Source organism: Hyaena hyaena, unplaced genomic scaffold (genome assembly GCF_003009895.1).
Source record: "Hyaena hyaena isolate Hyena2069 unplaced genomic scaffold, ASM300989v1 scaffold_79, whole genome shotgun sequence".
In the NCBI taxonomy this organism is placed as follows: Eukaryota; Metazoa; Chordata; class Mammalia; order Carnivora; family Hyaenidae; genus Hyaena; species Hyaena hyaena.
Window position 1 is genome coordinate 2,994,254 of NW_024080711.1, and position 144,179 is coordinate 3,138,432.

The 144,179-nt window shown below is 39.8% G+C and overlaps 3 protein-coding genes and 1 long non-coding RNA gene across 5 annotated transcripts in view; 2 read left to right on the plus strand and 2 right to left on the minus strand.

Moving 5' to 3' along the window:
• Positions 1-13,435: 13,435 nt before the first annotated feature.
• CTHRC1 (collagen triple helix repeat containing 1) lies at positions 13,436-23,446 on the plus strand. Its single transcript, XM_039233780.1, has 4 exons — positions 13,436-13,736; positions 18,060-18,281; positions 19,682-19,898; positions 22,915-23,446. The coding sequence occupies exons 1-4, from the start codon at positions 13,473-13,475 to the stop codon at positions 23,055-23,057; spliced, it is 846 nt and encodes a 281-aa protein (XP_039089711.1). The 5' UTR covers positions 13,436-13,472; the 3' UTR covers positions 23,058-23,446.
• A 2,162-nt stretch (positions 23,447-25,608) lies between these two features.
• SLC25A32 (solute carrier family 25 member 32) lies at positions 25,609-44,951 on the minus strand. 2 transcript variants are annotated; one of them, XM_039233822.1, is made up of 7 exons: positions 44,491-44,951; positions 39,729-39,879; positions 37,698-37,783; positions 36,060-36,220; positions 35,085-35,198; positions 34,624-34,769; positions 25,609-25,692 (listed from the first exon to the last, which is right to left on the minus strand). In XM_039233822.1, exons 1-7 carry the CDS (start codon positions 44,642-44,644, stop codon positions 25,662-25,664), a joined length of 843 nt encoding a protein of 280 aa, XP_039089753.1. In that variant the 5' UTR covers positions 44,645-44,951; the 3' UTR covers positions 25,609-25,661. The 2 variants fall into 2 exon arrangements, with proteins under 2 accessions (XP_039089753.1, XP_039089752.1); XM_039233821.1 differs by lacking the exon at positions 25,609-25,692 and adding an exon at positions 32,092-33,674 and having other exon boundaries at positions 44,491-44,948.
• Positions 44,952-45,034: 83 nt separating this feature from the next.
• Positions 45,035-76,984, plus strand: DCAF13 (DDB1 and CUL4 associated factor 13). Its single transcript, XM_039233820.1, has 11 exons — positions 45,035-45,245; positions 48,158-48,357; positions 48,936-49,043; positions 54,218-54,307; positions 56,130-56,285; positions 61,623-61,700; positions 64,269-64,351; positions 68,534-68,698; positions 74,397-74,532; positions 75,707-75,870; positions 76,800-76,984. Exons 1-11 carry the CDS (start codon positions 45,176-45,178, stop codon positions 76,885-76,887), a joined length of 1,338 nt encoding a protein of 445 aa, XP_039089751.1. The 5' UTR covers positions 45,035-45,175; the 3' UTR covers positions 76,888-76,984.
• A 61,345-nt stretch (positions 76,985-138,329) lies between these two features.
• Positions 138,330-144,179, minus strand: part of LOC120232846 — an 8,187-nt gene continuing 2,337 nt past the window's right edge. Inside the window, exon 2 of the long non-coding RNA XR_005528661.1 lies at positions 138,330-138,493. This is a non-coding gene — a long non-coding RNA (uncharacterized LOC120232846). The remainder of the gene's footprint in view (positions 138,494-144,179) is intronic.

A 144,179-nucleotide genomic window follows, 5' to 3' on the forward strand; every position in this document is an offset into this window, starting at 1 on the left:
AATTCTAAGTTAAATATTTCAAGATGGCTTTGGTCAGCCAAGCCTGACTGCTGGTATGCAGACATGAGCAAATCACTAAAAAAAGTGATTAAAACCCTTCCTTTGGATATGCAGCTTGGAAACCAGCATATCTGTTGAACGTATTAACAGTGACTCATAACCACATGAGTTAAATATACTGAGGAATTAAATGTTTAGCTCATAGCCCTGGATGAACTGAGGTCTAGGATTACCATAGCTCCAATAGAAAATTGGAATTGATTTAGATATACTGGACTTGACTCCTAACTTCAAGGCCAAGAGTTTGCACCCTGTTGGGCTCAGCCAGGAGGGGAACCTCCCTGTCTCCCTCTGCCTTCTGTTTTCCAGAACTCTGTCAAGCAGGAGGGAGAAAATATCTTTGCAGCTGCCCGTGGTATAACTTGAATTCTTGCTTCTGATGCAAAGTCCAAAAAGAAGAACAGGAGCCCTGGTGACAAGCTCTAAGAGGAGGGACATCTGCACTTCCTTGCCTTGTTAGGGAATCCCCAAGAGCCCCCAGGATAATCCTACTTGACTCTGGGCCCCTTCCACCAGTGGATGCAGCAGGAGGTGCTCACTGGCACCCAGTCATCTTCTCTCAGCACATTCCTGGCTTGGGGGGTCATCCCTCTGCAGTAGGAACAGCTCAGAGCTCCCGGCTCCAAAGCTCCAGCAGCCAAACCCTGCTGTCTAGAAAGCAGCTGATATACTTGCTCACTCTCAGCTGCATAATGGAGTATAATCTTCCCAGATGAATGGGTAAACACACTTTGGAATTTTGCTTAGTGATAAAAAGATACTTGCAGTAACGAATCCATCTAAAAACATGCTCAGCAAACAAAGCCAGACACAGGTAAGTACACAACGAGTAAATAGTCTAGAAGTGGGTGAGTGATGAGACTAGAACTGCTGAGGGGTCAGAAGGCTGTATAGGCATGTCCAGCATCTCGCCATAGCATGTGTGGGTGTTTGTTAGCTGCTCAGCTTTGTTCAGAGTTCTAAGGAAGAAGGAACAGTCATCTTGACCATCTTGTTATACAAATCTGTGTCCTCACCCAGAAGCTGTTGGTTACCAACTCGGCATTCATTCTCCCCATACTTTTCATTACAGAACTCCTATTTGCTCAGTTAGCAATTCTCTTCTACATGGCGTTTCTTCTTAATTTGTTATTATGGTCCTCTCCTCCTGGTTAAGAAATATTTTAGGATTGGGTATGTGGCCCCCTTCTGGCCAATGGGATGTGAAAGGGCAGCAGGGGGCTCCTGGGAAAGATTCTCTTCCTCTTCACAAGGAGATACCACAAGAGCTGGTCCTCCTCTTTTCTAGATATTACTGCCTCCAGCAGGGGCATCTGACCAACTATCTCTGCTGGTAGGAATGGTGACATGGGGATAAAAGCCAAAATCCTAAGAGTGGCAGAACATGAATATTGAGAACATTTGAATTCTTGATGATGTGGTTGGGTCCCTGAATTAACCAACCCTGGAGCAGCCCTCCCTCTGAACTTCATGTTAAGTGAGAAAATAAATCTCCTTATTTAAGCTACATTAAGTTGAATTTTCTGTTATTTGCTGCAGAAAGCATCTTAACTGATATAACGATCAACTCCTTGGGGGTAATACACAGCCCCAGTAGAGTGTCTGTTGCATAAAAGACAATAAATGTTTTTTATAATATTATAAGAATGTGTATCTTAGACCCTTTGAAGACCTCAGCTAGAGTTGCATCATTCCATCCAAACAAGCCTAAATATGAGCTTCTTTCTACTGTAAAATGAGTAGCAAAGTAAGAAGATATTGTAGGGATACATGTGGAGTTGTATGCATCTGGGAATTGCTGATGGTCAAGAGTCAACCAGGAAGGCAATGATAACCATCTGACTGGGGAAATGTGATTTATGTCTATAGGGACTTCAACCTTTCATACAAAATCCTTGAAAATTCTGCTATAGACATGGGAGAAGATGGCAGCACAGGATAATAAGTGATAGGCTGAAAAATTTCCCCATTCAGAGGTCTGATAAAGACAATGGAACAGATATTGAGCCTCTAGAACAAAAGGTTTAAAGTTTTTGGGTATGCCCTGAGTTCCTATACTCTTTTGTACTTAGAGAAATGTCACTCCCAGCAGATTTGCTTTGCACATTTGCCACAGCCAAAGTGATTTTTACAATGCGGAAAGTGGCAATTCAGGGAAGCTGTTGTTCAAACAATGACTCAGAACCATGACGTTATGAGGTTTTGATCAACACTGCACTTATTCTGCCCAATCATACTCATCATTTTTTTAACAGACTCCATTAAAAAAAAAAAAAGGGGGGGCGCCTGGGTGGCTTAGTCGGTTAAGCGTCCGACTTTCGCTTAGGTCATGGTCTCGCGGTTCGTGGGTTCGAGCCCCGCGTCGGGCTCTGTGCTGGCTGCCGGCTCAGAGCCTGGAGCCTGTTTCAGTCTGTGACTCCCTCCCTCTCTGACCCTCCCCTGCTCACGCTGTCTCTCTCTCTCTCCTAGAAATAAATAAAACATTAAAAAAATTTAAAAAAAAAAAAAAGGTTTTTTTAAACGTTCATTTATCATTGAGAGACAGAGCATGATCATGGGAGAGGCAGAGAGAGGGGCTGACACAAAATCCAAAGCAGGCTCCAGGCCCTGAGCTGTCAGCACAGAGCCCGACAGGAGGCTCAAACTCACAAACCGTGAGGTCATGACCTGAGCCAAAGTCAGACGCTCAACCGACTGAGCCACTAGGGGCCCCAACAGACTCCATTTTTAGAGCAGCTTTAAGTTCACAGCAAAACTGAATGGAAGGTGCAGAGCTTTTCCATATACTTCCTATCCCACACATGCACAGCCTCCTCCATTATCACCATCACTCAGCACAGTGGGACATTTGTTACAATTGATGAACTACATTGACACATCATTAGCACCAGAAGTCTATACTGTATATATTAGTTTATTCCTGGTGTTGTACATTCTATGGGTTGACAAATGTATAACGACATGTATCCACCATTAAAGTTTCATACAGAATAGTTTCACTGACCTAAAATTTCTCTGTGTGTTGCCTATTCATTCCTCCCCTATAACGCCTGGCAACCAGTGGTCCTTTTACTGTCTCCTTACTTTTGCCTTTCCCAGAATGTCATATAGTTGGAATCATACTACAATATGCAGACTTTTTGATTGACTTCTTTCATTTAGTAACATCCACTTAATTTTTATGTGTCTTTTCATGGCTTAATTGCTCATTTCTTTTTAGCACTGAATAATATCCCATTCTCTCGATGCACCACAGTTTATTTATCCATTCTCCTACTGAAGGACATCTTGGTTACTTCCAAGTTTTGCCATTTGTATATAAAGCTGCTCTAGACAGGTTTTTGTGTGGACATTTTCAACTTATTTCAACTCATGTCGAAGAGTGTCATAGCTGGATCACATGGTTAAAGTGTGTTTAATTTTGTAAGAAATGGCCAGCTATCTTCCAGAGTGGCTAGACCATTGCATTCCCATCAGCAATGAATGAGAGGTACTGTTGCTCCACACCTTCATCAGCATTTGGTGTTGTCAGTGTTCTGGATAGTGATCATTCCCATAGGTATGCCATGGTATTTCACTGTGGTTTTAATTTGTATTTCCCTAATGACTTATGGTGGGGGATCACCTTTTCATATGTTTATGTGCTGTCTGTGTATCTTCAGATCTTTGGCCCATTTTGTAATCAGGTTGTTTTGTTTTCCAATTGTCAAACCAAATTTTTAACTTCATTTTAGTGGTCTATTTGAAAGAGATTGATCCTTTTTCCCACCCTGATTCTATCCATCTATTCTCTGAAACTTATATGAAGGCAAGCCTAGAATTTCAGTTCAATGTGATATGCCTTATTTAACATCATTATGTTATGTGCCTGACATATTGTTTTAAGTGTTGTGGAAGTTACAAAGAAATGTCAGATACAGTGCCTGGCATCTCGGCAATCTTTGGGGAAACTAAAAATATGGCAATGAAAACAAATTAATTGCCAAATGTGTGTATCCTTTCTAGGTGCTTCCAATGAAAACCTTTAATCCAATTAAAACTCTAAATGTTTAGGGGTGCCTAGGTGGCTCAGTTGGTTAAGTGTCCGACCTCATCTCAGGTCATGATCTCGTGGTTCCTGAGTTCGAGCCCCATGTCAGGCTCTGTGTTGACAGCTGAGAGCCTGGAGCCTGCTTCACATTCTGTGTCTCTCTCTCTCTCTGACCCTCCCCTGCTTGTGTTCTATTTCTCTCTCAAAAATAAATAAGCATTAAAAAACATTTTTAAGTCAAATTTTCTAAATACATATATTTTAAAGTTATTTTATGAAAGGCGACAATCAATTGGGCAGATATTTTACTGAGACCCATTAATCTGTAAAGTTATAAACTGCATGCACATCTTATTTTTACTGGCACACTAAGTACAGCAGGCGGGATAGAAGAGGGAATGGAATAATCATCTTACACTTCTTTTAAATAAATAAATTAGTGGAGAATTCTGTAAATGAAGAAATTTACCACAAAGATTCATACTTTTTTCTTTAGTGTGGAAATAAATACCACACCAGTAGAAATAAAAGCCAGCGTGGAAATAACCAACCAGTGAGCTAAAGTGTAGTAACAATCACCATAACAGAGGTATGGTAGCAATCATTGATAGCAGTTTGGAAACAAATGCCTAATATTCGCTTTCTGCCAAAAGCCCAATCCTTCAGGAACCCTAAAACTATGATGAGTCTAGGAGAGAATACAAGCATCATGAGAGAGCCTGAATTTCATCTGAAGAATCATCAAGAGATAACGAAATGCCTTGTGGCATAAGGACTAACCTGCAAACCTGGCTTCTCCATGGTAGTTCCCAGACTTACACAAGGCTCCTCAGTTAAGTGGGCCCTCCCCCCTCACGCGAATGATCACCCCAGGAGGAAAAAAAAGCACATTCCATGGAGATTAGATCCCTGGGGAGACAGGAAGCAAACATTACAGGCAAGACACTGAGTGAGCCAGAAATTTCTGTAAGCTCCTTGGTCTTCACATAAAACACTCATGGAAATGGATTCTCAGAAACATTCTGCTGAAACCACACTGAGATGGGGCTGCTTCCCTGAAAAACAGAGCTGGCTTCTCTGATTAGCCTTTGTGTCCTAGAAAAACTACTGTTGCAAGAAGAGAGTAGTATCCTAGGTTATATCTGCAAATAGAACTTTTTGACACATCCTTTGAACTTAGAGGCTTACTTTCCCCAGTGCTTTATTCTTTTTTTTTTTTTTTAATGTTTTATTTTATTTCTGGGAGAGAGAGAGACAGCGTGAGCAGGGGAGGGTCAGAAAGAGAGGGAGATACAGAATCTGAAACAGGCTCCAGGCTCTGAGCTGGCTGTCAGCACAGAGCTGGACACGGGGCTTGAACCCACAAACTGTGAGATCATGACCTGAGCTGAAGTCGGACGCTTAACCAACTGAGCCACCCAGGTGCCTCACCCGGTGCTTTATTCTAAGCCCGTTTCCTAGAGGTCTCCCATTTCCAAAAGGTACCCAGTGCTGAAATCAAGGACAGTAGATTGTCTAAACAAACCAAGGGCCTTCCTGTGGGTGACAGGATTGGGGAAATGGCTAAGATTATCACCCTGAGGAAGACTGTATTCTGGCACACTCTCAGCGGTCTACCGAATAGTCAGTCACTACGCCCGCCACTGGCCCTTCTTCTTTGCTAATAGAACCCAAATGTTGTTCACTGTCCTCCAAGCAGCCACGTCCTTCAGGGAAAGCATAGCTTTTTTCTAGCCTCATGAGCCTAATGTCTCTTTGCCAAGTGATTTGTTTTAGGCAACAGGCATGCACAACAATCCTGGCCAATGAGACAGGAGGAAAATGTGCCAGAAGGACTCTGGAAAAAATTTCTCTTGAAAAGGGGACACAGCACAGGGTCATTTCATGTTTCTGCCTCTGGAAGAATGCTAATGTTTATTTATTTGTTTGTTTATTCATTCATTTAAGAGCTATTTCCTGCCCAGCGTGTGTCCTGAAATCCAAAGTCTACCTATTCTTGAAGTTTAAAGGGATGGCTTTAAAATTATAGGTGAGTTTCAAAGGCATATTCCCATGAAGTCCTATACTTTAAAAATAGAGTATAAATGTACGGAAAATAGCAGCCCAGGAGAACTAAAGGCTGGCTAAGCAGTTCTGAAGGCCTAGACTGGCGCAGAGGTCGGGCAGAAGGCAATGGAGGCTGTGGGCAAAGCCTAAAGGCAAGAACATGGGAAAGAGAAGAACAGCATTTCTAGGGCTCCAAGAAAACCAACAAACTCCATAGCCCAGGAGGTCCCCAAAGATTCGTAAGAGGATGTGGTGCCAAAGTCCTGGGTTGAAGAGCAGAACCTTACTGTCCAAGAATCTGGAAGCCCAACGCATGCTTGAACAGGAGGACACTTCTGATCTTAGACTAAAGATGTGTGCTCTCCGCCGTGATTTTAACTTCTCCACTGGCAAGGCATGTGTAGGCTGGCCCGGGCGCGTCGTCAAAGAGACTGAATCTAAGCCAGCTGGCTGGGTTCTGATCAGGGCACAGAGCAAGGTTCCACTCCTATTACAAGGCCTCTCTTGGATTTCCTCCTGTTTCTCTGGCCTCTTCGTTGGAGCTTTCTTCTTCTGCCCATCCCATAAATCATCTGTTCTCAAAGTGTGGCCCAGAGACCCTTGGGGGAGCTTGAGACACTTTCAGGGAAAATGTGACATTGAAACGATTTTCCTGATAATAAGATGTTATTTGTCTTTTTCACTCTGTCACGTGTGCACCGCAGAATTTTCCAGAGGCCACATGATGTGTGATAGGGCAACAGATTGAGGCCAGAAGCAAATATGAGAATGTAGCTGCCAGAAGATTCTCAAAGATGCAAAATAATGCCACTCTCCTTGTTAACTTTTCATTTTAGAAAATATAGCTATTCTTCAATAAAATGCTATCATTATAATGAGGCTAATTATTGCTATTTTGAAATGAATGAATAGGGGCACCTAGGTTGCTCAGCCGGTTAAGCGTCCGACTTCCACTCAGGTGGTGATCTCATGGCTTGTGAGTTCGAGCCCTGCATCGGGCTCTATGCCGACAGCTCAGAGCCTGGAGCCTGCTTCGGATTCTGTGTCTCCCTCTATCTCTGCCCCTCCCCCACTCGTGCTCTGTCTCTATCAAAAATAAAGAAACATTTAAAAATATTTTTAAAAATAGTGAATTATCCCATTAACTCTTGTTTTTTCTTTGGACAGTTACTCATTTCTTGATTTATATCCAAACCTCTTGATCTTCTCCTTTCCGCCACCAGTCAATTCCCAAGTTATCAGCATTTAGCACTCTCTGTTGGACAATTTTGGGGACAGCTGAAACTACGCTCTGCTTGCTTTGTCATTTGCTAAGAACTCTGATAGGTGAGGGAGGGGATTAATATTATGGGCTCATTTCCATTTCCATTCCAATGACCCGACTTCATATCAACAAAGCAATCTCGTCTATAACTGTCAGAAGGAAGTGGGGGAAAAAATAAGCAGAAACCATGGTTTAGCTGATGGGGATAGAGATCTGTGGAGGGAAACAGGAGACCCGCGTGCATTTTGTAAACCTAAATGTTTTAAGATGTAATTCCAAATATCCTGCTTACTTTGGCTTTCTTTTATCATAAAACAGGCAGCTCTTTGTGCCGTGAAAGAGACACACAGGCTGCAAAGAGTCATCTGAACTGCCCAGTGATGTCTTTAATCTTGACCATTTTCAAACACAGATCTCCATCGTGAGCCATTTTCTAAGGAATTCTTACAATGCAGAGTCTGTTCAGAGGATGCTGATTTCAAAACCTCTGTACACAGGGCATAATGAAGAGGGGAAGAAAGTGCACAGTTTCGGGTAACTTAAGTAAAGGAAGAAAATTCGACAGGAAATGAAAGACTACCCAAGCTGAAAGCACGCCGCAAGCTATGATTCAGAATAAATGAACTGTGACTCTTCCAGGTTGAATACAGACCACCAGCGCTTGCCCTTAAGCCCTGCAGAGCACGCCAGCTTCCGGTTGTATTAATTTGCACAAATAAGAACGGATGCATGAAGAATGTGCTTTCCATAATCACAGGCAAGACACTTAACGCTTCTCTTTCATCAATAGCTTAGGTTCTATAATTTTCCATCAACTTTTCTTCTCTTAGAACTATAGAAATTCCAATCACTCATGAACTGGTAAGCATGCTGTATACTCAATGTTTATCGGAGCCGGATGTGGAAAGATTAGCCGTTTAAGACCAATCCAAACAGTCTGGTAATCTAGGCATTTCGGATTGCAGAAGAAGCCACTGCAATGTTGGATTTTAGAGCTGCCTGTGTGTACGCGTGTGAGTATGAGCCAGTGGAGGGAGGAATTCAGTACTGCCTTGAGGACTGATGGCTGCTGTGTGCCCTCAAATCATTCTTGGAGCTTCGCCAGCTCCACTCTCTGTTACAGGAGGCTGACGTCTGCAGCCTGTTGCCCAGGCTCCTGGTTCAGGGGGTCTCTGGCTGGGTTTGAGCAATCAGAGATTGGAGGAGGGAAGAAGGGAAAAACCAGGGTACTGCTCATCTTCCTTCTCTCGCGGTGACGTCATCTCTTGTGGTTCCAGCTTCCAGTGGATAAACCCAACATGATTCCAGACACCTGGGTGGCTCTGGCGGTTGAGCGTCCAACTGCACTTGGGTCATGATCTCACGGTTCTCTGGTTTGAGCCCCATATGGGGATCTACTCTGACAGGGCAGAGCCTGCTTCAGATCCTCTGTCTTTCTCTCTCTCTGCCTCTCCCCTGCTCACATTCTCTCTCTCTCTCTGTCTTTCTCTCTCTGTCTCTGTCTCTCTCTCTCTCTCAAATAAATAAAACATTAAAAACCCCCGACATGATTCCAGCTTTGACTGGTCACTGTGTGTCTCTCCAGCCCCAGGGTGCTAGCAGTTTATGGCTATGGCCAATTTGGGGTTTGCTTCCCTGTCCCCTGTTGGGCTTCTAGCCTTTGTAGTCAAGTTCCTTCATTAAATTCCACGTGTTTTAAATACTCAGAGTTGTTTCTGTTTCCTAGCTGGATCCTGAATGACACGACTGATATATAGGTTAAGTGTCATCTGTTGAATCACGGCTTCCTTTAATTTTATATGGGATCTCCAACTTTTATAACAAAAATGATAATAGCTAATATATAGAGAGAGCGAGCACTCTGTAAGTACCAGGTGAAAGTAATTCATAAGTCACTAAACAGAGGATAGCTACAGCTTTAGCCTCCAGCTTCTCTTGGTAGAAGCTATGAAATCTCCTCTGGTTGAAATATGTAACATGGCTGATGTTATTCTGACTTGATCTTGACTGGCACATAGACTCTTCTACTTTAATTCCAGGAAGTGTCCCCTTGATTCTTTTTTTTTTTTTAATGGTACTTTCAGCCCATTTATGTCTGTATTTATTTCAACCATACTAAGTTTATGAGTTCTTATTTACATCACTGCCTTTCTTGTCTCTTTGGCTCTTATTTAGAAAATAGTAAGAACAAATACAAAGTGTCAAATTGCACAAATACCATTTACGGAGATAGAGATGCTGCTGAAAGGGAATTTTTGACCAGCAGCCTGTGATTACATGACTCTTTGAAGTGTTCATCATCAAGCGGTGCATGGAAGATGCACATGGCAAACAAAGGTTGATTGAGAGATATGTGAACGCTCAACAGTTCAAAGGTTGAGGACTTCCGTATTTGCTTTCCTACCAGAGAACTACAGAATTCTGTTGGCTGACTTCTACCACTAATGTGATTAGAATATTTTTATTGACCATTTGGATTTTCTTGCCACCTGCCAGACTTCTTATGTTATAAAACATAACTTTTTATGCCATAAGGAAACAAGTGATGAAAATCAAAAGCTTCTGGCCACAGCCCATTGATACATATGGTAGACAGCTTTCTAAGACAGCACCTGAAAATTCCTGCCTGTGGTATATGATCCCCTCCCCTTGAGTATGAGCAAAGCTGAAGATGATGGATGTCATGGCCATGATCACGTTATATTGCATGGCAGAAGGGGTTTTGCAGGTGTGATTAAGTGCCCTAATCAGGTGACTTTGACTTATTCTGGATGGGCCTGACTTAATCATATCAGACCTTAAAGGGCACTGAATTCCTCCTGCAACAGACTCAAAGTGTTACAGAGAGGACCTCTCTGGAAGGTGCCACATGGTAAAGACATGAGAGGGCCTTTGGTATCTGAGAACTGTCCCCAGATAACAAACAGCAAAAAAAAGCAGGGGGTCTTAGGTCTAACACAACGAAGGAAATGAATTCTGCCAACAATCTAAGGAAGATTGGAAGTGCATCTTTTCCTGGTCAAGCTTCCTGATGCGGACTCACCTGGCTGACCCTTAACTTCAGCTTTGTATGACCCTAATCAGAGCCAGACTCCTGACCCACAAAACCGGGAGGTAATAAATTTGTGTTGTGTTACTTCACTGAGCTTGTGGTAATTTCTCACCCAGTAATAGAAAAAATAATATCATCTATTGGGTGTGTGTGCAGATTCCATTTGCAATAGCAGCAAAATACATAATAGCCACAATAAGAAATATATTAAGAAAATTATAAAATTTTGTTGATGCATAAAAGAGGATTTGGAAAAGTGGGGAAATATATTATGTCCCTAATGGGAAAATTAAATGTTCAAAAGATGCCAATCCTAAAGTAGTTTTTATGACCGACAAGAGATACATTAATAGTCTAAATATTTTTGAAAAAAAGTAAATTATTTTAACAGAAAATATGCAGAACGCTTGGAAATCTGTGAGAAAGGTCATCTGAAAATAACACGCAAGACACTAATCCATACTCTCTCCTTGGAACTGATGGTAGAACAGACCTAAGTTTTAGACCAAGAAAACTCAGCTGGACTGAGATAGTAAATTCCAGAAGTGGGAGGACAGATGATTTCACAAACCCACAGAGGTATAAAAGTAAGCACAGAGACAGTGAAGTTAGCCAAACCCATAGTGGGAATAGATTTGTGATAATTTTAGGAACTGAGACACAGGGTGTGTGAAAGCTCTCTGTGTGGTGCAAGGCACTTATACATTATTAGAGATTATCTTTGAAATATAGATAATGATATCTGGTTTACTTATCTTACAGTGTAATTTGATTAGTTTTATGAATATGTGGTTTAAAAATGCATGGATGTGGGCTCAGGTCATGATCTCACAGTTGGTGACTTTGAGCCCTGTGTTGAGCTGGAGCCTGCTTCGGATTCTGTCTCCCTCTCTCTACCCCTCCCCCGCTCATGCTCTGTCTCTCTGAAGAATAAATAAATAAACATTTTTTAAAAAATTCATGGATGTTATGGTGATAGATGGTAGTGACACTTACAGTCAGCGCAGCGTAATGTAGAGTTGTCGAGTCACTATGTTGTACACCTGAAAAAAAAAGCATGGATGTTAATAGAGGATTAGCTGCTTGCTGAAATCCCACCTGGACCCAAAATTTACACCCAGAGGGGCCATTTGAAGTCTCTGGGTGATGGCAGCAGCAGGAGTTGCCACTGGGTAGAAGCCAGACTCTAGTGGAGCCCTCCCCTCCTCTCCAGCCTATAGGCTGCTTCAGCCACAGTGGTTTGGCCACATAAAGGCACCAGCTGGGACCTTGCTCAGCTTCACAGAGGGCTGTTTCATGGGTGAGCGATCTGTGTAGCTATGCTTATCCCACGCTTGGTGCATAGTTCTGTTAACACTGTCTTGAAATGCTTAATTTTTTTTTTCATCAAAGGACGGAGCATTTTCCTTTTGCACCGAGCCCTGCAAATTATGTAGCAAGTCCTAGCTTTAGAACCCATTTGGATTTTTGCTACTTTCTGACAAACAGGAATGAAATTTACTTGTAGTTAGGCACTCACCCAGAAGTGAGCGTTCCCCCAGATGCCCTGACTTGTGCTCTTTCCAGACTGTTCCTTCTCTCTAATATCCATCAGCTGAGTACACTATAAATGCCAGGAAACCGCCTGGACCTCTAAAGAGAATGTTGCTGAGATGAATTTCACCTCAGCGGCATTGCCATTCTATGAACAACCTCCACCTTGTTATAGGTGTGGCAAAACTTCTGTCCTGCCAGATTCCGGCCGGTGGTGTATAAATGACCCTATCTGGTGGGTGGCCTGGGTCCCCTGAGGATGCTTTCTTCCTGAATCGGCAGAGGAAGACAGATGAGGTTAGAAAAAGTATCAGTCAGAAGCCAAAAGTGATCACTCAGTAGTGAATTTCTACCACTGAATGTAGCTTACCCCCCTGAACCTCAGTTTCCTCATCTGCGAATGGGGCAAATAGAGGAGGTATCAAACCCCCTAGGATTGCCCAGGGGACAGGGAGTATGTGTAAAAGACTTCGTGTGTTTCCTGGGGCTTAGCGAGTGTCAGCACTTAGGAACATCAGTTCTTTTTAAAATTTTTATGTTTAAAAATATTTATTGAAGTATAATTAACATACAATGTTATATTAGTTTCAGGTGTTCAGCATATTGATTCAAAAATTCTATACATTACTCAGTGCTCACAATAAGTGTAATCGCCGTCTGTCACCAAACAACATTATGCCATTATTGACTATATTCCCTACGCTGTTCTTTCCACCTCTGTGACTTACCTTATAACTGGAAGTTTGTATCTCTTAATCCCCTTTATCTGTTTCACAGATCCCCCCACCCACCTCCCCTTTGGCAACCACAAGTTCTCTGCATTTAAGAGTCTGGTTTTTTGTTTCTGAAACATCTTGTTTTTTAAAACTGTTTATTTATTTTGAGAGGCAAGGGAGGGGCAGAGAGAGAGAGGGAGAGAGAGAATCCCAAGCAGGCTCCCGGCTGTCAGCGCTGAGCCCCATGCCCCCTGGACCCCAACTATGAGATCATGACCTGAGATCAAGAGTTGGCCGCTTAACCCACTGAGCCCCACCAGGCGATCCTGAAGCATCGAATCTCAATCATTTGGATCATGCGCCTGGGAGAACCTGATGATACCTATGGTTCTGCGCACCATCCACCCCGCCCCATGCCACCTCCTAAAAAGAGCCTGCCCGCTTGACAACCCCTGAAGGTGGTTCCTGGACGCAGGCTAGCGCACGTGCCTCTCAGCGTTCATCTGGGCGGTGCTCTCTCCGCTCCCGCCCTCGAGGCCTCCACCTGAGGCCGCCAGACCGCCGCCGCCCGCCCCCCGCAGCCCGGCGGCTCCCCGGCGAGGGTCCGGGCGGGCCGAGCGGAGGCGCCGGAGGGGGCGGGCTCGGCTCTCGGCCCGCCCCGTGTCGGGCTCGGGGTGGGGGCTCTGGCCTATTGCAGGATGGAAAGTCTGGTGTGCGGAGGGCGGGAGGGGGAGAGAGTCGGAGGGAGGCGCGCGGGTGAAAGGGGCATTGATGCAGCCCGCGGCGGCCTGGGAGCTCGGCGGGGCCAGACTCGGACCAGGTCCCGGCTCCGCGCCTCCTCCTGCTCCAGCAGCTCCGCGCCTCCCCGGGCCGCCGCGCGCCATGCGCCCCCGCGTCCCTGCCGCCGCCTCCCCGCAGCGGCTCCTCGGCCTCCTGCTGCTGTTGCTGCTGCAGCTGCGGGCGCCGTCGAGCGCCTCCGAGACCCCCAAGGGGAAGCAAAAGGCGCTGCTCCGGCAGAGGGAGGTGGTGGACCTGGTGAGTGCGGCGGCGGGGCCAGAGCCGCGGGCCGCACGGGCCGGACGTGCGGCCAGCTGTGGGGGGAGGGGTGGTCTGGACAGCTTCGTAGGTGGGTCGTGCGTGTGCCCGGCTGTCCCGCTTTGTCTGAGTCCACGTGTAAGGTAGGACCTGCGCCAGGCGTGCGGTGAGGCCGTGGAACTCGCGCGGGAGACCCAAATGACAGGGCCATCGTGGAGCGGAGATGCGATGTGGGTCGGGTGGGACGCCCCAAAACACGGGGAGACGCCCAGTAATTTCTGGCCTCTGAGGGCCCTCCACACCCCGGGAAGATGGAGAGGGTGAGGGCGGCGAGGAGAGCAGAACGAGGAGCTTAGGTTAGAAGGTGGGCCTGGGAGCTGCCTGGGAGCCCCTAGACTCGCTGATCCCCTGGGTGGGCCTGGCCCAGAGCCCTGCGACGTGTCCTGTGTAGGGGCTGGTGGCCACGTCTGCCTGCAGGAGAGAATAACAGCCCTCACAAAGCATCCGTCCAACTCTTTGTAACTTGAATACTATGAGTCATGTTGGGTCATCCTCCTAGGAAGTATGGGCTGCAATTTACTTTGTTGGACGACCACAGCTCAGGACAGGAATGGTTCAGAGGGATTAAGCCGGAAGGGGGAAATGAAGGGACCCCCGCACTAACCCTCCAAGGACCCATTGCATTGTTCCGTTTAGACAGAGAGGCAGGCAGTCCTTCCAGATACCCTGGGTCCCCAGCCACCAAGCTGGAGCATCACAGTGGACCTCAGGGAGAAGTTTCCAGGACAGCAAATTAGCCCAAGTGCTTTCTGAGGGGCTAATCTACCGGGAGGTCTGTTTGCTTAAAGCTCTTTCCCTCCAAAAGTCAACCAGCCTCATGGAGGGAGTCCTCTGCCGGCGTCTAAAGCAGTCTTTTCACAACCTACCCTATTCCTTGGCACATAATAAACTTGAGTCCTTAAGCCAATCTTATTTGCAGACAAATATGGCTTACAGGCATTGCAGGGCATAAAGTGGTGGCATTGTTTTGATAAAAAAACTGTTTTGGATTTGTTAAGTTGCTATTATAAACTGAGCCAATAAACCAAACTCCCTGGCAGCGAGTTCTATGCCAGATTCAAAAGCTCTGAAAAAAAAAATTCCTACCATTGCACACTGCACTTTTCGGTGATGTGCTATGTAATTTTGCTCCACAACGCAGACAATGTGTTCAGGGCTACGGTTCTATTTTAAGTGTCTAAATTGTTTAAAACTGTACCAAATGGTTGTGGTATATGTGCAGTTGGCATTTATAAATTTGTAATTCTGATCCACAAAATGCCCCTGTTTCTCCATAAAGCTGGCAATTTTTTTCTTTTCCTTCACGGATTTTCAGTCCCTGCGGTTTCCCACAGCTCTCGCCCAACTTGGAAAAGCTTATTGTGCAGCCAAGCTCAGGTGCATCCTGTAGGCTGGATTTGGTTTTGCTGGAGAAAAAAAATGTTCATGTGGTCATTAAGAAAGTTTCAACAGATTCTATAAAGCAACTTCTTTGTACAGATTCTGTCAAAGCGCTCCTTTCAGGCTTCCAGCAAGCTCTGCCCCCTGGTGGTCAGGGAGAGAAACAGGGGCTCATTCTACAGACATTTCTAGAACACCTGCCTAGTACTAAGCATGTGCTGGGTTAGCATTTTATTTTTTATTTTTTTAACTTTTTAAAATTTATTTTTGATAGAGACAGAGTGCGAGCATGGGGGGGGGCGGGCAGAGAGAGAGGGAGACACAGAATCCGAAGCAGGCTCCAGGCTCTGAGCTGTCAGCACTGAGCTGGAAGTGGGGCTTGAGCCCACCAACTGAGGGATCATGACCTGAGCCAAAATCAAGAGTTGAGGGGCGCCTGAGTGGCTCAGTCGGTTGAGCATTTGACTTCGGCTCAGGTCATGATCTCACGGTTCGTGGGTTCGAGCCCTGCGACGGGCTCTGTGCTGAATGCTTGCTGAGAGCCTGGAGCCTGTTTTGGATTCTGTGTCTCCTCTCTCTGCCCCTTCCCTACTCACACTCTGTCTTACTCTGTCTCTCAAAAATAAATAAATGTAAAAATTTTTTTTTAAAAAATCGAGAGTTGGATGCTTAAACAACTGAGCCCCCGGGCGCCCCATGGGTAAGCATTTTAAAGTGAAAAAAGACAGATGGAACAGACCTATGGAACCAAATTCAATAAAATTATGTGGTCACTGAAATGCAGTTTATTTATATATATATATATATTTTTTTTTTTTTTTGAGAGAGAGCGAGAGAGAGCACGAGTGGAGGATGGGCAGAGAGAATCTTAAGGAGGTTCGCTCAGCATGGTGCCCAACTTGGGGCTCCATCTCACTGCCATGAGATCATGACCTGAGCCAAAATCAAGAGTTGGATGCTTAACCAACTGAGCCATCCAGGCATCCCTGTTTTCGAATATTTTATATTTTAGCATGTCTTCAAATGCTTTTGCAATTTTGTTAAATACTTTTCTTACTATTTCTTTGGCAATAAATAAATAATGCTTTTTTTCTTACATCAGGAAAATGGCAGTGGCCAAAGTCATGACACAAATCATTTATCAAAACAAAGATGAGGGGCACCTGGGTGGCTCAGTCAATTGAGCATCTGACTTTTGATTTTGGCTCAGGTCATGATCTCAGGGTTGTGGAATTGAACCCTCCCTTCCCTACCCCCATCAGTGTGGAGCCTGCTTAAGATTCTGTCTCTCCTCTCTCCCCACTGCCCTTTTCTCCTGCTCTCATGTGCTCTCTGTCTCTAAAATAAACTGTAAAAAACAAAGATAAAATTGGTGATGTGAAAAGAAATTGATTGGGGAAACATTATATACATGAGGATCCTTCCTAGGCAATGTCATTATTGGGTTTTATAATATGACCATGTCTAATCCCAGATGGTGAAATTGAAAAATAAGCTTTGAAGTTATTTGAATATTTAAGGAATCTTGGTTTCTTTGTTTTCACTGGACAGTATCCTTATATAGAATGATAGTATAATTTACACAAATAGGGGAATGTTAAAGTAAAAATTTAAGTGGATTGCAGTTGGGGATTGGAGAGTCCTAATAAAAGAACCTATTCAGGAATCAACACGGGAATTAGACAGAGATAAAATATCACCTTTACCACTTATCCAACTACATTGGTACGTGTGGCTTATGTGTGCTGGCTGGCAGGTTTGCTAATGCTGCCTTTCCCAGACCACTACCCTGCCCGAGGAGTAGATACACTTGCCCAGCGTCACTGCCTCACATGGTCTTGGGGGAATAATAAGAATCATCGTGGCTGACATGCGCAGTCCGTACTGCGTGCCCGGACTGCTCGGAGCACATTTTATGTTATCTCACTTAAATCTCATATGAACCCTACAAGGGAAGAATCTTTATTATTTTCTTCATTTTACAGGTAAGGAAACGGGCACTGAAATGTAGAATAAGTTGCCTTATCTCACATAGCGCATGTGGTTGAGCTAGGATTAAAATCCAGAGCACCTAGCTCAAGAATCTATGCTCTTAATTTCTCCCTGATACCCGGAAATAATCCTACCATTTAAGAGGTTGGATAGATTACTGCCACCCTAATGAAAACCAGCGGTCACTTATAACCATGTCATTCACTCCGGAGAAGGAGTGAGCTTGGAGGCCCGAAGTGTTACCCTATCGACACTTCCTTCCCATAAAAACAGAAGCAGGAGATGTGCAATCCATTTCAAAGATTTTACTGGTTTAAGATCATTATTAACTGAGATTTTAAAATAATTTTATCACTAGGAATCGATCTTAGGGAGATCTTTCAAAAGACGATAAAAGTTATATGCATGAAGATTTTCATTCAATAATATTAATGACAGAAAAAATAGAAACAACCTAAGTACCCCAGAATAATGCAGTGGTTGCATTAAAAATCGTAAGGTATCATTCGGAACTCCAAGTCTCCTTACAGCATATAGGGTCAGAAGAAAACAGCAGTATATATCCAATTATGTTCACCCTGAAATACAGCTATTTAAAAATTATGTGTACTTTTCATAAGCAGTAAGAAAAAGCAGGCAAAAGAAAACACACTTGATTTGTGTGTGTGCAAGTGCTTGTGCAGTTTGTGCAATGAAACGAACAGGAAAGAAATCTTAATATTTCAGAAATAACCTTAAAATCAGTTCTTTATAGTAACTCAGGTAGAACATGAGCAAGTGGTATGAAGGGATTCTGTGCTCCAAGTGCTCAAAATAAATGCGACCCTGGTCAGAATGTGTCTTGGGATCTTGAGTGGTGAGGGTTTGTCCCCTCTCCTTTTTCTGCTCTAGTATAATGGGATGTGCTTACAAGGACCTGCAGGGGTGCCTGGACGAGACGGGAGCCCTGGGGCCAATGGCATTCCTGGTACCCCTGGCATCCCGGGTCGGGATGGATTCAAAGGAGAGAAGGGTGAATGCCTGAGGGAAAGCTTTGAGGAGTCCTGGACACCTAACTACAAGCAGTGCTCGTGGAGTTCGCTGAATTACGGCATCGATCTTGGAAAAATTGCGGTAAGTGAAGCCTGGATTATTTTAACGTTGAAGCAAAACCTAAGTGTTTTCATAGTTGCGTGTGAAGTTTAGAGGAGATTTTATTTTATTTTTAGTAAAAGACTTTTTACAAAATCAAGGAGTAGGGATCCTGTAGCTTTTCAGTTAGAATTAATGGGGAAGAAAACATTTCAGAGTTAATTTTATAAAGGTATTTCTAAGACACATAAATCACCGTGTTGTTTTAACCCTAATAATATCTAACATAACCTACTCCCTTTTTTAAATGCAAACAAAAAGGGAGAGTGTGGATACTAAGCAACTTTTAAGTCTTGTTCTAAGTTGAATTTATATTTAAATTAGTATAAAAAATTCTGCTGTGGCTCCAGACCACGAAAGAGTGGGAAGAAATTTCCAAGAAACTATCCTGTGATAGGAATTATCTAGAAGTGGGAAGTGTATTGGTATTTGTCCTTATTCTGGGTAGCAGGTGGGAGGTGGAACGGACCAGAGGTGTACTACAGTGAGCATTTAAAATTTTTCTGTGAGGGCTCCTGTGTGGCTCAGGTGGTTAAGCGTCAGGTCAGTTGGTTAAGCTCAGGTCATGATCTCACAGTTCGGAAGTTCGAGTCCTGCATTGGGCTCTGTGCTTACAGCTCAGAGTCTGAATCCTGCTTTGGATTCTCTGTCTCCCTCTCTCTCTCTGCCCCTCTCCCTCTCATACCCTATCACTCTCTCTCTAAAATAAACATTAAAAAATTAAAAGAATAAGTATATAGAGACAGTGCGAGTCTAGAATATAAGGTTCCATGAGGGTAGAGATTCTGTTTCATTCACTGCCGTAACTGTAGCATCATATTTTTTGGAATGAAAAAACAAAAGTAAATACATAGATTGGTTTGGTTTAAGATACGGAAGACTAGCTGTTTTGAGTAAAACTAAAAGATACCTTCAATGATGTGAATAATTTTAAGAATGCCATAATTTGATTTTCTGAGAGTACCTAATATCAGACTCTTATCTACTTTGCAGAGAACCTCTCTCCTGTAAAAGTTAAGCTTTTAAAAATGTAATCTGAGGGGTGCCTGGGTGGCTCAGTCAGTTAAGCATCTGACTCTTGGTTTCAGCTCAGGTCATGATCTCACGGTCTTGTGGGTTCAAGCCCTGTATGGGGCTCTGCGCTGGCAGTGCGGAGCTTGCTTAGGATTCTCTCTCTCCCCCTCACTGCCCTACCCCGACTCGCACTGTCTGTGTCTCTCTCAAAAATAAAATAAATAAACTTTAAAAATAAATAAGTAAATGAAAATAAAGTGTAGTTTGAAGAAAAGGGAAGTTAGATAAAACCCACAATGCAATTTGAAAGCATAATTTCAATGCAGATTGAAAATGCTAATGAGACCCTGTTTCTGTGTTTGTGCCAGGAGTGCACGTTTACAAAGATGCGCTCCAACAGTGCTTTACGAGTCTTGTTCAGCGGCTCACTTCGGCTAAAATGCAGAAGTGCGTGCTGTCAGCGTTGGTATTTCACGTTCAACGGAGCTGAATGTTCAGGACCTCTTCCCATTGAAGCCATAATTTATTTGGACCAAGGAAGCCCTGAACTCAATTCAACAATTAATATTCACCGCACTTCTTCTGGTACGTAGAATAGTGACTGCGGAAAGTGTCTGAACATCTTTAGAGGCCAAAACTGGCTTTGAATCCACTAGCGTGTTAGCTCACTAGCCTGCGAGGAGGAGACCTATAGCAAGTTTTCAACACATGATTCGTCATCCTGATTGCGTTTCAGAATTCCTTGAAATGGATCTTTAAAAAAACATGCAGATGCCTGGGTCCCGTCTCTGACCGACTGAGTCAGAATCTCTGTGGATATGTACTGTATTTTTTAAAAGATCCCCAAGGTTGAAAATGAGTGACTTAGATGAAATGGCAAAACAGTCTCTAATGCCACAGAGCAGTGGTTTTCAACCCTAGCTACCTATTAGGCTCAACTGGGGAACTTAAAAAATCCCCGTACTACCCCTCCAGGGAGTCTGACTTAATGGGTCTGGATGCCGCCCAGGGAATGGATTTCAGAATCTCCTCCAGTTATCCTAATGCTCAGTCAAGGCTGAGATCCATAAGCGTAGGTTGATAAGGGGATTATGTCTCTGCCTTGTCCTTTAAAAGGATACATAGGGTCTGCTGAACCTGCAACAGAGAACATTTCTATATTGCATTCTCGGTTTCTGTAAGAAAATGACATTCATTTTAGCCAGTGGTCACTTTTGCTGTAAGAAAAAAAAGATAGTTTGTTTTGTTCTATTTTAAGGTTCATTAAAGAAAGTTTGGAAGATACCAAAAAATAGAATTGGGGAGCTCCCTATTAACGTCATCGCCCAGACACACCACTGTCAGAATTCGGTATCTCACGTCTCCGTGGGATAGCACAGCCTGACAGCCCACGGCATGAGAACCACAAGACGTGTATATCACCAGCTTCATTTCCCTGATTTCTTGCAGGGATTTCTCACTAACCTTGTACTTTAAAATGACAGAGGGAAGAGAAGAGATCCCTGTAAGCCAGAGGAAATGATATTGCAGCAAGCTTTGAGGATTCAAGTCAGATGCTGAACCCGGAAACTAATGCAGCACATTTCTTGTTCCTAAGAAGCCAAGGCATCCCTTCCACATTCTTCCTCAAATCCCCACAGTATCCTTGAGATATAAAGAAGATATTTTAACCCCCTCTTTTTGCACGTAGAGAAGGTCCAGGGAAATAAAGTGTGTTACCCAGGACAGCGGTAGAATCAGTGTTCAGGAGAGCAGAACCCAGCTCCTTGCCTGCATCCTTGTTTCCCTTGCCGGCTCTTTGATCTGGTTAAAAAGCTTCATCACTAAGTCCTTAGATACATGTGCTGGAAAGGATGATATGTTTTGCATCTGGAGAAGCAGTCTCTAAAATAAGAAAGATCTAGATTTAAAATTTGATTAGGAAATTATATATGTTAAACAGTAATTAGGATGAGCAACTTGCTTTCTATTGCATTACCTTTAAGGTGTTTGAGCTAATATCTTGCTATAATCTAAGCCCTCAGGCCCAGAACTACGATCTATATGTGCATATGCTATATAAATTATTTAACACAGCATTTCCCAACCGTGTTGTAGAAACTCATTTGGTGTGATCAGTTGGGTGGAATGTCAGAAGTACTTTATTACTAATAACAGTTTCTGTATTAAGATCGTGGAAGGTTACCATCTCTCCCTCGCACACTGTTACTCTTTCTTGGGAGAAAGGGGACACACTTATACTTAGCACGTTGAGGATGACTGAAGGCCTCGGAAAGGTCCACGGGAGTTTAAAAAACATTTGAATGCTACCTTGTTGCCTGGGTCTAGGAGAAAAATAGGTCTAGAACTCCCTAATCCAATAATTCATAAATCACAATACTATATTATCACTGCAAAAAATGTTCATTCATTCAAAAAACATGATGTCATATGTTGAAGACCATGAAGCAACCATTTGACTTCTCATGCGAGGCAGATGCTAGACCCATACTTGTCTTACATCATGTAGTATGAGCTGAGCAAGCTTCTAGGCCACGGATCTGCAGAACTTAGGAGCACATAAGTATTTCTGGGCATTTTCACCCAGCATGGCCCTAGATTAAATGGGATTGTGGCCACAGTGCTTCGTTCTCCCCGCTTTGAAAGGGGCCTGAACCACAGTCAAATCCCTGGATTCTGAGGGACTTACCTTAGATTCGCTAATGTGTCAGCTAAAGGAAGAAGATGGCTTCAGATCTACATCACTGAGGCTCGGCTGGGATGTACTAACCTACCAAACGGGACATCTAACCAGTCACATGATAGCCTCCCTCCACAACTTATATGTCAGGACCCATTAAAGAATCTGGCAACCTTTGGTTCCTTTTCCCCCTTATACAGACACATATCTTATTGTCTGTTAAAATGACCATTGGGGGATTTTTTTTTTTAATACAGAAGAACCGTGGTAAGATGGAATGCGAGTTGTATATTAGCATGTGAAAGTCCAGAGACCCTGAGAAAACTTGTACATTTATAAAGCATTTGAACACAGAGAAAAAAAGAAGGCTGGTTTTTTTTTTTCCACTGTGAGGAAATTCTGTGAAAAATGGGCTTCCAGATTGAAGGACTGGTATAATGATTATGCTAGAATTTCTTTTAGCATTATACAAGTCCTTTCTTCTCCCTGAATGCCATCAAGTGTATAGGTAAGTGTTGGAAAAGGAGTTCTTTAAAAAAGACCTGCACAGCAAATAAAAGTCTTGGCTTTCAAAAGTATAGGCTTCCTTTGTTTAGTTACCCAAATTGGTTTTTTTTGTTTTCAGTCACCTAAACAGTAACTTTCAGGAACTAAACAGACTGTGCTTTTATGGTCGAAACCTGTAAGAAAACTACCCATTAAGCTTATATCATCGAATGGAGAGGTATACATCTTTTAAAAATATTTACCTGGTAAGAAAAAGAGAACTTATCTTTATGAAGTCCTTATTAAGTGTTAGAATTCTTAATTCATCATACATTGAGTAGATCTGTTCTCCAGCTTGCTAAGCAATAAAATTTAGATGAAGACTTTTGCTTTTTGTTCTCAAGAAAGATGTCCCTTTCATCTCTTGTTCTGCAGTGGAAGGACTCTGTGAAGGACTTGGTGCCGGATTGGTGGATGTTGCTATCTGGGTTGGGACTTGCTCGGATTACCCGAAAGGAGATGCCTCGACTGGCTGGAATTCAGTGTCTCGCATTATTATTGAAGAACTACCAAAATAGTTTCTTTGATTTTCATTCCCTACCTCTTTTTTGTTTTTATTAAACCTTTGAACGGTTCATTTTAGTGGCATTTTATAGACGTTTTATGTATGCATCTAAATAAAAAACAAAGCTAAATGTGTTTACAGTATGATTTCACACTGTTTGAAAATCCAGTATTATTCATTTCCCTTTCATCAAAAATGGTTTCAGGATTTTGTAGTTGATTAGAATACGTTCTTCATATTACCCGTTCCCTGAACCTGTAATTTGGAATGTCATTGTGGTCTTGAACTTTTTCCTCTTTTCTTACGATAGCACTTTTTAAAACATAAGGCTACCCATTTTTGTATAAGTTGTAAATGTTCAGAACTGTTTTATATCTGTGAAATAAAACTTATTTCAAACTACTTTAATATCTTTAACCTAATTGCTACTAAAATTAGATTTCTCAGTACTTTATATCTGAAAAGTTGGGTTCCATTAACAATTATATATATATTAAATTTTAGGACATGTATTGTACTGTTCCATATTTTTTTTTAACATTCATTTATTTTTGAGAGAGAGAGAGCATGAGCAGGGGAAAGTCAGAGAGAGAGCGAGGGAGACACAGAATCCAAAGCAGGCTCCAGGCTCCGAGCTGTTAGCACAGAGCCCGATGCAGGGCTCAAACTCATGAACCATGAGATCATGACCTGAGCTGAAGTCGACTGCGCAACCAATTGAGCCACACAGGTGCCCCTTTGTTTTGAAGAGTATAAAGGAAAGGGGGTATTTATGTGTCAGGAAATATGTTAACAAGTACTTTAGGAATTTTATCTCTAACAAAGAATAAAAAGATGTGAATTCTGTCCTCCCAACTTCTTACTTCCAATTGGTAGGTAAGGAGGGTAAAATATATACAATTAACAATAAATCAAATGTCAATATATTGACTGACATAAAAGTTATTGAAGCAGGTGGTATAATTCAAAGAGTTGTATTACTTGTGGTCATCAGAAAGAATTCATGATACAAGAAGTACAAGTATCAGATGATAAAATTAAGTGAATCCTGGTTGAAGTGGAAGGATTAGTATGAACTAAAGTACTTTATATTAAATAAGGTAATAATTTAAATGTCTTAAATAAAACAGTAACAACAGGGTCACCTGGGCGGCTCAGTTGGTTAAGCCTTCGACTTTCGATTTGGGCTCAGGTCATGATCTCATGATTGTGAGCTTGAGCCCCATGTTGGACTCCACACTGAGCATGGAGCCTGTTTAAGATTCTCTGCCCCTCCCTCACCTGTGTGAGCTCCCTCCCTCTCTCTCTCTTAAACAAACAAAAAATAACAACAAAGCCCCTTAGTTTTTGGCCCATAGACGATGACCTAGAAATGATGACAAGTCTAGTAACACATATTCCATTTCCTACTAAAAGGAGCTAAGGCTACTTGAAGAGATGGGTGATTTCATCTCTGGGGCAGGGAATGGCATTTAATATCTATAAAAAAATTATTCAACTCACCATGAAAAGCATAAAAGAGGAAGACTGACCAGGAAACTTAGAAAAATAACTAAAATCAGGGTGCCTGGGTGGCTGAGTCGGTTAAGCGTCCGACTTCGGCTCAGGTCCTGATCTCACGGTTCGTGGATTCAAGCCCTGCGTCGGGCTCTGTGCTGACAGCTCAGAGCCTGGAGCCTGTTTCAGATTCTGTGTCTCCCTCTCTCTCTGACCCTCCCCTGCTCATGCAGTCTCTCAGAAATAAATAAAACATTAAAAAAAAAAAAAGTGTGTGTGTGTGATTTATGGTATTTTATAGGGTGTATTGGTATAGGTAGCAAATGAAGTGACAGAACTAGAATATCGAATTTTCAGCCCCTCATGAATTAAGGGATCTAGCAATGATCATCAGTGACTGATAACATTCCAAAAAGTGAGGCACCAGACCATGTACCTCTTATAGAAAGTACATAGCACCACTCAAGAAGCAATTTTGCCAAGAAACAATCAAACTTGGATTTGATTTAGTCCCCAGATATAATCATTAAATTTTAGGAAATACAAGGGATAGAAGAACATGTTAACTGACACGACAGAATCATAACCAGCAAATGTAGACTATGGGAAACTTGAAAGCAACTTGATTTATTCAACAAATACACTGCAAGAAAAAATGTATTTGGCATCACCACACAGCTCATACATTAGACCATCAGGCTAGTTTAAATGAAAGGTGAATGGCTGACTGAGGACCCATCATGGTGCCAGATGGCAGACAACATCCTAAAAGGATGGGGTTCTGTCTTACAGGTTGCGGTTCATGCTTGGATCAGAAATGCTATTCTCTCTCCTGTGGCCAGAGTGCAAGCAGTCGACGTGAGAACGGCTTCTCTCACTATTAAACCTAATAACTCATTTGCAGACTGTTTGCTCCCCTTGCTGACAATGTTGAGCTCTGCTGGTTTGGAGATCGTCTTCTCCCAGTGGGAATTCCAGCAGTGGACACAACAATAGTTCTGCTGAATTGGAAGATGAGACGGTACTAGTTTTCTATTGACTGCACGACTAATTTAGTAGATTGAAACAACACAAAGTTACTTATCTCCTGGTTTCTGCGGGTCAAGGGTCGAGGCACAGGTTAGTTGAGTCCTCTGCGCGGTGTCACCGGGCTGAAATGAAAGTGTTGGCTCAGTCATCTCATCTGAAGTTCAGGAAACTCTTCTCAGCTATGTGAATGTCAGCAGAATCTGATTCCCTGCAGCTGTGTGAAAAACCTTGTCTCCTTGCTGTCAGCTGAGAGCTCCTTACGTCGCCTATAGGTCCCTCCCAGGTGCTGCCTATGTGGCCCTTCCTCTTACAATATGGCTGTTTTTCTTCCAGACCAGCAAGAGAACGCTCCTGCTTTTAAGGGTTGCCTGATTCGGTAGGTTGGACCCACCCAGGAAAATCTCCTTTTGGATTATAGCCAACTGATTAGAGACCCTAATTACACTTGCAAAATTCCTTTTTGCCATATAACACAGTCATGGATTTGATATCCAAATATATTTACAGGTCTCAAACATATATAAGCAGAAATAGGTTGTTTACATCAGAGGGCAGGAATCATGCAGTCGTCAGAAGCCTACCTACACACAGACTGCCACCTGACCATTTTGCACTCTATACCACTGAAGCAACAGGTGAAAAACAGGCGGTTAATCTATTGACTTTACTGATGGGTCCCAATTACCAAGGGAAATTGTTTGCCGCTATAGTGGAAGCAAGGATTATGTTTGGGATTCAGGAGATATTCTCTGGTTCTCCTCCATGCCAGAGATGAATGGAAAACTACAAGAACCAGGAAAATCAGAGTGATTGAGGACCCAGGCCTTTTGGGAAGGAGGATTTGGATCTACTTCACCAGGTAAAGAAGCCAGGGCTGCAAATTCTGCCAGTGGGCAAGGAAAATGTGGAATGGGTAGTGAAAGGTGGAAGCTTAGATATCAACTATGACCTTGTGAACAATGACAGGAACCAGAACTGTGGTAGCTTTGGATATTTTCTCTTTGTTATATGCATGTTTATTTATATGTGCTAACCCTTTCCTCACTTTCTCTCATTTTTATTTTATATAAAAGTTGGTGGAGGTCAACTTTACAATGTAGTTTTTAGTTAACAAAATATTCAGAGGGACCATGACTGAATTTGAGGAGTAGTTAATACAGCCAACAATGGATTCAATGACCGTTGTGCTTTGTGTTTTCTCATATGGGGGAAGAGCTAGCATTTCTTATCAGGATAGCTAAGCTAAAATACAGTTAGTTGCTTTGTTGTTGGGAAGGAATTGGAATGGAAGCCAAATACTCAAAATGGTCAATTAGGCTACTTATCAATTTATTGCTTCTGAACTCTAAATTCATTCTTCAGGACCTACTGTGATGATAAACTGGACTCTGTTTTTCCTTAAGAACGAGCCTAATAATGGGGCACCTGGGTCCTCAGTCAGTTGAACATCTGACCCTTGACTTCGGCTTAGGTCATGATCCCAGGGTTGGGGGATCAAGCTCTATGTCGGGCTCTGCGCTGAGCAGGGAGCCAGGTTGGGGTTCTCTTTCCCTCTCTCTCTCTGCCCTTCTCCCCTGCTTGCACTCTCTCTCAAAAAAGAAAAAGAAAAAAGAAGAATGACCCTATTAAGTAGGGAATACTGGAGGAATATCACAGAAGAAAGAAGCTGGTCTTCTGGTTTCAGGGTGCTGAAATTTGCCTTTTCTTGCTCTTATCAGTGGGGTGTGTGTCTGTCTGGCAGTGCCTCATTCCAGTCGCATACACAGAATGCAGTCCTTTAACTACCTTGCAGCCCCAGCCCAAGAGGCCTGATTATCTTGCTGAACTTGACAGTGTCACCACATTGTCCCCGCGTCTGGGGTGGCAGTGGCCCTGACTCCCCAGGGAACCCATCCACAAGTCTCGGCTTGCTTGCCCCTGAAGCCTTTCCAATGTGAACAAAGTCTGCCCTGGTTTTGCACCTGCAGAAATGTCCCAACTCCCTTAGCAACCTGCTCACTAGCCTTGACTTGCTTATGCCCTATGGGATTGTTTCCTGTTTCTCAGGTCATTCTAAACCAGCTCTGGCCCAGGAAACCCAGCAAACTTTCTCATCCATCATCCAGTGCTTTGCAAGCCTGCCTTCTTCAAGAAGTCTGAATGCCAGAGGGGGACCCTCTTCCGACTTGTCCTTCCTTGGCCACTCTCTCCACCTTTGGGTACTGTTTAGAGTTCCCATAATGTATTTACTCTATCATAGCTTAGCGATTCCTTAATCTTCTCCTGGTTAAATTGGCTGTATGTTCTGTCTCCTGGTTGGACTTAGACTTGACAGGTGTGATTTGTTGATTGTAGTTGGGGACACAGAAGTGAGCACGAGTGGTGCTCTCTCTCCTCTTGGGGAACACGGTGCTCACTGAGAGCATGAGTTCAGCCCCGTTTCTCCTTGCTGTGTTTTACAAGGACAGGCTGTAAAAGAGTCATGGTTCAGGACTGTCTGTGGCCGGATGGGTATGTCTGTGTGACTCTGAGGACTTGTTCAAGGAAGTCCTCTTTCACACAGATATAGAAGCCACATTCTCTAATTTCAGCCTTACTACTAATAAAGATAATATTTCATGTTCCACTTACCTTGTATATTTACGAATTAGTTTAAAACCTGGGTGGGAAAGAGGTTAATGTGAGTCACTCTAAAGCATCTTGTTGCTTTTTTGAAATGTTGAGTGTGAATTTATTTTATTTTCTAGCCTTGAGTAGAATGAGCCTAACATCACAATGAACGTATACTGAAATTTAATATAAACACAAAACCTTGTAATATTTGATGTCAGGAGATATATTGCAGACAACTTTCAAATCATCCATCTTTTGTAGTTGGACCTTCTACCATAAGCAGATTTTAGTTATTTTTCCTTTTTTTTTTTTCCTGAGAGAGACAGGTGCCCATTTTTAAATTTTTAAAAAATGTTTTATTTCTGAGAGGAGACAGCATGAGCAGCGGAGGGTCAGAGAGAGAGGGAGACACAGAATCTGAAACAGGCTCCAGGCTCTGTCAACACAGAACCCGACGCGGGGCTCGAACCCACAAACCGTGAGATCATGACCTGAGCCGAAGTCGGACGCTTAACCGACTCAGCCACCCAGGCACCCTGATTTTAGTTATTTTTCTAAGTTTCCTGGTCAGTCTTCCTCTTTTATGCTTTTCATGGTGAGTTGAATAATTTTTTTATAGATATTAAATGGCTTAATGTTTTCCAGTAAAGGTAAAAACATTTTCAAGAATCTATACAATGTATGGAAAGATCACAAAGTGCTCCTTTTTCCTAAAGGTAACATCAATTTCCATAGAAACAAGAATTCAACATTATGATAGTTAATAGGCAAATGACATATAGACTTCAGGGTCTGTATCACATATTCTGTGTCATCTGGGAAGCTTCAGTTACAGTGAGTAATAGACCTGAATGAGAGTGGCTTAAAAAACAAAGGAAATTTATTGGTTCACTCAATTGAAAACTATAGAGGTACATACATGTAGCTAGGGGTCAGAACTGATCCAGAATCTCCTATGACTCAGGATCTAGTTTCTTTTCTTTCAATTTCTTATTGTCATTTCTTTGGTTTTGACTTCATTTTGGGCAAACTCCCTCTCCCCATTTCATGATCTTAAAATGGGGCTTTGAGCAAGAACTCTGTGAAATACACAAATCCTAATTTGTGAAACAGTAGAGACAGAATGTTTGTCAGTCTACACAGAAAAAAAAAGCTTTTAAGAGAGACTCTGATCCGACCAGTTTAGGTAATTGTGTCAATTCCAAACATTCATTATAATCAGAGATGGCACATTCAGATTGGCTCTGCTAATCAGGGCCATCTTCTGGGACAGGTAAGGCCGAGTCCGTCTAAATTTCCAAAGTGAGACTGCAGGGAGTGGGAAGGTTCTGACAAGAAATTCCAGCTAGGAGACTCAGAAGGAAGAGGAAAACAGATGCCAAGCAGCTAATTACTTAACAGGTATTCATGACACATATGTCTACGGTCTGTTTCTTATTTACTCATTTGAAAAGAAACTTAGGATTTCACCCAAAGTAACCCAAAACCTCACATATTTTCTGCATATTAAAGAACACATTTTTACAGGGGTGCCTGGGTGGCTCAGTTGGTTAAGCGTCCGACTTTGGCTCAGGTCATGATTTCTCAGTCCATGGGTTCAAGCCCCACGTCGTGCTCTGTGGTGACAGCTCAGAGCCTGGAGCCTGCTTCAGATTCTGTCTCCCTCTCTCTCTGCCCCTCTCCAGCTTGTGCTCTGTTTCTCTGTGTCTCAAAAATAAATAAACGTTAAAAAAAAACCCCACATTTTACAAAAGACAAAAGTTAAATAAATCATTTCATGGTATTTTGTCAGTGATTTTATAATCACCAAAGAAGACTTGCTATTGAAGCGTTAATCATACTCTACCTGGAGGATTTTACATTCACTCACGTGTCCACGTTCAAAAGACAAACCTTGCTCTGATGACTCATGAACTCATAGTTTTTAGTCGATACCCTTTTTCTAGGATGGTGTTTAAAAAACACGACTTTCTAAAATTGCCATACTACAAAAGCACATATGGAAACATAATACCCTTTTCACAACGCATGGCCCTGAACACTGTCTTGGGTCACATTGTACCATATGTTAGTTCTCTGATGCTGAGCTCCGACAAGTTTTGTTTGGGCCGGTATCTTAATCTTCAGGCATTCTTACAATCATCTTCTGGCTTTCCCTTGGCCAACTTCCTCCCACCTGCACCCCTTCCTAGGCTCCCAGAACTTTTTTCAAGTTCAAGTTCTCTTTCTACCTTTATCTGCTGAAATCCAAGAGCACGCCTAGAGTGAAATGGATATGTGCAGTTTGCCACACCCTGCTGAGCTGCTTGCAACCTGTCTTCAGCCTCTATGTTTGAGTTCTCAGTGACACTCATCTTCATCCTACTAGAATTATTTACACTGTTGATAACCCCTTCCCTTAGAGTTTGCTCCTCTTATCTGATTGGACTGCTTATGTCACCCCTAAGATGTAGCCATGTCTGTTTTGTGAATGACTCATTTCTCTTTTATCCATCACATAAAACCCATTTAGTGAGATGCTCGAAGTTCGCATGTTCTGGTCCTAATCTTTCAGCTTTCTCTTCCATTTCTTCCTTTTATTACCACATTGACAACACGGCTCAAGACAGGTCACATATGCTTCTTTTCCCCCATGGTTCCCTTTGAAATCTCTACCTTCAAGGCCATGCTTCAAGTGTTCCCTTCCACGAACCCTGCTCTAGTTCCCCCCACAAACTATAAACTACCTCCGGCTCCATCAACCAGATCCACACTACCATCAGTTCTTGACAAGGTATTTGTGAAAGCGTCCTAATTAGTAATCCTGTTTCTTGTCTGTCTCCTAATTGTTTCTTCATACAATCACTAGAATGATCTCTCCCACAATCTAACCCCCTGACCATGGGCTAGAAGATCTGGCCCATGCTAACTTTTATTGGCCCAGGGACACTGCTAAGCACTTTACATGGATTAATCCATTTAATCTGATCAATAATCCTATGAGCTACATACTTTTCATAGCTTCATTTGTAGATGCTGTTGACCCATCAAATCACTTTTACAGGGCTGGTGTAACCCATATCCCGGCTGCTAACAGCTCTCCCCTCCACCTTATTTGGAGGATTGTTCTCAACTCAGGAGAGGGATCTAGCCTCCCCTCCTCTGCCTGAGGACATAGCCCAGCCTCTCACCTCAGGGAAGGACAACCTCTACGGTCCAACCCATACTATGGTGTCTGGTAGGGTCAGGGTGATGGTGAACTGAACTTCTTCTAGAGCTTCTTAAGAGCACTCTCAATAAATCACTTGCTCAAGCATCCTCATATCCACCTCATCCACAAAGGAACAAATCATCATTTTACATATGAGAAAACAAGAGACAGAGAGAGGTGAACTATTGGCCTGAGGCCAAAGAGCAAAGAGGAAAGCTGAAATTTGAGGCCAATCCTGCATTTCTTTCCCACCACACAGTAACCCCACTCCTCCTCCCTAGCCAAATTAATTCCTGCCTCAGGGCCTTTGTGCTTCCATTTTCTCTGCCTAGAAGACTGTTTCCTCACTTCTCTCAAACAGTTTCAAATACTACCTCTTCAAAAGAGATCTTTCCTGACGCTAACCATCCTAGATGGCACCACTATTCCCAACTCTGTTTGAGTTCTATTTATAGTATTTAATATCCGATATTGTCTTACGCATATATTTACATTTTCTGTCACTCACACTAAAATGAAAATTCTATGAGGGCAGGAATGTTGTCTGGGTTATTCCCTGCTATATCTTCAATGCTTGGTAATGTACCTGGCACAGAGTAAGAGAGTTCAGTAACGATTTGTTGTTGAAGGAATTCTGTTTTCTCAGAATGCTTACAGAGCTTTGTAGAAATCTTCTTGCCCGTTATTCTAGGGCTGGAGTTAACATTTATTTATTCTGCAAACTTATATGCTCTTAGAAGACAGGAATTGAGTTTTATTAATTGGGGGTATACAAGAGGCACTCAAATAATGGCACTACCTCTAACACTACAGACAGCAAGTGCAGCCAGTCTTCCGTATAGGGACTAACATCAGATGAATTATAGTAAATTATAGTAAACCCAGAAGTATGAAAAAATACATCACATTTAATTTATAAAGTATTTCTGTGTATATTACAAGAGATTATAGTAAATACAATTACTTATTGTTCCACATTTTTAAAACAATGCTATTTTCAAAATATAAAAATAGACCCATTTTCAAAGAACCATTTAAATATGGCTTCAAAAACCGCAATGTTTTATTTACAACTAGATGGAAGCGCAACAGCATTCATAGAAGTTTATGATAAATAAAAATATTATTCTGGCATCCTTTTGGGACAGGCTTTTATAGATATTTACAATAACTCATAAAAGTTGAATCAATAATGGCCATTAATGTAATTTGTATTTAAACCTGAATATGAGCAACTAATGTAGATTAATCATTTATTTGGAATCTGGACCCATACATCCAATAGCTGAAGTAGGAAAGTTAAAGTTCCTCATTTCCACACAGTTTCTGAAAAAACACATCCCAATCATTCCAGTATCTGTATGAGGCGATTTTCTAGTGATTTATAGCCAGTTAGTGACTTAGAGCCAAATATGCTAAATAAGGGCTGACACGGTTGGATCCGAGTTCAGATTTTGTTACGTTTAAGAGACACCAAGTACCTATGTCAAAAAAATATAATAACTGGATCCACAATTACATTTTAAATTATGAAAGAGCCGTCTGGAGAAAAACTTAATGAAAACCAATATATTTCTCAAATTAAGAGAAGTAGATAACTTCTCAAATTCCCTAGTTAGTGGATTCCAATTGAATTTAAACTAAAGCACGTTTATAGTGATGGGTTTTTTTTTCCCCCTCATCAAAATTTCCCAATTCAAAATGGTCTGGATTTAAGCAACGATGTTTCCAGCAAATCCTTAAAGTTTAATTGACTCTTGAAACAATGACAATTCTTTCCAGAAGTCATTTTCTTGCTATTGCACAGAGACGGATTTTAAAGCCAATCCAGGAAAATGAGTTCGGAAAAAGCACATTCATCTAATCCATTTAGCAAATGCTGTAATCAGCTTCTACTTGAACAGTGAAAGAGAGGAATCTGTGAAATTCTCCACTTGACGTCAGTTTTACTGTTGTGTTGATGGGAGCCATTTCTGGCAGAGGTAGCCACATCCCGAGCGTACGGGAAAGGCAAAAAAGCAGAACAACATTGCAAAGTCTTAGCAGGTCTTTGACTTCTAATGATTATAGACCAGTTTCCATTATGAACCACGTTGCTGTGCAGTGTTCTTCTGAGGTCTGTACCTCAAATACAAAGGAGCAACTGCTGCGTTAAGCAGATGCACTGGGATGATCTTCCTTTAGCTTATTTTTTTTTTCTCTCTAAGGTCAAGTAGAAAATGTGAGACATTTTCATATACCACAAAAGTAATACAGCAGGCCGGAGTCACTCTAATCAAATTGGGGGCAATTCCTTTGTAAAATCCACCGATGCCTTCTTTCCTTTAAAAGGAAAAACAGATAAATGCTTAATTTCCTACATAGCTGGCCTGAAGACAGAACGTTTAACAGACATATGGCACGGAACCAGCAGTCAAACCCCCCCAGGACTGAAGTCCATGTTTTCAACATCCAGAAGTAATGCAGTTTATGAGCCATGTGTATGGGCTTACATTCCTTCTGTGGACTGACTCGGCAAGGCAGGGTAGGGACACTTCAAAGCTGAAAAGGGCTTTAAATGTATAATCATCTTCCAAATGTCTTTAAATGTATAAACATGCAGAAGTATTAACTGATATAATAGAGGCATTAACAATCTTACAGCTTATATAAATGGCAGACAACACTAAATATAGCATCCATAAAAATGAAACTTTATTTCCTTAATGCCTAGAATAGGAATATGGCCTTGGAACTTGTCACTTGGGTTCTCAATAAATATTTAGTGAATTAAGTTGAAGCATTCTAAATATTCCAATCTGGCCTTTTAGAATGAGAGAGAAACATGGGGATATCTTCCTGTAACTGTTTATTCACATGCTGAAGAAAGAATCTCCTCCATACACGGAGACAAGTATTTGCAAGTCCTCATGCAAGGAGGGCTTGATTGCACTAAACTAGGTTTTTTACGACATCCTACAGTCAATGCCATGCAAGTTTTTTATGAGCACTAAACTTTATTTTATTAATTTGTCGAAGCACAGATCTCATTTGGTTTTTATAGCAACCCTGTCAGCCTAGATATTCTAATTTTACAAATGAAGAAATCAAGCCTCAGGGAGATTAAGTCTGTAGCTCTACACGTAGTAAATGGGAAATGGAAAAGCAGGGGCCAGCAGCCATGTGTCCACCAGAGCACGCTGGCCTTTGCTATAAAACTAATGGCAACAGGACATTCTGAGATACACAAGGCCCCTCCTAAGAGCCACTCTGATAGACCACGTGCGCTCACCTCCAGGTCTTTGTGATTACATCCAATACGCCCTCATAAAACATGTGTTGGTCCTGAAGACGAGCTCTCACAACTTGATACGGGTATGTTGCCGCAACAGCAAATATTTTGGATAGTGCTGCAACAGATATGTATTCTGCTGTGCTCTGAAATGATGACACAAAACACTTGTTTTTCTTTAAGACAAGATTTCTTTAAAATTATAGAAATAAAAATCCTATAGGAAAACATGTAAATGGATCTTTTAATGGAAAAACATGGTTTCCCCCCTTAACACAAGCTCTGTGCAAATAAGGGGTTTTATCATTAATATTTGTGTGTCATTTGCTTATAAAATACTTAACTGTAAATTAAACTAGCAGCAGTCATCATCACAGCAACATTACCAAAGTGAACATGACAAAATCTCATCTATTAAATACCCATAAAAGTAAATGATATCTTTTAAAGACCCATCTTACCAACTGGGCTTCTGGTAATCTATTGATATGCTGGTTGTATTTCAACTTCAGCAATTCATATGCCATAAACTGGAGGGCACCATGTGATGTTCCAAACAGCCCAGGAATAAATCCCTAAAAAGGAACAATGAGGAGGTGTGAGGAAAGCTGAGGGCAAATTACAAGTTAGCACGCACCCCCAACCCCGGGGTTGGGACATGTGTAATATTCCTTGGACACTGCCAGCTACCCCAAAACAAGAAAGGACAAAAACCAAATGGTTAAACTGATAAGAGTCTCCACCAGATTACCAGAAAAAGGCAATCCCATCTGCAGCCTAAAGTCCAGGAACTCACTACTGTCTCAATGTTAATGCCTTGCCAGGGGGAAAAACCACCCTAGCTTGACAACAGTCTTCAGTGTGTGAAAGTCTCTTTGGAAACTCCCTCTTGACTTTATCTTCCAAACTTCATAAAATGGTCACGCCCCCACAACCCCAATACAGCCCTCTTGCCCATGGTCCCGTCCACATGCTTGAATAAAATCACCTTTTTGCACCAAAGACGCCTTCAAGAATTCCTTCTTGGCCATCAGCTCCAGACCCCAAGACCCCACCAACACCCCAAAAGTTCATCAGGGAACAATTAAAAAAACACACCAACTAAGCACTAAGCAAGTTCCCAAGGGACCACAGTTTCCGGGGACGGTAGTAAGGAATGGGTGACTGTGATGTGTGACTTGGTGAATGGTTACTGTGCAAAATTTTAGACAGACCTCACACACACTAGTGTCACGATATACCTTATGGTAATGAGGATAAACAGGTTAAAGTACAATTTCCATATTATAAACTAGACTTTCAGTTTTCATCAAATTGCTTCTTGCCGGAGTCTGACTTCTTTTCAGGACCGACTACAGGTTATACAGAAACTCAGACAATATGGCCAAGGGAAGTTACAATGGTCAGTTATTCAAAATATATTGACAAGTCATTACCTTGTACAATCCACGCACACCTTCATATTTATATATTTTCAGAAGTGTATCAAACATTCCTTTATATTGTCGTTGTGAGGCGTTAACAACACCATTGTACTGTAACATAAGGCGAGTTTTTGTTACCCATAATGGGTTTGTAATGCAGAGGGTCATGGCTCCTAAAATCAAATTTAAATAAGATTACTCAGCATACAGGTACTTTCTCACTGGTGACAATCCAGGCTAATGACAGTCCATTAATAAAAACAATGGGGTTGTCCAGGGGCTGTACCTCTCAGGCACAGTCTTAGGGCTGAAGGGTAGCCATAGTTTTGGTGGTCAAAAATAGTTCCTCACTCAGTGGGACACCAGAGAGATCCTGGCTCCTAAACAGTAGAGCCTGGTGTAGAGAAAAGATGGAAGTCCTGGGAGGTAGACTCTGAGAGCAGATATAAATATTTAGGAGGAGGACACGGTATAACCCAGAGGGGTTGACAATAAGGGGACAAGGACCAGGAATCCAACACCCCAATAAATCTCTGCATGCACGCGCATATCCATCCCGACTTTCCCACAGCCCTCCTCAAATCCATTCAGAGCAGCTAACACATCTCGAAAATTAAAGAACTATATAATAAATTTTACATTCTTTACAGAAAGTGACAATTTTGTATACAAAAAAACTCATCTAGTAAAGTTCATTTGCTGAGTTTCCTCAATAGTCTACTATTCATCAAACATTTATTAAGGCCCCTGATTCAGGTCTGTGCTAGCAGCTGAGTATTCAAAAATGAGTAGGTTTTTTTAAAGACAAGAACTATCAGTAAACATGGTTTCAAAGTATGAGTTACAATATAAAGACATGAGTCCTACTTTGCTTCTCTCTTTGAAATATTATACGCTCATGAGGCAATCAAAAAAGGCTACTAAACTAATTTAAAAACCAAAATTAGGGGCGCTTGGGTGGCTCAGCTGGTTGAGCGTCCAACTTCGGCTCAGGTCATGATCTTGCGGTTTGTGAGTTCAAGCCCCGCATCGGGCTCTGTGCTGACAGCTCAGAGCCTGGAGCCTGCTTCCGATTCTGTGTCCCCCCTTCCTCTGCCCCTCCCCCATGTATGCTCTGTCTCTCTCTCTCAATCATAAATGTTTAAAAAAACCTGAAATTATACTTTAATTGAAGAAAATATGCCAAATCATCTTAAATTATCAGGAATTCATAACTTTTCTAAATTTTACTTTCTTTGTGATAACTAAAATTCTTGAAGTTTGTACAGAGTAACCCAATAAGAACAGTTGCTTTTTGAGAAATTCCATGTGATAACAGATTAGTTACATAATACTTAAACTCTACTGTTCAAAGAGGAAAAAAGGCAAATAAAACAAAAACAAAAAGTGAAAATCAAGTTAGAAGTTGATGGCTTAGGGGCACCTGGCTAGCTTGGTTGGCTAAGCGTCTGACTTCTGTTCAGGTCATGATCTTGCGGTTCATGGGTTTGAGTCCCGCATCAGGTTCTGTGCTGACAGCTCAGAGCCTGGAACCTGCTTCAGATTCTATGTCTCCCTCTCTCTCTGCCCCTCCCCTGCTCACGCTCTGGCTCTCTCTCAAAAACAAACACACATGAAAGCTGATGTTGTATGTTTCACACACTGCCTTACCAGCTTCAGCAGCCGAGACGAGATATTCCGTTGCCTCTAAACGTTCCGTTCTTCCTTCTGTCTTGTATGATTTGATGGCATTGTAACTAAAAGAATTAAACATGAGCAGTTTGATAAATATGTGAATAGGTATCATAAAGCAGTAACGTCTATTTGAAAATATGTGTAACTTAACAGCAGTACCCCAAAAGGAAAAGTCTATACCCAAGGCCAGCACAGTTTCAAGGGTGGATTTGCTAGACATGGCTTACTGTTAAGCATTTACCACCCTTCCCCGCAAATGTATATGCACAGCACTATGCATGCAAAATATTTTCATCACGTACTCATCAGTTAGTAACAACAACAGGAAAACTGGGAGGGAGGGTAGCAGTGGTGCGGCGATGAGGCACCCAAGACAAAAGGTCATGTTCAGGGGCTACAGAGCACTCTACCAAGGGCCGTAAGCAGCACACAAGTAATCATAATAAAGGCAACACAGATGGCGTCTTAAGAGATTGAGAAACTACGGCTGAGAACACAGTATGCTGTGTCGGAGGTGGCGGTGGCCAGGAGACAGGTGCCGTTTCAACAGGGAAATAGATAAGCGTGAGCAAAGGTTATGATAAGGGTGGAGGGAGAAGATGGAAAATTGAATCACACTTCAGTGGCAAACTGACATCTAGGCTTTACTTGGCAGAAAACCGAGAGCCACTCAATGTTTCTGAGCAGAGAAGTCAAATCAGCCTATTCTCTCTAGCTCCAATTCCCACTTTCCTTTTGGAAGAAAACTTCAGCTACAAATATTCTTCCCAACTTTACCAATACCATTCTAACACGAAACAAGGATACTTTTTTAAATGTTTATTTTTTTGGGGGGGGCGGGTAAGGGGCAGAGAGAGAAGGAGACACAGAATCTGAAGCAGGCTCCAGGCTCTAAGCTGTCAGAACGAGAGCCTGATGCGGGGCTTGAACTCATGAACTGTGAGATCATGACCTGAGCTGAAGTCAGCTGCTTAACCGACTGAGCCACCCAGGAGCCCCACAAGTATACTTTTATAAGAAATTCTCATTACATACACCTTATGTTAATATAGCTTGTCCTGAGAAACTCTCTTCAGAGAGCCTCCCCAACTCCAAATTCATAAAAGAATACATTTTATACCTACAATTACACATCTAGGTGTGTCTCAGAACCGGAAAAAAATACATTTTTTTAACCATAGTGAGGTTAAATTTTGTTTTGCCTTCACTTAAAAATATTTTAAGATTGTGGTTTGTATACTGCCATAAAATTGTTGGAGATAAAGTAGAATATAAAACACAAAAGAGAAAAAGGCAAATAGACAAGGTATTGATGTTCTCCTAAAAATGCCATGTATTAAAACAAAGAAAAGCCTCTCCATTCCTGGACTCAGTTTCAAATTATTAGAGGCATGCTCAAGGCAGTGTGTGCTCCTCCACCTTGTGGGCTTAATGCCCACACTTGGGCACACTCACTAAGCCAACTGTACCTGCCCCAGGAGCCTTCAGTGGCGTCTTCAATGGACAGGAGGATGGTGAGGATCCCTGACAGGTGAGGGAGGAAGGAAATGATGGAGCTAGGAAGATGATGGTGCAGGTCAAGTAAGAGGCAAGAAGGGATGTGCCTCAAACTCTTAGCCAGGCCTTGGCTTTTTACTTTCTGTTCCCAAGAGGGGGCTCCCATGGTATGCGTTCTTATGAGGACCTCAAGGCCTGTCCTCTTCAGCTTTCCAACTTCATTAGGCATCAGGAGTATTTGATAAGGCACCTTCCTGAACTCAACTCACAGAGGTGGCTTCTGTATGTAAGAGCGTTTCTCCATCTCACCCTTTCTGATTAAGAACTTTCTTCCAGACCAAATGCCTCTGATAATAGCCGACAGAGAATGAAATAAACATTTTGCTCTTTCTGACCCTTCACACTCAGAGAAACTGATTAAATGACTCATCTTGCTTCATCAATTGAAATGTAAAATCACTAAAAACAAACTTTGTTTTTAATACTGTAAAATCTCCCAGATCTACTCACAAAAAAAAGTAGAGTCCCCAGGATAAACCTGCACCCCACACATTTGGGGTTACTCCTTGGTAAAGTCCTCGTAGTCCATCAAGTTTCCAAATGGTAGTCAGGCAATGCACAATTCCTTTATATTTTGGTCTCAGTTCCAATCCATCACTCACTGAAGTAAAGGCACAAAATTAGGTGAGAGGAAAATTCTAGCTCCAAATCACTGATAAACATAGACATCATACAGTCAGTCATATTAAGGATGTAAATTCAGAAAAAAACTCGTTTTTAACATTTATTTATTTATTTTGAGAGAGGAGGAGGGGGAGGGAGAGAATCCCAAGCAGGCTCTGTGTTCTCAGCGCAGAGCCCCATGAGGGGCTCGAACTCACCAACTGTGAGATCATGACCTAAGCCAAAATCAAGAGTTGGATGCATAACCGATTGAGCTACCTAGGCGCCTGCCTGGACTGCACTTCTCTACTGACAGTCACAGCTCCTCTCAAGGTGGCCCCCTCCCAATGACTTTCTCCCTTTGACCTTTGGTCCTTCCAGTGGCCAACAGCCCAAGCTCTTTCTAGGTCCAAAATACTGCAGTATTCCCAGTGGTTCTGCTATAATCTCGTATCTTTGTTAAGTCTTTTCAAGCCCTCCCCACACCACAGAACTATCTTATTTTTAATGTGCCTTCTGTTTCCTACACAGATATGGGATGAAAGAGAATGTCAAATTTATAATCTAGATTCTGGAGGCACCTGGGTGGCTCAGTTGGTTAAGTGTCTGACTTAGGCTCAGGTCATGATCTCACGGTTCGTGGGTTTGAGCCCCGCATCAGATTCTGTGCTGGCAGCTCAGAGTCTGGAGCCTGCTTCAGATTCTGTGTCTCGCTCTCTCTCTGCCCCTCCTCCGCTCATGCTCTGGTCTCCGTCTCAAAAATAAATAAACTATAAAAAAATAATAAACTAGATTCTGGTATTTTACTATAGTTTTGTATACTGCTTTTTTCTTCACTCAAGAGTATATTGTGAGAATTCCTCTGTTATTAAATAGGCTTCCAAAAGACTTTTTAAAATGATCTGATGGTTTTCCTTCTCACAGATATCCTATCATTTGGTTAACCATTCCCCTAGCTGACATGAAAGTTGTTCTCATTTTTTGACTACTAAGAAGTCTGTAGTGAATATTCTGTATAATTCAAATTCCTGTATCCTTAGAATTAACTGTTAGAATGGGCATTAATATGGGTGAAAGGTTATAAATACATACTCAAACTCCCCTTTAGAAAGCTTATACAAATCACAGTCCTCTAACCATATAAAAGCATGACCAGTTCACTGTCCCATTCACTGCTACTTCACTGCACCTAATGGAGTCTGGCTGAGAATCACTGTTTACCATTACCAGGGAAAGGGAGAAAAGTCAATTTCTTTCATCATTAACCTGATGATGTTACACCATGAAATGAGATTAAAGTGCATTAGACTTTGTCAGGAGACTTGGGTAGGATATCTAACTTCCTTAATTAGTCACATGATCTTAAATCTTTCAGAGCTATAGCATCCTCATTTAGAAAAAATGGGGATAAATATCCCCTACCTTACAGGTTGTTGGAAAGTTTATATGAGATAAGTTTAAGAGCAAGTAACAGAGGGACTTGGCTCTCAGGAAATATTTGGCTGTGTATTTCATAATGCTTCTGATGCTTTCCTTGAATTTCACATCTCTTTTTCTCCTGATAAATTTTCTCTAAGTACCTTTGCATTTTCCTTTAAATAATAAAGTCACAACATAATTTCTCTCTTGAGGTAAAAAAACAAAACCACAAAAAAATCTTTGCTTTTCAGAGGTATGAACCAATGATTTCTTTATTGTTTTGACACTTAATTGTAGCACTTTTCAGTCTCAGTAACAGGTAACAGTATTCTATACCCTATACTTCCCTGATACCATAATCTTATCTACCCTATATAGTTAGGAACGAATCTTTAAATATGAAAAACATTCATTTGTCCACATTATTTTATTTAAAAAAACACCAACTATTTATTGACTCTTTATACTGCCAAGCAAAAGGGGACTATAAACTCAAGTGAGACACAAATCCTGACCCTGAGGAAGACATCATCTTCAAGGCAAAAGAGAGCAGCAACGACACGGCAAAGTTATGAGCACTAAGGTAAATGAAGTGCTACAGGATTGCAGAAGGAACATAAATGAATGCTCTGTACAGAAGGAACTGGGGACATGCAGTCGAGTGACAGGGACAATGAGAGAAGATGTCAGTGTAGAGGCCTGAAGACTGATTGGAAACTTGTCTTTGGGGAAAAGAGAAAGGGTTATCTGTAGACAAGCGCAAGAGCTGGGGTGCCTACATGGAGGTATCCCAGTGCCTGGCACCGTGTGGGGTCACAGCAGGGATTTGGTATAGCCACAGTATACAGCTGACGGAGGAGGGATGGTAGGAAATTCGGCTGGAAAGTAGGGCAAGAACCTGTCAGGTCTGAGCCGTGTCCCTCCCAATCCACTGCAGTCTGATTTGGGTCTCCACCCACTCCTGCCCCTGCCCCGAAGAGCACTCTGGGAGTCCTCTTTCTCCCCAGCCATTTAGCAGCACCCAAAACTGTCTACCTCCTAAACACGCTTTTGTGGGCTACTTTTACACCATGCTCTCCTGATTTCCTCTCTTTCCTCGGGCCACCAAATTTCCTTTGCAGCCCCCTTCCACTCCAACACTTAACGTTGTGACCCTGAGTCAGTTACTGATTACAATGTGGCTGGGTCATTTCATCTACAAAATGGGAAAACTAGAAGCTAACTCTAAAAATTACAAAGGGTTAAGTGAGTTAATACATATAAAGCCCTTAAAATCATGCCTAGCAAACAGCAAACATTAAGTATTAGTTTCTTTAAGCTACTGGGTCTTGCAATACTGTAAATACATAGGCAAACCAACCATTTTGATTCATTTTCTTAAATTTTCCTTTTCTATCACCATTTCACAGCCACACTTTATGATTACAAAGTCCTTTGACTCCTAGATCTTTAATTTTGTCTTCCCATCTAATCTCAGTCATCTTACCAGCCAGTCTTAGCTATACTGGCCTCCTAAGACTTTCCCCATTGCATCAAGATAACCAGTCTTCTCAGATACCATGAATTCCCTTTTTCCAGGCATAATCTTCTTTACAGCAAGGTCTTAAAGTCACCAAGCAAACACTGTTCCTCAATGATCAGTTCAACTGTCACCTCTTCTAGACAAAACACTAGAGACACCGAGTCATACAAGCCTACAGCCAAGTCCAAAAGTCTTTTCATGTTCAAGCCACCGTATACTCAGAATTCTTAGAGGCAGAATGGTGAGTGGTTAAGAGTCAAAGGGTTCTAGAATTAGACTGCCTGGGTTCAAATCCCACAGCTACCATTATAAACTTGCGACCTCAGCAAGTTAGTCAACTTCTATTATTCTCACTGTATAATGGGGATAATAATTCACAGGGTTGTTCAGAGTAGTAAATCAGATAAGATGATGCGTGCAAAACTTTATGTTCATTGCATTGCTCTTAGTAAATGCTCAATGTTCCTAGTCATAATTTTTATTTGTGCACGTTTCACAAACTCCATGGAAATTATATGCCTTTCTGGGTTTTCTTCTAGGAAGTATACTCCATAATTTTCAATGCCTCTCCTTCACAGAATGACTCTTGTCTTATTTCCAGCTATCAAATTGTCAGTCTTTCTGTGGGGAGCCTCAAGATTTAATGGGACCTATACAGATACAGTTGACCATCAGCAATCTATACCTTCCTTGATACTCTATTCATATTTTGGATTTATTCCATTTCGCCCTTAATTTTATGTTGTCTAGAATTATCTTTTATGTGACTAGGACTCAAGCCTATAATTTACACTCTAAGTCCCCTGAGAACAAGAACTTTTAGTGCTTCTGTATCCCATACAGCAGTCTACAAATATTGAGCATATGTATTAGATGCATAGTATCAATCTGACTCTTGATAATGAACCACGTCTGCAGACCTAATTCTCAAGGCAGAACTTGTAGTAGTAAAAAAACCAAATGCCAGAAAAGTTTCCCAGTACCGTTATCACGACCTTATCTGAAACGATCTCCTCCAGAAGTTCCTGTTGAGTTTAACTCCTAAAATACTTTGCAAATTTCAACAAACTTAAATCCGCTTAATTCAATGCACTTAATAAACGTAAATTTAAAAAATAGCACTTGGATTCGAGCTATCTATTCCTTCACAGGATCTTGTACCCCACGATAAACACCACAAACACACTTTCAAGAGAATCCTACCTCAAACCTATTCCCAGGCGCCTGCTGAGGATTACGCCCTACTCTAAGCACTTTTCCTCAGTGGCGCTGCCAAACACGTGGCTACTCTAAGATCTCAAAGTACCTCCAAGCGTGAATGATTTGCACGTGTGAAGGGTAAGCCCCAAAACGTGACAATCCTTTTCTCATTTTACAAATCAGGCGTTGAGTCCCGCATCCTACGCCAGTATGAACTTTTCTCGAACTTTTCTATCCCTGCTCTCCATCCCTTAGACTCGGGGAGCGGGGACGACGGCGGCCGGATCCCCTTCCCACGCTGCCCTTCGTCATATCTAGTTCCAGGGAGCCAGAATAAACAGCATCTTCTTTAACGCTCGCCTGGGAGTATGTAAGAGGCAGGAGAGAGCAAGGCTTCCTTTTCGGGTTTTATCACCCTGTTCGGGGTACCGCAAGGATAAGGAGCCCACGGTCTAAGTGGCCACTTACCGGCGAAGCGGATCTTCACGAGGTCGAGCGGGTGCAGCGCGAGGTTGGACAGAACCCCGCCGCTCACGCCCGCTACCAGATTCTCGTACCGGACGTGGCGGAATATCGTGCTCCACACCGACGACCCTGACCCCGACTGGCCCTGGCCCGTCATAGTCCCAGGGCTCGCTGATACCACGCCCAGGGCCGCGGAGGTGGGCCGGGATGCAGGGACCGCCACCTTGGCGACGGTCGCCCCGGAGGAGCAAAAGCCTCAGAGGGGCCAGCCCACTTCCGGGACCGGCGGAGGGACGTGGTAATTAACCGGAGAGACCCCCCCCCCACGCCAAACGCAGAGCTGGCGTGAGAGGGGCAGGGCAGCACGTCACGCCAGCGGAGAGCGCGAAGGAGGCGGGGCGACGGCCTCCGCCACGTCCCCGCCCCGCCCCGCCCCCAGCCGCAGCCGTTTCTGGCCGAGGTACGCGGACGCGAGAGCACCGCTGAGGGAGGAACCGCCTCGGACCAAGCTTTGTCACCAAAACTACGGAGCGCCGCAGGGTCCTGCAGAGGGCGTGGCTTCCACTCCGTGGACGTCACATGACAGGAAGTAGTCTAGAAGAAGCGGAAGTAGCATGTGCCGGAGGAGGCGGGGGTAACCCAAACTTGGAGAAAAGGCTCGGGGAGTCGGGGGCACCTAGCTGCCAAAATGAAGGTGAAGATGCTGAGCCGGAACCCGGACAACTATGTCCGCGAAACCAAGCTGGATTTACAAAGAGGTGAGACAAGTTAGGGAGTCCACCGAGCCTTCAGTCTGGACTCGGCTTCCTCCGAGTAAAGCTGGGGGAAGACTGACACTCCAGTCTCGTTCTTTCCCTGTTCCCTTTTGCCAAAGCAAACTTAGTGCAGATAAGGCCATTGTGGGCCTGGGTCGCAGATAACTTCTCTCCAAGGCCCTTTTTGAAGAACGTTTTCTAATGGTAAGTGTGAAAGTGGTTGTATCTGGAATACTTCCGCCTTCCCCCTTCCAGCGGCTGCTCCGATTTTTCTTATCTTTTTTTTTTTTAATGTTTTATTTATTTCTAGGAGAGAGAGAGAGAGAGAGAGACAGCGTTAGCAGGGGAGGGTCAGAGAGAGAGGGAGTCACAGACTGAAACAGCTCCAGGCTCTGAGCTGGCAGTCAGCACAGAGCCCGACGCGGGGCTCGAACCCACGAACCGTGAGATCATGACCTAAGCGAAAGTCGGACGCTTAACCGACTAAGCCACCGAGGCACCCCCCGATTTTTCTGACTCCAGTTGTTGAGAAGTGGAACTTGAAAGCCCAACTCGTAGATTCAAGGATTTGATAGTTAGGCTTCTTTACATCTCTTTCGTCAAAATTAATGCTCTTCAAAATGTGGAAATACGGGTCGCCTGGGTGGCTCAGTCGGTTAAGTGTCTGACTTCAGCTCGGGTCATGATCTCACGGTTCGTTAGTTCGAGCCCCGCGTGGGCCTCTGGGCTGAACGCTTGCTCAGAGCCTGGGGCCTGTTTCGAATTCTCTCTACCCTTCCCCGCTCATCCTCTCTGTCTCTGTCTCTCTCTCAAAAATAAATAAATGTAATTTAAAAATGCGGAAAGAGACAAAGGTGCACCTTAAAGCTATATCCACTTTTAATTCTTGTGGAGAAGTTTGATGAGTGAATGGCTGAAATGAAATTAACAAGGCTTCTTTATTGGTCTTATTTACTGGTCTGTTCCTCGTTAACATTCTGAATTATAGCGGATAGTATCTAAATGACCAGGGACCAACCATGTGTGAAGAGAATTAGCAGGTGCAAAGGCCTTCCGACAGGAATAAAAATAACGCATAAGAGAAGGGCCACGTTGTCAGAGTTTGAGTAAGGGGTATAAGCCATGGAAGATGAGGCTCGGAAGATACTTCGTTATTTTGATTGAGTAGTAGAGATTATCCAACATATGTATAAATGTTGATCCAACACATATATGAATAATGCTGAGAAGTAAATATGTATGTGGTCTCTTCTCACAAGATGTTTATGGGTTAAATATCAAGAGAGTAATGTTTCTAAAATGCAAATTAGGTTATGTCACCTGGACTTGACATCATCCCTATTCCTGGAACGTCTGGTTCCGTCTTCCTTTCTGGTTTCACTAGCCACTACTTTTCTCGCAAGTAGCTTACCTTTGCCCTTGCAGATCTGAGGGCATTTCAGACATTTTCTCTTTCAGGCCTCCTGTGGCTCACACCCTTACTCAGTCTAGCTCCTTTCTCTGCACAGCAGTCTTTACATATTTATCTCCCATGGTAACCCCTCCATCCCATTTAAAGCACCCTTCTTCTGTGCTTTCATCATATATTTTTGTGCTGACATCAGAATGTGTATCACATTGTCTCATGATGATTATTTTGGTTATCAGTCTTTTCCATCAGACTGAGTTTGCATTGAAGGGAAGAATCCTGTTTGTTTCTGTACCCACTGTGTCTAGACAGCACCTGGCACATAGTGGTTGCTTTATAAGTTTATAAATGAAGGAATGAGTAAATGATTGGCTGGTCATAGACTCTCCATGTTAGGAGATTTTTGGTTATCTGATGTTATTAAGGGTCTTTCTATAATATCTTTCTATTTCGTTATAGCTTCTGATGGAAGTTTTAATTAGTAAAATGGGAAAAAAAAGTATTGGAGCTTTGCGAAGCACAAATCAAGGAAAACATTTGTTACGTTTTTAAAATTCTTTCTTTGTTGTTTAGGTATTACTTCCTTGTAAATTTTGACGGTTAGATATAGTACCATTAACAGGGAGTTAGGAAAAAAAAAAAAAAGACCGCAAAGTGAAGTTGTGGGGTAAGAAGATGCATTTACTTTTAAACATTAAAGGTTATTTAGACGTATGGGCTTAGAAACATTACCTAAGCACAATTATTAAGTGAGACAGCTTGTTTGGCAGCAGCGTAATAGTGAAGAACACCGATCCTGGAATCCGCCTGCTTTGGTTTAAATCCTGATTTCATCATTTCATAGACAAATTACTTCCCTATGCCTCAATTTCCCCATCTGTAAAATGAGAAATAGCAATAGTACTTAACCCATAGGGTCTGTGGATATTAAGTGAGTTAATATACAGCATTTGGAACAGTGCCTTGCATATGGTAAACTGTTTTTTAAGTAAATAAACAAATGTGGGAAGTGCACAATAAATAGTAACTGTGAGCATAATCACAACAGTGTGTGCCTATCAGTACAGTGATTAGCACTGGAGATTAATAGTATTTTCTCCCTCAAAAGGAGCTTAAGAGTTCAGTTGGGCAAACATTTATCATGCATTTGTTTTGTACCAGGCACTGTGCAGCGCATAAGGCTTAAAGTGAAGAATGTAGTGGAATCCCTGTCTATGAAAGCTTTACAAGCAGTTAAAGAATGTAGTAAGACACATAAAAGGAAAAGCTGAGAGTGTATGTAGTTTCTAATTATTGCACAAGACGTATGCATTCCATGATTCTGTAGTTTTCTGCGGAAAGGTTCCTGAGTGAAATGTCATCTATTTTTGTAGTTTTCACAGTGCTACGTATAGAACAGTGTTCCTAATAAAGGCTTATTGAATAGCAGATTGAGTGATTAGCTGAGGAACCAGAGGAAATAATTCGAAGTGAATTATTTTATTAAGAGGAGTCATTTTTATTTCAGTTCCAAGAAACTATGATCCTACCTTACATCCTTTCGAGGTCCCGCGAGAATATGTAAGAGCTTTAAATGCTACCAAATTGGAACGGGTATTTGCAAAACCATTCCTTGCTTCTCTGGATGGTCACCGAGATGGAGTCAATTGCTTGGCAAAGCACCCAAAGAGCCTGGCTACTGTCCTTTCTGGGGCATGTGATGGAGAGGTGAGTGTCATTCCGAGCATTGGTATTTTAAATTAAAAGTAGTCATGTGACAAATGTTCTTCAGCTTTGTGTTATGGTGGATTTTAATTGGTTTGATTTCATTTTTTATGTCCTGTTTTCTATTAATTCTCAAGAATGAATTGTGTTTGAATCACTACAGTGGTTACTCCTCTAAACCTCAGAAATTAGAAATGTAGCAGCTGAATGCTCAGTTTGGCCATACATAATAAAGCATGTTTACAGTCATAGACGGATTTGTGAAGTTTTTTTTTTTTTTCCTCACAGAGGATGTTATTAATGATTCAACGTTTATTTCCACTCTGGCAAGAAAAGAAAGCTTTGCACCACTTTAAATTAGAATCAACAGAGTCCTTAACAGATTGAATTTTCTGGTTGTTGATATACTTATCCATATGCACTGCAGTATTTTAAACTAGAGGATTTTGTTTTTAGCAGTCTGGTAGAGTGAGTCATAGTTTTTGCAGTGTTGAATTTCTTTTTCTCAGAATGTAGTATGCCTGTGCCTGAACATTTTATGTTTATAGTTCACTGAAATTTCCTGGTATGCTTTATCATAGGTTAGAATTTGGAACTTGACTAAACGAAAATGTATCCGTACGATACAAGCACATGAGGGTTTTGTACGAGGAATATGTACTCGCTTCTGTGGGACTTCTTTCTTTACTGTAAGTATAATATAATTAAGCCATTAACTCTTTTCAGCGTGTGTAAGACTGATCTAATGTTTTCTGAGTTCATTTATTCCATGGGCCTTTGGAGTTTCACAACCCAAAATAAGGTTTAAAATTTAGAAAAGTCTTCTTTTCTTTATATGTACTCCAGCCTACTCCTTTTTGATTTTTCAATAAATGATTACTTAACATGTTATTTAGCTAATATTCTATAGAACATTGAGAAGTGGGATTAATGTTAGGTGAGACTAGGAAGGTAGTTAGCTTTACTCTGAAAGATTTGCAGTGTTGGGAAAAAGGAATTTGTATTTTGTTGGATAGTAATTTATTGAAGGATGTGTGTGTGTGTGGTAAGATACACATAACGTACAAATAACATTCTAATCATTTGTAAGTGTGCATTTCAGTGGCATTAAGTACATTCACATTATTAAGCAACCATCACCACTTTTTCATCTTCCCGAACTGGAACTCTGTGCTTACTTAACAATAACTGCTTATTCCACTCTGCCTCCAGCCTTTGGTAACCACTGTCATACTTCCTCTCTCTCTGTATTTGACTATTCTAGTTACCTCACATAAGTGGAATTATATAATAGTTGCTCTTTTGTGTCTGGCTTATTTCACTTAGCATCATGTTTTCATACATGTTGTAGCAGGTATCAAAATTTCTTTCCTTTTTAAGATAGAATAATATTCTGTTGCACATATATGCCGCATTTTGTTTTTCCATTCATCCATCGGTGGACATTTGGGTTGTTTCCACCTTTTCGCTCTTATGAATTATGATGCTGTAAACATCGGTGTACAAATATCTGCTCAAGTTCATTGAAAGTTTTATAACAGGAATGACAGAATCTAAGCTGTGCTTAGAGAGCATTAATTTGACAGCAGTAAGTCATCAGTTTAGAATAATTTGAGTAAGCACTAATGAATATGTGTTGGGGAGGGAAAACCATGGAAAGTAGTTGTTAGGTTTAGAAACATTTTGAAGGTTTGATATACTTGACAACTGAGGGGTGCTTAGGAAGATTGCTCTTCCTTTCAGAAATGGGGATGTCAAGAGTGTCAGAAACTTTAGAGGAGAGTGGGAATGAGAAGGGTGTGGTATGATGAACTGGACTGCACTGGGGTATTTGAGTGAAGAGGTCTATCAGACCCTTATAGATATAGGTCTGGAGTTCAGGAGGGAAGTCAGAACTAAACTTGGTCTCATCAACACAGGAATAATGATTGAGGCCATGGAGTGGCATTATTAGAGGAAAGTGGCAGGGAAAATACAGACATATAGAACTGTTGGGGAAAGCCTGCCTTTAGGAAGTGGGAAAACTCTGGGAGTAGTCAGAGAACTAGAAGAGCCTGTGAATGAGTTTAATGTCCTAGGAGGAATGGGTCGTTCGTTGGTTGTGTGAACTACTGCAAAGGATGTTGAGGATGAAGACAAAGAAATGCTTCAAGATGTGTACCTATAAGTTAAAGGTCCTGTAATTCTAATCTTTTCAGTTCTAACACTGTCGGCAATTTAGTGTTTTATGCTTTCAGATGTTTTGATATGTATACGTATAACACTTGGTGTATACCTACACACTAACCAACCCTGAGTAGATGCTGGGTGCCAGGGCCAGATTGGAAAGGAGTAGTGAAGGGAAGAGATGACTTCTGGGAAACCTTTAACTATTTGAAAGAGTGTTGTGTGAAAGAAATAGACTTTTTATTGTTCTGTCTAGAAGCATTAGGAATGGGTATTAATGTTAAAAGTTTTGATTTTGGTGTAACCCTAAACTACACCAAAAACCAAAAATAAGCTACTTCGCAGGATATTCAGGTGCTTTTCACTGAAGGGGATTACTCAAGCTTCATGACCCTGTATAATAAATGTTGTAGAAGGAACTGAGTGGGAAGCTGGAGCAGACTGACTATAGCTACACTTCCAGTTGGTTGTTCTACTGGATATATTGATAAGTTTAATATCCCAGCCAGAGGATTTACTGGCTGGTTTTTTTTTTTTTCCTTTTTTTAAATGCCTAAAATGAATAAAGGCTGAAAGATGCTTCATATTCATTACTCACTCCCTTTCTTCAGATATCTTAAAGTAACGTTTGCTTAGAGATGAGCCCCATGAAAACTACTTGTTAGCAGAATTTCAGCACTTAGTGTTTCAAAAAAATGTTTCATATGCCTTGTTGCAAAAGGTAAATCTTTCTTACCCAAATCTGATAATATCTATTATATCCCAATTTGTAGCACCAATAGGCCTTTCTTTATCTTACTCAGCCTTGAGATAAGATAGTCTGGCCAGGCACATATTGTTTGGCTCCTCATTTCTACAGAATGTTGTTAAACCTCTTTCAGGATTGATGATCTGCTAAGACTTGTACTGAATAGACTGTATAGAGTAGCTTAGTCAATTACAAGGAAGTTCAGCCTTGAGCTTGCGGAAACTAGTTATCAGAAGCTTGGTTGAAAGAAACAGTTTTCAAGGAGGGAATTCTCAATAACACTTTATCCTGTCTTCCATAAATACTAAAATTCCAAATTGGGTCAAGCCAGATTAGCCAAGACCTTGGCACCTAAATTTCATCTTACTAGCTCCCAGTAGAATTGGCTTTCCAGAACTGAGGCTTTGGTATGATGCCAGTAGCTCAGATTCAGGTTGTTAAATAAGACACAGCCTTATTAACTACTTTTTTCTTTTATAAGGATGTTTGGATTTTGTTAGCATCCTCAACAAAAGAAATTCCTGTTTGACGTTAGTACCCAAACTTCTAATCACTTTTTTTTTTTTTATTCTGATACCATGGGCACTATGAATTGTTTTGCAGGAAGGGTTTCCTTTTTTTTTTTTTTTAATGTTTTTATTTATTTCTGAGAGAGAGAGAGACAGTGTGAGCAGGGAAGGGTCAGAGAGAGAGGGAGATGAATCTGAAGGAGGCTCTGAGCTAGCTGTCAGCACAGAGCCCGATAAGGGGCTCGAACCCATGAATCGTGAGATCGTGACCTGAGCCGAAGTCAGACGCTTAACCGACTTTAATGATGAACTGGACTGCCTCGAAGGGTTTCCCTTTTGAATTGCTGTAAAGAAAGAGCAAAATTTACACTCTTCTCATAGATGAATATATATTTCTGTTGATGTTTTTATTTAAAAAGGAGATGTAGATCGTGTATAATATAAATGTAAAATACCAGAAATTTAATGTGCCCTGTATTTCTGCATTTAGGTAAAAATAGTGGCTTGGATAGGGCGCCTGGGTAGCTCAGTCGGTTAAGCGTCCGACTTCGGCTCAGGTCATGATCTCGCCGTCTGTGGGTTCGAGCCCCACTTCAGGCTCTGTGTTGACAGCTCAGAGCCCAGAGCCTGCTTTGGATTCTATGTCTCCCTCTCTCTCTGCTCCTTCCTTGCGCACGCTCTGTCTCTGTCTCTAAAAAATAAATAAACATTTAAAACAATTAAAAAAAAAATAGTGGCTTGGTGTAGGTATACAATTATTTGCACCCCATATTGAATTATTTTATGTTTTGAATCCCAAACTACGTTATATTGTGCATTCTGTTTTGCAGCTTAGTTTTTACTTACTTAAGATATTTTTACTTAATATCTTGAATATATCTACCACATACCCAAGTCTAAGTTACCATTGTTACCTTGCTGTGATTGGGCTGAGACACCAACAGCCCTACTCACCATGGCTTTTTCACCATCTGTGTAACTGTCAGTTCAGTAAAAAGTCAAATGATGTTTTTACAACATTATAAAATAGTTTTGACCTCGTGGACTCTTGAAAAATTCTCAGGCTTCTTCAGAGGTCTGCATTTCATGGTTTGAAAACCACTGAGTTGATGGTTTTTGGAGTTTTATGTCATACAAAGAAGTGCTTTACCTATGCCAAGATTAAAAAATGACTTCTTTTTATATTTATATTTAACTTTTTACATTTACTATTATGTGGAATTTTATTTTTATTTCTTTAAGACTTTTAAAAACTTCTTTTAAAATTTCTTTTTGAGATAGAGCTAGCAAGTAGTGAGCAAGCAGGGGAGGGGCAGAGTGAGAGGGAGAGAGAGAATTCCAAGTGCTATCAGCAAGAACCTGATGAAGGGTCAAACTCATGAACTGTGAGATCATGACCTGAATCGAAACCATGAATCGGAAACAATCAACTGAGCCACCAAGGCACTCCTGGAATTTTATGTTTACCGCAGGCATCAGAGTGGTTCAAACTTTTTAATGGGTAGCATGGTGTCATACATAATACCATTTTATTATAATCCATTTTTCTCCCTAATTTGAAATGCCATCGTTTTTACAGTGTGCATTTTTTCTTTGCCATATTTATGACCTTTGTTCATACTCTCTTTTTGCTCTACTCACAGTTTTATTTTTAACTTTATGTACTCTATATGATCTTCACTATAACAGTGGGATATAAATGTATCAGTGAATACAATACTGGAAGTCTATGGGACATGTATTTTTTAAACTAGAGATGTTCATAATTTGATGTATATGTTGGTGAGGAGGCTTAAATTAAGTCTTCCATTAGAAACAACCTCAGGCTGCACAGTAGTCCCAGTTCCGGGAAAAGCCTCAGCTGAAGCCACCCTCGGACAGCCCTCAGATCTGCCAATCAAAAGAAATGTGTAACATTCCTGTGGTCTTGGAGACAGTCAGGGCTGGGAACTGCAGGTAGTTACTTTGTACAAACTTGCCAATCAATCAAGGCTTGCAGAAACCCCACGTAGAATCTCTGAGCAAACCTCATAATTGGTCATTTAAAAAGACTCTCAAAGGTCATGATTGGGTCCCGCCAAATGTAACGGACGCCTCGCAGATACTGAATGGTCAAAACTGTTACTATGCTGTTACTATGGGTATTGTACAATTATGATTGGTGCTTATGTAATGATGCAAAACGTACAACGTGTGCACGGTAACACCCCCGCCCTTCCCCCATAAAAACCCTGCTCCCCACTGTTCGGGGCTTCACTTTGCTGCCAATGTGCCTTTAGACAGGTGAGCCCCTGCTCGAGCTTGTAATAAGGACCCTTTTGTACTTACATCGGTGCCGGCTCCTTGGAGGTCTCTGGGAACTCGCGATTCGGGCATAACATTAGCATGTTTGCAGTTTATAACAGTTGTCCATTATCATCTTAATAATAAATATTTCTAGGTTGGTGATGACAAAACTGTGAAGCAGTGGAAAATGGATGGACCAGGCTATGGAGAAGAAGAGGAACCATTGCATACAATATTAGGAAAGGTACAAAAATAAATTGACTTCTTTAGTTAAAAATTCTCTTTTACTAAAATTGTTTCAGAATTTTAATTTAAAAAAAAAAAAGACGTGCAGGAGAGTTTAAGCTGCAATAATTGACCTACTTTAGGCAGTATTTAATGCAGTTAAGGTCCTTTGCAGCTGAAGAATTTGAATGGCTCTTTGGTGTTCATTGTATTGGGTTCAGTTCCTGTGTTTAGCTAGAGGATGCAGTGAAATATTACCTGTGGCAAGTCCATAGGAGAAAATCTGTACGAAAAATAATGCTTCAACTTCTCTCTGATTTATATTATCATGGATCTTACACAAAGCTCAGAATACTTGAAAGAACCCCTGGGGCAATGAAGAGGTTTTATAATATTGCATCTCATATAAATCTCATTGGCATTCTGTACAATGTTATTCTGCAAATCAGTATGGTTTAGTTATAGCTTAAGTATAATTCAGAACATATGACCTACCTCTGTTTAGTAATGTTTACATTTTGATATTAAGCAAACTTCTAAAGTTAGATTTAATATTTAAATATATGCATTTTAAAAATCAGTTTGTCATTTCAGTATTATATTGGTATATATTTAAATTCTGCTTTTCAAATTTCAAGAAATTGTGTTATTAAAGACACAGTATATGATGGAAATAACTGGCAAATCAGTAATTCTTAAAACACAATTGATTTCACTCTTGTAGAATATCTTTTCTCCAGGAGTTCCAAATATTTTTGAAATATTTCGTCTTAACCTCTATATTTGTGGTAGTGGGGATTAATTTTTACTCTGGAAAAGTTTGTTGGACTTGCCTTCTTGAATAGAAAATAGAAGCCTGCAGATGCTGCTAAGAGTTCTTAAAAGCCTTAAGTATTGGCTAAATTTTCCCTTTAATTTGCTTTGCAAACATTTTTTTTACCACATAGTGCAAAGCCAAATTTTAATCTGGCCCTGAATAGATCGTTTAAGTGGATATCAAATTTATGAGATTTTATTGATTTTACCAATATTAGCATAACCCTTGCCAGTCCCCCTAAATTTTAATCCAATTGTAGGTTTCTGTTTTTCTGCCTGGGAACCAGTACTTCAGGTGGTAAATGTGGAACTAAGTGTTTTAGACCTTAACAATGGTCTAAAACATTTCATTAATTGGTTCTAAGATTCATCAAATACCCAATGATGATTCAAGGATTACTTCAGTGATAAGTATTTAAACTTAGTTAAATACATTCCCTGTTAATCTTTTTCCCAGAGTGTGTGATAAGAATCCTTACTTTTTATGGTACTGCTCTCTCCTTTAAGGAAAGGCTTCAAAGCAGTTTCTTTGTAAATGGAGATTTTTTGTTTCCTTTTTTAAAAAAATTATTTTGGGGCACCTGGATGGCTCAGTCGGTTAAGCGTCCGACTTCGGCTCAGGTCATGATCTCACGGTTCGTGGGTTTGAGCCCTGCATCAGGCTTTCTCTCTCTGAAATAAAAATAAAACAAAAAAAATTTTTTTTTACTGTTTATTGTCTTTGAAAGAGAGAGAGACAGAGTGAGAGCAGGGGAGGGGCAGAGAGAGGGAGAGACAGAATCTGAAGCAGGCTCCAGGCTCTGAGCTGTCAGCACAAAGCGAGATGCAAGGCTCCAACTCACTAACTGTGAGATCCTGACCTGAGCCCAAGTTGGACGTTTTCCCACTGAGCCACCCAGGCGCCCCAAATGGGGTTTGTTTTTATTTTTTTTTAAGAAATGAGAGTATGGATAATTATGTTTAAAATATTATGTAGATTTGAAATGTTAATGATAGATCCATTTATAACATCTTTGCTTTTAAAGACAGTGTATACAGGGATTGATCATCACTGGAAAGAACCTGTTTTTGCCACATGTGGACAGCAAGTGGACATTTGGGATGAACAAAGAACAAGTCCTATATGTTCAATGACCTGGGGATTCGACAGTATAAGTAGTGTTAAATTTAACCCAATTGAGGTAATGCTTCCTTTTGAGATATGTTCTACTTACTCTTTCCTTATTTAATAATTTCAGCTCTGTTTAGGAAAGTTTTGAGTGTTTGTTATAAGAATTTTTTTTTTTTTTTTAAATCTTAATGGGCTTCTGGCATTTGGTTAGTTCTCCAGATTGTATCCGAGTTCTGATACCTTTGGTCAGGGCTCGATGTGTTTATCCACTTTACACACCGTTACACCAGTGTTGCACATCATTAGAGGAGGGTGTATGCATGTTCTCATAAAGGTAGAATTGAAGCAAGTTCTTGTGAAACTTCAGTTTTACTCATGCCATCAAAACTCATGTTCTGCAGATTACATCATTGTACTTTTTAGGAAAATGTTCATTTCTTAATTCTCTCCAAGGTCAGAAGAGGCATTGAGCATTGTTTTCTCTAGTTATTTGTAAGTGACGAAGGTACTAATGATTTATAATAATGATTACTACTATCCTAATTACTACTAGTCTCATATCGTGATTCCCAGGTCCTCCAGATCTAAGGGAAGAGTTGGAGATTGACCACTACTTATTGGTTATTCAGGTCTGATTTTAGGAAAGGAGGCTGCCCTAAAGGCTAATCTAGCCCTTGAACTTCAGGCCTTTCCATAAGCTATTTCTGAATACATAACAGTAGGTGAACTCACTGTCCAAAAGACTCAGTAAAGATGCCTTTTCCCACAGAAAGAAAAGGAAATTGCTTCATGTAGAGCTAATCTTAGAAGTTAGCAGATTATCACGTTAGACGGTATGTTAGATAGTATAAGAGAATAAATATCCTGATATGTAAATTTTATACTCTCAGACACCCAAGCTGGTAAAAGGGAAAAAAAGGTTAAGTCAAAGTAGCAGGGTATAAAATTGTTTGTATGAAATATTGAAACGTGAGGTGCTGTAGTTTGATGAGAGTTTGGCCTTGTGGTGCTGCTGAGAAGTCAGACAGTCAGAGGATACCCTTTGTGCCCTGAGCACATTCCTTCCTGCACACTTCTGGGAGAGGCTACAGGTCTAGAGCAAGCTGTGGTTCGTGAGCCACTGCCTGTTTTTATAAATCAGGCTTTATTAGAACACAGCCATGCCCTTTTGTTTACATATTGCTTATAGCCACCTTTCTACTCTGACAGCAGAATGACCCGTGAAATCTAAAATATTTGCTCTCTGGTCCTTTACAGAAAAAGTTTGCTGATCCCTAATCCAGAGTACTTATCAGCGCTATATCTTTTTCACTCCATCACCTTTGGTTGTAGAAGTGAGATAGAGCCTGAAGTGCAAGCCAGCTTTGCAGAGCCAGGTGAAGGTGACACTAGGCAGAAGCAGGCAGCTACAAACACAAGCCATTTGTGGGAGCATTTTGTGTCCTACGTGGTGTACAGCTAAACTGGAACTGTATTTGGTGCTAGTGTAACTTGACATTGACCTTATACAAGTCACACTCCACTTGGCATTGACCTTATACAAGTCACACTCCTCTGTATTCCTTTATTTTTAAAACGAGATTAAATATACCTTCCAGTGTACATTATAGGTTTGTCATGAGGATAAAACGTGATAAAAATGTGATTATTTTTTAAAGATGCTACCCAAATTTAAGATGATGTTATTACTATTAAAAATATAGGGGCGCCTGGGTGGCTTAGTCGGTTAAGCGTCCGACTTTCGCTTAGGTCATGATCTCGCGGTTCGCGGGTTCGGGCCCCGCGTCGGGCTCTGAGTTGACTGCCAGCTCAGAGCCTGGAGCCTGTTTCAGTCTGTGACTCCCTCTCTCTCTGACCCTCCCCTGCGCATGCTGTCTCTCTCTCTCTCTCTCTCTCTCTCTCCTAGAAATAAAATAAAACATTTAAAAATATATATATAAACAGACCAGAGTTATTGATTTCTACCTCTCTGAGGGATAAACAGTATCTTGCTGTTTTATTTTGGTGAACACTTGTGTCAGAAGGGCTGATGGTTGATTCCAAAATCATAATTAGTTATTAATGATGACCCAGTGATCATGGTTTTCAAACTTGCCTGTATAACAGCTATATTTGTTCAGTTGTGTGGTTTTTTTTTTTACTTTTAATTACCTTATGAACTGTCTTAGTCATAAAAACAAAAGGTATGCATGTCTCTCATCCTATACTAAACTTAATGGGAAGGGCATGTTGTTATAAACAAATGGAGTATATTTATTTCTCTAATCATTAATAATTACTTTCCTGTTAAAATATTGAAGCCTAGAATTTTGATAAAGCCAAGTATTTTATGCTGAGTATTGCCACATTTTATAGTGTAAAAGTCGGTTTTTCAGTCTAGGTAGAATTTTTTGCTTTGCTCAAATTAAGGTCTTATAGGCTTTTAGAAATGGGAACCTAGTCAGACCCTGAGGTGACATAATGAGAAACCAAAAAGGGAAGAAAAGTGTCACTAACTAGGGGAAAGTCTCTGAGTAAGGGATTTAAAAAGGAAGGTTTTGGAAAGGACTGAATTCATCCTTGTAGCATCAGCTTTATGATGTTGTATTTGACCAGTTAGGTGGTCATGCACCTGTCTAGTAAATAAGTTCTTGTTCCTCCTACACTTATAGTAGGAAGTGATAGGCAGAAGCCAAGAGTTATATGAGGAACCATGAGTAAGGAGGGCTGGTGGGACTCAGACCCTGCTGGTTGGTAGGGGCTTGATTTTACATAATGCCAAGGGTTAGTTAGTTATATCAGCACCTTAAATACTTCTATAACTGACTTATAAATAAATGTTTGAAACATCTTGAAACAGTTGGAAAAGGAATAGGCCTAGTTTATACAGAGTTAAACATGAGGAAATGTTTACTAAAACATTTAGCAGTAGTTTATATAATTAGGAAATATTGCCATTTAAAAAGTTTATTTATTTAAAAAGTTCATTTAAAATGAACTTTTAAATGCTACTAAATGCTTCCCAGTTGCAGTAAAATTTATGTATTTCTACACTGCAATGTATATTGATACAGCTCTTCGGGAAAGAATTAGTCCTAAACATCAAAAGCCATGAAATTGTTCAAATTTAAAAAAAAATTTTTTTCAGGTATATTTATTTATTTATATTTTATTTTATTTTAATTTTGAGAGAGAGAAGAGAGAATGAGCAGGGGAGGGACAGGGGTGGGGGGGGGTGGGGCGGTGTAGACAGAGACTCCAAAGCGGGCTTTGCAGTGACAGCAGAGAGCCCAGTGTGGGGCTCAAACTCCAAACTATGAGATCATGACCTGAGTTGAAGTAGGACACCTAACCAACTGAGCCACCCAGGCACCCCATATTTATTTATTTATTATTTATTTTTTTTTTACAAATAGTTTATTGTCAAGTTGGTTTCCATGTAACACCCAGTGCTCATCCCCACAAGTGCCCCTCTCCGTGCCCATCCCCCCCCTCACCCCCCACATCCATCTGTCCTCAGTTTTTGTCAACATTCAAGAGTCTCTCATGGTTTGCCTCTCCCCCTTTCCCCCACTAATTCCCCCCTTTTTCTCCCCCATGGTCCTCCATTAAGTTCTTCCTACTCCTCCTATACGTGCAAACATATGATATTTGTCCTTCTCTGCCTGACTTATTTCGCTCAGCATAACACCCTCAAGGTCCATCATGTTGCTACACATGGCCAGATTTCATTCTTTCTCATTGCCATGTAGTATTCCATGGTGTAGATAAACCACATCTTCTTGATCCATTCGTCCACTGATGGACACTTAGGCTCTTTCCATGTTTTAGCTATTGTGGAGAGTGCTGCTATGAACATTGGGGTACATGTGCTTCTATGCCTCAGCATTTCTATATCCCTTGGGTAAATTCCTAGCAGTGCTATTGCTGGGTCATAGGGGAGTTCTATTGTTAATTTTTTGAGGAACCTCCACACTGTTTTCCAGAGGGGCTGTACCAGTTTACATTCCCACCAACAGTGGAGGAGAGTGTCCGTTTCTCCACATCCTCACCAGCATCTCGTGTTCTCTGATTTGCTCATCTTAGCCACTCTGACTGGTGTGAGGTGGTATCTCAGTGTTGTTTTGATTTGTATTTCCCTGATGAGTAGGGATGCTGAGCATCGTTTCATGTGTTTTTTGGCCATCTGGATGTCCTCTTTGGAGAAGTGTCTGTTCATATCTTCTGCCCATTTCTTTACTGGGTTGTTTGTTTTTCAGGTGTGGAGTTTGGTGAGTGCCTTATAGATTCTGGATATCAGCCCTTTATCTGATAAGTCATTTGCAACTATCTTTTCCCATTCCGTTGATTGCCTATTAGTTTTGTGGGTTGTTTCCTTTGCCATGCAGTATTTATTTATTTTTTGAGAGAGAGACAGAGAACATGCAAGTGAGTGGAAGAGGGGCAGTGAGAGAGGGAGAGAGAGAGAAACCCAAGCATTCTCTGTGTGGAGCCTGACAACAAGGCTCAAACTCATGAATCTTGAAATCCTGATCTGAGTCAAGATCAAGAGTCAGATATTTAACTAACTGAGCCACCCAGGTACCCCTGTTCATACTGTGGGTTTTTTAATTTTTTTTTAAAGATTTACTTGAGAGAGAATGTGAGCAAGGGAGGAGCAGAGAAAGATGACAGAATCCGAAGCAGGCTCCAGGCTCTGAGATGTCAGCACAGAGCCCGATATAGGGCTTGAACTCACAGACCATGAGATCATGACCTGAGCCAAAGTCGGACACTCAACCGACCACTCAGGCACCCCAATTACTTTTTGATTCAGTAATCTGCTACTGAAAATTTAACCTTATAAAAAGAAGAATGAATTTAAGAAAATGTTCATCGAAGTGTTCTTGATAACACTGAAAAATAGGGAATAGGTCTGAGTTGAAGAATAGATAAATAAAATCTGTTCAGTTGTAAAAAGAACAAAATTATCTGTATACTCCATCACTAGCTTGTAAAATAAATGGTGGGCATTTAGCAGTGGAAATACTTGACTTAGGGGTGCCTGGGTGGCTTAAGTCAGTTAAGCGACCAACTTCAACTCAGATCATGATCTCATATGATTCGTGAATTTGAGTCCCGTGTTGGGCTCTGTGCTGACAGCTAGCTCAGAGTCTGGAGCCTGCTTTGGATTCTGTGTCTCCGTCTCTCTCTTCCCCTTTCCCCACTCACACTCTATCTCTTTCTCAAAAAAATAAAATAAAAGGAAAATACTTAATTGACTTAGGTTGCTGAGATTAGTGATTCACTGTACTCTCTTAAAATGGACTTTAATGTTATAAATTTGTGTCTTAAACATTAAGGGTAATTGAGTCATTTGTTCATTGAATGGACATGGTTTGCTGCCAAGCTTGGCTTTAACTGGAGATTGTTGTACTTAATTTTTCAGACATTTCTCTTGGGAAGTTGTGCTTCTGACAGGAATATAGTACTATATGACATGCGGCAAGCTACTCCCCTGAAAAAGGTGAGTTTCAGTTTGTTTTCTGCTTTATACATTGTTAATGCATTCTTCTATGGAGTGAGTAACAAAGAATATGGAGCAAATGTTTATTTCTTAATTAAAAAAATTTTTTTCATATGTTCTTCGAAGCCAGAGTGATCATAATGGCATTCTCTCAGCCACCTGTTCCTTTTTAGAGACCCTTACATTTTCACCAAGTACTGTATCCTCGTCATCTTCATATCTTCCTTAATGCCAGGAAATTTTAGGTATCTAATTCATACTTATGGAGTTCAAAGTTCTTTTAAAAATTTTTTTTAGGGGCGCCTGGGTGGCTTAGTCGGTTAAGCGTCCGACTTTCGCTTAGGTCATGATCTAGCGGTTCGTGGGTTCGAGCCCCGCGTCGGGCTCTGTGCTGACTGCCGGCTCAGAGCCTGGAGCCTATTTCAGTCTGTGACTCCCTCTCTCTCTGACCCTCCCCTGCTCACGCTGTCTCTCTCTCTCTCCTAGAAATAAATAAAAAATATAAAAAAATAAAAAAATTTTTTAAACGTTTGTTCACTTTTGAGAGAGAGAGAAAGAGACAATGTGAGTGGGAGAGGGGCAGAGAGAGAGAGACACACAGAATCTGAAGTAGGCTCTAGGCTCTGAGCTGTCAGCATAGAGCCTGATGCAGGACTCAAACTCACAAACCATGAGATCATGACTTGAGCTAAAGTCAAACCCTTAACCAACTGAGCTACTCAGGTGCTCCACTGAGTTCAAGGTTTTTAAGTGTTGCATCCCATTACTTCACACACCATGATTGTCATATGATAGGTACAGTATTCTCTTCCAGAACATTTTGCAACTGATTCACATAACCAGCTTTATTTGTTTAATTACATGCTACTTTGTTTAGAGAAGTAGTATCTTGTCCAAGGTGACAGATTTCCGAGCAGTCATTCTAGGACTTAGATATCAAAGCTAATACAACCTTAAGCTGACTCTCAAGAGAGAGAAATGTATTGTCAGTAAAGAGAAGAGTGCCATTGTAAGTAAAAGGGCATAAAGTTGATTCCAGGTGCTCCAACTCTGAGAGCGCAGAAGGGCCTAGACACCATTCATGTGCCACGAGGCCATTGTGATAATCCATGTGTGAAAGAAATGCTTTTCATATTTGTGTTGTTTCTAAACCATTTTCACAACTTGTAATACATTCCAAAATATTAGAAGTCGAGTACATTCATTAAGGTTTAAACTATGTAAAAATGATCATCTTTCCAAAGTACCATTTTAATCATTTCACTCATTCATGATGGTCTAGTGGGCAGATCTCACGTGAACTTTGGTGTTAGACCTTGAGCGGGTAACTTAGTCTTTGTTTCTCCTATAAAATGATATTAGTAATTACTTCCCAGCCCATTGGTGAGAATAAAACTTGGTATTTTAAACAATTAGCAGAATGTGAAAAAGAAATCTAGTGTAATAAGCAGTAGTTTTTGCCCCCTCTGCTCTTCCATTCTCTGTTTTTAATGGTGTTCCATTACTTTAGGTTGAAGATAAGAACTATAGCCTGGCTTTCAAGGCCTTCCAAATCTGGTCCCAGTTTGCATTCTATTTATTTATTTGTTTCAGTCAGTAAGAGAACTTTTTTTTTTTTAATTTTTTACATTTATTTATTTTTGAGAGACAGAGTAGGACAGAGTGTGAGCAGTGGAGGGGCAGAGAGAGGGGGAGGCACAGAATCTGAAGCAGGCTCCAGGCTCTGAGCTAGCTGTCAGCACAGAGCCCGACACTGGGCTCGAACCCACGAACCGTGAGATCCTGACCTGAGCCGAAGTCAGACGCTCAACCGACTGAGCCACTCAGGTGCCCCAAGAGAACATTTAAATAGGGGTTGTCACAGGCAGGTCACCTTTATGGATGAGAGATGCTATTTTCTATTATTTCTTTGTTTTATATACTAGACTATCATTGTTTCTCCTATTATTTTTTTCTCCTAAATGTATTAGTTCTCAACCAGGGGTGTATTTTTAGAAATGTGGGAGAGGCGTTTTAGAGACTGGCATCTGGTGGGCAGGTGCGTGAGAGGCCGCACATCTACAGTAGACAGGTACACGTGACAAACGATCACCGTACTCAGAATACTAGCAGTGTTCTTGTTGAGAAACACTAATATACTAGTCCTTCACAGGTCAGCTCAGATCATGCTTGTCTTTTGAAACCTTTCTTCTCTTTAACCCTAAAGTCATCATTAATTTTGCCTCCAATTTGATACTTGACTGTTTATTGTTTCCTTGTTAATATTTTAACTTTTTTGTATATCTCATTTTCTTGACTAAACTATAAATTATTTGAAGTTGAAGGACAATTTATTAAGTATTTTTATATTTTTTAGTACCTACTACTCTGCCTGTGTACTCAGGAAACAATTATTGATTGATTTCTTTTCCTATTGCACGGAGCTGAGTACTGTGCACATAATAGATGTTTGCTAAATACTTGTTTAAGTCAGTGAAAGAGAAGGAAAGGAAAGGAAGTGCGAGATTTATCCATTTGAGAGGGAATTGATTTCATGGTAACGGGTTAGTGTATTCTTGTTTTTCTCAGGTCATCTTAGATATGAGAACAAACACAATTTGTTGGAACCCTATGGAAGCTTTCATTTTTACTGAGGCAAATGAGGATTACAAGTAAGTTTTCTTCTTTTTAAAACTTGCTTATTTCTATCAGAAATGGCTCAATTGTATAAATCTTACTAATGAAATGTTTTCCTAGGTGGTAGTCCTTCATATATAAGTTAGAAAACTGTCATTTGTTTTGCTAAAAAGTATATATATTTCCCAAATTGGAGAAGAACTTCTTAAGAGAAAAATTTGTTTTCAAAATAATACAGACCAGGGACAGAAAACTATGATCTGTGGACCAAATCCTGTCTGCTGCCTGTTTTTGTAATTAGTTTTATGGGACTATAACTATACTCATTTATGTATTGAACATGGCTCCTTTCGTGCAATAATGCCATAGGTTGAGTGGTTGTAACAGAGGCCATATGGCTCACAAAGTTGAAAATAGGTATAATCTGGACCTTTATAGAAAAAGTTGGCTGCTCTCTGCTTTATACCATACGAATAATGACTGAACCATACATGTTTGAATAGAAACTAAAAATATTTGCCTACCGGGGTGCCTGAGTGGCTCAGTTGGTTAAGCATTTGACTCTTGATTTTGGCTCAGGTCATGGTTCTTGGGATCCAACCCCATGTCAGGCTCTGAGCTGACAGCATAGAGCCTGCTTTGGATTCTCTCTTTCTCTCTGTCTCTCTCTCTCTCCCCCTCCCCTGCTCCTACCTCTTTCTCTCAAAATAAACATTAAAAAAATATTTGCCTACAAAATTTGTAGCTCTTCACATAGGTGGTGCTTATGTAGTCATGTTATCAGCATCATTATTACTTCAGCAAGACAAAAGGAAACACATAGTTTCAGATTTTACCCTAACATTTACAAATCTATTCTATGACTCCAGGTAAAGGTGACTTAGCCTTAGATTTTTGACCTAGATGGAATTTTAAGATCCCTTATGTATTGCCTTAAAACTTATCGAGGCATTTCACATTGGCTGTCTTATTTTCTTTTTTTAGTGTCCCTGTATGGTAGGTAGGACATGTATGTTATCCCCATTTTTAGAGACGAGGATGTTAAAGCTGGGAGTTTAATCCTAGGGAGGAAAGAGTGTCTTATCTTTTTTTTTTTTTAATCCAATGCATGTGTTGTAGTGTAATGCACGTGGTAGATTCTTCATAAATTTTTTTTGAGAAGTTGGAAGTTTCTCACTGGATTGAACTTAAGAACTTCTGTATTAAGTTCTTTGTTCTTTCCACTATTATTATTTATGAAAACATAAATTAGCTCAGAAATAGGATTTATTACACGATGTTTTAGTGGTACCAACTAAAAACATCTGTTAATACGTTCTGTACTCAAACTGAGTTGGATTCTCATTAGCAAGGATTATCAAACCAAATTAATTGAAGTTCTTTTAGCCTTTATCAACGTTTTGAAATTAAATGGCTTTATTCCAGGTAAAAGAAGTAATGTAATGTTTTGCTGATCAACCTTATTAAGGTTTCTGAAGTTTGTTCTGATTAGCTATTTTGGCAAGATACCTTTTTACAGACCCCTGATTTCTCTGTTCTGGCCTTGGAAAGAATTTCATTTGGTATCTGAAACAAAGAGCACATCTCTTATAAAAGGGTGACTCTTAGACCACTATAATTGCTCTTATTTGAAAGTGATCTTGCCATAGTATTCTATATTTTTTATATTTTCTTTCCTTTGTTGCCTGCTACATGGTCTAATCATTCTGAATTCGAAACGCAAGTTTAAGTCTACCCATCCAGTAACTACTGTAAAAATTTGTATGAGTCATGTAAACCAACTCTGTGCCATAGTCTCATCATCTGCAAGATAACAGCATTGAAATAAATGATCCCCAAAGAATCCTCTAGCTCGAAACTTTGTTTATGTAAACATTGTCTATCCAAATGGATTGATTTGCTTAGATTTTGAATAAGTTCTTAACCTCTTTTTGGGTAGAGATTAAAACAGAATTTACTAAAAAACTAGAATGTGGATGTTAAACCTGGTTTAGCAAACCTGGTTGAGAACCACTGCTCTAGACAAGGAAAATAAATAAAGCCATTGTCAACTCAGAATTTTAACTTCAAAGATCAGTATAACCTTGGCTGACAATCCGGTGGTATGTTGGGATATTTAAAGTTTATTTATTTATTTTGAGAGAGAGAGGGAGAGGGAGGGGCAGGGAGAAGAAGAGAGAGAGAATCCCAAGTAGGCTCCGAGGCTGAAAGCTTAGAGCCCAACTCGGAGCTACTCTGAGATTATGACCTGAGCTGAAATCAGGAGTCGGACATTTAACTGACTGAGCCTCCTAGGCACCATGTTGGGAGATTTAAAAAAGAGCAATGACTTATTTCTTGAGAATTTTGTGTTACCTGGGATATTTTATCAATAGCATAAGTGACTTTTTGCAATAATGATGTTAAAAAATATTCTTTTTGAAGTGTTACATCAATTTTTTAAACATTTTGATACAATATTAGGCTTATTGAAAAGTTGCAAAAATGGTATCTGTTAGCCAACTTCCCCTAATGTTAACATCTTATGTAACCATAGTGCAATTAGGAAAACCAAGAAATTAATATTGGTACAATACTATTAACTACAGACTTTATTCCATCATAGTCTTTCCGTTAATATTCTTTGTCAATTCTAGGATCCAAAATAGGTTCCCATGTTTTATTTAATTGTCAAGTCTCCTTTGCTCAGTCTGTGACTGCTCTCAATCTCTGCTGATCTTTCATGACCTTAGTACTTTTGACAATGATTTACTTGTCACTAATCTTGTAGACTGTCCTTAATTTGGGTTTACCTGATGTTTTCTCATTTTTTAGATTGAGGTTTTACATTTTTTGCAAGAATTCCACAAAATCGATGTGTCCTTGGTTCATCACTTCAGGGGTACATGATGTCATTCTTATTACTGGTGGTATTAATCTTGATTACTTAGTTGAGGTGATATCTGCCAACTTTCTGCATTGTAAAGTTACTATTTTTTTCCTTTTGTAATTAACAGTTATCTTTGGGGAGATACTTGGAAATGATGTAGATATCCTGTTTCTTCTCATACTTTTGCTCAGTAATCTTAGCATCTTGAAGTGTTTTGATGTTAAGTTGATTACAGTAATGCAGTGTTGTTCATTGTGCATGTTGGCTCATTTGAAGCATTATTCTTTTGGCTATTAAGAATGTTTAACTCTTGGGGCGCCTGGGTTGCTTAGTCAGTTGAGCGTCCGACTTTGGCTCAGGTCACAATCTCACGGTTCGTGGGTTCGAGCCCCACGTCGGGCTCGGTGCTGACAGCTGAGAGACTGAAGCCTGTTTCAGATTCTGTGTCTTCCTGTCTTTCTGACCCTCCCCTGCTCATGCTGTCTCTTTCTCTCCCTCTCTCTCTCAAAAATAAATAAAAGCATTTAAAAAAAAAGAATGTTTAACTCTTGAAAATCATGAAGTCTTTTTTTTTTAACCAGCTGTGCATAAAGTATAGTTTTCTAATTTTAGTTCACCCTTTGAAAAGCCATGATCACTCTTAAATATCACTGATAGGAGTGGAACTTGCTGGAAATGATTTTGTCAACTTCAAAATCTTAAAGTGCTCATGCTTTTGGACTTAGTAATTTACTTGTAGGAATTTGTCCAGATTTAATTTAGTCTATTCCATTCAATGAAAGATTAAATTTCAAAAATTCAAATACTGGAATTTCATTTAACTATTATTTAAAATTGAAAGTTAGAAGTTTTTAACAAATTGAATAAATGTATTTAAATTAATTTTCAAATAATTGTTATTTTAAGTCATTTAAATATGCAACCATAAATGCTTATAATATGCTACACAAAATACGAGAATACAGACCTTTAAACAGTATTACCAATTTTGTTAAAAGTATGTGTTTAAATATTAGCATGGTGAAAAGATTAGAAGTGATTACTTTGCACTAACTAATGTTCTCTAGGTGGTGGAATTAAAAGTAAGTTTTGTACTCTGTACTTTTCTGAAAGTTTCACATTTTCTACAATGAGATTTATATTTATGAAGATGAAAGTATGTAAGTATAATCTTACAGAATAAGAAAAACTGGTAATATTTTTCCTTATCCCTTAGCTGCCATGTAAAGAGGCTGTATATTTAGATGTATGTTATTTAGCTAATAGTCTTAATTTCGTTAGTGTCTCTTAGTAGCACATAAGCTTCTTTATAGAAACTTGTATGAAATAATTAAACATTCTTTTACAGCTTATATACTTTCGATATGCGTGCACTGGACACTCCTGTAATGGTCCATATGGATCATGTATCTGCGGTGCTCGATGTGGATTATTCTCCCACTGGGAAGGAGTTTGTGTCTGCTAGTTTTGATAAATCTGTTCGAATTTTTCCTTTGGACAAGAGTAGAAGCAGGTATGTGGCTACCAATAAACCATTTGTTCTTGTTTGATTTTTTCTTGTCTTGATCATCATTTATCTGTTTTGAAAGGTTGTTTGGTTATGTGTAGATGGTAGAATTCAACCCAGGTTTTGTGACTTGTTATACCAGTTTCCACTGTGTCATCCATCTATGGGGAAAACATCAGCCTGCTGGGACGTTTCTTTCATAGAATAGGTATTACCTTTATATAATTCCCTGATGTGAGATCTTAACATTTGCCTTAAGACAGAAGTCTTTATTTCAGAATTGCTTTTATTTATTTTCTATTTTTTGTTTATTTTTTTTAATGTTTTATTTATTTTTGAGAGAGAGAGAGAGATAGCATGAGCAGGGGAGGGTCAGAGAGAGAAGGACACACAGAATCTGAAGACAGGCTCCAGGCTCTGAGCTAGCTGTCAGCACAGAGCCCGACACGGGGCTTGAACCCATGAACCATGAGATCGTGACCTGAGCTGAAGTCACATGCTTAACCACCCAGGAGCCCCTAAGAATTGTTTTTAAGTATTTTATAGTGTACTTTTTTTAGAGTACTTTCAGATTACAGCAAAATTTGAAGAAGGTACAGGAATTTGTTATGTATTCTCTGCCCTCACACATGCATAGCTGGCCGCCCCCATTATCAGCATCATTTACTGGCATGATACATTTGTTACCCAGGGTGAACCTGAATTGACACATCTTAATCACCTTAGTCCATAGTTTACCTTTAGGGTTCACTCTCTGTGGGTTTGAATAAATGTGTAATGACATACTTTCATCATGATAATATCATGTAGTATTTTCACTGCTCTAAATTATAGTAAACTTGTAAAAAAAATTTTTTGTTAAGAACGTAAATTTTTCCTTCTATAGTTTAAGAGTAATTGGTAACAATAATACTTTACATTTGTTGTTTCTTTTTTTTCCTTTTTTTTAACGTTTATTTATTCTGAGAGAGAGAGAGCACATGCACAGGGGTGGGCAGTAGGGGCAGAGAGAGGGAGGGAGAAGGAGAATCCCAAGTAGGCTCTGCACTGTCAGCAGAGCCTGAGGCAGGGCTCCATCTCATGAATTGTGAGATCATGACCTGAGCCAACATCAAGAGTCAGACATTTAACTGACTGAGCCACCCAGGCTCCCCTACATTTGTTATAAAAAGCAGAAAACAAGCAGTATAAATTGTCAGGACCATTCTTCCTCCATTCCATTTAGCAGGTGCATGCCCTGGAACGACCAGGAAGTGGGAGATGGAAATACTCAGCTGTTCTGTGCTTGGTTTGTTTCTTGTTCTGTAAGCACATTGGGTGTAATTCTAGTGTTAAGATAGATGTTAATTTTGTACAGCTTGGCCTTTTACTACATGTTAACTGAGCATCGTATATGTTTATACATCTATACTATGTTATATATGTCTGTATTGGGTTAATTTACAGAAAACAATGGAATTTTAAGGTGTTTTTGACTATGCTTGATTTTTTTCTTTCATAGGGTGACTTTTAAAACGTATAGCCCCATGTAGGGTGCCTGGGTGGCTCAGTCAAGGTTAAGCGTCCAACTTCGGCTCAGGTCATGATCTCACAGTCCGTGATTTCAAGCCCTCCATCAGACTCTTTGCTGATAGCTCAAGGCTTGGAGCCTGCTTCAGATTCTGTGTCTCCATCTCTCTCTGTCCATCCCATGCTCATGCTCTGTCTCTCTCTGTCTCTCAAAAAATGAATAAACGTTAAAAAAGATTTTTTTAAAATAATAGTGCTGTGGTTTACAAAGCACTTTCATGCACATTCTTATTCCTTAGTGTTGCTTTATGTGTGTTGTAGAAGCATATGCAAAGCAAAACCAATTAAGTTGGAGGAGATTTTCCAGTAAAATATGGTGATAATTAGGGAGCCTCTCTGGCTCAGTTTGTAGAGCATGCAACTCTTGATCTCAGGGTTATGAGTTTGAGCCTCATTGTTGGGCATAGAGATTACTTTAAAAAAATTAAAAAAAAATTTTTTTTCTTAGTTTATTATCAAGTTGGTTTACATATAACACCCAGTGCTCATCCCAACACGTAAAAATTTTTTGTTTTAAATGATAGTTAAGATGCACATGGGTAGCTCAGTTGGTGTCAGGCTCTTGATTTTGGCTCAGGTTCTGTTCCCATGATTCATGGGATCAAGTCCCACATCAGGCTGTGCGCTGACAGCACAGAGCCTGCATGGGAGTCTCTCCCTCTACCTCCACTTCCCTCCCTCCCTCCCTCTCTCTCTCTCTGCCCCTCCCCTGCTCACACACATGTGCATGCTGTCTCTCAAATAAACTTTTAACAAAATGATAAAGTATTATAGTGGTGTGGTGTACCTGTGAAGATATGGCTATCTGCATTTTGATACGGTAATAATATTGACATACTAAAATTTAATAAGAAAATAATATAAGTGAATGTTCTCTCTAAAGTACCATATAAATATGTATACACAACACATGCATACATAAACATCTATACGTATACTTGATTAAGTGTCCTACTCTTGCTTGGTGGAATTAAAGCTCGGTAGGGAGAAGATGGACTTGATGAAATACAACAGAGTGATTGGAGGTAGGAAAGGAAAGGAGTAAGTGGAATCTAGGAGAGGAAAAGATAGAGAACGTGTGTAATGAGGGTTGGAGCTGATGATCCGTGCCAGAGGACAGCAACGTCAGCTTCATAAAGGTTAATGGTAGCAGAGAGTTGTTCAGGAAACCTTCCTTCACACACACGCACACACACACATACACACACAAATCTAGAAATTAATTCACTTCGGTGTTGTGACTACAACAGTCTGGAGAAATCGTACCGTTTTAGTGCAGTGATGAAAATTTTGATCACTACTTCCACTGATATCTAGCTTAGCTTCTACAGCGCTTGAAGCTTTTTGAGTTTTTTGAAAGAGTGATGTTCATTTTCAGAGGCATGTTGTGTCTTCTCCCTATTCACCATTATTCTGTTCCAGCAGGGTCAGCACTAGGGTGCATCTAAATGAGTTGCCTCAGTGCAGAATTCAGGGAAGCATTGGCTGCCAGGGGTGTGTGGGTGCCAGCCTACTACCTCCAAAGGTAGTAGGACATTACTTTTCTAACATAATGAATAAGCAGACACAAAGAATGGGAAAGACCAAGAAAGACTAAGAGAGGGGTGCCTGAGTGGCTCAGTTGGTTGAGCATCTGACTTCAGCTCAAGTCATGATCTCAAGGTTTGTGAGTTCAAGCTCTGTGTTGGGGTCTGTGCTGACAGCTTGAAGCCTGGGTCCTGCTTCGGATTCTGTCTCCCTTTCTCTCTGCCCCTTGATGCTCATGCTCTATCTCTCTCTGTCTCTTAATAATAAATAAACGTTAAAAAAAAAAAAGACTAAGAGAATTGAGGATGTTTAGGCACCTATGATCTCAAGGCCCCTACGTCTGAGTTCAAGCTGAATTATTCCAAAGCCATTGAGGGCAGCTAAATGCAGGTCTATCTTAAAAGTTCAAGTAATTCCAAAATTGTATGAAGTAAGAAATTATGCTTCCTTTCTAGGAAACTGTCTCCTAATGTCATTTGGAGACTTTTGCAATCACAATGGTGTAGTATATGCTACTTGTTGGATTTAGATGTAAGTGGTATTTCCTCTGATCATTGCCTTCATCTGCTTAAAAGCTGGTTCGAGTTGATTCTGCAGTCTGCTCTAGTTCATTACAAACATCAAATAACACTGCCAGTGCTTTGAATAATCTTTATTTTTAAAATGTTTTTCTTTGAAAGACCTTAAAATGGTTAAAGTGTATTTTTAAAGTAAACTTTTAATAGATTATTAAAAGCTACATGTAAGTCAATATTTGAAATTAGGCTCTCCCCCCCCCCCCCCGCCCAAAGTTTATTTTACTTATTTTGAGAGAGAGAACAAGTGGAGGAGCAGAGAGAGAGGGAGAGAGAGAATCCCAAACAGCTGTCTGCACAGAGCCCAACCTGGGGCTTGGGCCTTGATCTCACGAACTGTGAGATCATAACCTGAGCCCAAACCATAAGTTGGATGTCTAACTGAGCTACCCAGGCACCCCTAAAATTAGGCTTCTTTTGGGTTTCATTCAGTATTTACTAAGCAAACAAGTAAATTATTTGCATTCACATGGAATAATTTTTAAATGTTTGTTTTTGAGAGAGAGAGGGAGACACAGAACTTGAAGCAGGCTCCAGGCTCTTCACTGTCAGCACAGAGCCTGACACGGGACTCAAACTCTAAAACTGTGAGATCATGACCTGAGCTGATGCTTAACTGACTAAGCCACCCAGGTGCCCCTCACATGGAATAATTTTACTTGTATACTAAAGAATGTAAGTTTTTAAAATGTATCTCTTAACAGTATAACTTTTAGTGAGCTTTATAAATCCTTAATATGCATAAACAAATCTAGAAGTTAAGAACTCTGCATTGTTTACCATTAAAGAGGATCTATTTTGGTTAAGTAATCACTAGCTTTGACTGGTCTAATACATGAAGAGATTATTTTTAATGGTTACTAAAGCCTGATTGAATTTCCTATCATTTAAATTCAGTATACTGCTAAAGGAAAAAAGGGCCTCTTAAATAAGTGAGATTATGAGAAATGAATCTTGTAAAAGCAGAGCATTGAAAGGAGAAGAAAAAGTCTATCACATCTAGTTTTCATTTTCATAAGACATTCTTTCTAACCATACTTCCCCTTTTGGAAGTAAATTCCTTAGGGTTTCTCTACACATCCACTCATCTGCTTAAAAAAGTTTCCATTAGAAACAGTGTAAAAGACAAGTTTTGTGAGTGTATCTCAGATATTTTTTTATAAGTCTGGTTTCTGTTTGGTCATCGCGTATGGGCTTTCTTTTTCTGTGCAGTTTGCTGAGTTTGTGTCCTTTCTCTTCTGCATTTTGAGTCATCTAACTGAGATGTGGAAAATGCATTTCTCCAGAAGTCCCTCTTTTTCCTGACCTTGTCTTCTACTTGTTTTTTAATGCTCTTCTTAACACTTCCCAATATAGTGTCTTCTGTGAATCCACTTAGCATGTTTCACAGCCTTTCAAGAGAGGTATGATATTTTACATCTCTATTTATTAAATGATTCTTAACTCATCAGACACTTCTGTAACCCTCCCTTTTTGTTCACACGTGTAAATTATCAACTCTCACTTCAATTAAGTAATCTTTTTAAACAACTTGATCAAAAGAGAAATCAGACATTAGGATCAGCATATCAGGATGTTCTCTTTGAATGCCATTGCATTTATTTTATTTTTCAGTAAAATGGGGGGGGGGGAATGTGATTGTTTACCTGAATTGATTTGGAAGGAAAAGAAAACTGATTTCTTACTTTTAAAAAACAACTGTAGTTTCAACATATTTTATTTGTGTTATATGTCTTCAGTAATTTTGTGAACTTTTCTGGGCATCTAGTTTTGCTTAGTTTGTATATATTTATTTTTCTTACTGGATTGTGATTTCTCTGAGGATGGGCTTTTTTTTTTTTTTTTTTTTTTAACTCCTTAGCACTTAGCATAGAACCTTGTTATTTTGGTTCAATAAAGGTACATTAAAATTAATTTGAATTTCCCTTTTATAGTCTCTTCAGACCTAAAAGTGCTACCCAGATACTTGATGGGCAGTGGTTAAAGAAAGTCTGTACCAAAATCCTAATTTTAACTTAATTCCTCTTCTGTAGGGAAGTCTATCACACGAAGAGAATGCAACATGTTATCTGTGTAAAATGGACTTCTGACAGCAAATATATTATGTGTGGATCTGATGAAATGAACATTCGTCTGTGGAAAGCTAATGCTTCTGAAAAGTTGGGTGTGGTAAGAGATCCCATTTTCTTTCATTGTCATAAAGCTAGTTTCGAATTTAATGGGTATGATTATATTATAATGAATGGGTATGATTATATTGTAAGGAGAATTCATTTGAAGTACTTTATTTTGATAAGACTGGCATAGTTGTGATAAAAAGAAATAAGTTAGCAATCTACAGACAAGGCTGTATTGAGATTTACTTTTTTCATGTCACAGGCACCTTCAGAGACCTTTGTTAATTCAAATGTTTGATTATATTTGAGCCTTCTTGATTCTTTGTTTTTTCCTTAAGGAGAGAAGGTGTAGAGACTAGAAGGTTAGAACTGAGAAGTCCTGTTCTGTTAAAGGAATAGTAATCAGGCACATCAAAGGCTGCAAGTCCCTGTGAGATCTATTAATATCAAAGATAGTGAAACGCTAATTTCAAAAAAATACAGAAAGCCTCAGACTATAAAAAAGATTGAAAGAAGATGTAACAAATCTTATCATTGGCTAGCTATCTCTGGGTTGTGGGGTTATGGTTGGTTTTTATTTTATTTTTTTTATGTTTTTCTGAATGTTTCATGTTTAATGTTAGACACACTCAAAGTGTTTATATCAGCAACAAATACTGAGTTAATAAAGAAAAAGGTTAAGTGTGAGTTATTTTCTCTTTAGCTCCAATAAGAAAGTCAAGATACGATAAATGGTAATTAAGGACAGTTTTATTTTAGGTTTAATGATTGGTATGTATTATACTATGCCTAGTTTTCAATTCATTGTAAGTTCCTTTAAATCATATCATCCTTAACATTGTTAAACAAAGCCTTATTATTCTAGAATTGAATGCCTTTTTTTTCTGTTTTCAGTAGTTTTATCCCCCAAAAATGTTGAGGGATTAATTTAGAATGTTATTTATGCCCAGAGAAGGTCTGAGTCAGTGGTCCACATAGCCTTACTCCCTCAGCACTGATGTGACTTGATGGCATCTATCTTCATTGTAGGCATACTGCCTAAAAGGAAATTCAGTGTTAGCAGAGATGGTATTAATAACCTGACCTTGTAAAGGGTAGAATTACATTGGCAATTTGAGTGGTATGTCGTAGAAGTTTAATTTTTGTAAGAAAGGGTGCTTCCTAGCTTTGTTATTTGAAGAAAAACAGCACATCATTTATTGAAATATCAAAATGCATTTTTCCAGCTTACATCACGAGAAAAAGCAGCTAAAGATTATAACCAAAAATTGAAAGAGAAATTTCAGCATCATCCTCATATAAAACGCATTGCTCGTCACCGACATCTACCAAAATCCATCTACAGCCAGATTCAGGAACAGCGCATCATGAAAGAAGCTCGTCGACGAAAGTATGATTTGGGGCATTTGATTCTATTTCAGTGCCCTTTTCTAACTCCCCCTTCTCGTCTCACCAAAAATAAACCACAGAACGCTGCCCTTTTAGGGAATAGTTGATGATATACATTAGAGATGTTTTTGAACACTTTCTGAGCTTTTATATATTTTTTTTCTTTTTCCTGGTAGAAGGAGAAGTAGTAATTATCTGAGAATTTCCATTACCTTTTTTTTTTTTTTTTAATTTCTGAGAGAGATAGAAACAGCGCGAGCAGGACAGGGTCAGAGAGAGAGGGAGACACAGAATCTGAAACAGGCTCCAGACTCTGAGCTAGCTGTCAGCACAGAGCCCGACGTGGGGCTCGAACCCACGAACTGTGAGATCACTACCTGAGCTGAAGTCGGACACTCAACCGACTGAGCCCACCGAGGCACCCCTCCATTACCTATTTTTGAAATTATGTTTAAAGGGCAACCAGTAACTCTGAATTCCATCATGATAAGAAGCATTTCTGCTCATACTAAAGAAACTGTTGTAAATAATGTTTTTGAAAATTATTTCTAATGAAGCTGCAATTAAGAAGTATTATATATTTTCTAAGTTAAAGAATGCAAAGAACTCATAGCACCCATTTCTTGAATAAAAATTTTCTAATATGCTTCATCATAGACGTTTGAATCTAAAGCAGAGCTCCCACAACCATTCTTCTCATAGAATGTTCTTCTCTTTGGAAAAGGACACTTATATAATAAGAGAAGCATTAAATCAGTTATTAGAAGTTGATGTCTGGGTACTTTTTACCCATTCCCATCGTGGAAACATTCTTTTTTCAATAGGGAGTTTTTTAGTGAAAGAAAAGACTGATTTTTCTGAGAATGTTTTCTTTGGTTAAGATGATTTCTGATAAACTTGCTTATATTTGTATATTTTGTTTATTTCTAGGGAAGTGAATCGTCTCAAACATAGCAAGCCCGGATCTGTATCGATTGTGTCGGAGAAGAAGAAACACGTAGTGGCTGTTGTGAAATAATATTTGGTATTCTTACCAATCCTGATACATGATGATTTGTTACACTTTGATTTGCAAACTCTGTAAATAAAAATACTGGCTCTAGAATAATAACAAACGAATGGTTCAGTTACATGTGTATAAGTTGTAAAAACTACCTGGAGGGTGTCCTGGTTGATAAGACTGTCCAACATTTTATTCTTGATCTACTTTCTTATTTCATTGAAGAATACAGTATTTGTAAGCTAACTTATTCCTTTTAGAAAATGCAGATATACTTTCACTTTGATCTATTATTATAGGTGGACTATACATTTGAATTTACATTCAATACCAAACATCTCTTTTGTTACCTTTAATATTACTTTGGATAATTAGTGCAATGATTCTTTCTATGATTACATATAACCTGGGGAAGAATTATGTCAGAACTTTTTTCACTTCAAGTAGTTTTCTGTGTTTTATTTGTATTTGGCTTTTTGAGACTTTAAAGATCAGCTTGAATTTATATAACTTTTATAAATAAGAATTATAATTTGTGGTCAAGTCGAGATAATAAAACATCCTTTATCTCAGCATTATAACTTTGATCCACTTATGCTAATAATTTCCCTTCAATCTTTATAAATCATAAATTAGTTCTTTGTGACATATGTTGGTTTTTTAAATTGTAGTTTAATAAAATCTATTATGAATATAACCCAAATTTTAGGAAATTTTAAGTAAAGAGGAGATTTTTTAAAAATACACAAAAATAGGGGCACTTGGGTGGCTCAATAGGTTGAGTGTCTGGCCCTTGATTTTGGTCCAGATGAGAGCAATCGTGAGAGCAAGTCCCAATCTGCTTGGGATTCTGTCTCTCTCCCCCTGCCTCTCCCTCCTCATGCTCGCTCTTTCTCTCTTGCTCTCTAAAATAAGAAAAAAATAAAAAATAAATAACACAAAAATAGATGTTTAGGAATGCATACATATGTGAGTGCCTGGGTGGCTTGGTCGGTTAAGTGTATGACTTGGTTTTGGCTCAGGTTATGATCTCACAGTTCATGAGTTTGAGACCTGCCTGTCTCTCTGTCTGCCTTTCTGCTCCTGCTCTATTTCAAACGAACTTAAAAAAAAAAAAAAAAAGAATGCATACATTTGTAGTAAAAATATAACTGCACAGGGATGATAAAGAGCAACATCTGGAGTGTAGGAGGAGAGTACAGTCAGGCTGGGATACACAGGGGACTTGATCTCTTTTACCAAGGTCATCTCTTAAGTTGTGTGCTCATTCTATTTTTTATGCTTTCTTGGATATCTTAAATATTTTACCGTATATTTCTTAAAGCTGAGAAGAGATCAGCTATCTACCTTTTAATCTATATGATCTGTTGTAGGCCTTAATTACTTGATTTTCAAGGTGAACCAAGTTATCTTGTGTACCTATCCTGCTACTGGTTCATGTGTAGTTTCAAAGAAATTATGCAAATACTGATCCAAAAACACGAGCCTTGGTCAGTCTGAAGCAGTTCGAGAAGCAGGTGCCTAAATGGGACGAGATGTGCAAGAGATGTGTTGGCAGGAACTGTCTGTAAAAGATAAAGAGGAGGAAGCGGTACACCGGGGAGAGAGCCGTGTGTCTGGACTGGGTGGGAGGAGCCTCAGGCTGCAGTGCGGTTCTAAGAAAGGTTGGGCCAGGCTGATGGGGTGTCCCAGAAGCAAAGTTGCTTGTCAGAGGAGCCCTGTATTCAGGAATGGGCCAGCACTAGTACCCTCACTGTGCTCAGTCAGTGGCCGGGAGCCGCTGTGGGGAAGTATGACCTTAGAGCAAATGCTGTGGTGGCAGGTAGGACTCTGTCAGCCGTACTTCTTGCAGCCAGTTCTTGAAGGAATTCTGAGCAGAGCATTTCTATAGCTGCACCTCTTGTGCCACACAGATCCACTGCTTACAGGTTTGGGGAGCAACTCCTCTGTGATTTCCATGCGCCTCTTTTGGAAGAAGGAGTTTGGTGGGATGGTGAGTAACCCCTGCCTCTGAAAAGCCACAACTAGCATTTATCTTCTCTGTCTTCTGTCATCTGTGTTAAATTTTCCTCATTCACAGCCATCACCTTAGCAAGTTTGGTGGCTCATCTAATAGTAGGATGTAAACCTTTATTCCTGAGGAGTCTGAATCTTTGGTAATCCTACCCTTCTTAGACTGGGGTTGCTACACATATTGATTAACAGTTGCTGTGAGGCAAGGGAATACCAGCAGCCACCAAAGGGATTGCCTGTGTTATGCATATATTTCTTCTATCTTCCCCCCAACTGCCTCTGGTTGAAATCAATTATTTCTTCCAGGAGGCTGATCACTCTTCTAGCCTGCTGGACAGAAGTGCAAAATGCCTTGGTGATAGTCATAACTTAGAGTTCAGTGGGAATTCTGTATTCCATGGCAAGAATATACCCCTTTGGTAACTGGTTCTTCTAACCCTGCAGAGCCAGAGTCTTAGGAATGGTAAGCACTGGGTCACTAGGAATGAATGGAGCTGTTCCTTTTCTCCCTTTGTCCTCAGATACATATAAAAGTTTGTGCTTGATGGATGTACTGCATTCAGAAGGGTGGTACTCCATCCTTTTACCATATTGTATCTGAGCTGGTGCTTACATTATGTCCTTAGTAGGCCATTCCAGTGATCTGTGAGACTGCATATTACTATACCGTGTGTGGTATTTGACCCATGGGGTCCTTTGGTTGGGCTCAGTCTGTTACCTGCTTTGCTTTGAAGTAGGGTTCCTGGATGAATACCGTGTTGAGTGGGATTCATGCCTGTGAATTTGGCATTCCATTAATACTCAGATAGTGGTGCTGACTGAGGCTTTGTGACTTCTCTCTGGGGATGCCGGCATAGGTATCTCTGTGAAGGTGACTTGCTGGCCCTTCTAGGATCAAAGGGATCCAGCGTAGTCTCATGGACACCAAATGGTCTTTTGTTCTTCTCAGGGAATAAATATTGCCATATCAGCATAGTACTGGTCTCTGTCACTGACAGTTTGGACAGTCAGAGCCACAATAGCTAGATCAGCTTTGGTGAGTGGGATTCATCTGTTGAGCTCATTCATAGCCTTTGTCTTTGCCGCAAGCCATTCCGTCCCTGTGCCCCTGTGCCTCTTCCAGGCTGGCTAATAATAAATTATTTAGATTAATAACATATGGAGTTATTTTGTCTACTTGGTGGTTGAGAGCCTCTTCATGGTGGATTTTGTTGGTAGACATTAACATGTTATACAGGATATCTACTCTTGACCCCCTTGTGTTCATCCATAAAGCTCTACTCTATACCTCCTTGTCGGATCTTTTAGCACTCATCCTTCCACACCCTGACCAGTCATTGACCACTGCCCAGGAATCTCACCTAAGGCCACTTCTGCATAAAATGATAACCAGGTACACTGCTCATAGATCTACCCATCGAGAAGGTCTTCCCTCACCACTGTCTTTCAAGGCCACCTTTTTATGTGCCTTTAATGCAGCCATGGTCCATTTGTGCCTTGTGCCCATATACTGAGCCACGCCAACCTATCAGTTAACTACGCTTGGTCATTATCCACCTCCTTCAGCTGGTTTACCCCTCATGGCTGTCGGTGCAAATGGGGGGAATGACCTTGATGCAACTATGGCGGGTGACTAAGCTACCTGCTCATACAGCTTCCTTGTGCCCTGTGGTCCTTCTCAGGGTCTACCTCAGATGTGCTGCTCTTGTTTTCGGATGGACTGCTGCTGACTTCATACAATTTTATGTCTTGACAGTTCTGACTAAATTCAACTCAAAATGGGCATTTGTGGACAAATGGTTATTTGGTGCTCATCATCAAGCATCCTGTGTCGTACCAGAGCTCAGTAAACATGCCAAGACCTACTTCCCAAAAGGTATACTTTTGCACTGCAGATAGTATGGCCTTGCTCTGAAATCCTAAGGTCTTGTGATTCTCCCACGGGGCTTACCAGAAACTCCACACTGCATCTTTTTCTACCAGTGGTGCTTCCTATACTGTAGGGTCTACTGGATCTTGTGGCCCAAGCTTCAGGGCTGCCTGTGCCACAGCCTAGACCTGCTACAGAACTATTCCCTGATTGGGCTCCACTCAAGGCCTGTAGCCTTCTGTAGTACCCAGCAGATGAACCAAAGCAGTAGGTATTTCTAGATGTGAAATGGGTTGCCCTGCAGACTCAAATGTGTCCATTAGGCACAATGCTTCCTTCCAATGCAGCAGTTAACATTTTGGAAGAGACACTGTGACATGCCCCTGATCACTGGACCCCTAAAAAGTCACTAATGTGGGAGGTGCTGAATCTTGATAGGATTAATTTCTTGCCCTTCTGACCACATGTATCTTACCAAGGCTTCTAGCATGTCAGTTATCTCTTACTTGTCCTGTCCAGTCAGCAGGAAGTCATAAATGCAATGTATAAATGCTCTGTGGGATGTCCAGTCAGCCTGGATCTTGTTGGACTATGAGAGCACAGGAGAGTGAAAAGCCCTAGGACAAAACTAAGTGAAATTTATTCATTACATCTGAGTGTGGATTTTCTGATCCTCTTTTTTTTTTTTTTAAAGATAATTAATTGTCAAGTTGGCTCACATACAACACCCAGTGATCATCCCAACAGGTGCCCTCCTCAATGCCCATCACCCATTTTCCCTTCTCCCCCAACCCCATCAGCCCTCAGATTGTTCTCAGTATTTAAGAGTCTCTTATGGTTTGCCTCCCTCCCTCTCCTTAACTATTTTTCCCCTTCTCCTCACCCATGGGCCTCTGTTAACTTTCTTCTGTTTCACATTTGAGTGAAAACATACGGTATCTGTCCTTCTCAGCCTGATTTATTTCACTTAGCATAACACCCTCCATATGCTTTTACAAATGGCCAGATTTCATTCTTTCTCATTGCCATGTAGTAGTCCATTGTGTATATAAACCACACCTTCTTGATCCATTCATCAGTTGATGGACATTTAGGCTATTTCCATGATTTGGCTATTGTTGAGAGTGCTGCTATGAACATTGGGGTACATGTGCCCTATGCATCAGCACTCCTGTATCTCTTGGGTAATAGCAGTGCGATTGCTGGTTCATAGGGAAGTTCTAGTGTTGATTTTTTGAGGAACCTCCACACTGTTTTCCAGAGGGGCTGCGCCAGTTTACATTCCTGCCAACAGTGTAGGAGGGTGCCCTTTTCTCCACATCCTCACCAGCATCTAGAGTTTCCTGATTTGTTCATTTTAGCCACTCTGACCAGTGTGAGGTGATATCTCAGTGTGACTTTGATTTGTACTTCCCTGATGATGAATGATGTTGAGCATCTTTTTGTGTGTCTGTAGGCCATCTGTCTTTGGAAAAGTATCTATTCTTGTCTTCTGCCCATTTCTTCACTGGATTATTTGTTTTTCAGCTGTTGAGTTTGGTAAGTTCTTTACAGATTTTGGATCTGATCCTCTTTTCTAACTTGAATAGAGAACACATTTGCCAAATCCATAGCGGAATACCATGTACCTGAGGCCTACCAACAAATCAACTCTAGCAACAGTACTATGACCAGTCCAGCAACAATTTTTGACTCCTTGAAGTAGTGTACATTACAGTATTCTCCACAATCCATCTGCTTTGTGCAGAGGTCAGACTGGCAAATTAAATGGAGATATGAAAGAGACCATACCTGCTCCTTGCTTGCCATCCACCCCCAGTGTAATACTGTTTTTGGTTTACTGTCTTGGGGAAATGAGAGGGGATTTAAGAGGGTTTTTACTTGTTTTTCTTTTCACAGCTCTTATCCTATGGTCAAGGACCCAAAATGGTAGTTACTCCAACTACAGGTATATCATTTTTTTTACGTTTATTTATTTTGAGAGAGTCAGAGATGGCGCAAGTGGGAGAGGGGCAGAAAGAGAGGGAGAGAAAGAATCCTTAGGAGGCTGTGTGCTGTCAGGGCAGAGCCGGACACAGGGCTTGAACTCATGAACTGCAAAACCATGACCTGAGCCGAAGTCAGACACTTAACTAACTAAGCGACCTAGGTACCCCCCAACTATATCATTTTTAATTACACACTTGGGAACTGAGAAAATGACAACCGGGTGGGTCCATGGACTCAGTAGACCCACCATAAGTTAGACTTTAGATAGATTTCCATACACAAGATTCCCCTATAAGCTGTGATGACTCTTCAGGTCTTTGGGAATAAAATGTCAGACCCTGGGTCCAAAAATCCTTGCAATATCTTGGCATTCCCCTTTCTCCAGTGCACAGTTACAATAAGCAAATGGTTATAGGTCCTTTTGAGAAACCATTATAGCATATACTTGTGGTTTTGCAAGGTCTCTCCCATTAGGGACCTAGCCACCTCTTCAGTCAGCAGTTCCAGCTCAAGTCTGGTAACCGAGCAAGAGATTGTGCCTTTTCACTGTGATTACACTTGTCCTTTTCCGTCCTTGCCTTTTTCTAGCTGTAGCTTTCAAAGAGTACCATTAATGGATATCCCTCTGTTATCCTCAGTGACACCATACTGTGATGACTTCCCAAACTCCCTGCAGATTAAGCTCTTTGACTGCCCCTCTAACCTTGCTGGTCATTACTGTCTCCTAGCTTTTAATAGGTAAGCACCACCACTTGACCTCTATTACTGGTGTGTGTTTGGGGGTAAGGGCATGATCATGATGGATTTTAATGAGCTCACCTCTCTGATTACTTTTCTGACCATCAGCTCTGGGCTGCAGCAGAGAACCAGCACTGAACTATTTGGTGATGTTAGTGCTCCTCTCACCAGCACATCCCTATTGACTTTGGTCAATGGTGTATCTTCTAGGCTTTCCCACGAACAGAATCTGGTAGTGTCTGGCCTTATGTAATATATCTATCCATTATGCCAACTTCCCTCCACTCTTTATTTCTTCCTCTACAGGCTGCCAGGGCAACAAGGTGTTTCTACTTTGTTCAACATTGGCCAGCACTTTATCCATGCTTCTAGGAGCCATCCTAACAGTGAGTGTCCCCCTTTCCCTAGGGTCCTTGTCAGGAGGCTAAATCCCATGGCAAAAGAAATGATTCTTCCTCTTTCAGTACTAAACCCCTGCCCCCTTGAAGTTCAGTCCCAGCAGTACTCCCATGGCTCCTGCCAGTATAACTAATTCTTGCAGCTCCTTTGGTGTGTAATCTGTTTCTTTTCGTGTCAGGCTCAATATATCCCTAACCAAAAAATGCTGGAATTTAACTCCAGTTATTGGCCCAGCAGTCCAGAGTGTAGACAGGGAGTGCTCCATACCATTGACTTGCAGGGAAGAAGCCTCTGTGGTGTCTTCCCATATAGAAGAAGTGCTAGCTCTTACTGAGAAGGACTAGACCACCCACCCCTCCAAGCTCTAAGGGTTCAGGGAGGTTTGCAGTGTGCAAATCATCAGAATATCCTTGGAGTTCTCCCACCGCATGTTTCAGTGTTCTGTGTTTTCCCCACCACAGCCCTTTCCTTAGCAAAGCAGACCCACGTTGGCTGAGCATTTAAATGTATCAGGAGCTCTGCAAGTCCCACTGTCAAATCCTCTGTCTGCTCCTCAGCTTTGTCTGCACCTTCACTGCAGGAGGTAAGAGCTGCTTTGTAAACTAGCAGAGTCTGGTCTCTGGTTCTCACATTTAGCCTTTAATTAACGGCCCTCAGTTTCTCATTATTCTTCGGCTGGGCACCAGTACAACTTTAATAAGTAGCAACTCTGTTGTCCCTGGAGACATTGTGCCCTCATCTCTTTCAAAGGCTTGAATTATCGGGGCGCCTGGGTGGCCTAGTCGGCTGAGTGTCCGGCTCTTAATTTGGGCTTAGGTCACGAACTATGGTTCATGGGATCAAGCCCCGAGTCAGGCTCTGCACTGTCAGCTGTCAGCTCGGAGCCTGCTTGGGATTCTCTCTCTCTCTCAAATATAAATAAATAAACTTTAAAAAAAATGCTTGAATCATCATACCTGCAAGGGTAGTTCCTCCCCTCTGGACATTTTCCTAGCTCATCACACTGGAATCTTGAGCAGTTGGGCCATTTTATCAGCCAGGCAGTGAGTGAGCCTATCTCCAAAGTCCATCTGACCTCTCATTTGCTTGCACCACTCCTACTATCAGGTTCTATTCAGGTCCTCTGACAAACAGATGCCAGGACAGAGTTAGACAAGCAAGAGATTTATTGGAGGGAAGTATCTGTGAAGGTTAAAAGGCAGGAGCAGAAGTACGCAGGGAGAGCCTTCTGTCGGGACTGTAGGCTTGACACCTGCGACAGGAGAGCCCCATGTGGCAGGCAGCGCAGTTCTAAGAAAGCGTTAGCTGAGTCACTGGGGAGTCCTTGAGCCAAAGTTGCCTATCAGAGAATTCCTTAGTCCCTCAGGGATGGGGCAGAACTAAGACCCCTACTGTGCTCAATCTCTCGGAACAGCTGACGAAAGCCTAGCCTTGGGGGTGGACTGGGGCTGCAGCTGGGTTCTTAGTCAGCCATGCTCCCCGCTGCTGCTTCTCTTGAAGGAGACCTGAGTGGCACATTTCCGTGGCCGCCGTACCTACTAGCTGTCATTCTTATTTAGTATCTGTTTATATTTCTACATGGGAAGTCTTAGATCATTTAATATTTACACTAATTTTTTACTTACCTTGAACGTAATGTGAGTGAAAGTGCAATTCATTGCAAAGTGCTATTTAAATATTGGTCTTAAGTGACATTAACTGTCACGGAATTGAGTGTAACCATGGCAGAGAAAGAAGCCAAGTTCAACGTTTAGCACTTGGCACGTAGTAGGTGCTCATTAAGTGTTTGTTGACATGAAATAAAACCCAGTTGCATTCTTGAGGGAATGTTTGCTGATGATTTTAGTTACATATTTTCATGACTTAACACTTTTCTCCTAATACCTTTGTCCTCCATATGTCTGAGTGCAGAATGTCTTTATTTAGAAATGCCTCTTTAAAATATATTTTGTCCTGAAATATCAAAAAGCATATTGTTCATGTGCATGAATAAAAACATGTTTTTTGATGGTGTTAACATCAAAAAATTTATTTGATAAAATAAAATGTTGATTAAATTCATGCCATTATACTTTGCAGCATAACTGCTTAAATTTACCTTTATGAAAACATATGAGCTATTTTTGTCATTCATACTACACCTCAGTTTGAATCAGTTAATTGAAATAATTGATTCAAATTGTGAATTTATATCCATACACAAAAATACAGTCAAATATTTAAAGTTAGGCCAAATAGATATTTTAAAATCCCTTTCTGATTTTGTTGTTTCATTGAAGAGTAATCACTATAACCAAGCAGGTCTCTACCATTATTCCTAAGGCATGGAGTATGAGGGGCGCCTGGGTGACTCAATCAGTTAAGGGTCCAACTCTTGGTTTTGGCTCAGATCATGATCTTGAAGTTTGTGAGTTTGAGCCCTGTGTCCAGCTCTTAGCTGACAGCACAGAGCCTGCTTGGGATTCTCTCTCTCCCTCTCAGCCCCTCTCCTGGTCACACCTGCTCATTCTGTCTCTCAAAGTAAATAAATAAGCTAAAAAAAAGCTTAAAAAAAAGGAATGGGGGATGAGAGTGCATATATCAAATTATACTATTAAGAAACAAAGCCTCAGTTTTTCCCTTTGCTTGATTTCTTTTTGACCATGATGTGTTTCTTCTTCAATTATATAAAACACAAAAGAGGAACACAGAGTTTTCTATTTATTGAAGGGAATAAACCATGGTTTTCAATGATGAAAAAGATACCATTTCATGGTTCTGGCCTATCCATAAACCATCTGGCCACTTTTGAAAGTTTAGATATTCACCCTCATCTTTTTTCATTTTTTACTTGAAGCACAGAGGGGAGTGATGGAAGGTGAAAGGTCACAGAGCTCATTATCACTAATGGCCACTGAGTTCTCAACTCAGACAAAGATGTTGATGAAATGAATGTATAGGTTAAACCTTTTTTGACGTATAATTGACATGTAACATTAGCTTCAGATGTATAACATATGGTTCGATATTTGTATATACTGTGAAATGATGGCCATACGTAATTAAAATTCTTTTTCTTGTAATGAAAAGTTTTAAGACCTATTCTTTTAGCAGCTTTAAAACAACACAGTATTATTAACTATAGTAACCATACTAGAACCATGCTGTACATTACATCCCCAGGACTTATTACTTTATAACTGGAAGTTTCTACCTTTTGACCCTCTTGACCCATATTGCTCACCCATGACTCTTCCCAACCCTGCCTCTGGCAACCAACAATCTATTGTCTGTGTCTATAAGCTTAGTTTTTTGCTTGTTTTGTTTTTATTTTGGATTCCACATATAAGTGAGATCATACAATATTTATCTTTTCCTGTGACTTATTTCCACTTAGCCTAATTCCCTGTAGTATAAGCCCTAATCTTTGTTTTTTTTTTAAATGTTTATTTATTTATTTTGAGAGAGAGAGAGAGAGAGCGTGTGCGCACCTGTGCACATGTATGGATTAAGAGCAGTGAGAGAGAGAATCCCAAGCAGACTTCTGGCTGTGGAGCCTGATGTGGGGCTGGAGCCCATGAACCCGACATCATGACCTGAGCTGAAACTAAGAGTAGGATGCCTGGGGCGCCTGGGTGGCTCAGTCGGTTGGGCGTCCAACTTTGGCTTAGGTCATGATCTCATGGTTCATGGGTTTGAGCCCTGCGTCGGGCTCTGTGCTGACAGCTAGCTCAGAGCCTGGAGACTGCTTCAGATTCTGTGTCTCTCTCTCTGACCCTCCCCTGCTCATGCTGTCTTTCTCTTTCAGAAATAAGAAAAAAAAAAAAAAAAAGAGTAGGACGCTTAACCAACTGAGCCACCCAAGTGCCCCAAAGCCTTGATCTTTGGCTTTACTTTTGTAATGCAAGTACCTGACTTAGGCTTTGATTGCTGAGGCATCTATTTCGAAGATGGCTATCTTGAATAAAGACCTTACCCACCATAGGACTAGATGAGAAGTCAGGCCACAAAGCCTCTCCCCTACCAGTCCTCTTTATTTTAGACAGCTAGGTTGATTTTGATAACTGACTACTTGGGCCACTTGTTTTTTTCTCTTTCCACACCTTAAATTTCCTCTATTCTGCTTTAAATTCTCCAATAAAGAGTGAGCCTGAACCCTAGACCCTCATCCTCAACCCTAATAAAAGCAGAACCCTAGGCCCATGCAAACCTTCTCTCTTTTTCTCTCTAAAACTTCTCTGTGTAGCCAAGGATGATCCTATAAGTAATTAACCTTGTTTCTTTCAAAGTTTCCTGATGGTTATTGCTGAGGGCATCTTGCAGTCATACTCATAATAAGAACCACAAGGGCTGGCTTAGTCACAACACTAGTTATTGATAAGCTGAGACTGGCACACAGCATGCCCTCCAGGCCCATCCATTTTGTCACAGATGACAAGATTTCCTTCTTCTTTATGGCCGAAAAATTTTATAATGTGTATGTGTAGATGTATGTGTAGATGGTTTTTTAAATCTTTTTATCTGTTGATGGACAGTAAAGTTGCTTTCATGCTTGGCTATTGGGAATAATACTGCAGTGAGCATGAGAGTGCAGAGATCTCTTTGAGATCCTGATTTCAGTGCCTTTACATATATATCCAGAAGTGAGATTGATGGATCATATGGTAGTTCTATTTTTTCAAGGAACCTCCATACGGTTTTCCCTAATGGCCTTGCCAATTCATATACCCACCAAAGGTGTACGAGGGTTCCCTTTACTCCATACCTTACCAGCACTTGTTTTCTTTCTGTTTTGTTTTTTTTTTTTCTTTTAATAATAGCCATTCTTGCGGTGCCTTGGTGGCTCAGTGGGTTAAGCATTCAACTCTTGATTTTGGCTCAGCTCATAATCTCGTGGTTCATGAGATTGAGCCCCATGTAGAGCACTGCAGTGTGGAGCCTGCTTGGGATTCTCTTTCTCCTCCTCTCTGCCCCACTCCCACTTATGCTCTCTTGACTTTCTCTCTCAAAATAAATAAATAAACATTAAAAAAAATAATAATAGTAGCTATTCTAAAAGGTGTGAAGTGGTATCTCTTTGTGGTTTTTATTTGCATTTCTCTAACGATTAGTGATTTGAGTGCCTTTTCACACACCTGTTGGCCACCTTTGTCTTCTTTGGAAAAATGTGTATTCAGATCCTCTGCCCATTTTTTAACTGGAATGTTTGTGTTTTGCTCTTGACTTGTGTGAGTTATTTGTATATTTTGGATATCAACGCCTTATCAGATATATGATTTGCTAGTGTTTTCTCCCATTTGATAGGTTGCCTTTTTTTTTGGTTGATGGTTGCCTTTGCAGTGTAGTAGTTTGATGTAGTCCCTGTTGTTTGTTTTTACTTTTGGTGTCAGATCCAAAAAGTCATCACCAAGACCAATGTCAATGAGCTTACTGCCTGTTTTCTTCCCAGAGTTTTATGTTTTCAGGTCTTACGTTCAAGTCTTTAATCCGTTTTTAGTTAATCATTGGGGATGATTTAAGATAGTGGTTTATTTTCAGTTTTTTGCATGTGGCTGTCCAGTGTTCTCAACACCATAAATTGAAGAGACAGTTCTTTCTCTGTTGTATGTTCTGGGCTCTTTTGTCGTCACTACTTGACTATGTAAGTGTGGGTTTATTTCTGAATTCTCTGTTCTGTTCCATATATCTATGTGTCTGCTTTTATGCCAGTGCTACACTGTTTTAATTACTATAGCTCTGTAATATAGTTTATAATATGTAATATAGGGGTGCCTGGGTGGCTCAGTGGATTAAGTGTCCGACTTTGGCTCAGGTCATGATCTCGTGGTTCATGGGTTTGAGCCCCGTGTAGGGCTCTGTGCTGACAGCGCAGAGCCTGGAGTCTGTTTCAGATTCTCTGTCTCCCTCTCTCTCTGGCCCTCCCCTGCTCATGCTCTCTCTCTCTCTCAGTCTCTCAGAAATAAATAAAAAGCATTAAAAAAAAATAAAATCAGGAAAAAAGATGCCTCTGGCTTTGTTCTTTCTCAAGATTACTTTGGCTATTTAGGGTTTTTTGTGGTTCCATACAAATTTGAGAATTATTTGTTCTACAACTGTGAAAAATGCCATTGGATATTGATGGAGATCGCAGTAAATCCATAGATTGCTCTGAGCAGTATGGACATTTTAAAAATATTTGTTCTTCCAATCCATGAGCATATCTTTCCATTCATTTGTGTCATCTTCAGCTTCTTTCATCAATGTTTTATAGTTTTCAATGTACAGGTCTTTCACCTCCCTGGTTAGATTTATTCCTAGGTATCTTATGCTTTTTGATATAATTGTAAACGAGATGGTTTTCTTACTTTTTCTTTCTAAAAATTCATTATTATTGTATAGAAACATAATAGACTTTTTAAGGTTGATTTTGTATCCTGCAACGTTACTGAATTTGTTTATTCTAATAGTTTTTGGTGGAGTTTTTAGTAATATCATGTCATCTAGGCTTAAAAAAAAAAAAAACAACACCCCAAACAGTTTTCACATACTGCACATATTCAGGGAGGGGAACCACTTCTCAAATGAGTCTTAATGCTCTAGCATTGAAGTTTAAGAGTTTAATTCAAAACCTTACTTTTTTTCCTTAAAAATGTTTAACAAGAGTCTGGATTCTGAGCTCCCAGTTACCTCAGAGCAGGGCTTTTAACTTGTAGCTCTGTGGTCTCAGCTGAGGCCAGTTTTGTCCCTTTGGGGACATTTGACAGTGTCTGGAGATATTATTATTATTATTATTATTATTATTATTATTCCCAGTGGAGGAAAGATTTTTACTGGCATCTCTTAGGTAGAAGCCAGGGAGGGCTGCTGCTGAACATGCTACAGTGCAGAGGACAGTACCCCCTTCCCCCACAAATAATTATCTGGTACAAAAGGTCAATAGTGCCATTGCTGAGAAACCTTGCTTTGGTCAAATGTAGCCAAGCCAGTACAGAAATAACAACAGGGATCCTCTTTTTTTAAAAATCAATATTCCAAACTGCAAATTTTAAGCAGTTTATACTTCATTAAGAAAAGTTTATCTAGCAGTATCTTACAGGCAATAAGAATGAGGCTAGCAGGAAAGCACATCGTTCCCTTACAGCCTCCTCTGAGTAATCAATTCCAGTCCCTGAGGCCAATATTCACTGATTTACAAAGTTGAGTGAAATGGAAGCTTGCTTTTTTTTCCTTTCTCTTCCATCATTTGACTCTGATCTTTCTCTTGCTGCTTTTCCTGCTCATGTTCTGGCTGATCTGAAGTCCGATTTGCACGTTAGCCCAGTGAACGTCAGTGTGTATATACCACCTAAAACATGAAACGGACTATGGTGTTTGCCTGGCATCCTGGCAGGGCATTGGGTACTACTGACTGGAAAGGAAGTAACACCTGCTGAGTCACTGGTACTACCTCCTGCTACACCCTGTGGTTTCCATAGTGATGTCTCAGTGAATTGCACTCAACAGAACCTGACTGGTTAAAGACCTAAGTAATTAACTGTAATTCAAGCTTTCTATTAATCTGGAATTGGGAACATGATTTTGACCATTTTGAGATGTAACTTTTCCAGTCAAAATCTTTTCAAATAAAATGCACAGATATGTTTTAAGAAATGAGGTTGTTAGGGTAAAACCCTGAGGAAGGAAATATGGATGGAAGTGATGTGAAAGAGTTGGTTTAAGGAGTGTGGAAAAATGCTAGTGGATACAAAAGATTGATAGTAACCTTCAGGAAAGAAAAGTTACATCAAATGCCTTGTTATTAAGTCTTGCCACTTGGTCATTGCTATAGCCCTTATCTTTGATGGAATCAGAGAAAGCAGATTATTATTCAACCTATTTTTTTTATAATCCCCATTCATCATCTTATTTTAAGAAAAAAAGAAGGCGGGGTACCTGGCTGGGTCAGTTGGTGTAGCATGTGACTCTTCATCTCGGGGTTGTGAGTTCGAGCCCCATGTTGGGTATAGAGATCACTTTAAAATAAAATCTTAAAAAAAAGAAAAGAAAAAAAGGAAAGGAATACACCTGAAGCTAATATAACACTATATGTTAACTATAGTAGAATTAAAATAAAAATAATTTTTTAAAAGAGAAAAGGAAGGGAAAGAGCAAATGATTTCCTCCTACTTGCTACCCATTTAGTGATGTGGACATAGAACAGTCTTTCTGTCCTACCTTACTTCCTTCTTTCCTTTTTCTTCTTCTTTCATTCCTTCTTCCTCCCATCTCCTCCACCTTCATGATCGTCTGTATTTTTACAATTGCAGAATAGATTAGGGAGATTTTTAAAAATTGGTATGACATCTCAATACTAGAGGCACTTAAGGACTGTGTCATAGGGAAAAAGGAAATCAGGCACCTTAAGTCTTTAGATGACAGTCATGGTCAGCTAGGATGTTTGAGCAGTGAATCCAAAATTAGTTTCAATCCAGTGAACATTGATGATTTACACAGGGCGTTAAAGCCCCATAATAGAAGGTAGTAAATAAGCATTTGATTATTTGGTGAAGGAAGTTTTAAACCATATAATGTATCAGTGTTTTCCAGTTTTTTAGTACTATAACATAATTGTACTAAGGGTGGATACATTTTATTTATTTATTTTAATGTTTTTTTTTAAATGTTTTATTTATTTCTAGGAGAGAGAGAGAGACAGCGTGAGCAGGGGAGGGTCAGAGAGAGAGGGAGTCACAGACTCTGAAACAGGCTCCAGGCTCTGAGCTGGCAGTCAGCACAGAGCCCGACGCGGGGCTCGAACCTGCGAACCGCTAGATCATGACCTAAGCGAAAGTCGGACGCTTAACCGACTAAGCCACCCAGGTGCCCCTTAATGTTTATTTTTGAGAGAAAGAAAGACAGACAGAGAGAGACAGGGAGACACAATCCTAGGCAGGCTTCAGGCTCTGAGCTGTCAGCACAGAGCCCAACACGGGGCTCAGACCCACAAACCACGAGATCATGACCTGAGCTGAGGTCAATGCTTAGTTGACTGAGCCCCCCAGGTGCCCCAGTGGTGCATGCATTTTAAAGTAAACATTAAGTTTGCTTTGATCCCTTTCTTCAAAGTTATTAAATAGCTAGGGTTAAGTCAGGTTCAAGAACTCTTTCACTGAATGAATGGATGAGTGAATGAATGAATGATTTATTGAATGAACATTCTTTCATTTAGTTGACATTTGAGTTCCAGCTATGGGTGTATGTAGTAAGTCTGCTTTATGCCTGGTCTCTTCACAGGCAGTGAGGGCAATGTCCAAAAATGAACTAATTATTTTGCTCCAACTCCCACATTTCATCTCCTGTACATTACCCATCTGAATGGCACATCACCCACGAAGTACCCAGACAGAAACCTGGGTATAAGGAAACAAATTTTATTATTAATAATAGTAATAATAACAGTAGCTGCTCATGTTTATTGAACACTTATAATACTGTGAATGCTTTACATGCACTTAATTTAAACTAATTTAATTCTCTTAAGAACCCCAAAGGTTCTATTATAACAGAACCTTTATAGGCCCTATTATAATCCACATTTAGTCTCTGTACTGTGCGCTCAATCTATAAAAACCTCTGTAAGGGTCTCAGTCTCAGAGGAGTTAGACATGAAAACAAGTAATTGCGGTCCAGTGTGATGTGTTAGCAGGACAGCATAGCAGCGGCCACGAGGAAGACCCAGGCTTACTGCTGGGAAAGGAAAAAGCCCTCCAGAGGTGAATGCTTATCACATGCCAGCTAGTTCTGGTATATTGCATGAGTGAGTAGAAATGTAGCAGGGCTGTTTTCAAAATAAATCTGTGATCCCTCATTCAGATATGTCACTATTCATGAAAGACATTGTTGCAGGAATGCTTATATTATCAGAAACTGATTACCCAAGGACAAATAATAGGTTTGGGCACATCTTCTACAAAGAGATAAAAGAATTAGAGGGTAGAAATCTTATTAGGTACTAAGGATGAATGGGTCAGAAAGCACAGAAATTTTTAGGAGTCCAGGGCAGTGGATACAAAGAGTGAATGTTAGGTAAAGAAGAAAGTTGGTAGGGAGCCGGAGTGGCTCAGTTGATTGAGCATCTGACTCTTGATTTCGGCTCAGGTCGTGATTATAGGGTCATGGGACTGAGCCCAGCATGGAGCCTGCTTAAGATTCATTCTCTCTCTCTCTCTCTCTCTCTCTCTCTCTTTCTCTCACAAGTGGGGGGTAGGTGGGGATGGTGCCTGAGTGGCTCAGTTGGTTGAACAGCCAACTTTGACTCAGGTCATGATCTCAGGGTTATGGGTTCAAGCCCCATGTTGGGCTCTGTGCTGATAGCTAAGAGCCTGAAGCCTGCTTTGGAGTCTGTGACTGCCTCTTTCTCTGCTCCCCTGCTCATGCTCTGTCTCTCTCAAAAGTGAATAAATGTTTTTAAAAAGTTATAAAAAGAAAAGATTCTGTCTTTCTCCCTGTGCCCCTCTTCCTTGCTTGCATGCTCTCTCTCTCAAAAGAAGAAGAAAAAAAGATGAAGGTTGGTGTGAGAACTGGAGGTGCTGAGGCAGAACAGGGTGTACTACAGATCTGTGTGGACAGGCCCATGACAAGGTCAGCCAGCAGCAACAGAAAATAAGCTTCCAGCAAGTGCACACACATGCGCCTATGTAAGTGTGAAGGAACAGAAGAAAAGACTGACACCAGCAAAAAGGGAAGACATCTCTTTTGATCTTTACCCCAATAATTCATCCAACCAGAAGAAATTAGATATATTTTTTGGACCAGCTTTAAAGATAGTCCTGAATGATTTTGTGATTCCCTCTCTTCTGCCCCTGCCCCCCAAATAAAATCTCTCTTTACTGCAACTAAACACAAAGATTAATATCTAATGATTGGTTGAATTAATACATTGATTTAAACACAGTATAGCTTTGTTATAGATTGAGGATCATTTTGATATAAGGAACAATATTTTTCTCAAGGCAGTTGAAGAAGTATGTGGGGAAGAGTTTCATAGAAACCCAGGGACAAGAAGCCCGGTACCGCTGAAGCAGACATTCAGGGCTCTGGAGCTGGGTGTTGGAGAGCCCACAAGGAGATGAGACTCCTTCCGCATCTGTTTTGTGTGTTCCCTACCAACTGGCTTCTTTTCCTTGCTCATAATTTCTGTTCTTCTATAACTTCAGCTCTTCCTGTCCCCATATAACTGCCCCAGCCTGACTGTTCCAGTGCCCCCTCATTTGGCTACTTATCTCTGTGTCCTTCAATTTCCATTTCCAGAGAGAAAAACCCCTTCTTATTTGGGATCAGCTATTTGAGGGCAGAGTCTTTTGTGTCAGAGACACTTGGAGGCCTAGGTTAACAGGTGTGCCCTTGACCAATTGCATAGCGTGAGCTAGAGGTGGGAGTTTTCAAAATGAGCTGTGGGTATTAAACCACTAAATGTTTAGTACATTTCAATTAATCATCAAAATAAGTAGCAGTATTCTCTCAGTATTTTGATAGGGGCAAGGAAGTGAAGAAAACAGGGACTTGGGGGTCTGAAGTAGGGGATAGGTCGCTCTGAGTTGATAAAAGGGCAGAGAAAGAGGAGGCTGATCTCAACCTTAGCTCACTTTGAATCTCGTTTTCCTAGCTGCTCAGCTGCAGGTCTCCCCCAAATATCCTCCCAAGCTGAGTCTTGCCTCTGTTCTCCTGAAGTGGGAAGTACAAAAGGGGCTTGGAATTTCATTAGGGTCCCTAGACCCTCAGTGTTTCCTTCGATCTGGGTGTAGACCTTAATTGCCATCTTTCTCCATGGGGCTCCACCCTGAGTCCTCTGTGGTGAGTAGTACCATGGAACCCTAATTAGCTCCTACTAACTTGGCTTCCCCATGGCTGGATCCTGCTAGCCCATGCCCTGCTTACTGGGCTAATGGAGTTTGGTAAGTTCTTTGCCTTCTAAACTTTAGCACTCAGAAACCTTCCCTCCTTGCCCTGACTAACCAGTGAGGCCCGGAACTCTGCCAGGCTCACTAAACCACAGCCATGACCAGCAACTGCGTCCCCCATTTTGCTGAGTCTGAGCTTCTATCTTGCTGCTGAGATCCCAGCATGCCTTGCACCCAAGAAGAACACGAACTTTGCAGACTTTGTAATTACCATAAAGGGAAATTTCTCACCTTAGAAGGGATAAAATAGAGGCTGTGTGCAGAGGTGTTGTTGTCCTGCTGACACGTTCAGGAAGCCTTGCTTTGCATGTTTTATGAAGCTTTTTATTGGCTTTAACACCTTGAACTTCCTCATGAAGAAACTTATTTCCTCAAAGATTCCTTAATCAAAACATCACAACATTAGATGTGTGAGAAAGTTCCCTTAACCAATTAGAATTGGTGGGGAAGATAAGCCCAGATATGGAATTTGGTATGGTGGTAATATGTGCTCCCCAAAGCTATTGTTCTCAATATTTGTAATTTAATTTAAAAATTCATTTAGCCTTACATGTGTTATTACAATACATAGAATCCCAAATATAAAAATTTCAAGCTCAAATATAACAAGTAACTAGAACAAATATATTTGGGTCCAGTTGCAATTCAACAAGGAAATAGGTCAGAAAATTAAATTATAACAAGCAATCTTGTTAATTAGGTTCTTTCTGGGTGAAATGCGAAGCTTTGAATAGCATTATCCATTCTGATTTATAATTAATGAACTCAATTTTTACTGTAGTGATATTTCCCATTCATCCATTGGGGATATTCCAATCACTGTTGTTCATTTTATGAGGGGAAAAAATGTGAACTATTTCCTGGAGGAAATACATATTTTAAAATAATTTTTACTAATCATGTTTTGCTTAAATTGGAGTAAATAAGGTCGAAGAAATTAATTACTCCAAATCTGTATTACATAATAACTAATCATGCCTACAGTGTGTGACTATATGTCAAACACCCTTTTTGAGACTCAGTCATGTCATATGAAAAATGGGTCTCCTAAGGTTGTTATATGCACACCTCCAGAAGGCTGAGGGTTTCTAATGAGACAATGACACACACCAGCCAAATAGCAATCTTGAAAAAGATGCTTGCTTAAAGATCTAAAAGTCAAAGTCAAGGATAGACCTGGGACACCTGGGTGGCTCAGGTGGTTAAGCATCCGACTTCGGTTCAGGTCATGACCTGACGGTTCATGGGTTCGAACCCTGTGTTGGGCTCTGTGCTGACAGCAAGCTCAGAGCCTGGAGCCTGTTTCGGATTCTGTGTCTCCCTCTCTCTCTGACCCTCCCCTGCTCACACTGTCTCTCTCTCTCTCAGAAATAAAAACATTTAAAAAAATTTTTAAATGGAAACTATAAGATCTCTAAAAAAAAAAAAAAAGGATAGACCTAGATGGGGGCTGTTATTTAAATCAGCCAGTGGAGGTTACTCTTGAGCAGAGTTTCTTTGCTGCCCTTACAAACATGTCTGAAATTCTTGGCTGAAATTCTACCTCTTCATTAAAATTACACTTTAGTAAATTAGCAGCAGCAGCATGCAATGGGCATTTGTGCTTTTTGTGGTTGCCCAGTATCTACTTTGATGGGATCTGCACCGTGTGATTCTTGGAAGTGAGGGAGCCAGACACTCCCTCTCCCTATTCCCTTACGGGCAATGCCAATTAGATGCTTCTGCCCAGTGCTTTGAATCCAGGGTAAGTGAAACTATTATGTGGGCACCATTCTGAACTGGCACGTGGAGGCGCGTCCGGCAGCAGTGGAGGGCAGCAGTGGCAGCTGTGTCCATCAGGACACCCCAGACCATTCCTGCAGCGGGACTTTGGCCTGCTTCCAGCTCCCTAACCTTCCCTGGCTCCTATCGAGTTTCTAGCCTTGGACTCCAGCCTTCATATCCAATCTGTGATCTCCCCTATACCTTTCCAACAAATTCCTTTTCTGCTGAAGTTAGCAATAGTCAGTTTCTGTCTGTTTTCAAGAACAAGTGTATAGCTCTTGTCCAACTAATTCATTAGGAAATTACCTTTTGGTAGTTGTATTAGAAAACAGTCTAATTTATTAGCTTGTTAAAGTAAATCTTGCCTTTCTGAGAATTATTTTTCTTTAATAAAAAAACAGTTGAGTGGAAGCCCTACAAAGAATAGTAAACCCTGTACCATCTATTAATCTGAGTGTCTTGCATATGAATTGCCGCCTCTTCTTGTCATTACTTCTGACCCTCAGCCTCTTATTTCTGACTGGACTGCAAGGGACTTTGTGGTGTTTATTGCTTGATTTCTCACACATAAACAGAGTCTATCAGATCATAGATGCTCAACTGAGTTTGTTGAATAAGTGTGATGAATCTCTTCAACATGATTTATAGAGAGTCTTATTGTAGCTCTATTAAGGCTTAAAATAAATTCTTATGAGCTAGTTTGGGAACTTATTCACAATCTGTAACTTGTTATACTAAAAATTATATTGCAAGGGTCCTATAATGGTCCTAAAAATAAGTTTTCGTAAGGCAATTTCAGGTAGGCTAGGGCCTGACCTTTCAGTGGAAGAGAGCTAATATCAGCAGTAATGACTTAAAGCCTCTTTGAGTTGATGAAATATCAATGGGATGTTAATATGTGAATTGACTAGTAACTGTTCTCCATTTTAAAATGTTTTCTCAAATTCTGTTTTCAGTAAATATGCACCAGATAGCTAAAGCAAATTAGTAAAAAAAATTATTTTTGAAAGTGCCAAAGAATCTTCAGGAACCATCTTCCCCAGCTTGAAGACTGACCATACCTACCAACACTTCTCCTACCATCCTACTAGGCCATCAATGCCTGTTTTCCAGCTGCCATACATCATCCTATATCCCACCCCTTAGTTCCTTTCACCTGCCCTACAACATGCTAGCATTGCTGCATTAATTACTTTGATAATTACCCAGGCACTAGATATCTACTTCTGGATGTCCTTGGTAGCTTTCTGTCTTTCCATTAGTCATCAAGTCCAGTATACCTCTTAATATCTTGGAATCTTCCCTCTCCTCTTCATCCCCACTGTCATCGCCCTAATCTAGCCCACCATCGAACCTCACTCAGGCCACACCAATGGTCTCCTAATGGCCTTCTTTGTTTTCTTCTTCAAGTTTTTATTTAAGTTCCAGTTAATTAACATACAGAGTAATGATTGTTTCCGGAGTAGAATCCAGTGATTTGTAAATTTTAACACAGTACTCATCACAACAAGTGCCGTCCTCAATACCTGTCACCCATTTAACTTATTCCCTGACCACCTCCTCTCCAGCAACCCTCAGTCTGTTCTCTATAATTAGGAGTCTGTTTTATGGTTTTCCCCACTCTCTTTTTCCCCTTATGTTATCTGTTTTGTTTCTTAAATTCCACATATGACTGAAATCAAATGGTATTTGTCTTTCTGTGACTGACTTATTTTGCTTAGCATGATACACTCTAGTTGCAGTCACATTGCTGCAAATGGCAAGATTTCATTCTTTTTTATGGCTGAGTAATATTCCACCGTTAAATTGTCTATATTACCCAAAGCAGTCTACATACACAGTTAATGCAATCCCTGGCAAAATAGCAACAGCATTTTTCACAAAACTAGAACAACCCACAGTATATATATACTACTTCTTTATCCATTCATCAGTTGATAAACATTTGGGCTCTTTCCATAATTTAGCTGTTATAGATAATGCTATTAAAAACATTGAGGTGCATATGTCCCTTTGAATCAGTATTTTTTACCCTTTGGGTAAATACCTAGTAATGCAATGGCTGGATCATAGGGTAGTTCTATTTTTTTTTTTTTAATGTTTATTTCTTGAGAGAGAGAGAGCAGGGAAGTGGCAGAGAGAGAGAGAGAAAAAGAGAGGACCACAAGCAGGCTCTGCATTGTCAGCACAGAAACCAGTGTGGGCTTTCAAGTGGACACTTAACTGAATGAACTACCCACGTCCTCTGGGTAGTTCCATTTTTAACTTTTTGAGGAAACTCCATACTGTTTTCCACAGTGGCTGCATCAGTGTGTAATGCAAGAGGGCTCCTTTTTCTCCGTGTCCTCACCAATACCTGTCATTTCCTATGTTGTTAATTTTAGCCATTCTGACTGGTGTGAAGTGGTATCTCATTATAGTTTTGACTTGTATTTCCCTGATGATGAGTGATGTTGAGCATCTTTTCATGTGTCTGTTGGCCATCTGTATGTCTTCTTTGGAAAAATGTCTATTCATGTCTTCTGCCCATTTCTTTTTTTTTTTTTAACCATTTTTTTTTAAATTTCTGAAAGAGAGACAGCATGAGCAGGGGAGGGACAGAGAGAGAGGGAGACACAGAATCTGAAGCAGGCTCCAGGCTCTGAGCTAGCTGTCAGCACAGAGCCCAATGTGGGGCTCAAACCCATGAACCCTGAGATCATGACCTGAGCTGAAGTAGGATGCTTAACTGACTGAGCCACCCAGGTGCCTCTTCTGCCCATTTCTTAACTGGATAATTTGTTTTCTGAGTATTGAGTTTGATAATTTCCTCAGAGATTTTAGATACTAACCCTTATCAGATATGTCATTTGCAAATATCTTCTCCCATTCTGGAGGCTACCTTTTCATTTTGCTGGTTGTTTCCTTTACTGTGCAGAAGCTTTTTTTTTTCCTTTAATTTTTCTTAAATGTTTATTTTTGAGTGAGTGAGTGAGTGAATGAGTGAGAGAGAGAGAGAGAGAGAGAGAGGAAACATGGGCGGTTCAGAGAAAGAGAGGGAGACACAGAATCCAAAGCAGGCTCTAGGCTCTGAGTTGTCAGTACAGAGCCCAACATAGGGCTAGAACTCAGGAACTGTGAGACCATGATCTGAGTCTAAGTTGGATGCTTAACCAACTGAGACACTCAGTGCCACTGCAGAAGCTTTTTATCTTGCTTTTGTTTCCTTTGCCTCCAGATACATATCTAGTAAGAAGTTGCTATGGCTGATATCAAAGAGGTGGCTACCTGTTTTCTCCTCTAAGATGTTGATGGTTTCCTATCTCACATTGGGTCTTTCATCCATTTTGAATTTATTTTTGTGTATAGTGTAAGAAAGTGGTCCAGTTTCATTCTTTGGCATGTTGCTGTCCCCAGTTTGCCCAACACCATTTGTTGAAGAAACTGTCTTTCCTGCTTTGTTGAAGATTAGTTGACCATATAGTTGTGGGTTCATTTCTGAGTTTTCTATTCTGTTCCATTGATTTATGTTTCCGTTTTTCTGTTTTTGTGCCACTACCATACTGTCTTGATCACTAGAGTTTTGTGATATAACTTGAAGTCTGGAGTTGTGATACCAAATTGCTTTGGCTATTTGGGGTCTTTTGTGGTTCCAAACAAATTATTGGATTGTTTGTATCAGTTCTATGAAAAATACTGTTGGTATTTTGACAGGGATTACATTAAATGTGTAGATTGCTTTGGGTAATATAGACATTTTCTTCCAATTCATGAGAACAGGATGTTTTTCCATTTTTGTGTGTCATCTTCAACTTCTTTCATCAGCGTTTTATAGTTTTCAGAGTACAGATCTTTTAACTCTTTGGTTAGGTTTATTCCCAGGTATCTTATGGGTTTTGGTGAAATTGTAAATGGTATTAACTCCTTGATTTCTCTTTCTGCTGCTTCATTACTGGTGTGTAGAAATGCAACAGATTACTGTACATTGATTTTGTATCCTGTGGCTTTACTGAATTTGTGTGTCAGTTCTGGCAATTTTTTGGTGGAGCCTTTCAGGTTTTCTACATAGAGTATCATGCAGATAGTGAAAGTTTGACTTCTTCCTTGACGATTTGGATGCCTTTTATTTCTTTTTGTTGTGTGATTGTTGAGGCTAGGACTTCCAGTACTGTGTTAAATAACAGTGGTAGGAATGAACACAACTGTCTTCTTTCTGACTGTAAAGGAAAAGCTCTCAGTTTTTCCCCAGTGAGGATTATATTAGCTTTAGGACTTTTGTATATGGCCTTTATGATATTGAGATACGTTACCTCTATCCCTACTTTTTGAGGGTTTTTATCAAGAATGGATGCTGTACTTTGTCAAATGCTTTTTCTTTATCTATTGAGAAGATCATATGGGTTTTATCCTTTCTTTTATTAATGTGGTGTATCACATTGATTGATTTGCAAATACTGAACCATACTTGCAGCCTAGGAATAAATCCCACTTGATTGTGGTGAATCATTCTTTTAAAATACTGTTGAATTCGATATGTTTGTTGAGAATTTTTGCATCCATGTTCAACAGGGATATTGGCCTGTAAATCTCTTTTTTAGTAGAGTCTTTGTCTGGTTTTGGAATCAAGGTAATGCTGACATTCTAGAATAAGTTTGAAAGTTTTCTTTCCATTTCTATTTTTTGAAACAGTTTGAGAATAGGTATTAGCTCCTCTTTAAATGTTTGGTAGAATTCTCCTGGGAAGCTATCTGGCCCTGGACTTTTGTTTTTTGGGAGATTTTTGATTTCTGATTCAATTTCTTTGTTAGTTATTGGTCTATTCTAGTTTTCTATTTCTTCCTGTTTCACTTCTGGTAGTTTATATGTTTCTAGGAATTTTTTAATTGTTTATTTACTTAGAGAGAGAGAGAGAGAGAGAGAGAGTGAGTGAGCGAGCACATGAGCAGGGGAGGGACAGAGAGACAGGGAGAGAGAGAATCCTAACCAGGCTCCATGCTCAGTGTGGAGCCCGACATGAGGCTTGATCTTACAACTGTGAGATCATGACCTAAGCAGAAATCAAGAGTCAGATGCTCAACTGACTGAGCCACCCAGGTGCTTCATGTTTCTAGGAATATATCCATTTCTTCCAGATTGCCCAATTTTGTGGCATATGATTTTTCATAATATTCTCTCATAATTATTTGTATTATCTAGTGTTGGTTGTGATCTCTCCTCTCTCATTTGTGATTTTATTTATTTGAGTCTTTTTTTCTTTTTGATAAATCTGGCTACAGGTTGTCAATTTTGTGAATTTTTCCAAAGAAGCAGCTCCTGGTTTCATTGGTCTGTTCTGTTTTTTGTTTTGTTTTCTATATCATTTATTTCTCCTCTAATCTTAATTATGTCCTTCTGCTGGCTTTAGACTTCCTTTATTATTCTTTTTCTATCTCCTTTAGGTATAAGGTAAGATTTTTTACTTGAGATTTTTCTTGTTTTTTGAGGTTAGTGTGTATTGCTATATACTTCCCTCTTATGACTGCTTTTGCTGGATCCAAAGGTTTTGGACTATGATGTTTTCATTTTTGTTTGTTTCCATGTATTTTTAAAATTTCTTCTTTGACCCCTTCTTTCTTTAGTAGGATATTCTTTACATATTTGTGGTCTTTCCAAATTTTTTCTTGTGGTTAACTTCAAGATTTATAGCTTGTGGTTGGAAAATATGCATGGTATCATCTCAATCACGTTGTACTTACTGTGACCTGGTTTGTGACCCCATTTGTGATCTATTCTGGAGAATGTCCCGTGTGCACTTGATAGGAATGTGTATTCTGCTGCTTTAGGGTTAAATGCTCTGAATGTCTCTGTTAAGTCCATCTGGTCCAGTGTGTCATTCAAAGCTATTGTTTCCTTGTTGATTTTCTGCTTAGATGATCTATCCATTGATGTTAGTGGGATGTTAAAGTCCCCTAGTATTATTGTATTATTATCAATGAGTTCCTTCATGTTTGTTTTTAGCTGTTTTATAAATTTGGGGGCTTCAAAATGGGGGCATAAATATTTACAATTGTAAGAGAGATCTTGTTAAATAGAACCTTTTAGTATGATAAAGTGCCTTTCGTCATCACTTGTTACAGTCTTTGGTTTAATATCTAGTTTATCTAAAAAAAGTCTAGTTTTTCTGGGAGTGCATGGGTGACTCAGTCAGTTAAGTGACCAGCTCTTGATTTCGGCTCACAACATGATGTCATAGTTTGTGAGATCGAGCCCTACATCAGGCTCATACTGACAACTCAAAATAAGTGACAGCTATCTCTCAAAATAAATAAATAAAACTTTTAAAAAATCTAGTTTATGTGGTAGAATTATATCATCTCTGGCTTTCTTTTGACATCCATTAGCATACTAAATGGTTCTCCATCCCCTCACATTCAATCTGCAGGTGTCTTTAGGTCTAAAATGAGTCTTTTGTAGGCAGTGTGTAAATGGGTCTTGTATTTTATCCATTCTAACACCCTATGTCTTTTGACTGGAGCATTTAGTACATTTACACTTCGAGTGATTGTTGATAGATATGAATTTAGCACCACTGTATTACTTGTTAAGTGGTTTCTGGAGATTTTCTCTGTTCCTTTCTAGTCTTTGTTGGTCTTTCTCACTTAGAGTTCCCTTTAATATTTCTTGCAGGGCTGGTTTAGTGGTCATAAACTCCTTTAGTTTTGTCTAGGAAACTCTTTTTCTCTCCTTCTATTCTGAGTGATAGCCTTGCTGGATAGAGTAGTCTTGATTGCAGATTTTTTCCATTCAGCACATTGAATACATTATGCCCCTCTCTCTGGACTGGCAAGTTTTTGTGGAGAGATCTGCTGCTAACCTTATTTGTCTTCCCTTGTAAGTTGGGGATTTCTTTTCTCTTGCTGCTTTTAGGTTTTTTCCTTTATCTTTATAGTTTGCAAATTTAACTATGATATGACTTGGTGTTGGCCTGCTTTTGATGAGAATTCTCTGTGCTTCCTGGATTTGGATGTCTCTTTCCTTTCTCAAATTAGGGAAGTTTTCAGCTATAATTTTTTCCAATAAACCTTCTGCCCATTTCCCCCTTCTTCTGGGCCTTCTATGATATGAATGTTATTATACATTATGGAGTCACTGAATACCTAAGTCTACATTTATGATTCAGCATTTCTCTTTCCCTCTTCTTTTCAGTTTTATTTATTTTTCATAATTTTATCTTCTCTGTCACTTATTCATTCTTCTGCTTCTTCTATCCTTGTGGTCATTACATCCAGTCAGTTTTTGCATCTTGATTATATTTTCATATATATATTCAGAAAATATATATATTTTCTAATGTGAAATTAGACCTGACTAATTTTTAAGTCTTTTATATTTATGTCAAGGGGCTCCCTGGTGCTTTCTATGTTTTTCTCAAGCCCAGATAGTATCCTTATATGAGTGTTACTTTAAATTCTGGATCAAACATATTATTTATATCTGTTTCAATTAGATCCCTGGCTGAGACCTTTTCTTGTTCTTTCTTTTGGGATGAATTCCTCCATCTTGGCATTTGTTATCTATCTTCTTCTGTGTGTTAGGAAAGCCTGTTATGTGTTGTGCTCCTGAGAGTAATGGCTTTATGAAGAAGAGGTCATATAATGTCCAGAGCCTGATACTTCAAGAAGTGTCTCTGGTGTATGCTATTTGTAGTCTGCTGCTGTGTTTTGGGTGCTCTTTCCTTCTTCGGAGTTTCTCCTTGCCTGCACAGAGTAGTTTTTGGAACGTGGCCAGAGTGTGGTGAGTTCTAAGTAGGTTGCTTCAGGGCTAAAAGAGACCTGCTATATTTCCACTAGAGCTGAAGCTTTGCAGAACTCTATGGTCAGTAGACATGATACAGAGGGAGAACTTGTGCTGGTGTTCTGGGAGAGGTGTTCCCCACTGCTCTGGTTCTCAGGCATGCTTCCTCTAGAAAAGCAGCACCTGCAGAGTGCAGGGATGCAGGCCTTGGTGTCAGCAGTTTAGGCTGCCATTATTGGCTCTCTTCTGCTTACTGAAGTTTGTTTATGCTGAGGGCTGGGGGAAAGAAATGGCACCAGTTCTCTCCCCTGTCCTTGAAGAAGGAAGTTCATGTCCTCCACTGTCTGAGAAACCCTCCCAGAAGAAAGAACAGTCTCCCCTCATATGTCCCAGATGTCTCTCAGATTCCTGCTTTTACCTTGTCTGTGTTCAGGCTGTCTGTCTGCCTGGCAATGCAATGAGCCCATGTTCTATCCCAGACAGGCTGGCTGAGTTTTAAAACTCTAAACCTCTGGTGGAGAGTCTTGGTGCACTGGGACTGATGCCAATTTGCCCCAGAAGGGCAGTTGCACCAAAGTGTAGGGACATCGAGTTTGGAGGAAAGCTCAGCAAAGACCCAGTGTTCAGGTTAGCCACCCTCAGCAGGTGTCTCGGCACCTATGTTGAGTGGTGGAGGATGGTAATGGTACCCACTGTATCTTTTGCCCCCAGACAGGCAATGCCACCTCTCCCAGATGCACTCCAAGAAGGGGGGGGGGGCATTTCTCCCATTGTGTCACAGGGAAATCCTCAGATAACACTGACTGCTAGTGAGTTATCTGACCTTCTCCACAAGAGCACTGCAGTGCCCACTGCCCCAGACCTCTAAAGCTCCAGTCTTTGAGTTCCATTGGTTATAAAACTCATGAAAATCGGCCTCTCTAATTTTCCCAGTGAGTGTCTTTGGAGAAGTGTTTTCCTTGTGTGATCCCCTGTGCTCTCCAATCTCTCTCCCCCCACCTCTCTCTCTGTGTGTGTGTCTCTCTCTCCTCTCTCTTGACCAGGGCTTCCTCACTTCCACAGCACACTTGATCCTTTTCTCCCCCAAATCATGTCTCCACACCTCCTACCTTCCATGAGGTGGCCTCTTCTCTCCTTCTACTTGTGCATTTTGTTCTGTCAGTCCTCAGATAGATTTCTTGGGTATTCAGAATAATTTGATATTTATCTATTGTTTTCAAGGGAGGAGGCAAGCCTAGGGTCCTTCTACTACTCTGCAATTTTAACTCCTCCCCTAATGTCTCTTTTTACATAAATTTCTCCCCCTTTAATTTGTTCTATACTCTTTAGCAAAATAATCTTTCAAAAATCAAATTTGCCATGATGACTAATCTGTGTTTAAAAGCCTTTCAGAGGCACCCTGGATGGCTCAGTTGGTTGAGCATCTGACTCTTGATTTTGGCTCAGGTCATGATCTGGGATTTGTGGGATTGAGCCCTGTGTCAGACTCTATGCTTTCCATGGAGCCTGTTTAGGATTCTCTCCCACCCTACTCTCCCTCCCTCTCTCTCTCTCTGTTTCTCTCTCTACCTCTGTCCCTCTCCCCCACTTGCATTCTCTCTCTCAAATTAAAAAAAGGAAAAAAGCCTTCCAGTTGCTTACTCTTGCCATTAGAATAAAGTCCAAAGCCTCAGCATGGCTTACACGGTTCTACATAGTCTGCTCTCTCCATCACCATCACATTTCCTTCTCATGCCACACTCCTCTTCCATTTCTGTGTTCAGCTAACCGGACTTCTCTCAATTCTTTGATTACTTGGTACTTTCTTCTGCCCCCAAACTTCCACATATGCTTCCCTCTGCCCTCAGGGAGCTTGTCCCAAATTCTCCAGGTCACCTCAAACATCATTTCCTCAGAGAATGTTTTCCTGTCCCCATAGGGGAGGTAGGTCCCTTGTGATGTAATCCCAGAGGACTTTTCTGCCAACTGTGAGCTCGAAGAGGACATGGACCATATTTGTTTTATCCTTGGGTGTATTCCCAACTCCTCTCTGCTCCCCTCTGCCCACCCAAAACCCCCCCCCTTTTTTTTTAACCTGAGGAGTAAGCATTATTTCCGCCTTTTCTCACTTTGAACTCTCTTTTAGAGAAATACATTCCTCATTTAAAATCCTACAGGCCTGGGAATCATTGAGAGAGGGCTCTAATCAAACTATTTAAATAAGCAATTTTAGAAAGAAAGAATAGTAGATTAGTTAAGATCATGGTCCCTCAAGTTAGACCACTTGGGTTCAAATCCTGACTTTGTCAATCACAAGGAATTTAACTCTAGGTAAATTACTCAGCCTCTAGTCTTGACTGAGTTTTCTCATCTGTGAAGTGGTTACATTATAGGGTTGTTGGGGAAAACAATTGAATTAATATATGTTGAACACTTAGAACAGTACCTGATATTATACCTTATATGAAAGTATTAGCTCTTATCACTTCTTTTTAAAAATTTTTTTAAATGTTTTATTTATTTTTGAGAGAGAGAGAGAGACAGCGTGAGCAGGGGAAGGCCAGAGAGAGAGGGAGACACAGAATTAGAATCAGGCTCCAGGCTCTGAGCTGTCAGCACAGAGCCCGATGCAGGGCTCGAATCCACAAATCATGAGATCATGACCTGAGCTGAAGCTGGACGCCCAACCGACTGAGCCACCCAGGCGCTCCAGCTCCTATCACTTCTTGAACACAGACTCTGTGCCACAGTATTCTAGCAAAGTTAGAGTAGGGCTTATGTTGGTCTTCTTTATTTTGGTATTCTCAATGATTAGCACTTTATCCTAGCACAAGGTAATTGTACATTAACTACTTGAAGCATGAAATCAAAGATGACTGAATGAATGGTCATCATTTGTTAGAAATCATTATAATGGAGAATAGCAGAGAAAGGACCTAACCTTTTTTTTTTTTTTTTTTTTTTAAGTCAGCTCTATCCCTAATGTGGGGCTTGAACTCAACCCGAGATCAAGAGTAGCATGCTCTACCAACTGAATCAGCCAGGCGCCCCAGAAGAGACCTAAGTTTTATTAAACAATTTCCACAAACCTCCTTTCCTTATCTGAAAATGGTGGTAATATCTCACAGGGTTGTTGTGAGATTTCACAGACAATAAATTATGTAAAATACTTATCCCAGTGTCTGGCACACTAAGCTCACCAATTATGGGCTATTGTTACTTCCCAAGCTTGGAGACTAGTAGTAGGCTAGTAGATATCTTTCTTTCTCAGGGTTCCAACATTAGGTTCTCAGTTCTGCCTCCTTTTCTGTCCAACTTTATTAAGGCATTTCCAACAAGATAATGTTCTGTCTTTTCCACTTCTGATCGCTGTTACCAAATCTTTATGAAAGGCCAATAGACTCCTCTGCCTTCAATATTAGCCAACACATTCCCTGTCCAGAACTTACCCCATCGTAACGGATATTGAGAAGATAAACAGAAGTGATTAGAACGTACTTTCCAAATATAAAACATTGTACTGTAGGAGTTTGCCAAAGGGGATTAATATAACCAGATATCTGTAGAAGAACTTTATGAAGACTCTGTGTATCTCTCAACCTTAATGTCTAAGGTTGTGGGTATGATAGAAATCTGTAAATAGCATGGAAAAGCAAATTTATTAAAGTCTAGGACAACTGCATTACCCAATTGTACACAGTGTGTTCTTTCTTCAGATGCTGCAATAAAAGAAAAAAATGGTTGCCATAGAGATAGTTAAACTATGCCCTTTGCCTAGCAGATTAGAAGTCCATTTCAACCTACGAGAAGAGAATGTATTTTGCCTCCAAGTGATATTTACAGATTACTTCTATCACAGTTGCAACCTAAGTTATTAAAGTTCAAATGTTAAACTATAAACATTGCAATTCATGAAGACTTTTGTTCTTTTGATAAAACTTGTTTTAACATGTGCAAAACCATAAAAGCTGCTATCTTTTTGCCTTGGAAAATGTATTTTTAAACCTCTTCCCCCTAAGATATTATAAAACTCTTCCTTGAAATCTGTTTTATTATATAGTTGGCTTCATTTTCTTTGAAGCTCATATTTTATTTTTGAATCATTTGTCAGAGGCGATATGTAGTATTGCAAAGGATGGACCAGTGCAGGAAATGCTTATGAAACGTGGAAAACTCATTTAATAATAACTCATAGTAATCAGTTAGCAGAAAGATTTGTGAATGGTAATATTCAGATCCTTATGTAGTCATTTAATCTGCTCTTCAAAATTCAGAAAGTAATTACGAATCCACCACCAGGAAAATCTGCCAGTTGATGCAAGCGTTTGCTGCAGGAAGAAAATTTGTCAAGGTTAAGCTTATTTTGCCTGTTTGGGTAAGATAGGTTCTGTGGATAACAAAGAGGTAGCTGGATTTTTTTTTTTTCTGTAAAATTGAGTGAATTTTATGTCATCATAAATCTGACCACTGTTCCTTGAAATATTGCTACATAAATTCATTTTTCAGATGTGATAACTTAAAAGAGATTTGTATTCCCTAGGAAAACAATAATTTCCCTCTTTTCCTGAGTATTGGGGATTCAGTCATGACCTTCCTTTGCTCATGCCAGCATTTAGATAATTGCTTCCTTACTTTGCACTGGTGGCAACTATTTATATCAGTGTGTGTGTGTGTGTGTGTGTGTGTGTGTGTGTGTGTGTGTGTGTGTGAAGTATATGCATTTAACTTGGCATTTAAAGGGAGGACGAATAGTAGGGGAAAGTACCTCACCAAATATCCTGAACTTCAAACCAGGAACCTCAAAGTTCTAAATTTGGATGAGTAAATGATCACATAACTTGTTTGCTATCTTTCCCTCATCCCCAACCCGCAATGTCCCTAAATGTAGTAAAACCAAATGAGTCAATATGCATGAAGATCTTTTAGGACCTGAAAGCCACAAATCATTAGGTAAAATTAGGTAGAATATCAGTTTTCTTTTTTTTATTTTTCTGAGTTGAAGTTAAAACTTAAGGAACTACATGCTTCGTAGATTAAGAGAGTTGATCTAGGAGTCACACATTGTTCATGTTCTTCTTTATTATACAAAAATCAGTTATTTTATTTCTTCATCTAAGAATCTCTTTATTGTTTGTACAAGGAAAAGTATGGCAAACAATGAAATTTCACTAACCTAAAACATATTTTCCTCCCTCTTCTCCATTCTCAGTCTTACAACTAGAGAGTCTAGAAATGCTGAATATTTTTTTTTTCCACCTCTGTATGGCTAGGGCTGGCCATCTGAATCTGTTCTGGTCAATATGGTATAAGCAGAGGTTTACTATGAGATTTATGGGAAAGCTTTTCTTTTTTTCTTAATTTATTTCTGAGAGAGAGACAGCGTGAGCAAGGGAGGGTCAGAGAGAGGGAGACACAGAATCCGAAGCAGGCTCCAGGCTCTGAACAGGAGTTCAGCACAGAGCCCGATGCGGGGCTCGAACCCACAAACCATGAGGTCATGACCTGAGCCGAAGTCGGACACTTAATCGACTGAGCCACCCAGGTGCCCCGGGAAAGCTTTTCTTAATAAAAGAACAGACGTGGTTGGTGTTACCCTTTCCTCCCCCCGCTCACCAACTTCTTTATGCTTTAAATGTAAAAGTGATGTCTGGTACTATGGTGGTGTATTGTGACCACAAGTCCAAGGTATGAAGCTAAAGGTGATGGAATGGAAAGATAGAGAAGTCCAGGGTCTTTGATGAGGTTGTTCAGAAAGGAGATACAACCTCCTGTTTCCTGTCTTTTAATTATAAGGAGAGAAATAAATCCATATTGACAGGGACAGAGCTTGAGTGGGGGAGGGCCAGAGAGAGAGGGAGACGCTGAATCCGAAGCAGGCTCCAGGCTCTGAGCTATCAGCACAGACCCCGATGCGGGGCTCAAACTCACGGACCCCTAGATCATGACCTGAGCCGAAGTTGGCCACTTAACCAACTGAGCCACCCAGGCACCCCTTAGTTTGATTTTCTGAATACTAATAGCCAAGAAAAGACCTAACTGATACAAGGTTTGGTATGAGTTTCAATCTGAGAACCACTCCCATCTAAGGAATGTTACTACTTTGCATTTTATCTCTGGTCTGTTTTAGGTGAGACTGTTTCACCTGTATTAATCATTATAGGCTATTTTCAATTCAGTTAGTAAGCTGTACCCTTCCCAAGGGGATAGTTTGGAGTTATGTAAACAACACATTATCAAGACGTGTATGTACCACGCTTCAAGTATCATCCTTAGGGTGATAACTTTTAAGGAGTTTGGGAAATGAGGCCAATTACAGACCAGGAAGGAGAAAATTTAATCTCTTTGTATCACAGGTTCAGATGGCTCCTATCAAGGAATTTTCTGTGAAAGTTAATGAAACTGACTTCCATAAAGTAGAACACACATCTTCTCTGTAAGTATTCTTAGTTTTTTCTACCCCAATTTTGTATCTCCAGCGATCAGACCTGCTCTCTGGGCAGACTCATCTGTTTTCGTTGGAATGATGTAAAGCTCTTCCAAAGCGCTTCTCCTGTCTACTTCCCCTGGTTCTAATTAGTCCTCCCCTAATGGCAGATGTACGTCTGTGGTTTCTGAGCTGCCAGCTGCAGTGCCATGTATCTCTCCGCAACATCATCTGACACTATCAAGTTTCCCATGATCTCCCAGTCACTTCAGATAGACAGTCATGTTCAAGGTAATGTCACTTGTTCCGAAACAATTCTCTACCAGTTATGGAGAACAAAGCTAAATAATTTATACTGCTGTTTAATAGACATCAGCTAAACGTTGAGCATACACATTCATAAAAAGGATTTCCTTGAAAAGATATCCTTTTATGGTTCTTTGGAAAATTATTTCAAGTCAGTGGGCTATATGTATTATCAAAAGTCATCAGTATAAACAACAATGTGGCATTCTGTTGTTTCTGGCTCCAGATTTGCATGGTAGATCATTCAGTAACAAACATTAACTGATTCTTGTTATAAATTGAGGTTAAATTCACATAACATGAAATTAACCAGTTTACAGTGTACAGGTCAATGGCATTTAGTGTTTTCACGATGTTGTGCAACCACCACCTCTATTAAGTTCCAAACATTTTTATGACTCCGAAAGAAAATCTCATACCCACTAAGCACTCACTCACCATTCTCTCTCTCCAGCCCAGGACAACCACCAATCTGCTTTTTGTTTTTATGGATTTCCTTATTCTGTATATTTCATACAAATGGGGTCATATAATATGTGACATTGGGTCTCTGACTTCTTTGATTTAGCTTAATGTTTCATCCACATCACAGCATGTATCAGTACTTTATTTCCTTTTATGGCTGAGTAATATTCCACTTATTGATATACCACATTTTGAGTATCCATTTATTTATTGATGAACTTTTGGGTTGTTTCTATATTTGGACTCTTGGGAGTAGTGCTGCTATAGAAATTTATGTACAAGTATTTGAGTACCTGTTTAAAATTCTGCTGGCTCTGGAATTGCTGGGTCATATGGTAAATGTCATGTTTAGCATTTTGAGGAAGCACCACACTGTCTTCTGCAGCAGCTGTACCATTTTATATAGATACCTACCAGCAACGTACAGGAGTTCCAGTGTGCTCACACCCTTACTGGCACTTGCCTTCCTTCTGTTTTTTAATCATGGCCATCCTAGTGGGTATAAAGTGGCATCTCATTGTGGTTTTGACTTGCATTTCCCTAATGATTAATGACATTGAGCATCTTTTCATGTGCCTGTTGGACATTTGCATATCGTCTTTGCAGAACTGTCTTTACAGGGTCTTTGCCCATTTTTAGATTGAGTTGTTTGTCTTTGTTGTTGAGTTGTAAGAGTCCTTCATATCGGTTCCCTCTTGGATGTGTGATTTGTAAATATTCTTTTCAATTATGTAGTTTGTTTTTTCAGTTTTTTGATGCACCAAAGTTTTTAATTTTGATGAAGCCTATCTATTTTTCCTTCTGTTGGCTCATGTTTTTCGTGCCATGTCTAGGAATCCATTGCCAAACCCAAGGTCATGAAGATTTACCACACTGTGTTTTCTTCTAAGAATTTTATAGCATCAAATGCTTTTGTGAAGTTAGCACAGCGTGACTGTTGAAAAGAAAAGTAAAAAGGAATAAAGTGTAGGTACTAACCGGCTCCAGAGTCGTGCTGCTATAGCTTATCTAATGCTAAAGACTTTTTATTTTCAGTACTATCTAATTAGAAGTCGGCCCTGGATTCTGCTACCTAGACATCACATTGTCCTCTTAGCATCTAATTAACAGAGATTGCTAACTGATGAGCTAAGTGAGAAAAAGACAATTTATTAAGAAGGTCAGCACAGCCATTGGAAGACAGGCAGACAGTTCTGTGACATGATGCCGTGCTTCTTACAGAATCAAGGCTTATAGCACAAACCAATCTTTGCTGGGTTTCAGAATAGTTTAGCTACCACAGAAATTAATTTCGGTTCATAAGCAGTTCCATTGGCAAATAGCTTTCACTAAACATCAAGGCAGAGTGGCCGTCAGTAAGATGTCAGACACAACACCGAGATGAGTAGTAGGACGCCCTCCTAATGTGACCCACCAGCAGGGCCAGCCTTTGGAAAACCGGCTCAGAGATTAAGCTTGTACCTATTGTACCTACTAAGGTTTCAGACAGTAAGACAACCTGCTGAGCAGCTGATGCCCAAATGTGAAGGCTTTCCTTGGCTAGTCTCCATAAATGTTTAGTTTTGCAGGTTGAGAAATTATTTTTTACCTATTAAGAAAGTGTTCAAGGGGCACCTGGTTGGCTCAGTTGGTTAAGCATCTGACTCTTCATTTAGACTCTGGTCATGGTTTCATGATTCCACGGTTCGTGAATTCAAGCCCTGTGTCTGGCTCTGTGCTGACAGCGCGGAGCCTGCTTAAGATTCTCTTTCTCCCTCTGTCTCTGGCCCTCCCCTGCTGGTGCTTGCGCACTCTCTCTCAAAATAAATAAATAAACAAGAAATTTTTTTAAAAAGAAATTGTTCAAGCTTGGGAGGAATTCATATCATTCTCTCTCTCTTTTTTTAAAATTTTAACGTTTATTCATTTCTGAGAGACAGAGTGCAAGTGGAGGAGAGGGAGACACAGAGTCTGAAGCAGGCTCCAGGCTCTGAGCTGTCAGCACAGAGCCTGACGTGGGTCTCAAACCCACAGACCATGAGATCATGACCTGAGCTGAAGTCAGACACTTAACTGACTGAGCCGCCCCAGGTGCCCTTCATTCTCTTTTTTTAATGTTTGTTTCTTTATTTTTGAGAGAGAGAGAGAGGGAGCGAGCTTGAGCTGGGGAGGGTCAGAGAGAGAGGGAAACAGAGAATTCCAAGCAGCCTCCACACTGTCAATGCAGAGCCCCACATGAACTCTGAGATCATAACCTGAGCTGAAATCAACAGTTGGACGCTTAACTGACTGAGCTAACCAGGTGCCCCAGAATTCCTTTCATTCTAACTTAACTCACAAGAAGCTGCTTTATCAGTTAGGATGCCAGTTGCAGGATTAACAGAAATTATATCTGCCCAGAGGCCAACATTGGCTTTTTGCTTCACATTTTCCTACATTAGTGGTAAATCCACTCAGGAGAAGAAAGTTTTGGCTCTGCATGTGGTAGAAGTACAGGAAAAGTGCATGCAACTGTACCAGGTAGTTTGGATCTTTGCTTGAACCGCTCCACTCATCGTGGGACAGTACTTACATATAAGTATTAGTTGATCTTCCCCAAAGAGGTTCTGCTTTTCAGCGGGTACACTGCTAATCCCCACGTACAGCTTTTCTCTGTGGTAGGTTGCAGCCTGGGCAAAGCACACTCAGAGTATCCAGGAGCATCACTCTATCTACATCTATCTCTGCCTACACTTGCTTCTGTACCAGGGGAGAGCTTGCTTTTCTATTAATCTAAAGCCCAGAGCCAATGCCAAATCACACTTTGAGTATTTCAGGAGTTCAGTAACTTCAAAATTAACCTCTGAGCCACCCCAACCAGGAGAGACTTGATGGTGTTTTATTTTCTCTTGTTTTTTTTTTTCTTTCAAAAAGCAAGAAGGAGCCTGAAAAAGAAAAGAAAAGAAAAAAAAGATAAGCGCATTTAACACTTCCCTCCTTGCACACCAAACCACAACATTACTGGGGACAATGTATATCTTAAGATTTCTCAGGTTGGGATCTGTGTATCACGAGTAGTACAGATGTTGACTTCAGTTATTACCCAGATGGAGAGCTCTAATTTTTAAGGTTATACACTTATGATAATGTGTGTTAGAAAAATATTTAACTAGCTTACCAAACTCATGGTGTCATGATAGATCCCGCGGCTTGGGGTGAAGCTAAAGTATGAAAAATATTGCAATGAACAATTTCAGAGAATTCGTGAGCTATTTTAAAGAATTACACTAAAGAGTATAGGTGGTATGAGAATATAGCAAAGATGATAAAGGTAAGTAACCAAAGAGCAAAATTTGGGAAACTCTGAATTGATTTGTCTTACATTAAGTGACAGAAATTTAGCAGTGTTTATGCAGTATGTCTTGACAGCTGATTTAATAAATCCAACTAATCACACTCTATTCCCTACCTCCTACTTTGACTGGTTATAAATGCTTACCCCTCAATTGTTTGACTTTACAAAGTATCAACTTCATTTGGAAAAAAAAAATGCTTACTATGGTAAGCTCCACATGGACATCTTCTCCCAATTTTCCTCTTCATTCAAGCATTCAGATTCAGCATTTATCTGTAAATGCACTCTCTTGTGATTATGCCTCATCCTAACTTCCTCTTATCAGTAAGTCAGCCTTGCCATTCTCCTAGTCTTCCTTTCTCTTCACCCACTCCTGAGTTGCATTCTTCTAGAAACTTCCATTTAGCAATTTATTTTCCTATCTGGCACTAAATGTACATTATTCTCCTCACCCTTGACATTCCTATCCACTCCTCTTCCTAGTTCTTTCTGCCTACTGCAATGCTTGGTGAAAGTAATGACAACAAAAATAGTTAGATGTAATTACTGGCTATTTTTATAAAATTAAGTGTAGCTTGCCCCTGCTCTATTCAAGGTATATTTTAACTAAATAATTGACATTGGCCCTCTGAAGTCAAAGTGCCCTTCCATCTGCAGAGGCTGGATAAAACTAATATCAGCTTGTTCTTCTGTCTTCTTCTTTTTTAGGTCTAAGGCAGATTTCCAATCCTCCTTCTGTTCTGACAGCACAACAAAAATCTAAGGCATTTGGCAATATCTCTGTAAAGCCTATAGTTTTGTTTGTTTTTGTTTTCCTTTTTTTTTTTTTTAGAAATCCAGCGACTTTCTCAACTGGACTAAGAGACAATGGCTCTGTTTGGGACATGTTTATAAATGACTTAGATTGAGTTGTTTCTGTAGGTGCAGAATTCAATTTTCATCAGCTTTTATACCAGAAGCTGACCTTTCCTTGACCTCCTCACCCAATTTTGGAGCTCTATCCTATTTGGAACCTTAATAAGTTACTGGACTCTTCCATGCAATTTTTCAGCATCTCTGTTTCCAGGCCCTAATCTGTGACCTGAAACAGGGCCTTCCTGTCTTGATCTGGTGCCCTGGTATAAAGTGATATTTGCTAACAAGGTTGTCATTAATTAAAAGTTGTGATTATAAAAGATAACCCAGGATGCCTGGCCGGCTCAGTAAGTAGAGCATGCAACTCTTGATCTCGGTGTTGTAAGTTCAAGCCCCACATTGGGCATAGAGATTACTTGAAAAAATAAAATCTTAAAAGAAAATAAAAAAGATAACTCTTTCCCAATGAATGTGTGAATTTAAGAGTATTGTATGCCTGTCTCTATGGAAATAAGAATAATTGAAATGTAAATAGGTATTATGTTGTTCCAAGAGGGAAACGGTGAAGTCTCTGGAAGTACTGGAGGTACAACTGTGAGAGAAGAAGATGGACAAAACGAAATATAGAAGCTACTTAAAGAGACAGTTGGGGGAATTTCCAGAAAAATGGGAAACTAACAGGGATAGGAGGTTGGAAGGATGCTAGGAGAGTCCAGTGGGAGAAGTACATTAGCTTTATATAGATAAATATCCAGAAGAGGCTTGGAAAGAGGAAGCAGCAGCTTAAATCACTTCATCTGAACAGACTGAAGGGATCATGGGATGAGAAATTTGATGAAGAGAGTTAGGAAGGAATCCAAAGACAACTGCTCAAGCAGCTGGAGGTTGCAGAGAGAAAGCTGTCTTCAGCTGGGACCGAGGACAGTATTTGGTGGCTAGAACTGAGCTTAATGACCACCAGACCTGACATTGAATTTTGAGTAGCAGTTGGTTAAAATTGGGCATAATGAGTTAAAAAATCATCAAGCTGTTTTTTGTTTTTATTTTTAAATTAAAAAAAATTTTAATGTTTATTTATTTTGAGAGAGAGAGAGTCAGAGAGTGAGCTGGGGAGGGAGAGGCAGAGAGAGGGAGACACAGAATCTAAAAGCAGGCTCCAGGCTCCAAGCTCACAAGCCATGAGATCATGACCTGAGCCAAAGTCGGACGTTTGACTGACTGAGCCACCAGGGCACCCCTTAAGTTTTTTTTATGTTTAGTTATTTTTGAGAGAAAGACACACAGAACACAAGTGGAGGGGCAGAGAGAGAGGGAGATACAGATTTGAAGCAGGCTCCAAGCTTTGAGCTGTCCAGAGTCTGATGCAGAACTCTAACACACAAACTGTGAGATCATGACCTGAGCCAAAGTCAGATGCTTGACAGACTGAGCCACCCAGGCTCCCCAAGTTACTTTTAAATTGTTTTTTTTTTGTTTTGGATGGATAAAACTCAAAACACATTTTTCTTAGAGTTCTTTCCCTCAAAGACAAATTCTATGTTAAAATAGTTTTCTGTTGTTGGTGTTGGTGGTTTCTTTTTAAAACAAAGCTACTGGGGCTTCTAGTTGGCTCAGGCAGGTAAGCTTCTGACTCTTGATTTTGGCTCAGGTCAAGACCTCAGGGTTCTTTAGATTGAGCCCTGGGTCTTGGGATTCTCTTTCTCCTCTCTCTCTGCCCCTCCCTCTACCTCACACACACACACACACTCTCTCTCTCTCTGAAAATAAATACATAAACATTTGAAAAAAAATAAAAGGTGCTAATTGAATCCAGTGGGTATCATAGGCAGCAGAAAATGCTGATCTGGGGATGCGGAAAAGGTCTGGAGGTTTACTGAAATGAAATGACTCGGTGGTGGAATCAGACATCTGAGTGACAAAAGGAACCCAGGGCATATGACACTGTGCTATCTCAGAAATGGGAGACCGGTGTTAAGTGTCAGTAATAGATGGCGCCTTGCTCAGGACAGCAATCAACCAGATAAGACAAACCTGGGGATCCTATCCTGCCTCTTTGTCTCATGCAAAAGAGACATGAGCACCCTGGCTCTTGTTTAGTGCAGTAGGCTAAAAACTCGGGGGCATTCGGATGAGGGGAGAAAAAGTCGATCCATTATTGCAGGTAATAAGATGAGAATTTCCTAAACATACACTCGCCAGTGGAAATGCCGGCAGAATTTGAGATTTGCACACATAAGCCTGAGGAAGCATGTGGGGTGGGTATGGGTGATGGATAAGGCTTTTTTTGAGAATGGAACTGCCACATGAAAGGCTGTCAAACTTTGTCTTCCTTCTCTACCGTTTCTCCATCTTGATTTCACACGGCTTCCTCTACATCTTCCGATCATGGTGTTAACAACTGCCAAGTCATCATTCCACTGCCAAGGAAATTGTGGAAAGGGAGCCACGCTATGGTTGATCCCTAAAACCCTTAGTCTCTAAGGCAAATTAAGTGAGAATTCATGTTTCCCTCCTGTCTCTTCTATCTTCCTTCCCAGGTGGTCTGTAGTTCTCTGAGGCTTTTTTTCCCCATCAAAGTATCTCTGATATTAATCTCTAAATGTGTCCTGTCTCTGTAGCATGGCCTGTTCAGATGCCAATTCTCTCCACTACACATACGTTAAGCACCTATTGTACATACTCAGTGGACATTCATGGAGAAGAGCCTGTAAGTGGATGTGATCTCCCTTTGTGTCTGCAGTTTCCAGGGATTCTGAATACTCTCACCAGCCCACACTCACTTTAGCAGTTCATTTAAAAATCAGTTGTATTCAGGGGTTTCTGGCTGGCTTAGTTGGTGGAACATGTGACTCTTGATCTTGGGGTCGTGAGTTGGAGCTCCACATTGGGCATGAAGCCTACTTAAAATTAGTTGTATTCTTTTCTTACCTGCTTGGATGGCATGAGGAGTTTCTTCCTCCTAAGGTCTGCCACAAGTGAGCCAGTGTTCTCAACCTATCTCTCCTTGGAGGTTTCTGTATTTCCTTGGATTTCAATATACTCTGTTGCCATGTGATATCAGCTCTTTGACAGGTTTAAGAAAAGGTATGATTATATTGATTATCCTGTTTTTTTCTCTTTTATTAGGGTACAAACAATATTATTTCCAGATCCCTACATCCAGTTCCAGATAGAACTGGAATTGTGTTTACTTATAATTATATTTGATTTGGGCTTATGGCAGGATAAGTATTCAGATATTTCTAAGAAGCAGTAACAAATGTGAGACAAAAGACATGAAAATTCAGGTGTTATCTGTAGATGTGATTATCAAAGCTGATGGAATATGCTATTTTAGGGGAAAAATAAACTGGAAAAAAGAGTTGATGGTTGGAGACACAGAATGAAATCATTGAACTTACTGTAAAATGATAATGTTTGGAGAGCCCAGGTGGCTCAGTCGGTTGAGTGTCCGAGTTCAGCTCAGGTCATGATCTCATGCTTGTGAGTTTGAGTCCCACATTAGGCTCTGGGCTGACAGCTCAGAGCCTGGAGCTGCTTCAGATTCTGTGTCTCCCTCTCTCTCTGCCCTCCCCCTGCTCAAGCTCTCTCTAAAATGAATACATGTTAATAAAAGAATTAAAAAAAGATAATGTTTGTATGTATGTCTGTGTCTGATGGGAAGTGGATGGTTGAACAAAATGATAAGTTGTCTTTGTAGTCTATCATTCCATTTTTTAAATTAAAGTTTATTTATTTATTTTTGAAGAGAGATGGGGGAGGGTCAGAGACAGAGAGGGAGAGAGAGAATCCCATGCAGGCTCTGCACTGTCAGCACAGAGCCCGATGCAGGGCTCAAACCCACAGACCACAAGATCATGACCTAAGCTGAAATCAAGAGTTGGACGTCCAACTGACTGAGCCACCCAGGTGCCCCTTCTATTCCAGTTTTTAATCTGATTTCCAGCTATCTGTGCCTTTTAGTTAAGCAGAACTGTTTGTAGAGAATCATCTGAAAGTTTTTCCTCTCTCCTTTCTCACCTAGTCAATATTGATACATTCTGGCTTTATCAGCCAAGAAAGAAATCACCATTTCTTTTATTTTTTTCCCTTGGATTCCTTTAATTATATAAAGTGGTGCTGCTCCATATAGCTAAAGACTAATTAAAAAGAAACAAAACAACAAATGATGATTCATTCATTTCCTCCACCAGAGCCATATCTCAGCCCAAGGGCTCAGGATGGCAGCAGCATGAGGTTAATTCTGGAAACACAGACTGTTAGTTTCACTGATCATCTCTTCTGGGTGGGGAGCTCCCACTGACTGCATATACAGAATGACAGATGAATATTAGGCTTTCTATTTGGGAGGTGAGTATTTTGAGCAAAATTAAGGATGGTATAGGTAGGGTGGATTGGGTTGAAATAAACCCCACTCTTAAAAAGCCCTTAAAATATACACACACACATAGGCTGGATAACAAAGGCAGTATCCACCCTCAGGAACAAGGTAGCTCTTTTCCGGCAATAGCAGTGTGGCATGATAATTAAAGTAATTAAGGCATGGACTCTGAGCTTAAATCCCGGCTGCATCCGCCACTAGCTGTGCAACCTTGAAAAGTGAATTAGTCTTCCCAAGTTTTGGTTTCCTCTAATGTTATATAGGGGTTAATTGTCACAGCTAACATTTGTCAAGTATATGCTATGCACAGAGTATTTTTCACTTATTTATTTTTATTTTCAGAGTGCATAAATTCTTCATTTAGAACAATTAGGTACATGTACATTTCTTATTCATTTTTGATAAAACAAACTGGAAGAAGAGTTAGAAGAAAATATTCAAACTTCAGAACAAAGTGGGATGGAAAACACAGAAAAGAGAGTAAATAGGATAAATGGGACACAGTGACTGGGTTTAACACACGGAGCTGGAGACCCAGGAGAAGAGAGAGAGAATGGGGAGAAACTTATTATTTGCTAGACATTGTGCTAAGTGCTTTACAGATATAATGCATTTAATCCTCCTAAAAACTCTGAGGTGTAGGTACTGCCACGTTCATTATACGGTTGAGGAAACAAACGCAGGTACTGGCAAGTTAGGTAACTTTCCCAGAACCACATAGCTCATAGGTGGTAGAGTTGGTATATAAATGCAATCTGGCTTCACAGTGCACATTCTAGACCAGCCCTATCCTGGGAACTTTATATTCTGGGAACTGTATAATGTATATACAGTATACATTAACTGATAAATTGCTCACCAAAACACCCTATAAGTATTATCATTATCCTTTTTCTATAGGTGAGAGAGGTTAGGTAATTCTCCTGAGATTACATAGCCAGCTAAGGGTCGAGCCGGAAGCAATCCCAGCCATGGCTGGCTCTAAAGCCACAGTCATAATCATTTTATTCTTTCCTCCTTCAGGAACAATACCTACATTGGGCTTCTGGTGGGAATTAAATAGGATACTGTATTTGAAGTACTTAGCCCAGTGCCTGACACACACACTCAGATGGCATTACTACTACTACTACTACTACTACTACTACAACTACTACGGTTACTATTGCTAGTTGTAACAAGCTATCAACCTCTGATGGCTTGTGGCTTCCTAAGAGCATGAGTAACAATTGCAGTGAGGTGGTGACAGCAGCAAGGTACAGGACACTTTGTAAGCTATGACATCTTTGTCTCTTGTTCTCTCTTCTTAGGAAGAGAGTGTTTGCTGCCCATGAGTTTGGGAAATGCTTTAATCAATATATTACACAGCAGCATTGTTTGTTCAATCCAGTTCCACCAAGTGGCAAACAAGCAAAACATGTGATTATGTTAAACCCTCAGGAAAATCTCTTACAGGAAGAAGGTAAGAACCTCCTAGACCTTTGTTCTTCTGAGAAGCAGATGGGATTACCAAACCATGACTATGGTCTATGTTATTTAGCAAGGTACGTTAAATTTTTCTGTGCCCCTTCCAAACAAAGAATAAGCTATATATGCACTGAGGAAGAAGACTATGTAAGACCTATAAATCCCCTAAACCTCCTTTGTTTACAAATCCTGCTTGCCTGGTATTTTGAGATACAATATATATTTTATTCCTAGACTCTTTTTGCTTTTAAAATAAACCTTTATTTCTATCAGAGTAATTTTAAAAGGCAAAATAGTACTGAACTAGTAGGAGAGAGGCTAAGGTATTGTGACAGATACCCCAAATACAATGGCTCAAGTATTCACCATTGTGTTTGATGGCCCCAGCAGTCCTTGTTTCTGATGGTTCTCAGCAATTCTTGACTAGTAGCTACTTCACTCCAGTCTTTGCCTCCATCTTCACCTGACCTTCTCTCCGTGTGTGCCCTCTCCTCTTCTTGGGAGAGGTCTCTTGGAGAGCCCACTCTAACCCAGTACGATATCTTCTTACCTTAATTACATCCACAAGGATCCTATTTCCAAATAAGATCACATTTGAAGATTCTGGGTGGATGTGAATTTTTGGAGGACACTTTTTAATCAACTACAACAGGTATTGGTGCCTCTGTCTTGGAACCAGGGTAGGAGGGAGGGTCCATTAGATTTTCTTAATTTCTTATGTTAGCCCTTCTGTCTTCTTACCTCACCGCCAAGTCTGGGAACTTTAGTCCAGAGCCTCTTTGGTTGGTGGTCTATGGGACAGTGTTTGGGTACATGGTTGGGTGGAGGATGGTGTGAGTGGATATGAAGTCACAAATTTTATGAGGGTGAGAAGGGAACCTAGAGAGTCTAATCATTTCACATCCAGATTTTTCAACCCATACTTCTTTCAGCCCCAAACCTCACCTCTGTTAGTTGCTTTATCTTGGGCACTCAAGTTGAAGCCTTTCTTTGGTTTTAGGGTTAATTATACTTCATTTTCTTCAATATCCTCCCTCCCTGCCCACCCGACCCCACTCCCAACTCCACCCCTAGCAAGCACCTAGTGTTTTGACCTAATCCACTCTGCTAAATCTGTTGCCACTTCTCCACACGTCACTATGGTTAGACACAGATGTTAAAAAATATGAGAAGAGTTGAGTTTCATATAGGCTTATGAGAATCACATGAGATATTGTATCTGAAAGCATACTAGGCATGCTAGGTAATTGTCGTATAGCAAGAATTTGAGAGATATTACTTGAATCTGAATTTACTATGAAAGGGGTTTCTTTTACAGAGCAAATTAATTTTTCTGTAAATCTAGATGTTCACATGTTGAATTGGCATCAAGCAGGCTAATAATAAAAAATGCTCCTCTTTGGGGCACCTGGGTGGCTTAGTCTGTTAAGAGTCTGGCTTCAGCTCTGGTCATGATCTTACGGTTTGTGAGTTCCAGCCTGAGCCCTGCATCAGGCTCTGTGTGGACAGGGGGAGTCTGGTTCAGATTCTCTGTCCCTCTCTCTCTCTGTTCCTCTCCCACTCACTCTCTCTCTCTCTCTCTCAAAAATAAACTTAAAAAAATCCCCCTCCTTTACTTAAAAATATTCTCTAATGAAAAAAGATATTTTAGTATGTTTTAAGGAAGCTTCATTTTTGAACAATAGGGTCAAATAAATTTTACAATATAAATTTGTTTTCCAAGAATGCTTGTTTTTGAATACATACATGTTTTTAATTGAAATGTAATTAACAGTTATGTTAATTTCATATGTACAATATAATGATTCAACAATGCTATACATTACTTGGTGCTCATAACAATAAGTGTATTCTTAATCGCCTCTATCTATTTCACCCATCTCCTCACCACCTTCCCCTCTGGCAACCACCAGTTTGTTCTCAGTGATTAAGAGTCTGGTTTTTTGTTTGTTTGTTTTTTCTTAATATGCTCATTTGTTTTGTTTTTTGAAATTCAACAAATGATTGAAATCATAGTCTCTGTCTGACTTAATTCAGCTAGCATTATACCCTCTAGGTCCATCCATGTTGTTGCAAAGGGCAAGATCTCATTCTTTTTATAGCTGAGTAATATTCCATTATATATATCTCACTGTATAATATATATATCTCACTATGTAATATATATATCTCACTATGTAATATATATATCAAATATATGTATATCACTTCTTTATCCATTTATCTATCAATGGACACTTGGGTTGCTTCCATATCTTGGCTATTGTAAATAATGCTACAGTAAGCACAGAGGTTCCTATATCTTTTCAAATTAGTGTTTTTGTGTTCTTTGGGTAAATACCCAGTAATGGAATTACTGGAGCATAATGTATTTACATTTTTAATATTTTGAGGAACTTCCATACTGTTCTCCAGGGTGGTTGCACCACTTTGCATTCCCACCAATAGTGCATGAGGTTTCCTTTTTCTATACATCTTTGCCAACGCTTGTTTCTTGTGTTTTTTATTTTAGCCATGCTGACAGGTATGAGGTAAGATCTTAGTGTGTGTGTGTGTGTGTGTGTGTGTGTGTGTGTTTAAAGTTTTATTTATTTAAGTAATCTCTGTATCCCCCATATGGCTTGAACTCATGATCCCAAGATCAAGAGTTGCATGCTTCTTAGACTGAGCCAGTCAGGAACCCTTCACTGTGATTTGATTGGCATTTCCCTGATAATGAGTGATGTTGAGCATCTTTTCATGTGTCTGTTTGCCATCTGTTTGTCTTCTTTGGAGAAATGTCTGTTCATGTCTTCTGCTCATTTTTTAAATTGGATTATTTGGGGTTTTTTTGGTGTTGTGTAAGTTTTTTTAATACAGTTTGGATACTAACCCCTTATTGGATATACCATTTGCAAATAACTTCTCCCATTCAGTAGGCTGTCTTTCAACTTTGTTGATTGTTTTCTTTGCTGTCAAGAAGCTTTTTATTTTGATGTAGTACCAATAGTAGTTTTCTGCTTTTCTTTCCCTTGTCTCAGGAGACATATCTAGAAAAATGTTCCTATGTCCAATGTCAAAGAAATTACTTCCTATGTTTTCTTCTAGGAGTTTTAAGATTTTAGAGTTCACATTTTGGTCTTTAATCTATTTTGAACTTATTTTTGTGTATGGTGTTAAAACATGGTCCAGTTTCATGCTTTTGTATATAGCTGTCCAATTTTCCCAACACCATTTGTTGAAGAAACTGTCTTTTCCCTATTGCATATTCTTGTCTCCTTTGTCATAGATTAATTTACCTTATAAATGTGGGTTTATTTCTGGGCTCTCTGTTCTGTTCTGTTGATCTATGTGTCTATTTTTATGCCAGTACCATACTGTATTGATTACTACAACTTTGTAGTATATCTTGAAATCTTGCAATACCACCATCTTTGTTCTTTCTCAAGATTGCTTTGACTATTTGGGGTCTTTTGTGGTTCCATACACATTTTAGGATTGTTTGTTTTAGTTCTGTGAAAAATTCTGTTGGTATTTTGATAGGGATTGCTTTAAGTCTGTTGGTTGCTTTGTGTAGTATGGACATTTTAACAATATTGGTTTTCCCAGTCTATGAGCATGTAATATCTTTGTGTTATCTTCAATTTCTTTCATCAGTGTTTTACAGTTTTCAGAATACATGTTTTTCACCTCCTTGGTTAAATTTATTTGTAGGATAAATGCTTATTTTTAAGATTTTTAAAAAAGATTTATTTTTAAGTAATTTCTACATTCAATGCGGGGCTCAAACTCACAACCTCAAGATCAAGAGTCACACACTTTACCAACTGAGCCAGCAGGGAACCCCAATGCTTATTTTTAATGTCACCTTTAATAAATATGATGATTAAGAAACATATATTGCCTAGAAATTTTTGTATGCAAATGTATCATTAAAAAGTTGTTCAGTATATTTAAGATTCCTAAGGAATCAACACATTTATATTTCCAATGAATATGGTTATATAGAATGTGCTAATATTTTGAATATAATAACATTTTAATTAAAAAATTATCTTAAAATGAATTAATTAAAATCTGAGAAGATATTGTTTAAGAAATATACCAATAACAATTAGTATAGTCATCTGAAATCTTTTCATTAACCTCTCAGCTTTACTGATAATAATGTATTGGTATGTCATTAATGAAAAAATTGCTTCATATAAATTATAAATCAATTTGGTCTTTAATTAGAAAAACATTAGCTATCTGGACATTTCTCTTTCTCTTTTGTACATTAGGTTCTAACATTTCTATTTACAATCTTTCTTAAAAAAAAGTTTTAGAGGAAATATTTGACTTTTAAAGTATAATTCATTAGATTTTTACTCCCTCCCTCTGGGTGGGCCAGATAATACTCTTATTCAACCACATAATATAAATTTCTCTCAGAAAAATTTGAGCTGACTGTTATGGGTTCATTAATCCTATATATTGAGGCTTCAGGTTTCACATGGGAGCAGCAAGAATATATTTCAACAGTTGTAAAGGAACAGTTTCATACTGGCACTAGATGACCTTGCATGTATTCACATAGGTCATGTTAAGCAAGACTGAACCGCAGTTGATTTGGCTGAGCGCTTGAGTTTTTCCCAGAACATGGGTGCATGGGAGGCTTATAAATTGTTGCTACATGGCCATTCCCAATTGCCCCTATATCTGCAAGGAAGGAGGTCCTGAAGCTGTTTCTCATCACCTCTTAGGTTCTGATGCGGTATGAGGCTTTCTGAGTTGCCCCATTCCCCACACCTGCAACTTATAAAACTACTTAGTTGCAACATGACATTGGCTTTTCAGCAACAGGGTGTCCCATCATTTGTGTGGTGGTGGTTAGGCTCTTTATGTTTCGGTATTGCCATGCCCAGTGGCCCCAGGGAGCTGGCACCTTTGGATACTCTTCCTTTTGCTGTCGATGTAGGTAGTAAACTGTCTGAATCTAAAAAAGGGCTTTTTATTTTCTTTTCTGGCCAAATCTGTTGGTCAGACCTTACCTTGTGCTTGACAATAGTAAAATAGCCAGTAACAATATTTGTTTATATATGTGCGTGCGTGCGTGTGTGTGTCATAAGTACATCAGGAAAAGATGGGTTATTCAATTAATCATTTTGGGGGAACTGGCTATTTAGAAAAAGTCTGTATCTGTACTCTCTCTCCCTTCCTTCCTTCCTTTTTTTTTTTTTTTGTTACTCCATTTCTTACAGTCTCCCCCTACCCAATTCAGAGAGATAAAATATTTAGTTGAAAAAAAGAAATGAAACCATGAAAATGCCAATGGGAAAATGAATAAATTTTCAAAAATACTTTTGGAGATAAGAAGACCTTTCATATGGTACAAGTGCATACTTTACAGAACAAAAGAATGATGATAAAATTGACAATATAAAACATTGAAACTTTTATATGAGAAAAAATATACCATAAAAATATTTAAAGAAAAAAAGCAAACTAGAGAATATATTCTCAACATATGTGACAGACAAAAGACGTTTCCATCATATGCAAAGAATTGTTATAAGTCAGTGAGAAAAAGACAGAAAGAGGAGAGGAACAGACATTTTTCATTCATGCTCCATCAATGGCCAATAAACATTTGTCATTCATAATTTAAGAAATTAACATTAAAATAGTATGAAGATGTTACTTTTCATCTATTAGATTGTCAAAGATTTAAAATACTTGTAATACCCAGTGCTGGTAAGGGCATTGGGAAACAAGAAACACTCTTGAATAGTTGGTGGGAGTGTGAGTTTGTGTAGCCTTTGTTAGAGGACAAAATTTGGCAATCATTAAAAAACGTGACATGCATCTCCCATTTGATCTAGACATTTCACTTCTAGGATATACTTACTTGCACGAATACACAAGAATGTGTAAAAAAGATGTTCATTGTAGCATTGTTGGTAACAGCAAGAAAACTGGAAATAGCTTCATTGACTGTCAATAGGGGCTCCGTTAAATAAACTATGGTGGTCTGACATGAATGGAAAACTAAGCAAAACCTAAGACGTAAATCTGCAATACTCATATGGAAAGCGTTCCTAGATTTATTTTTTTTTTAATTTTAAAATAAAAATGCAAATTGGCAGAACAGTACTGGATTGTCTCGTTTGCCTTAATTACATACTGTGTGTGCATAGCAAATTGATGCATGATGTTGGAAGAAACTGTTAATAATGGTAACCTCTATAGAGTGGACCCAGGGATGGGGGAGGCTGGCCTTTTATTTTTCTCCATATTTTAAGAGATTATGTATATAATTTTATATTTGCATATATGTTTTTTTCATGGTGCTAAATTATTTTTGCTGGTACAACTGATTATTAATGTTTATTTTTGAGAGAGAGAGTGCGCGTGTGAGCGTGCATGAGTGGGGGAGGGGCAGAGGGACAGGGAGACACAGAATCCAAAGCAGGCTCCAGGCTCTGAGCTGTCAGCACAGAACCTGATGTGGGGCTCAAACTCAAGAACTGTGAAGTCATGACCTGAGCAGAAGTGGGATGCTTAACTGACTGAGCCACCCAGGCACCCCTGTACAACTGATTATTATGTACACTCCAAAACTAATGTGAACACTTCTTTTTTTAGTATATATTCTGCCCAGGTGAGTATGAACACTTCTTAATTCCTACCTCCATCAACCATTACCACTACCGAGGTATGGCTAATGTGTGCTTTTTATTGCAAACATTCCAAAATAACATGGCTCATCTTCTAGTGTTGCTACAGATAAAGTCTGCAAACTTTAAGCCTAACTTGTTCAATTTTGTTTTTAGTACTAATAAATCTCAACCTGATGAGCTGCTGAAAAAAAGAGAAAACTTTTGGAAAAAAAAAAGGTTTTTTTCTGCCATGAACATAGTTTATTTTTAAAAAGCTATTTAATATAAGTTGCAAAAACTTACACCACATAAATACTGTGTAATTTTCTAAATTTGCACAAATTCCTAAAGATTTTTCCTAAATCATTATCTTCACATTTAAATTTCACTTTTTCTGTGAGTCAAACCACTAAGAATAAACGAAGGCTCAGCTTATTTTATGCACGATTGGAGGGAAAAAGGAGTTAAAAACATGGTCCATGTCCTCAAGTAGCTTACAATTTTCCCAGTAAAGCATTAAAAAAAAAAAAAGTTCTTCTCTGCCCTAAATCTAAGGACAGAATGATTTCAGAACTAGGGGACGTCCATGTTGTAGGAGCTAGAGTAACTGGAAATGGCTTCAATCTGGCAGTGGGACTTGAACTGAACTTTGGAAATGATACAATTTAGAGGAGAGGGAAGCAGGAAGGTCATTTCAGCAATATACTGGCACTTGCACAGGCACTGAAGCAAGAATGTGCTTGGCATTGCGGGAAGTGTTCAAAGAGATATCTCTGTCTGAAATGAGAGTATGTGTCAGGAAATAAATTTTATACAAGTAGGGTGGAGTTGGATTGTGGAGGGCTCTCATTTCTCAGAAATGAGAAATTTTTCTCACAGTAAGAGGCTTGGCTTCGATACTCTAAGCAGTGTAGATTCCTCAGAGAATGAATAGTGATGTGATGAAAATAATTATTACACATATTAATCTGATAGCCATATATGAGATAGACTCAAGTAGGGTGAACTGTGGAGAAGAGAAAAGGTGAAAGTAGAGAAAATGATTAAAATGGAAGGATTTACTAATGGTGTAGATACAGGGGATTCAGTAAGGGAGAGTCACAAGTAGTTCTCATTTTCTCTAGCCTACAAGCCTAGAACTCGTAAAAATGTTCTAGGCAACACTGTTAATTGGTTGATGGAAGCTAGCGAGAACCAAATTTCTCCACTCTTATGTACCTCCTGGGTATAATCTCTTCCCTTCAAATTCAGGAACATTCTATATACATTAAGATGTTTTTCCCAACCATTCCTTCTGTCATATTTTTTCCATTATATTTGTAAAGACCTAACCTCCAATTCTCCTTGATCAGAGTGCTATTTATCTTCTATTTTAAAATCTGCTAAGCTTTCCTCTAACTTAATCCTTATATCCTCTTTTTTTCTTATTTCTCAGTATTATTTCAACTTCATTAAAACTCATGTTCCCAATTATCTAAATACTTGAAGCCATTAGGGAAGTTATCTTTGTACCAGCCCCACATAGCAACATGTGGAGTAGAAGGTAATCATCAGGTACCATGAGGATCTATAATTAAATTGATGATGATGGTAATAGTCAAAGATGTCCCCACGTCTTCAGTCTTGATTTTGCTGAGATTTTCCTATTTTTGCTGCCTCCTTCTCTTAGAGAAACTGTATGAGTTGACATGCTTAAGAATTAATATTCTTATGGTCTTTGTAGGGGCACCTGGTGGCTCCGTTGCTTGAGCATCGACTTTTGATTTTGTGGGATCGAGCCTTGCATTGGGTTTTGTGCTGAGTGTGGAGCCTACTTAAAATTTTTTGTCCTTCTCTCATTCTCTCTCCATCTGCCTCTCTCCAATTAGTTCTCTCTCTCTCTCTCGAATAAAAAAAAATGTTTATTTTATAAACTTTGTAAAAATATCGTATGCTATGTGATGTGCAGTGCTAAAACATGAAATCTGCTGAAGTTCATTCAGTGAAAATACTGGAAGGAAAATCTCTAGAAGGAGAAGCCAAGTAAATGACCTTAATTCTTTCACCTCCATTTTCATCTTCCCTTGGGAAGATTTGTGCTGTCCTACTTTGAATTATGCTGGGTACCAAACTCTGGTCTAAATATGAACAATATATTCTTTCTTGCTTCTCCTTAGGACAGAAGAAACAGGTGGTCATTTTGAAAACTTCACTAAATAGTAAGATAGAGTAAAAATTTTAAAAACCTATAGCAAAGAAAGGGCATAAAAGATGTAAATTATGATTATGAAATCATTATAACTATACAGCAACAAATCTACTTTGCAAGCATGGTTTTCTTCCCTTTCATCTTCCTGCCTCTATGTGATAGGTCATCTCATTTACCATCACAAAAGAGCTGTTTCCTGACTTACTGACTCCCTTTTTTTAGTGTTTTTTAAAATTTATTTTTGAGAGAGAAAACCAGAGCGTGAGTGGGGGAAGAGCAATGAGAGAGGGAGGCAGAATCTGAAGCAGGCGCCAGGTTCTGAGCTGTCCACATAGAACCTGATGCTCAAACTCACGAATTATGAGATCATGACCTGAGCCAAAGTCAGATGCTTACCCAACTGAGCCACCCGGGTGCCGCATTTTTGGACCCAGATTTAGGAGCCCAGTTTAAATCTCTAAGACAAACCAAGGCTTTCTCATGAAGTTCAGGTTTCTAGCCTGAGTGGATTATTATCCATAGTGGATTATTGGGATTATTATAATTCACACAATGAGTTATCCAAACCTTTTTCGCTGAGGTTAACAGATTGTGCTAACTTCTTGAGCATCTGTGAAGAAGTGATCTGAAGGTTGCCCTAACCACCATCCTCATCATCACAAAATGAACTTAATCATATCACTATAACACATACACAGTAATGACAGAATAGTCCTCTCATAGGAACACATAGGGAATGAAGAAGGAAAATGTATCAATAATCCTGGAGGAAAAAATGATGACCTCCTACACTTTGTTAGAAGAGTTTAGTCATTTTTCCTTTTTTTTTTTTAAAAGGGAAAATTAAGTTAAAAGATAAATTAAAACTAAAATGAAGGTGAGCTAGAATTTGGAAATGTGAAGTAATGTTTCATCAGTTCACTTAACCAGATACATTAAAATATTTTTCAATAGTTGTGTTAACAATAAAAGCTAAAACCCAAAGGGAAAAATTTCCTCATGTTATTTATTTATTTATTTATTTATTTATTTATTTATTTAAAAAGAGAATGCAAGTCAGGGAGGGACAGAGAGAGAGAATCCCAAGCCGGCATGGCCCCTGTCAGTACAGAGACTGAGGGGGAGCTTGAACTCATGAACCAAGAATTCATGACCTGAGCCAAAATCGAGTCTGATGTTTAACCAACTGAGCCACCCAGGTGCTCCACAAATTTCCTTATTTTACATGAAGAAAACCATATTGCTCTGCTTACGTTTTTCTTTGAAGTGTCAAGATTTTAGTAGAGTCAAACATTGCCTATCAATTGTTGGCTCATTAGAAGAGCTTATTGTTTTAAATTAAATTCGATATAAATACTCAGTGGGATAACAGGCACTATGCTAGAGGGTAGGGGAATAATAGTAAGAAGAAGGCATTTCACATACCTTCAGGGGTTCACAGGCCAGTGGGGAAGACAGAACAATTATTTGAACCATTACCTAGGGGGGCGCCTGGGTGGCTTAGTCGGTTAAGCGTCCGACTTTCGCTTAGGTCATGATCTCGCGGTTCGTGGGTTCGAGCCCCGCGTCGGGCTCTGTGCTGACTGCCAGCTCAGAGCCTGGAGCCTGTTTCAGAGTCTGTGACTCCCTCTCTCTCTGACCCTCCCCTGCTCACACTGTTTCTCTCTCTCTCCTAGAAATAAATAAAACATTAAAAAAAAAAAAAAGAACCATTACCTAGGAATGCATCTTTTAAGGTTTGAGAATGAGAAACTGTAGTCATTTGCATACTTATTGTTTATGAAATCTGTTGGTAGAAATGAGTTTATTCCTTAAAAACCCTCCCCTCTATACTTTAGTGTGTTGCTGTGGTGAGTTGAACTTCACAAAGAGTCTTCACTTCATTTGCCATTATTAGTACATTTAATTGAGAGAGGAAAGCATTGAGTGAATGCTAATGATCTCAATATATAAATAAAAGATTGCATCATAATTAGACAGCTGGATTTGCTTTTTTCTTTTGAAGTGCAATGATTCAAGGAGAACTTTTCTTAGTATTTCAGATCAGTCATATTTGAATTAAAAATGTGAATTAAAAATTAAAATGCCAGCCAGCTGCAAATCCACGAGCAACAGTTGCACTAAGAAGCCTTTATTATTAGAGACATGTTAGATACCGAAATTTAAAGTCCTAACATTTCAGTAAAATACATAATATGTAGTTTCTATTAATAAAATAAATAAAATATTTAGTATAGAAATAGCAAAATATTTTTATACAAAGTAGTGAGTCTGTTATCCCTTCCATTTGCAAAGGATGAAAACTGTCAATAAGACCTGTTTGCAAGAACGTCTTGGGTTCTAATAGTTACAGAAGTAATAGGTCACAAGAGGAGTTATGAAATAAATAAATATGTTTTCCCAGATGCCACTTGAGGGAGAACACTTTGGAAGATCCAGAGAAAATAAGAAACTAAATGGAGATTGCCAGGCTAAGAAAGCCACTTGTGGATGCATGAATATAATCATCAAACACAGCGATTATAAAATCACATTGGCCTCAAACTCATTCTGAAAGCAGACATTCTGTGGGCTTCTGTTCTAGGGAGTGAAATTGTCTGAGTTTCTTTCTTTCTTTCTTTTTTTTTTTTTTTTACCCGGAGATCCATTGCTTAATTTGTTTCTCTCCCCCAAGGGCAGTTTGAGAGCTGTGATACTCTTTTCCACCCACCCAACTTCTTTTAACCACCTAGTTCCATTTTCCATGTATATAGCACAGAATCCACCATAAAACTATTTTATCCTTCATTGAGTGCTCTCTGTGGGCAGCTCAGGGCTGAATAGGAATATAATGTCCCTGACTTCAAGGAATTTATAATCTACTTAAGGAGGCAAGACATATATGCATAAAAGATACATTATAGGGCAAGTCAGGCAGTATTTATAGAAACAGATATTATCAAAGAGATGGTCTTTAATTGGACTTTAGGGATGGTGGAATGGACATTCTTGTTCCTGTAATCAATATTCATTACCTGCTTTCCCATTATTAACAGCAACCAGACTTTAACTTAGATACTATTCTCTACTTTAAGCTCAAGTACTTTAAAGGAAGCTTATCTGACCTCAGGCTTTCAGAGTTGTGGTTGATTTAATCCAATCATTAGCACATTATTGTTCAGTTGGGGCTGTGACTAGGAGATGGGAAGAGGAGTATATGACCCAATCAAGGTGAATTTCAGGAATCTTGTTTGGAATGCTAGGAAGAATCTCTCTCTTCCTCCAGTAAGGTACATAGTTGTGCAGACTGGAACCACTAAAGCCAATTTTTTCCCCATTGTAAGTCAACTTGAAGGCCAAGGGAATATCTGGAGGAGGGTGCTGACAGAACTGTAAAGAAACAGAAGTAGAGCCACTAGAGCAAGCCAGTCTGAAACCTGTTTTACCACTAGACCAATATATTTCCTTATTCTTTAGCCTAGTTTAAGTTGGTCTTTTGTTTCATGTAGCTGCAAGTCTTCTAATTTAGACGGCTACACTGCAGGTAAGTAAAGAGGTTCAAGTGTTCTGGGCCTAACTTATATTGAAGAGATGCAAATAAGTCAGGAACCCCTTGAAGACAGAGAACAGACGAATGTGTTCGGGGTGGAGGGTCTACAGAATGTTATAATAAGGGCAAATGTTAAAAAAAAAAAGTGGTTTGGAGGCAGATAGAAAAATTTAAAACTCAGTCTACAGATTTTGGACTTGTTTTTTAGGTAGGGTCAATGAATGAGTTTTGATTGGGAAATGTCAGAATAACAAACATTGAACACTTACAATGTGCCAGGCATTATACATGTATTACCTTACTTAATTATTGAAATCTTTAATGAGGTGCTATCTCTTTTTCTTGTTTGACAGTTGAGGAAAATGCTTAGTAACACGGTAATTGGGAGAGCTAAGATTAGAATACTTGCATTCTGATCTTAGTGCTGCTACTCTAAACTATTGCTTTAGTGTGCCTCCTAGACATCATAATACAAGTGATGTTTTTAAAAGATTAATCTGGGGACAGCTGGATGGCTCAGTTGGTTAAGTGTCTGACTCTTGATTTCAGCTCAGGCCTTAATCTCAGGGTCTTGATCTCAGGGGCATGAGTTTAAGCCTCACCTTGGGTTCCATTTTGCACTGGGCATGAAGCCTACTTAAAAAATAAAAGTAAGATAAAGTAAAATAAAAGGTTAATCTGGTAGCAGTGTGCAGAATGATTTGGAGCAAAGAGTAGAATGGACTGAAGCTAGGAAAAATAGTTCTGGCACAAAGTTTTAGAACTGAAGAGAACACAGTGATTATCGTTCAGTTCTACTCATTTTATAGAGGAATTTAGGGCTCAAAGATTGTGACACTTACAATGACACAACTAATTAGTAGTATATGGAGTCCAAGCCCAGGAGTTTTCTTCTACAACATGCCTCGGATGCTGCAATTGTTTGAGTGGGATGTGATGATAACCTAAGTCAGAGTGGTGGTAGTGAGAAGAATTTAAGAGATATCTCAGAGATATTATAAAGAAATAATTGATAGTATGGAGGGTCTGATTAGATGTAGGAAAAACATAAGGAAGAGTCACAGATATTTTTGACTTTCTGCTCCAGAAGATTTGGGGGAAATGATTCCAGTGACAGAAACGGAAATCAGAAAAGATACTTTATTTTTTTGTTGACGAAGGAGGTGGTGGATAAATTTTGTTTTTAGACATATTAAGTTTGAGGTGGTAGTGGATTCCTCAAGTTTAAACGCTATACAGACGGCTGAGTGTGAAGGACTGAAACTGGAGACACAATTTTATTTGCTTATTTTATTTTATTTTTTAAAATATTTTTATTTATTTCTAGGAGAGAGAGAGAGAGAGAGACAGAGTGAGCAGGGGAGGGTCAGAGAGAGAGGGAGATACAGACTCTGAAATAGGCTCCAGGCTCTGAGCTGGCAGTCAGCACAGAGCCCGACTCGGGGCTCAAACCCACAAACCGCGAGATCATGACCTAAGCGAAAGTCGGACGCTCAACCGACTAAGCCACCCTGGCGCCCCTGCTTATTTTTTTTTAAAAGTAGTCTCTACACCCAACGTGGTGCTTGAACTCACCACATAGAGATCAAGAGTCATATGCTCTACCAATTGAGCCAGCCAGGCACCCCTGGAGATACAATTTTAGTTATTAGTTTCATTGAGGTAGTAGTTAAAACCATAATTTTCTCATTAAACATAAAGTCAGAGTAAAGCAAAGTGAGGGCATTATTATTATTTTTTAAATCTCCTGCATTCAGCTGGGATCATTTCAGTTATTAATTTACTTATTTGTTAATGCTTATTTATTTTTGAAAGAGAGAAAGACAGAGTTTGAGTGGGGGAGGGGCAGAGAGAGAGGGAGGCTTCAGGCTCCACACTGTCAGCACAGAACCCGACATGGGGTTTGAACCCACACACTGTGAGATCATGATCTGAACCGAAGTCAGATGCTCAATTGACTAGTCACCCAGGTGCCCCTCATTTCAGTTATTTGAAAAAACTTTAGGGGAATAAACTTTCAGCTACTTTGAAAAAACCTTTTGTAATGCTTCTTCTGGATTTGGATAAAAATCCTACAATCAGTGGTGTAGAGAGGATAAGCAATAACATGCTTATTAAGGCTGTACTTTTTCATGGTCATCAACTCATTATACCTCTGTATATTAGAAACCCCATTTATAAGGTAATTAATTCCTGTGTGTATATAATTTAACAGTGAGGTGGCTGAAGTCCTTCCTTTTCACTTTTGGTACTGTTTCCATTTCATCAAAGGTTCTCATCTGAAGTTTTAGGGTAAAATCTGGATATATTCCAATCAACCTTATACATCAATTCTTTCTGAGTCTACTTCCCCTACTTTTCGTGGCTGCACTACGAAAGTTAAATTCACCACCTTCATGGCATCATTTTCTTCCTATGTTCTCTCTGAGGGTGATTTTCTTCTTTGAATCTGAAATAACATCATTTGCTCACTTTCATATTTCAGTGTATTTTCTTATATAAAAAAATCACTTGAAATGTAAAGACCTAAAAACTAAGTTGATAGAACGAAAACTAAAGAACAGTCAACATTCTTTTTCGGCTCACACAGTAAATTATTTCTCTAATACCTATTTCCCTCTTCCCCCATTATGTATTAACCATGTGGTTTGGGTGGGCCAAGTCTATCAGGTAATTCAATTCTCTTGCTGCAGTGATGGGTTCAGGTAGTCAGAGCTAAGTTATCAGAGCATGGCCTGCCCTGGCCACAGGGAATGAATGAATCAGTGCACAGTTTAGAACTTAACGTTGAATGGCTGTGGGAGCAGACTAGCTCAGATATGGGAAGGCTCTGTTTTTATCAGCCATAATATGTCAGTGAAAGGAATCTTTGTGAAGTCAACACTGTGGAGAGTAGAGTACATATTCAGAATGAAATGGAGTCCCTGATAAAACATAACTAGATTGCTGGTTTGCCCAATTCTGAAACCTTATCTACTTCTGAATTTTCTAGTTAAATGAGCCAAAAAATGTCCTTATTGTTTGTCAGTTTGTGTTGAATTTTCCTTTATACATAAAAAAGCATTCTAAGAGGTAAAGCATTCTTTATCTCTTGGTAAGCTGTCTGTTTGTTATGGCGGAAAGTCCTGAAATAGACTCTATCTTTAAAGTTTTGTACTCAGTTTTTTCTTCTTTTTTTTATTTTAATATTTTTAAATTTATTTCTGAGATAGAGAGAGACAGCATGAGCAGGGGAGGGTCAGAGAGAGAGGGAGACACAGAATCTGAAAAAGGCTCCAGGCTCTGAGCTAGCTGTCAGCACATAGCCCCATGCGGGTCTCAAAGCCACGAACCGTGAGATCATGACCCGAGCCGAAGTTGGCCCCTTAACTGACTGAGCCACCCAGGCACCCCCAGTTTTTTCTTCTTGACTAAACTACTCATGACAGTTGTACAAGGTGTTAAAATGGAACCCTATTTATCCATTGCTTACATATGGGGAATGTGTCTGTTACCATTCTCACAGACTTACTTACAAATGAGCTCATTTTCTCATGGGTGTTATGATCTTGAGATGTCTTCTGGGATTTCCAGTCCCTGGTGTTGTTTCTCAAAGGAAAATGATGTTGTTGAGCCTGCCAAGATTTCCTCACCTTCAGTGTGGTTTTCAAACGTTCCCATTTCTTAATTCCTTGACTGTTGGGTAAAGAAAAATATTAAAATATCTTACAACATGTATATTTAAAAAAATAAAAAATAAAGACAATGGGATGCTTCTTATGTTGGTTCCCTACGATACAGATACCTAACTGATCCTTTATCATGCTGTGCAATAGAAAGTTCTTCAAAGGTGGAAATGTTCTATATTGGTACTATGCAAAATGTAGCCACGAGTCACATATAGCTATTGAGCACTTAATGTGTGACTACTATAACTGAAAAACTGAATTTCTAATGTTATTCTAATGTTATTTAATTTTAATATAATAATAAATTGATATAAAGATAAATTTAAATAGCCATACGTGGCTATAGCTAGTGGCTACCATGTTGGACAACACAGCTCTAGATAAACCTAGACTATTACACGGTTAAATAGAACAATGGCAAAAGATGGCTGTAACCAAACAAGTGTGCTTTTATGGTCATTTCTTATTTTTGGGAGGCAGTTCAACACTGATTTAATGAGATATTATACATTTAAATCAAATTGAGTGAGACTTGTCTGACAGGTGAGGGAAAGAGAGAAGTCCACACAAGAATCCAGTAGTCTCACCATATCTATATATCTATAAAATTCAAACAGTGTGTTCCAAGAATAAAGATTTATGTCATAACCATAACTTCTTCAAAATTATTGGCATCTCTGTGTATATGAGGCACCCCCAAAAATATCTAGCCAATAAATACGATAAATTTATTTTTCTCTCTCTGGTATTTGGGTGAACTAACTTATCATTGACTAAGGTAAAGACTCTAATAAACTTGGATTATTCTTGATCTCTTCTGCTAATCTTTTCTTCACCTTTCCCTTGTGGGAAATGACAGGGCTTTGTTCTATCTCCCTTTTAGTTTAGTGTTATATGACGCTAATCAGAAAGATAGTGAAGCAATTAGGGATGCGGTACCATCAGTACACAGCTGATAGTAAGCTTTGCCTCTCCTTTCATCAGATCTAGGATACAGTTTCTTGAATTTCACAGTGTCTGGCAGAGTAAAGGACATGGACGAAAGCATTTGGATCAGACACCATCTAGATAAGGCTAAAGCAATCCTCATAGGCAGAGGGAGACATTTGAAGTATATAGCAGCCAATTCATGTTGCCGAAGATAAACCCACCCTTTGTCTCTGAAAGCTACAATTTTGTTGGATATCTTAGATTGCAGGCTATTCCTAAGTGATTAGATTTTGGCCAAGACTTCTGCAATCACTTTCTACATGTTTTCAAATAAACAACTATTATCTTTTCTTCCAGTTGGGAAGATTGTTATGGTTTTATCATCTTGCACTGTATTTTAGCCTATGTTGATGTCTTCTATATCCATTATTATGCTTGTCTTACAAATCCTAGGCCATTAGACCTATTTTTGCCATGAATCTTCATTAGAAGATGGGCTCAGTTTTCTTGGTATTCCTGTTAGTTATTTCTGGATTCCAGATGGGGCCACAGTCTTGTACTAGGGGAGAATATAATCTAATCAGAGGGATTTACTCTTTTCTAATGGAGAATTCATTAACTCTATTTCAATCAGATTTATTAAATGTCTAGCATGTAGTATGGTAACTAGAGGATGGTTAAGACATAAATCTTTATTCTTGGAACACACTGTTTGAATTTTATAGATTTTCTATACTGATTTCATATTGTCCATCTGAGCAATTCATATTGCACCAAATATAGCACGACCATAAAATCTGATGTGCAAACTGGGATACTTTTGAGAGTGAAAGGAGTTGCAATTAATAATTACACCTGATCAGCAAACTTAAAAAAAATTTTTTTAACATTGATTCATTCTTGACAGAGACAGAGCATGAGTAGAGAGGGGTAGAGAGAGAGAGAGAGGGAGACTCAGAATGTGATGCAGGCTCCAGGCTCTGAGACGTCAGCACAGAGAGGCCAATGCAGGGCTGGAACCCACAAACCATGAGATCATGACCTGACTCAAAGTCAGATGCTCAACTGACTGAGCCACCCAGGCCCCACCCTGGGCAAGCTGGGTTAGTGTCAGGGAAACTGGAACATATGGTCACCTTAACTAAACATTAGTTTTTGTTGGAATTGTTTTTTGCCTTTTAAGTATGACAGTTTAGGATCAGTTTGGGTTATATATAACTATTTTATGACGCTTATTATGTGTCAAACATTGTGGTAAAAGTATGCTCATATTTTGGTTAGGGAAACAGAAAATATGCATATAGCCATACTAAGCAGTTGTGTATAGTGCTGTGAATCCTGGACAGGGAGCAAATTTGAAAATTTGCATTGAAGTTCAATCTCTTTCTTTGGTCAAATCACTTAATCTCTCAGGTTGTTTTCTAACCTGTAAAATGGAATGATGCACTTCTTCAAAGGATAGTATGAGAAGGTGGTAAAAAATGTGAAAGCAGCTAACATGGTATGTATCAATAAATGCTTGATAAAAGGTCATCTGAGTTTGTTGATTTTGTAGTTTAATGTGAGATAGTCAGACTGGGAGTTAGAGACTCTTATTCTCTTCCTAAAAACTTTTATTATGAAGAGCTTTTCACTGTCATTCATGGCCAATTTTGCTCTGTTCATACCCTCTCCATATTATTTTGAGGCAAATCTCAGCACATACAGTAATTTCACCCATCGGTATTTTAGTCTATATCACTAAGGATTCTTAATTTTTTAACATCATCACAATACTGTTAACTAAAAAAAAAACAAAACCCAACAATAATTACCTCTTATTATGAAATACTTTGTTACTGTCCAAATTTCCAGTTTTCCTAAAGGTTTTTTCCAGTCTTTTTAAAAAATCAAGATTGAAATGAGGTCCATGAATCCCTGTACTTGGATATATTTTTTAGATTTCAATTAAAGTATAGATCTTCCCTACAGCTCTTTATTTTTCCCTTGTAATATATTTGCTGAAAAAACTGAATTTTCATTCCATATACTGCAATCCCCTGGTGTAGTTTAATATGTTTCTTTATAGGGCGCCTGGGTGGCTTAGTCGGTTGAGTGTCCGACTTTCGCTTAGGTTGTGATCTTGCGATGCGTGGGTTCGAGCCCTGCGTCGGGCTCTGTGCTGACTGCCAGCTCAGAGCCTGGAGCCTATTTCAGAGTCTGTGTCTCCCTCTCTCTCTGACACTCCCCTGCTCACTCTGTCTGTCTCTCTCTCTCTCCTAGAAATAAAAAAAAAAAATGTTTCTTTGATTTTAGTGCTTCCTGTAAATTGATAGGTGGACCTAGAAGATGTTCAAATTCAGGCTTTTTTTTCCCCACCCAAGACAACTTCACAGGTTGCTTTGTGTTCTTCCATCAGGAAGCACATAATGTCTGGCTGATTATCTTTTATGATGCTAGCAGCTGTTGCTATTTAATTGCTATTTAATGCCTAGATCCATTTGTTCATTAGGAGTTTTTAATTTATTTCTGATCTCATAAAATTTACTGTCGGTTTACTTCCATAAGTGGTCAGAGTTGTAACTAAGACAAAGATATGATTTAAGAAAATAGTAACATCAGTAGTGTTTCTATGTCCTAACCTCTAATATTGCCCTATTTCATGTTACAGATGTGCTCATTGACGTTAGCAGGGAACAAAAATAGAAATGACTTTATAAAACTATAAATGAAAGATGATTAGAATATGATTTTCCCAGATCCTTTTAATATAAATGGCTCTACGGGTTTTATGACATAATAATTAAGAAATAACCTCCTACATGGCTAAATACACAAAAAGTAATTAATAAAGCTTATCTACACTAACATCCACTAAATTTTTCATTACTTCTTGGCCTCAAATCCCAATAATTAAACTGTACTAATCTCTAGCTTCTTTTCTAGGAACAAACAATGTATTCTTTCTCTGATGCTGTGCTCTTTTGTTATCACTAATATAATACTGTTATTTTAATTTGAAATGACAGTGTGGCCCCATAACCATAGCTAATCACTTCGTGTTGCTTTTCCAACAATGCCGATTAACTTTTGGTGAACCAGTCATATTCTTCCACACAGTTCCTGGTCAAGAAATAACATGTTGTCACTTGACAACTGGCAAGATTAACAGTCAGCTGTGGCCACTGCACTGACTGACTCACCCAGGGATTTAAACCATGACCTTGGCCTCATTATCATGATGTTATAATCTACTGAGCAAAATAGCTAGAAAAATGAATTCTGAAGACAGGAAGTAAAAATTCTGCTATTGTGTCTCCGAGCCTACTGCACATCTGTGTCCTTTCTGTAATTCTATTAGCAGCTGTTCTGGATATGGATGAGGAACTGGAGACAGGATATTCTACTGAAAATTAAAGCTGATCATGTCAGTTCTGTGCCTAAAAAAACCTCCACTGCCTTTCTAATGACTACAGAATGAGTTCAAATTCTTCATAGCATATAAGGTTGTAGCATAATCTTCCCACAACTTGTTTCTCTGGCTTTATCTCTTGCTCTAATTCCCTGTCTCTCTACCTTCCCTGCCTCTCTCCCTTCATACTCCAATAACGGTGACTTTTCTCATTACTTTGTGACCACTCATTAATTGTGAAGCCTATATTTATTGAGCCCCTACGATATATAAGACAGTCTAGTAGGCTGTGGAGAAATTGGAGTGAGAGGCATAGTCCTTTCTCTTAAAGAATTCATGGTCTAGTTGAGGCTACAGACAAGGAAATAAATGCCTACTATGCCCTGTGATGAGTGCTAACTGTGACAAGGTCTGTATGGCGCTAAGAGAGCCTGGGGTAAAAAGTTGGAAAGAGGAGGAAGGGAGGGATGAGCATATGGTGAAGACAAGAAGAAACTGACTGAGAGGAAGGTCATGGGAGAGGGAGTAGAAAGTCACAGAAATGAGAAACTACCCATTCAGTGAAGTGTAAGAAGGTTGTCATGGCTGAAGAGGGGAACGTGTTGGTAGATTGGACTGGAGAAAAGGCAGGGATTGAACCCCAAAGGAACCTATATATCTTGACAAAGTTTAGATCTTACTTCTCTGCATCCATGTTCCCTTATTTCGAGAATGCATTTTCCGTTTCTCCTGCCCAACTTAAACCAATAATGAAGACAGATTCTCTACCCAGAAATTCTCAACAAGTGTTTGTTGGAACACCTACTATGTGCTATGCACTGCTCTAGGTGTTTGGGCTACATTAGTAAAAATCCTGATCTGTGCATGTACCTTTGTTTAGTAGATAGAAGTTGATGATTAATGATATACATACGAAGTTGGGATATTGGTGAACACGGAGTAAAAGTAAAGTTGTCAGAGAGCTGACAGTGCTATGGAAAAAGGAAAAAATAGGGTACGGTAAAGAAGACTGGAGTCACCAGGGAATGGGTGGGGCAGTCTGGAGTATTAAATAGGATGGATAATGGAGCAAAAATTTGAAGGAACAGGGGGAGTCAGCAAGTGACTATCTTGGTGAAGAGTGTTCTAGGCAGAGGGAACAGCTAGAGGAAAGCCTGAAAGAAAGTAATGGATGAGGTCAGACAGATCATGTGGGATTTGTGAGGCCAATTAAAGACATTAACTTTGACTTAATGAAAATGGGGAGCCACCACAAAGTTTTGACCAGTAGAGTGATACGATCTGATTGTTTTAGGAGACTTGCTCTTCGTGCTGTGCTGGGAAAAGATTCTAAAGCCACAAAGATGCAACCAGGAGAAACTATAGAAATGCC

Excerpts from the sequence above, each read along its gene's own strand:
- CTHRC1 (XM_039233780.1), top strand. The coding sequence starts at position 13,473 with ATGCAGCCCGCGGCGGCCTGGGAGCTCGGCGGGGCCAGACTCGGACCA. Across the intron at positions 13,737-18,059 it reads AGAGGGAGGTGGTGGACCTG|TATAATGGGATGTGCTTACA; the intron begins GTGAGTGCGGCG and ends TTTCTGCTCTAG. Across the intron at positions 19,899-22,914 it reads TATTCACCGCACTTCTTCTG|TGGAAGGACTCTGTGAAGGA; the intron begins GTACGTAGAATA and ends CTTGTTCTGCAG.
- SLC25A32 (XM_039233821.1), bottom strand. The coding sequence starts at position 44,644 with ATGACGGGCCAGGGCCAGTCGGGGTCAGGGTCGTCGGTGTGGAGCACG. Across the intron at positions 37,784-39,728 it reads TGGGGACTCTACTTTTTTTT|TTACAATGCCATCAAATCAT; the intron begins GTGAGTAGATCT and ends TAATTCTTTTAG. Across the intron at positions 35,199-36,059 it reads GTGTGCGTGGATTGTACAAG|GGATTTATTCCTGGGCTGTT; the intron begins GTAATGACTTGT and ends GTTCCTTTTTAG.
- DCAF13 (XM_039233820.1), top strand. The coding sequence starts at position 45,176 with ATGAAGGTGAAGATGCTGAGCCGGAACCCGGACAACTATGTCCGCGAA. Across the intron at positions 48,358-48,935 it reads CTGGGGCATGTGATGGAGAG|GTTAGAATTTGGAACTTGAC; the intron begins GTGAGTGTCATT and ends GCTTTATCATAG. Across the intron at positions 74,533-75,706 it reads CTTCTGAAAAGTTGGGTGTG|CTTACATCACGAGAAAAAGC; the intron begins GTAAGAGATCCC and ends GCATTTTTCCAG.